This window comes from Melospiza georgiana, chromosome 5, assembly GCF_028018845.1.
Source record: "Melospiza georgiana isolate bMelGeo1 chromosome 5, bMelGeo1.pri, whole genome shotgun sequence".
Classification (NCBI taxonomy): domain Eukaryota; kingdom Metazoa; phylum Chordata; class Aves; order Passeriformes; family Passerellidae; genus Melospiza; species Melospiza georgiana.
In genome coordinates this window covers 49652984-49790672 of record NC_080434.1, presented here as the reverse complement: position 1 = coordinate 49790672, position 137689 = coordinate 49652984, and the positions used below count along the sequence as shown (strand labels likewise).

The following is a 137689-nucleotide window of genomic DNA, read 5'->3' as shown; positions in this document are numbered from 1 at the left end:
GGAGATCCCTGACGCTTTGGTCGGGTGCTCGCCAGGGCAATTGGCAGCTCCCTCCTGGCCAGTCCCTGCAGAAATCAGAGTATTCAAATGCACGGAACTCGTGCTCAGAGTCAGAAATCCTGGAGGGCACCTCTGAGAGCAGGAGGGCTGGGCAGGGTTCCCACAGCGCACAGTGCAGCCATAGCTTGAGATACCTGCTTGAGTCTTCCTTCTTCTGAACTTCTCCTCTTAGCCAAGGGCTGGATCCTGTTACACTATAAAAGCATCTATTTCATGATAAAAGGTGATGAGAAGTAAAGTCATCCCTATGGAAGTTAATTTGATATTTAGAGTACCACAGTGAGAGGGAGCAAGCTCATTACAGCACACCCTCCCACTGCAGGCAGAACCAGCAGGGAGAAGAGGCTCTGCAGAGGAGTGACTTTATGCCTCTCAATATACTGTTTTAGTGATGGTGTAGGGGTACATCTTTTAGTGTTTGAAAGAATTATATCGTATATATAAGACTGTGGTTTCCTTTACTGTTAATTAAAGCAGTTTGATGCCTCAGCGCTAGCTGGTTCCTTTCTGTTTTTAATATATAATACTGGAACTACCATAAATACAGGTACTTCAATTCATAACTTATAATCAGTAAAACTCTACTTTTAATCTTAAAAGTAGCTGTCCTTCAAGAGCTCCTAAAATAGTCATGTCATGTAGACATAATGAGAGGCATTTTAGATTATTATTTTATTTAAACATTTATTTATTCATCTGTTCATTTGCTTGAAAAACATTTACTCATTATTTTATTCTTATGATTCTTGCACCCATCATGAATAATGTAGTTACATTATAGAAAGCTGCACACATAGAAAGCTGCAGTTCAGCAAAAGTATGTCAACATTTAAGCACGTGAGTTGCCATTTTGAAGTCACGTGTATTACTGGTCGAACTACAAAGGGACTACAAGTGATCTCAGGAGAGCTTCACCAATGGTAGAGTTTGCTTGAAATGACTGGGTAGATCTTTCAGTCAGCCCTTCTGTGGCAGCACAATAAAAAGGTGACATGACATGTTTGATATATTTTCTTTGGGCAAATAATAAAAACTATTTTAAAATTAATTTTTTCTACTGTCATGAACAATCTGTTCAGAAGCTCTATGTCCTTGAAGACAAGAATCTTAAGAATTCACCATATGGCCTGAATTAGATGGATTCATGTGGAATAATTAAAACCATTTACATTACTCATCTGCTGCAGGAAAATATACACATATGTATGACAGATATATATATATATATTCTACCAGTGGAGCTGGGCATCAGGACTGACTTCTGAAGGGCATTCCAGAATTCAGGGAAGATGTTTGAGGGTGACAATCTCAAGGCTTGAATGAATGCAAGCATACAATGGTGAGTAGCCACAGCCAGCAGCAGTAATTTCTCAAGCTGAGAGAATTCAATGAGGATAGAGACAGCTGCTAATATTTTTCTATTATTATTTTTATTTATTTATTAAAAGAAAAAAAACCAACAACAACCCAAAAAAAAAAAGCAAATAAGGAAATAAGAAACTCATTATTTATAACCAAACACAGGTCTTAGTTAGTTGGGGTTAAGTTCCCAAACTAACCTAAGAGCTTTTTTGTCAATCTGGGGAAATCTAGAGTAGATTTAGAAGCAAAGTCAATGAACTTTTGAAAATGATCTTCTGTTATATATGATTTAGTACTCTGCCTCCATGTGGAAAATCAACCTAATGTTAAGTGAATTTCAGTATATCATTCCAACTTGTATGTAACCTTCTTGTCTCCATTAGAAACTTCCTGATAATGTATGCACTGACATCTGATGTCTATGAGCTGGTAGGGAGTCAATACTCCTGGTTTGCTGACCAAGAGTGAGAGGGAAGAATTCTGTTCATGCAATAGAGATTAATCTTCCACTGCAGTAAGGAATGCATCTAAATTGCACAAGATTGATCATGCATCCCAGCCTAACCCTTTTAAGAGTATGCACACAGGTGGGCAGCCCTGCCATGCAGCTGCACTGACAAAACAACACCACAAGAGATTATAAGAGTTCTACAAAGAGCAAAATGGGGGTAATGCACATGTAGACATGTAATTCTGACAAGGCTGCGTTAACAAGATAGCAACATAAGAAGTTGAAATGAGAATTATGATAACAGGAGGTGGTCACTAACTTGAAGGAATTAAGTAGAAATTACCAGTGCAAGCATCAGAAATGCTGAAGAGGTATAAAATTAGGGACTACAGGATAAAGTAAGACAAAAAGACTGTTTATTTGGGAGTGGATGAGAGTGGTAAAGGAAAAAACTGAGAAGCTGACAAGGGTGAAAAAGGGAATGTAAGGAGAAGTGTGTAATTTAACTAGCAGTTTAGCAGTATCTGTTGGGTAGTCTTCTGTTGATCCCACTAGGAGAAGGCAAATCAATCTGTTATTATTCTGATAATATGGATCTGACTTTTTCTGTGGTGAGTAGGGGTACTTGAGGAGTTTTCTCCAAAACTGGTGAAGGGATACGTGAAGGGGGTGGACCAATCCTAGTAGCTGGGATACTGAACTTTTAGCAGAATCCATATTCAGGCTTAGGCATTGAAGATCACAATAAATAGACTTACAAAGGCTAGCAAGGCAAACAATGCATTTCTAAATGCTGAGAAACACTCAGTCCCTTATGTGAAGTTAAATTCAGTATTCAGTATGTCAGCTGCCAAAACTGCTTGTCACTTACCTGGAAGTAGTGAAGGCACATATTTACTCAGTCCTGTAATGGTTATATGGGATGGTTGAGACTGAGATTCAGTTCTGTCCCTTATTTGAATTAAACTCACATCTTCCCCAGCATAGTAAGTAATTATATCACATGGATGTCTTCTGATCTCTTTTGGGATATTTTCTGCAAAAGACTTCTAAAATTACTGGATCAGACTTGATGTTTAGCAGTCTTCTATTTATGCCTAGAGGCTTAGAGAGCCTCACCAGTGTTATAAGGAAATTTTGAATTCATAATATTGGAATGTACAAGCATTGCTGTTGAACTTCAAGCACGTGTGGGTTTTTGTATGTGTTCCAGTTATAATGCTAAATACTCCAGATACCTTGTCTTGAGTACAGTTAACTTTTGGATTGGATTCATAATTTTTTTGAATCTGCAGGAATTTTGCAGTAATTTTATACTTTGCTGATTACAGCTGAATGTCTTACAATCGTTTTCAGAAACAACAGAGAATTTTCTGTACAATACAGAAGCTCAGCATATGCTGTTTACAGTTTTACATTACTTTCAGTATCATAAGTCTCCAGCGACTGATAGGTGCTTTAGAAGCACTGAGAATTTCTGCACGTTTGCGGTTTTAAGCGGTCTATGATTGTCCTGCTGTGAAATTACAGAAACGGCATACTTTGTAGCAAGTTCCATTTTAAGTTTTCCCCCTTCCAATTGTAAAAGCAACCAAATAACACTTTATTTATTTTCTACTAAACTAAACAGTTGTAGAATTACTATAATGTTCCCAGTGGCTTCCATGTTGCTGTATACAAGCTGATAAAACTGAAATCTTCTCATAATGTCCTGCTGAGACAGAGGCTTGGGTTTTGTGTTGATCTGAACATTTTCTATATAATTTCTCTCTTGCTTTTCATTCTACTAACAATGTTTTGTGCTGTTTGACCACTTCCCTTTGTAAAAGCAATCTAATTTCAAGTGTTCACTAACATGTGGTAATTCTAGACTCATTAAAATTAGACTTCTTCAGATATTTCAGTGTACTCCTTGATGTTAAACTCTTATATCTCATCTCAGATATTTACTTTACTCAAGTTATTGGCAGTTTTGCCAATAAAAAAAAAATTCACAGCAAAATGTTGAGAATTATCCTGATGTTAGAAAACAGAAGATGTATTCACAGGCCTATGGTGTATGTATCAGGAAGAGAAGTTGAGACAGCACAAAGACAAGGTTAAGGAGCAACCTAATAACAGCTTAGTGATTTCTGAAGAACAGATACAAAAATGCAGGGACAATCTCTTCTCAGCTGTGGCAAATGGCAAAAGAGGACAGGTTGAACATCAGAAGAAACTTTAGAAGGATCTTGGTGCAACACTGGAACACCCGTGGATGATGTGGACTTTCTGGGAAGTTTTCAGGATCTGACTAGACAAACCAATGGTAGAGTGCTGGGGATAGTAATGCTTTGATGGGGAGGATGCACAATGTGCCCCTCTGATGTTCCTCCCAAACAACATTTCTCCAAGGCTGTGATGTAATTCTGTCCTTCTCCCTGCTTAATTAGTGGAAGTGCATGTGGAAAAGTTTTGTTGATTTTTTTTCTAAAAATGGATGATTATGTTAATTGCTAAAATAGTTTAACAGAACTTCATTTTTTTTCTACAGAAAATAAGCACATACATGAAGAGCAATTATGCCTCATTCTACAGTAAAGCTTTAATCCATTCCTTCCTTTTTCCTGTGAAAAATATGGTGATGATGGAAAGTCAGAGACTGTAAATTACCTACATGGAACCTTAGGTTCTAAAGGGGATATGGACTGAAACTCTTAAAGTCTTGGACATTTATGAGAGATGTTTTATTCCCTGCCCAAAAACCTCTTTTGCTTCTTATCCTTCCATTATTCAAGGAGCATGACTGAATTATTAGCCAATGATTATAATTCCTTTCTTATCTAAAACTAGAATCTTTATGCCTCCTATTAAAGACTGCAGGGAGACAACACCAGTAAAGAAGCATTCAATGAAATCCTTTCATACACATTCACACCCAATACAAACTACTGCAGCAGATGGAAAACTGCCATAGGAATGTATTCTCCCTCCTTTCTTGCATCCACTTCCCTCAGCCATATAATGTAATATTTGTTTTTTGTCATGGAAGAGCTACCTGCAACAATGCAGCCAGGGGTGTCCTAGCTCTTAATGGCCAGGCTCTGAGCCCACACTGATGGGAGCAGTGTATGTTTGCTGCTGTCTTGTATTGTACAGAGAAGATGTGCATACAATGCATTATTTTTAACATTCACATGAAGAATGAAATGAAACCCGTGGGAAGAAATCAAATCTGGCATTTACCAATATAGCAAAAACTGTCAGATTAAATAATTAATTTTTCACTAGAGTGATCTATGTAGCTTGTGCATCAATCCTTGCTTGGGAAAGTGATTTTACAGCCATGATTTATGGGATCAGTAAACAGAGATTACCCATCATGCTTGTCAATCTTTGCATTGCATTGATAGTTTACAAAAATAGCTTTAAAAGTGAGTAGGGTATACTTCATGATTCCCTTAAGAATATGTATGGACTTGCTAGAGAGTAGGCATCGCCAGGAGACCTTTCAGAGCTTTAGCAAGGAAAAGCTTTTGGATCCCAGTTGAGTTCCTCAGTGTATAAGTCTGCTGTGCTAAATATGCATCTCATGGAGAGAAAGTTGGGTACTGAATAATGAATTCGGCCCAAGCCTCAAGCTTTGTTGGACTTTTCCCTATAAATTTCTGATGAATTGGTAAAGCTGCACTAAAGAAATAGATTAGAAACTGACTGATCCCCTCACAATACTGACCTCAATTTTGTAGATGCTAAGAATCACAAACTAATCAAAGTCTCCTTCTTTTCATTAGAGACAAGCATTTTATTTTATTTCTGATTCGTATTTATTTTTTCCCGAGGACCTTTTTAGATTCTATCAACAAGTAAGACCATTTTCCCTAAGGTATATTGTGATTTCCCAGCTCCTGAAGCAAAAAAAGTTACAGAGGAGGCTATGGCATAAGTTAATTTATTTACAAGTACCTGTTTCTACTGATTAATGTTTTTCTGAACCAGAAGGAATCTGATTTTGGCTTTTGTAATTTAAAATGTGAAAGCAATTTTGCTAATACAAACTCTTTTTTTCTCAGGCATGTCATAGCTATTTTACAGTCCACAGAAAGGAGCAAACTCTCTATTTTTCTGTCCTTAAACCTAACTCCTGCTGTTGACCAGAAGTATGACCAGACATTTCAGGTCTTGATATTCCTACAATCTACTCATTGATATTTGCTACTGATCTTACTCTGAGTTTATTGTAGTACAGCTCAGAGTAAAAGCCTATCTTTTTTTGTACTAGTTTGCCACTCTGGGCACTAGAATGACCTTTATTTTCACCCTTGGACTTTTAGGGATGAGTGATTCCCCTTTCTGAAAGAACTTGTGGACAAAATTGTACATTCTGCATCAGCTTGGAGGACAGCATACTCAATCAATGCTCTCCATTACTCTAAAATGTAAAAAAAAAAAGCATTTCTTTGCATTCATCAGCATCTGATGTTTTCAACTTTAGCATGCCCACCTCCCCATTATTTTACCAGAAACAATGCTGAGGTGAAGCCAAATCCAGTTTGGTGATTGTAGAAGGTCAACGTTGTGAGAAAGCTGTGAGGAAGCCTACAGCAGGGTCATAAGGAAAAGCATAGAAACTTATAAAATCCTACAGGAAACACAAGGAGTTGGAGGCCAGCAGCTGCAGACTGGGAAAGGATTCCCAGCAGAATCTCGTTGTGTGTCTCCTTACATAGCCCAGGAGCCCACTGAAGCCCTTGGAAATCTCTTACATCTGTCAGACAATGAAGGATTGCTTATAGTTTGAAACTAATACTAATGATGTATTTTGATCTCTTGTCTCTTGTCTCACAAAGAGACAGCATCTCTTTGTGCATGTCTAATTGTGCCTGAATAGTATGACAGAGTTTCAAGAGCATCCTGAACCATCACCAGGATAAAAATCCTAAGGACTTGTCCCAGCCTATCTGCCAACCAGACTGATGAGCAAGTGAGAGACAAAAAGAGAGACAGATTTCTCTTTGTTCCTTGTGCATTTTTCCAAAAGTTTTAATAATATCAGGATATGTGCTGATATCTATTTTACTCTGTTTGGTGTACAATTTATGAACAGCTGAAATGCTATCCACCCTCACTACCAGGACCTTATGCATTCTCAGTTTTCATCGAGAACTATAAAAGCTCTACCATAATGCCAGTGAATCTAGGGAAAGGGTTTCTATTGACTTGGATGGGGGATGGAGTAGTATCAAAATGAGGTAGAAAATTATTTTCTCTGTTTGTTGTTTATCAGAAATTAATCTGAAGAACAGCTGACTTTTAAAGATTAAATAGTCTAAAATAATGAAAATAGTTTATTCAGCATAATTGCTCTGATGATATAGAAATATTCCAGCCCAAAGATCTGACTAATTAGTGTGAAAAAAATATTTTGGACAGGCTGCAAATCTTCTTTTCTTTTCCTCACTATTAAATTTCAGTTCATATTCCTTAATAATGGAGTGTAACTTTAGAAAATGCCCCCTGCACAAGAAAAGGGATAAGCAAAATGATACAAATACCTCTGAGATTAAGGCATTGACCGAGTTCTCTGTGTTTGTATTCAGAAGTATAAAGAATGGTGCAATTTCCTCTTCTCCATACTTCTAATTAACACTAAGCTATGCAATGTTCTTTCAGTGATCCAAGTTAACTGAAATTTGAGACATAGCAGCTTAAGTCAGCTTTGTATTCCTAAAATTGAAAACAGCCCACCCTTGTCATTTAATTATTTCTGGACATCTTACCTACTTGTGCCTATGCCTGCACCTAATTTGCATTCCACCAGTTATTTGTTTTTAAATGTCATGCAGTTAAGCACATCCTGGACATACTAAGGTAAAACAGCAAAACAATTTCTACTTCCTCAAAAGTTTTATTGAGATATAATTCTCCCTCAAACTTCCAGGAATAAGGTTGTGTTGCTGTTCATTCAGATGGAATGGAAATTTTTATTTCTATTTTGAACAAATATGAAGACTTTAAAAAAAAAATAAGCTGTCTGGGACAAAAACTTTACAACAATCTATTAAAGAAAAAAAAGCACTTGTGCATCTATTTGCTAAAATGGAGTATGCCTTGTCAAGGACAAAGAAGTTAACATAAATAGTCAGTAATAAACAGAATATCAAGAGCATATGATGGATTGCAAAGAGTTACTGCTGGCATGCACATTGGCTTGTCACATTGGACTGCAGAACATATAGTATTTGGTGGAGTTTACTGCAAAAATATTTCTGGAATGCATTGGACTGATTACACAGTAACAGACTGACCAACAGAGTTAAAGATATTTGACTGTTTAAAACATCACAGGCTATTTATAAAATAAAGCCTTTTCCTGAGTTAGCTCACAGCTAATGAACTAATATCTTGTTGAGGTCAAAGAAGCAATTTACTGAGCTCCATCTAATGGGGAACTGTGTGTTTAATCTTGTTCTGCCAGCCAGGCTGATTCTGCATAGCTGTCACCCATTGCTTGGACAGTGATTGTGAGTTGAAAACTCAGGAAACATGCAGAACATACTGAATTTTTTACTAGAAACTAGGACCCATCAGATATTGAGGACACTGAACGTCTGGGTAAGAGTCACTCAGTAGCCCAGACTCAGAGTCTGGATTTCAGCAGTATTGATTTTTGGTAGAGTCCTTTTTCTAGCAGTTGTTGTGGGATAGAGGAGCTAAATCTTCCTGAAATTAATCCTACCTGACAGTACAGTGGCCAAGGTACACAGGTGTGAGTGCTGGGTGTAGATCTGGCTCACAGACCTCTACTGCTCTGAGCTGCCTCACACAGGATGCATCCCTCATGCCAATAAACACTGTAAATATCTCCCAGTCCTGCTGTAGTTTATGTCTCTCATATTTTAAAGGGACTCCTGAGACTCCTAAGCAAGGGATGTGAGCTGTCACATTTTTCCTACCCATCTTGGTCTTAAAACAGCTGTGTTTTCTACTCCTCTGGTTGCTCCTTGCAGGTTTTAATGAGGATCATCAAAGGAAAACACACACTCTGCCTGAGGTCTTTCTTTTGCCCTCCCCACACAAGGGAGATGTGCTCTCTGGGAGGGTGTGAGGTATTTTACAGTAACAGGGAAAAGGCAGAGGAGAATATGGCAAGCAGGAGACCATCTTGCTGGCTGGAGGCTGCCCACGTACCTCCACCAGATTTTGTCATATTCCATCTTCTGTCATTAGGGCCACCCCATCTGATACAAGCCCACTGTGTTTAAAGACCAGGAATGTGCATATCGGGGACCATGTGAATGAGTGAAAAGAAAACTTGCTGTTTTGGGAAAGGAGATTTCACCTGACTGTTTTTGTGACTAATTCACTACAGGCTCCACCATCTGAGTGACTGATTTTTGTAAGAAAATTTTTAAGAAACTAAACTCTTCTCACAGCATGTTTTTGAAATGTGAAAGTATCATTATTCTTGCTGAGAAGTCTCCAGGCCAGATGCTGAGAGATGCCTGTACCTAAAGGAAATCAGCAGGATATGTCACTAAGCACCTTTAGGATTCAAAGCCCAAATGTCTGCCAAGGATGGGAAATCTAGCAAAGTGCCCAAGTTGAACCCATGTGGACTAAGTCTCAACTCAGTGTATTAGACACAATTCCTTTTTTTTACAGGAAAAAAAATAACTTTTCCCCTTAATTCCTTGAACTGCTTGAAAAATTTTGGTAAACATATGTAAACAATTTATGTAACAACTGATGCTGCAGCTTCACATTGCCCAGTTCATTCAAATCTGAACACATGACATTGTGTACATAGGGATTTGTAGGCACAAAGGATATTATTACTGTTGCCCTGCACTGTATTTGCACTGTGATTTTCCTTAAATGTGCAGCATTGTTTTGTTAAGCAATCAGAATGCAAATACCACTGGCACAGCTAGAATGCATTCAAGTGCCCAAGTACACAAAGAATGCAAACTGTGCAGTAAAGCACACAAAGCCCAACAAGCCAATTAGTACCATACTGCAGTGATTACAGAGCAAAGTGCCTTCTGAGGTGCAGTTGTCAGGCTATACTGAGGGAAGGCTTTGCAGTGTTTTAATGCAATGATATTTTTAATGCAATTGTGTGCTGCCACAGTAGTCATATTTCACCAGCATAAGCTGCTCTGGGAAAGAGGCACTATTGTCTGCTTGTACCTTGCCTAGGTATCATTCTTGATAGCCATTAGGCACTGCATAATAGTCATGAGGATGAGGATAATTATTCTAAGGATAAGAATTATGATTGGCCAGACCAAAGCCCCATCTACCTCTGTATCCCTTTTCTGATAAAAGTCAGGAGTATATTTTTAAGCAAAAAAACATGAGAAAACAGACGTGCATAGAGTGGTATGGCTTTGAGATTCCAGCAATCTGGAACAAGGATGTGAAAACTAGAACTAGACTCTGTGGGGATCCTCTAGTGGTTTGATTTGCTTCATGGTCTCTGTTGTAACTTAATGACTCAAAACCAGATAACCACAGCTCACCTGCCTTCAACACCCCTGCCAGTATATTCACATATATGAATATATACACACACACAGAGGAAAAAACACCACACACTGTCCTGTATATGCCACCTACCACTGAAAGATGGTGCAGGTCTTCAGTATAGGTGATTTGAAAGGTCTACTGCGGGAAAGGTTAAAGTTTTAAAGGAAAGTCACCATGTGAAAGTCATGGTGTGAGAAACCATGTCAACCCTTCTTTGAGAGAGAGGATGGACTAAATGTCCTCTTGGTGCACTTTCCTGCACTGATTTTTTTTCATGAATCTATGATTATTCAGCTGCTATAACAGCTAGACAGTTCAGTTTTAATTAGTCTGAAATAGGAAAATGTCTTTTATTCTTCTTGAAAAAGGGACACACATAATGTTTCTTCTGGTGGAACCAGATGAAGACCTGTAAAAGTTGTGGTCATGTAAGGACCACTTCTTCAAGAAGCCCTAGCCATAGCCTAGGAACTGAACAACCATACATAAATCTTCTGGCCATGAGCAGCACAGAGAGAGGTGTGATTTATCTTAGCAAAAGCATGTCTACATTATTCACCAAACAAAGGTTGTGGGTCTGGTGAATATTTCTGTGGAGCTTCTTTCTGCACTTTAGGGTATTCTTAGCAACTGACCTTAGCAACTGATCTGAGCTTCCTCCTTTGCAGCAGGACCCATGCAATAAATCAGACTGGTGTGCTGGAAAGAGAGAATTTAAGTATATAGGCAGGGATGGTAGTGAAGCTAACTGCAAAGTGCTCCATTAAACATATCACCTCAGTGTCTGCCCTCAGAAATTCACGTCTCCAGGGTGATCTTCTCTTTTGAGAAGTGGTCCTTTTTATAAGGCAGGAAGCATTAGGTATGCTCATATCTCAGTCAAAGAGTTTCCTACGCAGTGCCAACAGTTATTCAGCAGTACTCATTATGCAGGTGAGCTACATCACAGCGCTGCTACTCTGCAACACTCTGCAGATCTCTATGCACCATGTGCACAATGTCTGAAATATAAGCAAATTTATGCTGCACTCATCCTTTTTGTGGTTATTAGTGTCACTTAGTATCATCTTCCTCCAGCAAATTGACTCACCAAGCAAAATGCACAAGTGCACTTTAAAGCGGATCACATTATCACGCCTACTTCTTCTGGAGAGACAAGTGTCATTACTACTTTTCACAAGGAATAACTGCCTAAACAGTTTCACATTCTGCAGTGCATCAACAGTGCTCTTCCTCCACTCAGTCTGCAGTTCAGAAGAGTGATGGAACAGTAATGCATGTCTATCTCATTGTTCTTCATGGAGAGATAAAAATCTAGTGCTCACTTTATGCCTCTTTAAAAGTTAGGGTATTTGTTTCTGGAGTCTTTTCATCAAGATATGCAGTTGTATATCACCTCTAAGCCCCTGATCATATTTCAGGTGTCTACAAGGTACTTGCATTAAACTTACTGTGTTTACTCAAAAAGCATATTAGAGGTTCCTCTCTCAACACTACTGATTAGATGACAGATCCCAACTACACAGTTAATTCCACAGTCAGGTGTAGACAATAAGGACTAACAGTGGCCATGTGCTGATAGGATTTTACTTCCAAAATATTTTCAAAGTATTCACTAGCACTCTTTTCTTTCTCTGCATGTATTTTCTAGAAAGTAGATGGAATATCAAAGAAATACAGGGGTGCAGACTGTTGAATGCTAAGACTATGACTAAAACCATGAACTTGTAACCAGAAACCAGGAAATAAAATATCAGAAAGAAGCATTTTGGCTAAGAAATGGAATGAGAAGAGGTGTTAAGGGTCAATATTGAGAACAACCAGCAATTTACTAAGCTGAAGAGCAAAGCCAGAGCCCAGTAAAACTCCATATTATAAATTTAGAGCTGAGTTGAGAAGCTGACAGTGCTTGAACTAGACAAACTATGGTCACTCAATGTCCAGAGATAAGGATTAAAAAAACTAGAAAATAACCAAAGGAATAAAGTTGTAGCCAGGGATTACGTTATGCAACCACACATTGAGAGAGCTTCTTAAGCTTGGTTGCTACAGCTGGGTCTACCCAGAATTTTATGTGGGTCACCAGCCTTCTGAGACCCTGCCTGTGGTAACCCGGTGGCTTTTTGCACCTTGCTCAGCAATGCTTGTCAAGAGCCATCAGGAAAACCATCAAAGTGGACACCTGAGCTCAGATCTCAGTGACTTTTGATGTGACTGACCAAAATGTGTGCTTTTAAAAATCCACCCCTAGTTCTCTGCAAAGTGATGGCTTCCCATATGGTCTGTTATGCTTACAACTGTGAGTGTTTGGTGATTTGTGACCTCCTCTCACTCATTATCACTCCACTTAATGCCATGGCAAAATAATTCTTTTATTTGCAATTGTAACAGAAATGCTGCCAGAGCAGAGTGTTGGCCAAGGTCTTTATTATGCAACTGTATGCAGATCACTGTGAATTGCATCGTCCATCTAGTTCAGTGATGCAGCACCAAGGTCACTGGGCAGTTTTAAGCTAATGATGCAACCATAAGTCTAATAAATGTGCTCAGTAACCACAGCAAACGTATTGTCATTGTCGCAGATGTTATTCTTTCAAAAGCACTTGGCAAACAACTAAAACACAGCCCTTGTGTTTGCTTTGACCTCCTCTAAGAATGCACCATCAGGATTACTGAGAAGATGAGATTCTTTAAGAAGACAAGTCATGGCCTACAGCTACAGTATTGGTATTGCTCATAGCACTCTTGCAGTTTGCTTAGAATAAACAGGCAAGAGGATAACTGAACATGAATCAGTGAAAATTTGACAGAGAATACACTTTGGAAAAAAAGGTATCCATGAGTGATATCAACACAGGTAGAGATCAATTTCTTATTACAATGATTTAGGCAAGTCAACTTTAATTATGCAGTTGATTTTTATAGCCATCATTATACAGTAACTCATTACATGCTGATCCAGTAGCCTTTTCTTATCTTTCAGGAAGTATACTAACCAGTAACTGCATTGTGTCACCATGAGCTTTGTTATTATATGCAGTGATTCCCCACAGGGCTTATCAAATGCTGCAATTGCTGTTTCTTTGGAAGGATATACATCATCTCACAGGCTAGGTTCAACAGATGGTTGATATTATGCCCTGAAAAGTGGCAATCTACTGTTCAGAACTTGTTGCAGCTCCAGAGTCTTGCACCCTATCATATATATGTATATCTCTATTTTTGCAAATGTCTATGGATATATATTCTTATGTACATCAGGAATTCTTATCTGACAGGCATGAAGAAGCACACAATGGTCTGACCACTAAATATGCTCTAGACAATAAGGGAGAAAAAGGAAATTTAAAAACAAGCACAATCTCTTGAATTCTTGCTTCATTTATAATAATTATTGATAGGAATAAAGATGAGTAATTCAGCCTTACTGTAAAATTCACTTAAGACCATTCAGTGAACAGAGAATGCCAATGTGTGAAGATGGCTGTTTAGCAAGGCACTGAAATAAAGTGATGGCAAGAGAGGTCTAAGTCAAGACACAGATCTGTCTTTTCTCAAATGACATAAACAACACAGTCATGAAATGAGGTCACAGTTTTATATATAAGCCGTGTGTCGCTTCCAAGCTAAAAAACCTAGAAAAATATTATCCTTTGCTAATGGAGCATTTTCACCAAGAAGCACAGCATGTGCCCAACTCAATGTGTCAGCAGCTTTCTGCCCTCAATTCAGCTTACCAACAGTTAAACCATTCAAGGTCATACTATAACCTATTAGAGATGACATGTGACAAGATGATTTTTGATAAAGAGTAGAACTTTGCTACTACAGAAGTGGCCAGGGAGAGGAGGTCTCCGTATGCAACCTCACATTTTGTCAGCAGCTGCTAGTCAGACATAAAAACACTTTATTGCCCTTGCATAGTCAGCCACATGCTATGGCTTCCTCTCACTCAGAATATGTTCACTTTCATACCCCCCTGCATTTAGCTGCAATAGAACAGCAGAATATTTACATTACAGCAGAATGCTGCATGCTTTTATCTAAGGGTGACCTTGAGTATGCCTGGCACACAACAAGTGCAGTGGAAGGCAGGCAAACACTTTTTCTCCTACACCTCTGCCACACTGTCTGTCCCCCACTTATATCACCCTTTGAATTTAAAGAAAGGACCTTCGTAAATGTCCATTTTTGTGAGTGAATGCACATTAAGAACATTTCATGTGCATGCTATGAAGAACAAGAAAACTAAGACAGATTAGAAAACTTCAGTCTCCAAAACCAAAATTATTTTTCCCTTTATGTTCTGAAGCTTATTTGTAAGTCTCATGAATTTTTTTAACTCTTTGGAGTAGGAAGCCTGAATTAAAAATCAGTATGTGACCCATTACTATTTCATAAGCCTCTCTTTTGCAAGTGGAAAGCAACAGTTTGCCAACCCTGTATTTAAACTTTCATGGAAAGATATGAGTGAGTTAAATATGAGAGCCCAAGCAAGAGAAAATACAAGAAAGCTAGATGGTGTTGGGAAAGCCTGTCCGGGGAGTCAGAACAAGAGCTTATTACCAAATATACTTGTTTTAATATATGTGTTATACTTGTTTATACTTGATCTTAGATCAAAATAACATTTATTTTTCATGAACTAACAGTTTGTGCTAGTGACCATAATATTTTTAGATTTAGGAAGTACCCACAAGAATAACATTGTCAAAAGCATCACCATGGCTATGCTGACCTTCAGAAAGGAGAGCTGGATAATAATGAGGAATCTTGTTTCAAAGAAGTAGAAGGACATGTAAGACAGTTAAACCCTCTCAGTCAGCACAGAGACTCCTGAAGGACACCAAACTGGGAGCACAGCACCAGCATGTGCCACTTACTGGAAATCCCTGGGGAAAAAGGTAAAAGGAAATTGGCACAGAAAAACAGAAAAGCATGGGAAGTTACTGGAATTAAGATCTTAGCATTCAAAATTATGAAGACTGGAATTAAGATCTTAGCATTCAAAATTATGAAGATGTGTCTCAGTGAAGAAAAGGAAGAAGTTACAAATTCTAAGAAAATAAACATAAAACTATAATTAGACTACCATTTGCTTTGTAAATGTTGTGGCAAAATTTCAAGGTGTTCATTTTCCCCATAAGTAATTTGACTTGTCTATGGCATCAAAAGACAAATTGATGGCTCATTCACTGCTTCCCCTGCCATTCATATCATGCAGATCAGTATGAGAATGAACATAAAGTGCTGCAGAATAGAGCCATTTTATACTTGTTTTAGACAGTAAGAATGATAATATGAAGTCTAGGACAAAAAGGGATCTAAATGTTTCTAAACCATCTTTTCTGAACTCTACAACTTGTGCAGCCATATGAATCTGTCCCTATTCAGATATGAAAATGCCATTAATGTGTGGTAAATCAAAGTGCTGGATTTTTATATCCATACCCTGCAGTCACTTGACACGTTTATCTGTGCCTTATTACTGTCAGATTTACTCCCTGATACAGCAGGGCCAAATTTATCATGTTTACAATTGCTGATGTTCCAAATTCACACAATTCCCACTCATATGCAACTAGATCCTGCCTAGTTATAGCCACAATTTGCTCCAGGGTCATGCCTCCAATTTGGCCTCTCTGTTCCCATTTTCATAGCTTGCAGTAAAGAAATGGATAAATGCAGCATTTTTTCCATAAATGAGTTGTGATTTTTTAAGGAATTAGATAAGTATACATTACCTTTTGTTTACTTCTCATGACCTGTAGTCTGAACGAGTTCTGCTGGAATTCAGTAAAATGAATTCTAGAATGGCTTGCATAAGAGTTCTTAAAAAAAACCAAACCCAAACACGACAGCAATGAGAAATATTTTTACCAAAGGCTCTTGCAATTCAGAAAGAGAGTCACTAGCTTGAGGACAAACTGATCATCTAATTTACCTCTGAACTGAAAAGGATTAGGAATACAATTTTGTGTATTCTTGAACATCTTTGCCATACTAAGCTTCTGCTTAAGTGCTTGCAGCATCAGGACCCTTTGTCCCAGAACCAATGGCCCGCTGTGTAGGAAGAAAATATTTTTTAAACAATTCAACAAAGAATTGAAAACAATCAATTGAGGATAATCAAGATCATAAGAACATGCATCAAGAAGAAAGGCACCATAAGACACTGAAGAAATAATCTGCTACCATTTATTTCCCTCACATTTCCATTTATTTCATCCATTTGTTTTTCCTAGCTCTTTCTACAACTATCTTCATTTTCTCTTCTACTTCATACTTAGATTTTTTTATGTTGTGATTGCACCTATCTCCAATTCCTCTTAATGGATTGATATTTCTAATACTATATTTTAAAATATCATCTTGTGCATTCTGTACTTTATTGCCATTATATAAATGTTTGGTTCCCCTAAAACTAAAAATAGCAAATAAATTTTTGAGGGGCAGATAAAATGATGGAGATTTTTATTTTGCCTGTTCAAATACAGTTCTTTCAGGAGACATTTTTAGGGCTGCCTTTACTTTGTTTGGTGCTTTCCTGCAGTTACAGCAGGCAGTGGTTTAGTGAAAATTTCAAAATAAAACATTACTGTGCATTAAAAACAGTACAATGGGGTTTTGGACACCAGCACTCTTTAAAAGAAAAAAGAAAAAACACGACAACATTCCTAGGTTCCCTCTGTTGTATCAGCCTATTCCTGGCCAATTCTTCCATGTCACAAAACCAGGTCACTCAGTCTTTTGTCACAGAAAAAACCTCAAACCCAAACATATAAATTCTGGACAATAATTAGTAATTATATAAGATGGCAAGCTGGTTTTTTAAAGCAAATAAATATGCATTTTTGCTTGATTTACTATGTCCATTAAATATTTACATAATTGCATTCTAGTTACTCTCTAGCATATGTATTATACTATAAATACTCAGAACATGATTTTTAATTTTAATTATAATTGATATATTTTTTTGCACTTTTACTACCTTCTCAATATAATTTCTTTTCTTTAAGCTGTATGACTGTCAAAACACCATTATTTTAAGACTATCTACCTGTTAGCTTGATTTTTTATTTCATTATCAGCCATTAAGAAATAAACAGTAAATCAGAGAATCTAATTTTGTTAATGAAACTTAACTCTAGGCAATCTGAAAATAAGTAAATAAACCCTTGTCCCTCCAACGACCATAAACAGCCTGTGAGAAGACTACCAGAAAATACATCTCAGAAAACTGTTAGAAGTGCAAAAAGTCCATAAAGTAAAGCACATGGGTATGCAATCAGGAGCTGCTGTCCTTCCATAGCCAATGCAGACGTAAAAATTTTGGAGGCTGACAAACTGCACCATCCAATAATAAACAGGGCTAACACAGTTCCTGGGGTCCCCCTAGGAGAAAAACAAAACAAAACAAAATAACACAAAAGAAACATGACAGAGTCCACATATTACTAAGTGTAGCATCAAATCTTACCAAACTTAAGTTTATGTCATTGATGGGTAACACCCAATGGAAGAACCAAGAACTAACTGACACAATCAAAGTCAGGCATGAGAGCAAATGAAAATTGTAACTACAAAGAGAAAAAAATGTGTTCAGCCTGGATAAAAGCTTAATCAGAAGTACTGCTAAGAACACTGCACATTTACAAATAAATCTGGGTCTCCAGCAGATGCAGCTGCTTAAGTTTAATATTAAATTTAGCCAAGTTTATAACAAAGAGAACAGATTTTAAGGGTGCCTTAGACACTCAGGAGAGGCTCTGAAAGACTCACACCAGCTGGACGGGCAGAAAGGTCTCCCAGGAAAAAGCCTGACTGGCCTTTTAAAAAAGTGAGCACACTGAGCACAAGGTAAGGAGTGGGAAAAGAACCACCAAGGAAAAACATTTTGCTTATCTTGGCATCCTTCTCTGCACATTGAAAGGACTGTAAGTTTCCACCCTACCTCTTGGTGACAGCTGAGCCCATTTGAAGTTACACTGTGCCCCTTTCCAGGAGCAGGGAGGCCTGGAGAACTGATGATTATGGGACTACAGTTAAAAGCCCACTGAAATACTCCTGCAGATTACAGAGGGCTCACTATTAAACCCTGTGGGAACAAAATCTTGCCAATAAATAATGTTCCACATATGCTTTATTTGCACTCTATTTGCAGCCTGCTTCTGTAAAATGCATGAGATCATGTGCATAATACACTGCTGAAGCACATAATGAGATAGCTACTTTGCACACTTTAGCTGTGTCAGTCTCAAGGACTTGGAGAAAGAATAAACCTCTGCCACTTCCTAAAGGCCCTCCTGGCTCCCCACTCTCCCAAATCATCAGCATAAGAGAAGCACAAGGGAAAAACTGACTGTGTATACATACTCAGGTAGGTCCTTTTATCAGAAATTATCTCCACTAATATAATTATTGCAATTAAACCATGATGAATAAAGCTGTCCTTATGTAATTGACTTAGTTTACTTAATGCATTCACATCACATAAAATAGTTGATTTCTTAGCAATCCAGTCACCAGGCCAGCTCTTGGGCCTTTGAGGCAGGAAGGAAAGAATTGATTTCATGGTGACTCAGCACCTCATTGCAACTTCAACAAGTTAAAAATAAAACATTAAAGACCATGTGATTTAATATCCTCGGTTTAAGTGTTTTTTAAACCAATATAGTGGCATTTAGGGAAATTCGACTGGGCTTTTCAAAGCAAGTTGCTGGTCTCTCCTCCAAGGAGATGCTAAGTTGCTCACCTAAACAGTGAGCCAGAAATTCAGAGCTGGCAGGGATGGCTCTTTGAGCAGGTACCCTTGCTGGCAGAGGGATGGGATGCAATAGGAACATTAAATTTTCAGCTAACATAATGACTCTTTGGGGGCTGTAACAACCTGGCACAATTTAGAGCTGTGACTGCTCCACCTTGTATTGAAATCCAATGGCCTCTCATGGTTTGCTCCAGGACTGGCAGAGAGCAGGATGGAAAGGTGGCATAAAAATCATATTGGAATCAAGAGGTACCTTTGTGCACTTACAAATTCAGTCCTCAATCTAACAATGTGATACTGCTAAAATGAATGGTTTGGCAGAGAGTTTTCTGTCTGGCATGTCCATGAGGGTCAAATCCTCTAGACGGCAGAAGGGCAAAAAGCACAGGTCATGCTTACAATGGCCAAGAGGACTGGGGCTGTACTGGTGTGAGATTGAGATGGAGGGACACATGTGAGTGGACCATTTCCACTTCTCTTTCTCTCACATCCTGCAGATGCTGTCACCAAATGGGTTCTCTGTATCAGCTGGGTGTAAGAATTGCTTTCTTCATGTTTACATTAACTTCCTTCACTGTTTAGTTAAGGAAGTAGCTTTACCACCCTGTTTGGGGATTTGATATTAAAGAATTGTTGTTGCTTTCTGCAGGAAAAAAGTCTATTGATATTTCTCCCAGAAAAACAACCTAATAAACTTGGGCTCACACATGAAAACAGTATAGATGGACACAAACAAATCTAGTTCCATGCAAATTTGAGTAAGAGAACTGGTATTCTCCTTGGTACTATTCAGTACTCCAAACATTCCATATTTTGCTTTATTTATTTACAGGGAAATAGCTAATCATGAAAATTGAAAATTATTAGATTAGTATGTATCTTTGCCATAGATGAGTGCATTATCTTATGTATACTTTTGGTGAAAAAAAATCCAGATTATTTCTTTGAACTTTGAAATAGAAGTAATGTTTTTATAAATATTTTTAAAAATCATAAATGTATTGCTCTTTCTTTTACCATTCAAAATATTTTTTAAAATTAAAAAAAATGAAATGTATGTTGGATTTTAAAGTTGCCACTTAATTTTAATAGCATGTTTGCAATAATTAACCTTGGTACTTGATATGTTCAAGCAGTTTCATATACCAAATGAGAAAGGACTGCAGAATCCTGTCAATAGGTACTTACTGTTAGCAATTAATTTCAGAAATACCAGTTCATTTTTGTCAAGGCTATCACATTTTAGTATTTATAGATTTTCAAAAGATGGGCTTTCTGTAAATTCACAGCATTTTACAAACGTGTAGTGTCTGCCTGGGGACTCCATGTACAGAAAACAGTACCCTGCACAGTTGTAACAGCTGGTTTGGAATTCACCCCATCTGTCTTATGATTATGTATCTGCACATTTTATTAGACTGGATTATTAAACAGGTTAATCAAGAAAATATGGGAAGTGTAGGAGAACAGAGAATAAACAGCTTCTTTAGTGTCATCATCCATCTTATCAAAGACAGCTCAGAAACACTGTAATACATGGGATATGGTCAGGTTAAGCCATCATAGCTTCTCAGAAACATGCAACAAGAATTTTTTCCAAAAATTCATTCCACCATATAATTTCCTTAAAAAATAAATAAATAAATATGCACATATGTAAGAAAAATGCTTTTCCAAAGAAAACAAACATGGGCATTTTCTCGTTCATCAGCTGCTAGGTTCCATATGTTACAGACTGGAGAGTTAAAAATATGAGAGAACAAAAAAGAATAAGGAGGGAAACCATCATTAATAACATGTTAACAATAGACAAAAGCACTGCTCAAGGCCTTCAGGCAAGATCTGGAACTTGCTTGTACTTTGCTGTGAGTGAACAGGGAGATAAACACTCTGTCTCAAAGGGCTTCCTGAACGAGGAGAAATGAGAGGCTTGCCAAAAAGTTTCCTATTCAGACAATATGACTGAACAACCCCCCACATGCGCATAGATACTTACATCACTACACATTTGGTTTTTCAAAATATTCTGCTTTTTTCAGGCTTGCACTTGCATGACTATACTTCAGAATATACAAGTCTGTCGCAGACATCTTTTATGAAAATCCTTTTCTTAGGATTTTTTCCTGCTGAGAAGCTGAGAGGTTTCAGCAACAAAATGTAAACAATGGTTATCTGCTGCTCTGGAATGCAACAGGTCCATCTGTGATTGGCCCATCTTGGATGTTTACAATTAATGGCCAACCACAGCCCAGTTAGCTTGGACTCTCTGTCTATGCCACCGACCTTTGTTACTCATTCCATTCTATTCTTAGCTAGCCTTCTGAGATGAACCCTTTCCTTCTATTTCTTTTTAGTATAGTTATAATGTAATATATATATATCATAAAATAATAAATCAAGCCTTCTGAACACGGAGTCAACAACTTTCGTCTCTTCCCTCATCCAAGAACCCCTGTGAACACTGTCACACAAGTCTACTTATATCTTGTCCGAATTCTCCACATCATTAAGGGTAACTTGGCTATTTCATTCTGTCCTACAGAAGTCAGTAGGAAAGTAAACATAAAGATGGGAGGCCAGATGCTATGAACAAAAAAGAGGCAAGAGAACTAGCTATATAAGCCCAAAGTTCAGAAATTGCTTTTAAAATTGATACCTCAGTTTGGCTCTGCAAAACAAAAATCACATCTGAAGCTGCTGCAAAAATCAAAAGCGCTCCCAGTCCAAATGGAATGAAGTGGAATTGAAGACTCATCTAAATTATGCATACAGCCCTCTCAAATACAGTCCAGTTTTGTCTGTTTCCACCTAAACATAAAATCAAACTGGTGTTACAGTTTTAGAAACCAAAATTTACTACACGACCACTTATAAAATGTTTTGCACAACGCCAGCCACCTGACTTACTGTCCTTCACAGGACTCCCACTGCCATAGGCTGGTACTTACTGCAGAGAGAAGAGAACTGCAGCAGAGGACAGGAGGACCATGGGCAGCAGGCAGTAGCCCAGCACACTTGCAACACAGCCGTGAGAGACTCCCGAGACGCTCATCAGGTTCAGCAGGGCATGCATGGCAAGGCACCCGATGGCACTCATCCCGTACACGTAGCCAAAATGAACTTTCCCTGCCTGGAATAAATAAGAGGAAGTATGAGCTGGCAGAAGTGGCAGTGATCACTAAGTGCTAGCAGAAGACACATTTAGGTTTATGTTTGTTATTTCTTGTTGACACTTCCTCTCTGCTTCACCTGCATCAGTTCAGTTGTGAACCACAGGTGATACTTTTGAGTGATTTTTGCATAAAAATAATTCCAAAGTGCAATTGACAAAATGTGCTGGTTGCTAACTTAAACTTACAAGGCTGATTCTCACTTACTTATGGGTCTCTGAGCACAACTGGAATTGGTTGAGAGATTTGGGAAAGTTTAACTGGCAACAAACTAAGAAGAAATTATGGAAAGCACATTTTAGTCATTAAAAATCAGTTTAGGCTCAGGAAATATCTTTTCAATAAGTGTATATGGGGCTGTGAAAAAGTGTCCTAAGTAACATGATGACCCAGGTTACCTGATGTGCTTCACATTTTATTACAAACCTTCAGCTATAAACAGGTCTGCAAAAAACTGGGAAAATTTTGCTTAAATTATGGTGGTTTTCAGGGCAAATGTGACTGGTTTTTCCCTTGACTACCATGAGAAGGATACATTTCTGTGCTTAGACCAACACAACATGTTCATTTCAACATAAAACTCAGCGGTAACTGTCAGCTTATGTTCTTTTTTTGTTCTAACAAATGAAAAAAATCCCAGATTTTTTTTCCCTTCTAGGTTTTATTCCTTTGTTTGAATTTATTGCCTATGAAAGGTACCAGCCTGGCAGCCTGGAGCTTGATGCTTTCTAATTTATACACAAAGCTAGTAAAGCAGGCAACTGTGGCCACAGCACCACCAATTCCTTCATCTCCTGCCATCATTTTGAAGGATCCCTCCAGGCATAAGGGCATTGTTCACTCCCCAAAATAAACCATCACAAAAGACTGTTAAATATGTTTTTGTCTCTCTTCAAGCTTCTAACAAATTAAATGCTGAAAGTTGGCTATGCAATACTGTCATTTTCACATCTGTACATGAGATAAACATTCATAAATCAGAAATCTATTTTTTTTCTTGGAACTTTGAATCCTAATGATAGAACGCACCTGTGAAGGAGAAAGTTCAGACCTGGAACTTAACCATTAACTCAGAGTTAACCATGAGTGAACTTCTCGAATGAAGGGCCATTATGCATCACCTTCCTGATATACAATAAGGTGTATGCAGATACATAAAACACAAGTGTGCTTGTTCACACACACACACACACACACACACACACATACACACACACACACACACACACACACTATATATATCATATCTATAGATATATTGCATATGACAAACCACAGAAGACTCAAAACTAATAGAAGGTCTCTGTTTCCTAATAATGCTGTGGCTTATGGTTGGATTCTGTTGAGATAGATTAAGTGGAAACATGCTGAAGCTTTTATCATGTTTTGTGATGCTAGTTTATCTTCCATGATGGCTAAGGAGGATTGAGAAGATCTCTGGCTTTACTTATCCCTACATTTTAATGAAATCTGGGGGAAATCAACTTTGAGGACCCTTTTCTGACCTCTCTTTCTGTATCCATGCATGTGGAAATCGATCACTGGATGCCAGCAGTATTTGAGCTGGACAGACATAAAGCAGCAGCATGGAGAAGGCCTGGTGATGACACAGCTTGGAAGTCCCGATGCTGCAGGCTGGTGGCAGCTCACCAGCTCTTGTTGGAGAGCAGTTCATGAATGTGAAATGCAACCTGAGTTAATAAGACCTGACTTTACATCAGCACCATTATCCTGTCTGCACTCTGACCTGGCTCACTGCTGAGCTCTCCTCTGCTCCCAGTCCTCAAGGTTAAGTCAGGACCAGCCAGGTTGCCAATATATCCTTCCAGCATCCTGGCCTTTTCCCCATTTCTGTCTTCCACCATAAAGACTGATCTATTCCTGAAATCACAGCAAAAGAAATCTTCCTACTTAGGTACAGACTTTTTTTTGCCGGCATTTGCATACTAGTGGTATAAAATAATCAGGGAAAATTGCTTGAACAAATAAAAGTAATGATTGCTAGAGATAGTGTGGGAGAGCAATACTAGCTCAGATAATTATCAACTAGAACTCCAGTCATTAAGGAAATACAGTAAGTTTAACACTCACAATGGTTTGGGGCAGCCTTTGCTATAAATCAAGTTCTGTCTCAAAACAGATGCATGAACTACAAGATATATTTTAGACTGTTTCAGTGTATATAACTGTTCTACACAGCACTATTTATTTATTAGCTTAGTTTAAGATTAAAAAATTCCTGAGCCAGAGATGAAGGAAGCACTAGCATCAGCACCTAGCTGAGATCTCTGGTTGGTGAAATGTTGGATTTGTGGTGCAAGGATGTGAGAGAAGTAAAAAAAAAAAAGAAAAAAAGCAGCTGAACATGTTGGTTCTGATTTTATTCTTACTTAACATATGTAAATATATTGACTCACACACATGGGAATACTCCCAGTTCACAGTGATGTAAGCAAAACCAGAATCAGGCTTGATTAGTCTGACAGGCTTTGATGAATGGAAAGAGCTAAATTTGTCCTGTGGAAGGAGCAAGGTTAGCAGAAAGTCAGACTTTGTGTTCTTGCTTGCATCTGCCTGGAGTGGGTGCTACCACCGTTGGCTGGAGAGGATGGGGAAATCTGATTTCATTCAAACAACAGTGTAAAATGCAAAGCAGCTGAGACTTGGGCTTCTGCTAAATTTGGGGCTGCCATTGTTTCTCTATCTACAATGGAGCTGCCCTGTTTTACACTAAGGTGAGGAAGAACAAGTGCTGCTGCCAGGCTAGCAGCACTTTCCTCTTTTTCTCTGAAAGGACTGCTACCCTTTGAAGAATATCTTTGCATAATTTTCCATAGTTAAAAAGCTGAAACTAAAGAAAATGTATACATTATTTTTAGAAACAAGCTCTCAACCAAATTATGTTCCTGGTGCTATCAGAAGATACTTATTTAGGTACAGAAGGATATCATAGTTTACACAGCTGAAGAGACACGTTAGTATTCAAATACATCTGAGATAAAATGGTAGCCTGAATTTCTAAGATAAACCCAAAGGCTTACTGCTGGGAAGTTATGGAACAAAAACACTGGATTGTGTCAGAGGTATTCTGCTGCCCTAAAATTGGAGCATTGAAAATACTTGGCTTTCTAATGACACCTAAAATGCATAGTATCTCAGCAAAAATATGATAATTAAAGTAATTTATTTCGATAATAATAGTTTAATATTCATTATAACTGTTGGCTATTCAGGAAGAAAAGTCAACAGGAAACATTTTTTCCGTTCTTTCTTTTAGCTTTCCTTTCATTTTCTTGATTATAATTAATTCAACTTTCTCTTTTTACTACCCTCATACATTTATTTCTCCAGGTGGAAAATAGACTGTCTTCTCTAGCTTCCCACCTTCTTTTCATTTTATTCCCTTTCCTCCTGCCCTTCCACCCTTTTAAAAGATTTTTATTTTTATGGGAACATAAATAATAATGCTACTTGCCATTTATATAGCAGTTTGCACATTCAAGGTACTGCATTGACATTACAAATTGAGTAAGAACTTTCAAGAATCTTCTGATTCAGCACTATTTATCACCGAGGAAATGGAGAATTAGAGCCCCTTTCCTCTGACCTCAGTTGCAGGGCAGTAAAGCCCTTCCCAGAAAGGTCCCGCCTTACTGCTGTCTGATGAATTGCTGTTGGCAGGCAGAGCTGTACTTCAGCAACACGGGAGAGCCCCCGTTGCCAGGGGTATATAGATGAATTTGGAGTTCTGCACAACCCTGTTAACTTTGCTCCTGTAGGAAAGCTGCATTCATACAGAAGAAGGAGGTCAAATACAGGCTACTATATTTTGTTAAGCAGAACAAAGAATATAAAATAAGAATATAAAATAGGTACTAGCAAATTTATAGGAAGGCATTGCAAATTTAAGGGGGTGGGAGGGAAAAGACTGTTTCAATTTCTTTTTTTTCTAATTATTCTAGTTGTATATTTTTTTTTTTAGTCTATCTGTCTCTGCACTCTCTAAAATAACATTGAAAGAAAGTAATTCCAAAGAAGTAGCAAGAGTGTTAGAAAAACTGGGCTGGCATGCTATTCCTTTTTATTCCCTCCTTTAAAACCTGTTCAGAGCCTTTCCAGATTATATATGGCACAGATCTGTCCTTTTGTTCATATAAAATCCCACGCTAAAATGGTGTGGTCTCCTCTTTCCACTGGAAGTAATACATCACTTTACCTATGTCACCTTTACATTACATTTAAATTTTAAGCAGGTGCTTTGAAAGTAGGAGGAATTTTTAACACATAATCCCAGAATAACTGGCAGCAAATGACTCTTTTTATGCTGGTACTACATCTTCTGCAGCTTCACACTCATTATCACCTAGGCATGAGCTTGTTAGAAAAGAAATCCCTGAAGATTTCTATGACATCCTACCATCAGCAATGTTGCTCCAAGGGCCAAACAGAAAACCATAGGTCCAGTGAGGTCTGTCTCATTCATAATGCTGCCATCTGCAGGCTTCATGGGATTTAGAACTGTTAATGTTTTCTGCCATATATGCTCAAAATTGATCCCAAGTTCTGCAACAAGAAATTTCAGGATTTCATTAATTGCTCACAAGAAAACAACACTTTTACAAAACTCCGTTAGACACCACAAAACTACAAACAAATGCTTCAGTGAAGATAATATTGTAGGATGACGTACTCTGTATTAGGAACATAATGTCCCTGCTATGTACTCAGTATATTTGAGATTCAGCTTTCATTCTAAATTGGAATATTAATGCATTAAGTCTGATTTTAGTCAGTGAAGCAAAAAATGGCCTCAGCATTTTTAATATTTGTTTTTCCTATATTTAAAACACACATATCTAATGCCTAATGCCACATATATTAACATAGATGTTGAGAAACACATTAATTAACAATGACTGCAGAATTTAAGATACTCTGCAACACTGAGGACAGAGATATATAATTTAATTCTGGAAAATGTGACAAGAAATGTGTCTTAAGCCTGAACTGCCAAAAGCACTTAAAAATGACATTTGTTCCTTCAAGGCAAGTTTATACTTCTTTATACAGTGCTTTATAGGCTTAGGCGTTTGTAATGTGGTTGTTTTTGGGGGTTTTGGGTTTTTTTGGGGGGTGGCAGATATTTGCATTTAAAAAGTAATTAGTGAGACCCCAAGAAACAGAAGAAAATTCTGTCCCATTAAAGATGATGGGAATGCTGCCATTAACTTTGCTGGGGCATATCTTTATCTTATAACTTCTGTAGAAACATTTCAGCTTGCACAAGTAATCATCTTCCCTGAGATTCTCCAGTAAGGGGAAAATTAGGTTCAGATCTGCTGCCGGAATGGCTGAGACTGACAATGAGTTAGATCTGTTAGGAAAGCCAAGTCTTTACCTGGTTCCACCTCTCCATCATCTTGAGCTCAGTCAAAACATTTTATATATAAAGGTATTCTGCATTAAAATGTGTGGTTTTGGTCAGATTTATGTGGTACACAGATAGGAATATCTCTAAAGCCTTGCAGATCACAAGCAGTTGTATTACAACATCCTTTTCCCAAGGTGAAGCACATGGGGAGTTAAATGGTTGGGGGTTTTAGGGGTAGATATCTAGCAGTTATCTATATCAAACAGAAGGATCTTGCTGGCTTTAAGGCAGTAGTAGTCCCTTTTGAGTAGTAAAAACTCCAGCTGCCTTCCAGTATGCAAACTAGCAGGCTGAAGATGCTCATTTTATATTATGCTGAAATAATTACAGACAAATTCTCCTTCTTTTTTTTTTTTTTTTTCCTAATACAGCACAAGTATTTTACTAGCGACAAAATCATCCACTAGCATTAGAATGGTCAATCATCATAAAGAACGACATTGCTCATACAGTTAAATGATCAACTAATTGGAACTGAAAGCAGCTTTCTCAATTCCTTCCCCACTGAAACAAGCGACTTAGCATCTGCAAACTCCTAAATCTATTACTAGTTACGCAAAAAAAGATGATTATCCATCTTCATTAGTTATAGATTTTCCAATATGTACAGAGGATAAACGCAAGAGTGGAAACTATTTTGGAAACGGGAATGAATGCAAAACTATTGTTCTGCTGTCATCTAGCGGTGGCACAGTATATCTGCTCTAGGCCACAAGGCTGCAGGAATCCACGGCGGATCCGAAGGGGAAAACGCAGGTTTGGCCGCCAGGAGCTTTGGCTGAAGCTCACAGAGCGAGGCTTGCCAGCTCTGCTGCAGTTTCTGTAGTGAGTTCCATCCTCTAGCTGGCAGAGAAAAGTTAGAGGCACCCCCAGGAATCCTGCATGTCGCCTGTGGGATTAGTTTTGTTATAGATACATATTATAATATTGGCTTTTCACAAATATTGAAATAGATTTTATATGTGTAATGTTAAAGTAACTTTGTTATAATGATATAATTTTATTTCTGTTGTTAATTAAGCTAAGACATAGTAGTGAAATAGCTGATATAATATACTTCTGTTAAAATACCTGCTTAGATAACATCCAATGAACATATGAAGGAAACACCTGCTACAGATATGCCAACTATCAGCACTCACTGTCTGAAGACAGTGTGAGCCAGAGCTAAAACTGAAAATAATGATAAAAAAAAGACTAAAAGCACAACCAAAGAATACACATGCTCTAAAAAGGCAAATCCGAAGAGGAGATATGCTAAACAATTCTTAGAACATGCAAACTAGTTTGAAGGAAAAGTTTACCATGCATAAGAGTCTATGAAAATGCAAGAGGCTGATGTGAGGGACAAGGTATTTAAAGGGTGTCCCCAAAGATAACAGTGTGCTCTCGGCTGAGTGCCAAGGTGCACCCAGCTCCAATAACCTTTGCTCTGTAGTCCTTGTCTCCTACTGTCCTTTATTAAACTTCTTAAATTTTCACAAGAGGGTGAATGTGTTTTTCACAGTTTTACCTTCTAGCAAAGGAGGTTCCTCGTCAAATCCGTCAACGTAACCAAGCTGGGAAGGAGCGTCGGGGCTGCAGGCTGGCTGCAGGATGCTGCCCGAGTAGCTCTGCTGCGGGCACAGCAGCATGTCTGATGGCACAAACGCCCCGCCTGCAGGCTGCTCCTCTGCCGGGCGCCTGGGACAGGGAGCAAAGCACAAACTCATAGCTGCAGTGAGAAACGCCTGTTACAGATGGATAATGAGATTGTTGGCTCTCGCAATTAAGGGATAATTATTGTGTGAATATTAAGAAAAGTTTAGTGATGTATAGTTATGTTATTGTAGTTTAGATGTCCTCTGTTCTCCTCACAGTTCCCTTTCCCCCCTGTATGGTGACCATCGGACAGCTGGGGTTGTCTATGACAGGTAAAAAGAAGGGGGGCACATGTGCCCCTTGCAGCTGGGAATGGAAAAGCTTGGTGCTGAGGGGGTGCAGCATGGCAACACCTGACCTACAATCAAGTTACAAGAAAGCAGTCTCCGCCGATAAATGGCAAAGAAGAGCTGACTGACAAACTTTGGGAGTGGCCAGGGTTAGCTGATGCAACCCCAGGGGTACAAAAGACTGAGCATCCACCTTGAAGATGAACTGGGCATGTGGTATGCATGAGGGGCAGTTCTCAGTGCTGCAGCTTTTTCCTTATGTAGTCCTTTTGTTGTATTTTTGTCAAAGTCTAATAAACCCTTTTAAATTTTCAAAGCGAGCAGTTGTTTCTTACATGTCTTAGAGCTATCCACCATGCTCCATGTACTTTTCAGCTATTTTCAGTGTGGGGAACCTGGAATTTTTCTGGGTCCAGTCCTCGCTGTGGAGAATAAGAGCTGAGCTGTTGCTCCCTGCCAGCCTGCCGGGATTCTGCAGCCCCCATAGCCACTACCACTCCCACATCCAGGCACTTGGGGCTTTTTTGCCCAGCAGCCTGGTGACACTCCTCAGATCCATCCATACTGCAAATGAAAGAGCCATACATTTAAATTTTTTCCTTGAATCTCAGAAGGATCCTAAAGAATTTCCTGCAATATGCAGCCTAAATTTCACATGAATAACATGAAGCTCAGTTACTCCTGTCAGGTAAACAAGCTGTAAGACCTCTACTAATAAAAGTAGCACAAAATCAAATCCTTTAAAAAGAAAAATTCACTAATAAACATTCTGCCTTTCTGAAAGTTTAGATAATTTCTTGAACTTCTTTCCTGCTCCTGCAAGCCCCAAAGCCGGCCCCAGAACCACCATCTGTTGGAGAGGGAAGCTGAAGCAACACCCACACTTACTTTCTGCTTTCACTGGGGTTTTTATCTGAGCCATAGCTGTTGCAACCTTCTTCCTGGTCCTCTATGGTATAATTAGACTGGTAAAAGTCGATGTGAAACTGCTCAAAACTTGACATTCTGGTTAGAAAAAATGATTGCAAATATCATAAATAGCCTTTACAACAAGCCAAAAATCTATGTTTTGAACTGCCCTAAACTTAAATTAAAATAGCAAACTGTAAAGCCCCAAACTCAAGAGAATCTTTCTGTAGAAGCTCATGATAATTTGGAAGTGACAAAAAAAAAGACCATTTAATTCCTTTAGCTGTAACAAGAGGAATTAATCTGGTTTTACTGGAAATTACAGTATATTAATTTAAAAGTGGTATATCAGACTTCCTATCTCAATATTGTTACCAAAAATAATGCAATTTTGAAGGAAGATATATATCTACAAAATATTTTTTTAAACAGTTCATTTGCCTACTTTCAATAAAAAAATTGTGACCCTATGTCAATGTTTAAAAATTAAGGTTTTAGGAAGTACTTAGGATTTCAAAAATAATGACTATTTACAATGTTTTGCAATATTATATATGACTGTAATAAAACAATAGGAAAAAATCCCAGATTTGTTTACAAAATCTGTGATTTCTCTTCAAGGACACAGCTGGCACATCTTTCCTTCCTACTGCATGTGTTTCACCACTTGGCTAGCACTTAGGTAGTTAAACCTTTAAAACCCACAGAGAAGTTACATAACCTGACTGAAAACCATAGCCATATCCAACTTACTTAGATTTTCATGTGAGATATTCATCTCTCCTAACATTTCCCTTTTTTTTCACTTTTGTCCTCATTTCCAACTTTCCAAATGCCATTGGCAATATATGCTTTGGACCTCGCAGTTATTCTTAGAGTTATCTCAATATTTATCAAGTACACTCTGCTTATGGGAAAGATCTTTGCAAATCTCTTTGTAAGATAAAAGTGATAAAGATTACTATTTCATCAGGGACCTTAAAATGCTGCATATTAGAATTTCTGATTTTTTTTCCATTATCAGTCTAATCTTTGGGGACTTATTTCCTTATTTTACCTAGAGTTCGAAGTAGAAATTGCTCTTATGTTATTTTCTTAACTCCTAATCAATTGTGAAGGTTTTCAAAATAATTTTTACATTTTAAATATGAATTAATAGAAATTACTTTACCAAGCTGTTTACTGTGGCTTTATTTGGAATTGCACACCACTTAGTCATTCTTTCAATGAAAATTTCACACAGGGCATGTTTTAAGAAACTTTAGTTGGTAGTTCTACCTCAATAGTTCAATTCCGGTAAGTATTTAATGTCCTTTGCTGTCACTATACAGAATGAAATAATTGCTTAACCACGTAGGGTTAACAGAGTTCAGAAAAGATAAATTTATTTTCCAAAAGAATTTGGAGTTAAGGTTACTTACGTTTTAAGATATTTGGTGAAAACTCCAGTCTGTTGAATTTACATGTTGAAGAAGACCTAAAATATCCTCTTGCTTCAACAGGGATGAGCTTAGTGCTATTTATAAGATTCTAAATTTGATATTTGAACAGATGCACACGAAGGAAAAAAACCTCACAACCTGTCAATATCAGGGCCAGCATTTAACAAGAGCTAACAACAATGGGCAGAGAAGGGTAGGAACCTTCGAGGAAAAATGAACAAAATGAACAAATATTGTCCCATATATTTCAACTCAATAATCTAGATTCCCTCTTAAGTAAGTATTTATGAAGACCTTGGTGGAGCCCTCATTAGCTGAGCTGTTGGACATTAAAAAGGGTAATACTACCTGTTAAAGGAGAGGGCTGAATACACTTATTTGAGGGTGTGTTTCCAGCAGCCAGAGCCCTGGAATGGCTGTGGGATGCTCCCTGGGAACACTGTGGCAGAGGGAAGGAGGGAGGGAGGCTGAGCACCCTGCTGGGCCAAGTCCCTGTGCTGGTCCAGCGCCCGAGCCCTGTTCTCCGGGCACATCCCCCTGCCCCACTGCTCCTCCACGGGCTCTCTCTGCTTGCAAAGCTGTCTCCTCAAGTGCAGTACCCACCATGCCAGGATCAGTGCAAGGAACCTCTGTTCCATAGTCCTGGCTAGTAGGAAACAGCAGCACAGGCTGGATTTTTAAATAGATTTCAAGCTTCAAAGATGACTTTTCAATTTACACCTGCTTTTGTTTGACAAACTTGACTAACCACAACAAAGGCTGCTTTTTTCACTTCTTTATTTATGGGGTAGTTTCCCCAAAAAGCACTTGGGCTGTTAAATTTAAGGAATGCAACATTAAATTATATGTATTATCAGGTAACAAATCTATGCCTCAGGTGCATATTCAATCCTGTGATGTTGAAAGCCAAATAATTCCATTTCATTAGCAGAACAAAGATGAACTGTTAGCACATGACTTACAATGTTATAGAAGAGTTATAACATAAGTGCATTTTAAAATAACTTAAAATGAAGTTTACCAAGTTTTTGCTCAGTAAGTATGTTCAAGAAAGAGTTCAGAAGTAAAGAATGGTGAAAAGAAGAAAAAATGTGACATTTGATTTTGAAGATTAAGGGTAATATAACTACAGTAGTTATCACAGCTATTGTTAAGTCTCCCTTATGTTCTTCTGTTTCTAGAGTAACAGTTTATGCTGCTACATCCACCTAGGTGAAGTTTCATATTCAACTCACAGCAAACTGCTAACCTCTATAATGTTTGATCATCTCAGTTTAGATAAAATGGCTTCATCTTGTTTATACTGAATCCATGGGGGCAATGATACAGGATTAACTTCTGTCCCTCAGGAAGGTAATTCAAAAATTTCTTTTTAGGAATAGAAAAAAATCCTGATTTGCTAGGGTTTTGCCTGTTTATTTAAACTATAAAAGTGATTTGATTACTTTTGCTACTTTCTGTTAGAAATACAAATATATATACCTCTATACAAAAGTGGGAATAATTATCAGACAAAAAACTTCCCAGGAGGATTTTAAATAGAAAAAATTACAATGAATTGCATTGAAATGTGGTCAAATAATACTTTAATAGCCATTTAATATACCACAGTTAGACAAGAAAGCCACCTGTAAATCAAAAAGAGAAAAACAAAAAAGGAACTTAAAATTGAGCCATATATATTTCTCTCCTTATATAAAATTATTATATAACTTATGATACATATTATATATAAATTATACACATATATTATATTAATAGCCCTGTGGATATGCACGTATAAATGGACACAAAATATAAAATTAGAAGATAATATTAGTTGGAAATTAGAAGTAGATGATTTAAAAAAAAGCTAAGTTTAAGTAGATGATAGGAAAGTGACTGGTTGAAATAAGGACTGCTCAAGTGCACTAAAAGCAGACAAAATTTTATTGCTACTGCCATGCTCCTAGCAGGTGTAAAAATAAAAGTATCAATAAACTAAAAGACAGATGTGTTTATTAGAAATGCTAAAAGCACCATTTTAAAATTCTGCATCTAAAAGTTTTAGAAGAAATGGTTAAAACTTTCTATGTTGTTGAGTAACAAAACAACAGGAAAGTATGGGAAGATCAAAAGTAAGTAAACATGCTATCCTGTAAAAGGCTAAATAAGATGCCTTGAGTAATTATAGGCCTGCTCCCATGAGATTGATCCTAGCAAATTACGGGCTCAAATAATATCTAACTGCATTGAAGAATCCAATCAACATGGGCTTTTAGAAATGAGCTCATTTCAAAGTAATTTATTTCCTAACAAGATTTGTACTTGGGAAAGGTAACCACCAATGACCCATATTTATACAAAGCCTTTTACTTTATTTTGGTTCAATAGATATGTAACCATCCCTGCTTAGTGTGACACCCATTATACTGATTAAATAGCTGCTATCTGATGCGTCTGAAATGTAATTGGGAAAGAGGGGAGGATTTGCATTGATGCCTTACAGGAGAGAAGCTTTCCAAAGATCACCTTGCAGACACTCAGGTGTGTCACAGGTACCTGATGTTCAGTCCATCACTGAGAGACCACACTGGACAAGGCTGTCACAGATGCATTAACGTAAAGGAAAAATAAATTATCGCACTTAAAGCCTTTAGAACAGAGTTTGAAGATATCTTTACTTTCTTTGAATGGCAGGTACAGAGGATGTTAATAATCTACGGGGAAGATAGTTTGGATGAAATCTCATCCTCAAAGATGAGAATGAGAATTTAAGCTGGGGAATACAAAAAAGATGAAGAAAATTAATGAAAAATGAGAGAATTTCTAGAAGTAATTCAAAACTTTTCTTAAAGGTGAACTCCTAGATTTTAATTTACCTACTTTTTTCCATCTTTCCTGAAAAGGAAAATAGATGCAGCAAAAAGTGAAATTTCATCCATTTTCATAAGTTTACATTTTCATTTTCAGGTTTTGTTTTTTATGAAATGGAATGATACTTCAACTTTTTTAAACTTTCAGGTGAGCATTTTTTGAAAAAAAATAATAGAATTAAATGAGATTAAATGGGAAAAGATAGAAAAGACTATAGAACTCTGGCTTTAGACTCAGCTATGTAACCATACATTTATTACTCAAAGTAAGCTGATGAGTATGGCAAATCCATTATAAAAATTAGTCAAAAATTTCATAGTTTTTACATCAAATGTAAAAATTGATCTTATTAAGGATTAATTCAGCAAGCCTTAAGTTTAATTACTTACATTTACAGGCACCATTAATAATTTTGCAAGTGGACATTATTAAAATGTTCTCCTAAAGAAGAGAGGAAAATTTAATTGCAAAGAAATATACCATTCACTATGAAATAGCATTTTTTTACCACATTAATTACTTAGATAAAGTGGCAGCTTAGTGAATTTTATGTCTCAGACATATCATTACTGCAAGAGATAAATTCTTTCCTGTAACCAGTCTTCAGAAGGTGGATAAGATGCAAATTTAAAAAAAAAAAGAAATATGAAGCTATTTGTGTTTTCTTTTTTATGCATAACAAGTGTGCTAGAGTTGAAAAAACAAGTGAGAAGTTACAGGTTCCTGCATGAGTAATTTTACCTATCAATACCCATTACAAATCAAACACACAATTCTCCTGCTAGTCATTATTAGGAAAAGACAGTAAAACAGAGGGGATCATTATTTCACTGCATGTATCTGTGATTCACTGACAAGTTGAATATTATATGCAGTTCTAGCTGTGCTCTCTCAGAAAGTATTTGGGAGGATGGTGACCTGCTGAGAGAAGAGCAGGGGAGGTGTGTGTGGAACAGGCTCCACCTAACAACAACCAGGTCAGGTCCTCGGGCTGGAGAAGCGATGATTAATTGGGGTTTATGAAACTGTGTGACAGGCACTGCTGGGCAGGGAAAAGCTGGGGCCTCTTTCTTCTGCAAGACAAACAAAATTCAAAAGGAGTTCAAAACTAGGAAAAAAAAGGTTCGTGAGTGAAGGACTGCTGGGAATCCACGTCAAAGGAAGTTATGCATGTTAAATATCTCTATGGATCTGGAAGTCCATGAGAGTTAAACCAACCAAGAATTACTGAATGCAAAGAAACAGTATGCAGCTCAAGAAGCCAATAAACAAGAATAAGTAGAAGACTAGAAAAATATTTATGGGAAGAATTCATAATCATCCTTGTGTATTCAATCATTGTCATTGTAAAACAGGGAATTCCTGTTTTGACTTATATAACCATTCAAATCCTTTATGTTTGTGAAGGAGGAAAGCAACGCATAAGATTACAGATTCAAATCTAAACAGGGAAGAAACTCACTGCATAAGACCATAACATCCTTAACTCTCCATGGGCTTAATTTGCTGACTTCCAACAATTACCAAACACTGTTTTGTATGACTTCTGTGATACCTTTCCTTCCACTCAGCTTCTACTTCTGCTTGGAGTCCTTGCTCTCCCACCTCTGTTGTGAGTTAGCTGACTTCTGGTTTTGGATTCATAATATATATATTCTCCATCCAGCCTTTTTTTCTATCAGAAGCACAAAAAACCCAAAACCAAACCAACTCAACAAACCAATGAACAAAACCACCAAAAAAAAAAAAAAAAAAAAAAAATCCCCTTCAGATGAAGCTTTTTTTGATGTATGAATCACACACAAGAGCTGATTCCTAGCTTGATTCTTTGGTGTCTAATAAGCATGAGTGATTTTTTTATGTTTTGCTTAGTGTAGGTACCAATACAATTTCTTATCTCCTAGTAGTTGCCTATTTCCATGACATTTGTAGAAACCTTATTAGCATGAAGAGCTCTCTCTCTGTGTTCAACATATTCAACATATTCAAAATTACCCAACAAATTCAAAATTGTTGTGGAGAATGCCAAAACAAGTAGATAAGGAGCATGGTGCAGCAATACTTTGTCCTTAAGAAATAAAGGCTTGTATGAATTTGAAAAGATAGCAATAAATAAATCTCACTTCATTAATTTTTCCTTTTTTATTTTCTTGTATCCTTTCTGTTGTTTCACTCTAGCACAGTTTCTTTCAAATCTTCCTTTTCTTGGGGACAATCCATATATAGAGGCATATTAATTACAATATGTATTTACCAGTACAATATGTATGTAAGAGAACTCAATTTGAAAAAAAAATTACAATTAAGGATATAGAATAGAAAACTTGTTTCTTGAGTTAACTTGTTTGAAGTTCAAGTATCTAATTATATTGGCTTGCATTAAATAAATTTTCAGGAATACTGAACCAATAGTCAATGTACAAAAAATAAAAATTTAATTTTTTTTGTTGTTGTGGTAGGACTTTTGCTCAATAGAATGTGAAGGGTCTTATTCAGGAAGGAGGTATCATCACTGGTATACTGAAAATGGAGTTTAGGCAGCCTTACTATTTATTTAAACAATCACAATAAAGATATTCAGCATTTCAGAAATGTGTTGCACATCTGCTTTTCATGGGCCTCTTGAAGTAACAAAACTGCAATACTGCATCCTGCATAGGCATGGTTATTATTCCCAAATTGAACTAGGAACAGCAGATATGGCAATATTTAAGAAAAAAAGTTTCTTCTCTGTGGAGGTCAGGAAGCTCCTAAGGGCAACTGTAATTATTTCTTTAGAATAAGCAGATACAGACTCTGTAAGCTATAAAGGTTTCAAAAGTGCAGTTACAGCACTTTGTGTCAATAATCTATGGATCACAAATTGCCTGAGGGGAATGTTAACTCCATAAAGTGAGTTTTACTTTTTTGGAAAGGCATATAAATGAATTTGGCATCCTTAAAGGGCTTCTCAGGCAAAAATTCAGCTTCTTGTCTGTGCCTGGAGTAATTATGGACATAGCAATACAGCCATGCTTGGAACCAGAGGAAGAGCAGAAAAAAGATGCTGGTGATTTGTAAAATTTGCAGTAGACCTGTCAATATATTTGCTGTTTTGTATGATTTTACATATGTAGTGGTCTCATAGGACAGAAATGTTAAACTAAGAGAAGTCCATAGACTAAAAGCCTTTGTTACTTGTTTCTATTTTGCTCTGACAGAAGGGGAGCAAAGGGAAGAGGAAATAAATCCAAATCTTGGAAATAAAACTAAATCACCAGAGAAGCATTTAATATTAATTAAACTGGGCATCCTGATGAATTTCTATTTGGCTGAATATATTTTGACCTTGCCCAGACATCAGACAGATCCCACAGGCCACTAACAGGAAGGAAGGAAGGGGCTAGAGGCACAGGGTCTATTCCCGTGAGTGGCCAAATCTGTCGTGGCAGGCAGAACCTTCCTGGGCCCAGCCCAGTTTGAACAGGAAAAAGATACACGAGCCACATTTGTTTAGAAGCAAATTCCACACACTCTTGGAATGCTCAATGCCAAAATGGATGGCAGGGATCCCTGAGCCCAGGATTCATCCCAGCCAAGGTCATCCAGGGTGCAGGCTTGTTATGACACACAGCGTACACTCAGTTGTAATCCAAGCAAGGGATTAGTGCCACAGTCCACACTGTGATTAAGGACCTTATGTAAAGACCTTGCTGCTTATAAATTTACAACGTCTTAAGTATCTGGGATGAGACTCCCCATATGTTTTATTTTCAAGGTGAACTAAATTCACTGAAAAAAAATGCTCATTGTTTTCTGAAAATCATTTTAGAAGTAACTAAAAAAATATGGCTATAAAATTAAAAGCCATATCAGGAATGAAAATGAATGAGCAGTATAATTCAAATTATATTTGTACATAGGATTTCACTCCTAATGTTTTCGGACTTCATTTCTTTAGCCTAGGTTTTATGTGTTCCTACTCTATATCACAGTAGCCATTTTAAGACCCAGATAGAGAAGAAGAAATTTACTGGCTAAAAGCCAACATCAGACACTCCACCAACAGGGAGCCAAAGTAATTGTCTTCTTCTCAACATAGAAAGATTGTCAGTGGAATAAATAAAAGAAAATAAATACTACAATTATAGTTGTAGAAACTTGAGAGTCAAAATTCAGAAAGGAAAATTGTTTTCAAAAATGCTTGTTCATTTTTTTAAAAATTGCTCTCTACTGTTATCTTTATTTTAACATGAAGATAAATAAAGAGAAAAAAATTAAAAAACAGTTCTGCTGAGATAACTAAGAAAGGAAAAAATGTAAATGCTGATAAGATTTACTAAAGTCCTTGCTGCATTTCACTTTACTCCTTTCAAAACTCCTTTCTGAAAGAAAAAGGAAAAGAAACTCCTATATTTTACTATTAAGAAACTCTTATTTATAACTCTAATTTGATACAGAATGAAGAAGTAGCCAGAAATACATAATGTAATTTTCAAATAGGGATATTAATTTATTGGGCTGGACAAGTCATAGAATATAGATACTGCTAGCTCACAGGAAACTTATATAGACCAAAAAGTTAAGTACATTATTCAGAAGGTGTGTATTCTTCTATTGTCATTGAAAATAAAAAGCAAGAACACAATTATCATTCACAAGATAGTGTGTTTTGAAAATCAAATCCTCAAAGCTGTCCCTTTGGAATACCTTTAATACATATGTCCAATATGAACAATCCCTTCTCTTCTGCTCAAAATATTTTCTTTACTTGCAACTCTTTTCAGGCAATAACCATCAAAAAGATTTTAATTGTCTCTTTTCTACAGCTGGATGGATCTAGCTTTCTAACACAGCCAACTTAATGAGAGAGGAAAGCAATTAAAATTGGGATTAATGACCTTGGCCTGATCTATGTCTGGAGGGAACTGAATCACAGCAAGGTATGTGGATTGTGTTCCTCTAGACACGGTTCACATGGCTAAATAAATTCTGTTGTCATCCTCAGGACTGTCCTGGTCATTGGGACCTCATTTTTAAACAATAAAGTGCTAAGTTATCCTTTCTGTTTCCAAAACTAAGCTCTTAAGAAGAGATGGCAAACCAATGGAATTAAAGAGGATATAACAAATGTGGAAAAAAAAAAAGATTAAAAGTATGGAGGCTGGAATTCTTCATGCTGGAAAAAAGGAAAGGAGAGACATGATTGAGAGCAAGAGGAATGCACTGGAGGTCCTGGCCAGGCCTGTGTGTTCCCAGCACCTCTTGCTTCAGCTGCTGAAGGAAAAATACTGTTCTGGGCAAAGCATTCATCTCACCCAGAAGGGCATTTCTTATGATCCTACTGATTTCAGCTATGGTTGTAAGTTATCCTAAAGTATACATTTAATCAATGGAAAGATGCAGGTGTGTCAAATCTGATGAGTTTTGTAAGGTCTTTTTCTATTATACATATGTAGAAATTAAAGCAAGGCCATTTTTTATGGGTAATGTAATTAGCCATATTAAGCTCTATATACTGTCTTTGATTTTTTTCAGCTTTAAGGAAGGCTGGTGTTCCAATCAATCTCCATCCTCCTGCTACCCCTGTACAGTGTATTGCAAAGTATGCATTGGGCTGCCAGGAGTGACCAATGCGTCCTTGAGAGAAAAACCTAGCAGCTCCCAGTCCACTAAAGTGCTGAGCAGTGTGACATGGCTGTGAGGGCAGCTGGGATGGTGGGAGGTTGATGAGGAAACCTGGCTTTTGCCCTAGGCAAGCCCATCAGATATGGATTCTGCATGGGCAACTACATTGCTAAGTGGACAGGCCATGCAGTCACAGGCTGGCTAGCTTTCCTTTTTCTAGGAAATCAGAAAATTGTAAAATTTTTTAATATGTTTTGTTCTGTTTTGTAAATGTCTTTTATCATTTTGGACAATTTATTTTCTAAATATCTTCATTTTCTCCTTCGTATACTCTGGAGTTCCTACATTTAGTCAGAAAATTCTTGAGGCTGGCTGCACCAAACCAAACACTAGTTTTAAGAAAATGTTATTTCTTTGCTAGGCTGTCATGGGGAAGTACTGAGTCCCTGAGACACACATACTAGGGAAGCAGAAGGACTGCAGTATTGTACTCCTACAAATATTCCCAGTTAATGCAATTGTTTTATAACTACTAAATGCAAAGAGAGGGTTAACCTCAGGCAGAAGATGGGCAGGAGAATGGAATGGATCCAACCATAGAAGAGAAAAGACCTGAGGGTGGGAAAAAAAGGGAGACAGAGACATACATCATGCCATAGCATGCCACACTTCATGTGGCACACAAGACATTCTGTTACAGCACAAAGTCAGGGAACTCAGAAAATGAGGACAGATAGCAGACATCTGCCTTGGAAGGAAGCCAAACAGACAAGATACTGCAGCAGACAGAGACTGACTTATTTACAGCAGCAACACAGCAAATACCTATTTCCTTGAAGAGCTTGGAAGCAGGATTTGCTCAGACTTCAAACAAATCAGGCCAAAAGGCCTAGGTCTCAAAGAAAACAAAAATATGCCAACTGCTCAACAGGCTGGAGTCGTTCAGAAACTGTCCTTTGAAGGTGGAGCTGGACCAGGGCCACTTCACAGGATTGCTGTCAATATAAACTCTAAATACACAAGTTCATGGAAACAGGGGGAGTAAGTTCCCCCTTTTTTCATTTTTTTTAAGGGACATCCAAATTAAATAGTTAGAACTAATGTTTTTCTGGCTATCAAAGTGAGTGGTTACTAGATTTTCCTCCTCTTGATGTTAGGTTTGTCCTTCTGTAAGGAGAACTGCCTGTCTTGCATGACATCTCAAGGACAAGTAATAATGCAAATGAGCTATTTTCTCCTTAGACTCACCCTCCATAACCTTATTCTTTTAGTGCCATGGGAAAGGAGCTTCAGGAATAGGTAAAATGGATTGATCAACACATCACTGAGCAGACCTCTGGCATCCTGAAAATGTGTCTCCAGGCCTTGTATATAATAGACAAGGCATACAGCATATTACAGTTTAGTAGCAATCTTTATTCTCACTGAAGCAGAGGTAATTAAAATCACCACATGTACAGAGGCACTTGCAATTTAATATCAAAGGCAAACTTGGGACACACATACCCCACACCCCTCCTCACTCCAGATTTAGTATGAAATAAGACAAAAATGTGGAAATAATTATCACTTTGATGCTGCAGGTGCTGTACTGCTCAAAACATCTATAACTGGTAGGTACTCATTTTCATGTACTGCTGGTAGCTGAAAGATATTGCTGCTTCACTGATTTACCCTCTCTGTCTGAATGAAGCTGTGTTTTTTAATAAAAGTCTTTATTTTCTTACATACAGCATTGTCTTGATTGTTTGCTTAAATAATTTTTTTGCTGATTTTTAATTATCATTGAATCACTTGATTTCAGGCATCTATTGTGATGATATAGATGTAAAATAGGTTTCGTACAGAGAACTGAATTTTTTTCAGGTTAGCTCACAGTTAAGTGACTTAAGTTTGTTGAAAATCCCCATGTGGAAGCAGAATCAGAGCCACAAATCTGGGAAAATTCAGGTCCATTGTAAGTAGCCTAGAAAAGTAATGCACTTCCTCCACCTTGGTAGATGATAAATAAAATATGTGAACTATGAAAAAGATAAAGAGCATTTTTTAATGTTTATGAGCCCCATTCTTAAAAATGTTGCTATTATTTTTTAAAAGTTTAAGCAGCATATTTATTAAATTGTTAAAAAACCACTTGTAATAGACCAAGGCACATTTTTACATTGTACAAACCAGTTATCCATGCACAGAAAATCAATCTTTTATAGTTACAAGCCAATCTTTTGCCTTTCCTATCTCTGTTTACTCATGCCTAATTACAGAAAGTCTCTTGCAGTATTCCTATTAAATATTAACACATAAATAATGGCTGTACTATAGAAATAGCACAACATTAACTGAAACAGAACATATTTAACAAAGGGAAAGAGCAGAAAAGGTTCAATACTAAATAAGCTACAAAACTTTGGCCAGTATCATATAGAAGGAAGAAAATACAAGGTAAATATAATATTCAGATAATTCTTTTGTCATTTACCTAGTCAAGACCTCCTAAAGCATAACAATCTCACAATCACTCATGCACATGCTAGGATTTTTAACTAGTTTTCTTTCACTATACCTGCAGGTTATGTAACTCATGGCCTTACAACTATTAATGGCTTTTTAAAAACAAAACAAGGTGTAGAGACAATGTTTTCATGAGGCATTTTAAGATGTTCTAGAAAAGTACTTTGCTGACCTTCATCAACTTACACTAACAGAAGACAGAACTACAAAGTTAATCAAACTATCTTCTTCACCATGAATCAATTATTAGTGGCCCACATGGCAAATCTGGGTTTATTAATTCTGTCAAAACCACTTATGTTTTAGAGGGGGAAAAAGCTTTTGGGGGAAAAAAAGAAATATTTTCATACCTTTTTGGAAAGGATTGGGAAATGAACAAATGCAGAGTCGCATTCTACAACTGGGATTCCTTGGAGAATGGCTAAGGCTTGGCTGCCTTGACATGGCAACTCCAAAACTTTGATATTTTTTGAGAGAATAAGACAACTGTTAACATTTTAAAACAAAGCAACTTGTAGGGTGCTATGACTTTAACTCCTCTTAAAAAACCAAAGGACAAAAGTATGGGCCCAGGAGACAGAGCTCCTGCTGCAGTCCAGAACAGCAGCAGTAGCAGTGCCCAAAGAGCCTCAGGGCACACAGCAAAGACAGAGGCCACACTGGTTCAACACACCATTAATCTTAGATGGGAGGAAGAGGTATAAGGAAAAAATAAACAAGAAATGAAAGAAGGTGTAAGGTGGCAATAATTACTGTAAATAAGGAAATGAGAACTACCGATTTTTGGTAAGAGTTCTTTAGAAAATTTAAAGATGATTCATTGCCAACTCTAATATTTTTAGGTAACAAAATCCATTCCTCAGGAGAAAAAACCTCCAATCATATTTATGCCTTGGGGGTGATTCACCTTTTAGAAGAAAAATAATATTTATATTATTAATAGAGAACACTTCTTTTATGTCAAAATCCTATCCAGCAACCTTTATATATGTATGTCACACAGTAGAGAGGGTTTAATTTGTTATTCTAATAGCAATACTAGAAACCACTATGTGGTTCAATTTTAAAATAGCTGTATCCAGATAATTTGCATACAAAACTTTTAATACTGCCTGACAAGCTCTGTGAACCATTAACATGGCTTTCCAGCAACTCTTGACGTGCTGTCAGTTCAAGAACAGTGACAGAGAGGAAATGTGTTTAAGTTTTTAAAGAGGGCAATTACAGACCTGTCAGCTAGATGCCAATCATATGCAAAATAAAGGAATGGATGCTACAGGACTATAATCAAGAATTAAAGAAGGATGTCATAATTAATGCCAGTCAACTTGGATTTGTGAAAAATATATGGCATCAAAATAATGTTTTTTCTTGTTTAAAGTAAGGTTACAAGTTAAGTTGACAGTGGTGGTAAATAACACTCTCAATACAAAATATGTAGGTTTCTATTTGACATGTAACTTTAATAACATGATAATTTTTATTATAAAATTGCAACAAAACTTTTAAACTGAACATCAAATGGATTGGTGTATTTGCTAGGTCTCAAAGGTTTGGTTTGAGGAAATGGTCATCATGTACTTGCGTGTCTAATGGAAGTCTAGGAGAGCTTTTCCTCGCTTATAAACACTTTAACAATTCTGTTTATTATTTCTAGGAAAGTAAATTCTAATGCAATTTAAAATAACACAAAGATTGAGGATTATTTAGATAATGAGAAGCATAAATCACTGATACAAAGCAATCTGAATTGTACTGTAGGGTGGGCATTATCAGACCTGGTATTTGTGATGGGCCCAAATGCAGTTACCCCTCTAGGTACAAACTGGTTTCTGCTTCTATGGCAGCAGCATCCGCTTCAGAAATTTTGTGTCAACACAATTACCCTTTACCACATAAATAGTTTAATAATGAGGGAGGGAAAGCTATGCTACTAGCCTTTTCTCATTAAAAAATCATTAACAGAGAACAATGCAAATGTGATAGGGAAATCGATTAACCGGGAAATAAAGGAAAATAATAAAAGAAATGTAATTCCTTCAATCAAATCCTTAGGGAACTTAGTCTGGTATACAAAGACCTTAAGGGGGGGCTACTAATCAGGTAAGAACTTATAGAAAAGAGAATCTTTCCAGATGGCCTTTTCAGTCCTGGCAACAGGACACTGAGTAATTCAGAACAGATATAATTCCACTTTTTAAAGATCTAAAACTAGGCAGCTGTTAGAGTAATCATCCAATATAAAGTGTTCTGCATCACTTACAGCCTTCTAAATCAAGACTCTAGTTTTATTAGCAATTCTATTATACTGCAAAGAAGAATTAAATCCAGAAAGTACTAGAAACTCTTATTAAGTGCATGTGGAACATGAAAGACCTTTTTTCCCTTCTGTCTAGATACATATGATGCTTTTTTGAATATTTTGAAATGCCTAGAATGAACTTTGGATGAGTTCAATTTACTTCATTAACTTTATGCTTTTTCTGTTCAGAATGCGCTAATACATTCCTTATGAAGTATCCTCTAAGATTTAGAACATTCTCAGTAAAACAAACTGGATAATAGAAGAGTGAAAATACATTTTAAAATGCTACATTTCTAAGAAAAAGCTATTTTATTAGAAATAAAGAAAACCATTTTTCTCAACATATAGTTTGTTAAAGTAATGAAATCATAGAATAGTTTGGGTTGGAAGGGACCTTTAATGGTTATCTCCTCCAAGCCTCCTACAATGAGCAGTGACATCTTCAACTAGATCTGGTTGCTCAGAGTCTTGTTGACCCTGACGTTGAATGTTTCCAAAGATGAGGCATCTAACATCTCTCTGGCTGACCTGTTCCAGTGTTTCACCACCCTCGCTGTTAAAAACTTCTCATCTGCATTAGCCCTCTTTGAATTTAACATCATTACCCTGCTAAAAAGAAGTTTGTTTCCCATCTTTCAGTCTCTGTCAGAGACTGAAATATTATAGTTTATGACCTAAACATTTTCATGAAAGACTTTTGCCCATTATAGCAGAACTGTGTTAGAAATGCTGCAGAGATGACCACCACACTCTGAATGGGGCTCTGAGAGGCCCTACACAGTTCACTAAGGATGATAAGATAAAGTGATAACTCAGGATGGGGACATTCTCAACCTAGTATCAACAGGGATGAACCTATTAAATATGTTCAAACTGCTTTGTAAACACAAATCCAGCTGATATGAATCCATCTAGTATTTATTACTAGAAAATCTTAAAATAGGCAACTTTCCATTAGACTGGTAAACACATGCAAAACTTCATATACCAAGAATATAATATAGGGGACAATAAGGGGAACAAACTTTCTTAATCACTGCTTATTAAAAATATGTTCAAATTACAAGCATAAGGAAGTTACCAGAACATAATTCTAAAATATTGTCTTTCTGGTAAATGGAATATAGAAAGTACATGTCTTAAATGAAAGAAGTTTCCAATATAAAGAAAAAGCAATTTTTCTGTTATGTATTTCACTATATGCTCCTCTTCCACTGTAGGCTATGGCCTAGAAACATGCAGTTTGTCATTATTTATAGAAACAAGGAAAAAATGCATTATTTTCTTTTTATTAGACAGACATAAATAATCTCAGACACTTTTTTTCACAGACTAAAATACTGCCATTTTCTTCAGTTTCTGCTGCGACTTCTGAAGATTGGACAGGAAGATACTAACTACTTTTTCTGCTTTATTTTAAGGCAAGAAGTATATATGTGTCTGCTACTTTTGTCAGCTTGGCTACAACAGAAATATTTGGCCATCAGCATCATGAAGTGCCAAGAAATAAAAGATTAAACTGCATTTTCAAGCATAATTGGAGATGAGCTTGATATATTGCAGCAATCTGACAAGTCAGTGTCAAGGAACAGCTCCAAAATAGAAATTTGTCCTAAGAGGCAAAATATTAACTTCAGTCACTGCTGCCCCTTAGTCCATCATTGCGTTGGCTAAGAAAAGTGTGGAGCAGATATAACAGCAAGTATGGATATTGTACAGGACAGTTTTTGATGACAAAAATAATGAAAGAAAAGAAGAAAATAAGGGAAGAAAGATAAAGGATTTGCTAGATTTTGTCCTCCCAAGAACAAAGGCCTGTCAAACTCAAATATCCTGAGGAAAACTGGGTGACTACTCCAGTTAAAAAACTGGCAGACCAGGTTAGTTAATTAAGGTGTCTGTTCAGGCACCTCACTCTGCCACAGAGACATTTATATAGAAGATCAATGTTAGTGACCTGTCCTGTAATGTGTTTAGTTTGAGACTTCAGGTTTTTTCCTAGGTAAACCTCGTCCTTTTAATTCAGGTCATTACTGTGCAATATAAAGTGTTTGAATTTGGCTTAAGAGCATGTATTTTACAGATGGTGAAATTTCCGCCAATGTTATCTTTTAGGTAGTAATTCCCTTTTAGCATCTGCTGGCAGCAGTGCTTCCAGTGACAAGAAAGGCTTTTGCCACAGCTATTGCATTTGCACAGTAAGTACTTGTGGGAAATAGAAATCTGTTCTGTTACAGTAATCCTCACCAATGAAATAAAGAAATATTCTTTTTTTTTTGTTATACTTACAGCTATTGAATGATGCTTTGTTCTTATTTCTGCATTTCCACTAGCTTGCAGTGCTTCCAAATGAGGAACACTGATGATTGAGTAGCAAGTGGTGCAGCCTCTGCTGTGTTTCACAGATACCAATGATTACAGATCTGTTTGGCCTTCTGCATGCAGACATGTCTTACACTATGAAATTCTAGTTGCATTTTATCAGCTCACACTTCACTACTAAGGAAATGCTTCTTTACCTTTTGTATTACTCATTGTGTTAGGGTGTGCTACTTCACCCTGTGTGACTGTCACAGAAGTCTAGCAGGTAACTCTCATCTCTGACTGGGAAAATGCTTAATTTTGCAATATTTTCACTTTATGGGAAAACACAATTCCTGTTAAAACTCAGGCTATGAAACTGTATCATTTAGGGAGCATATTTGTTTCTATGGAACACAACTGCCAGGAAATAATACATAACGCTAACTGGTTTGCATTTATAGCAATTACATTATATCTTCAATGGTTATTGATAGGACATTCAACATCTGCAGTCAAGTGTAGTTGAAACAAGATACTTGAGAATCAGATGTGCTTGTATTTTGTTTTCACCTTTTCAGTCAGGAATCTGTAAGCATTTGAATTTACCATTTATATGGTTGGCTCCAGTATTAGTGAAGGCAGCTAGTGACAGGTACATTTAATTTATCCTCATTACAACAAATGGCTTTTGATGTTCAGGAAATGTGTGCATCCATCCATCATATTTTGACGTGTAAATGATCACTTGAAAATTAATATTTCTTGCTTCTGGCTTGCTGTCACATAAATAGTTTAATATTTATTATTCTGATGAAGTGCACATCGTTCTATAGTATTTCCAGTGAATGTGTTCCATTGCATATAGAGCTCAAATTGATCAAAAATCTTAATATTTGATTCATATATTTATCTGAGCTGAAAAGTGAAAATAAAGACAGATGAGTGTAATTTTTCTGTGCTCTATCCTAGCTTATGATGGACCTCCAATCTGAAATTCTAGTTAATATATTTTGTTCATATGATTAGCAATCATGCTTGAAATGCAGTTCTATCCCAGTTTTTCTTCATCTATCTCAGAACTCTAAAATACCTGCAAATAGCTTTACATTAAGGGCTGCTGTCTCACAGCATGGACCAGCAGTCATTCCACAGCTGTTCACTCAATGACAACAGGACAAGTTCCAGGATGAAGATGCAGCATATGAGCTCACTGAGTTACTCCAGCACAGCTCCTTGAATCCAGCCAGCTGAGTGTGCATGTGGTGCAAACACCTTTGTTCTCCAAGGCGTAAATAGGGAGTGCAAGTGCAACCTATTTGATTTGAATTATGCTGTTTTTCAGTTATTTTTGAGACTACATGATTCTGCACGTCCCTACACACACCCTGGTAGTGTATCCCTCCATACCAGGGACTGCCCCGGCAGCGCTTCCGCCGCCTCACAGCGCGGCCGCCGCCTCACAGCGCGGCCGCCGCCTCACAGCGCGGCCGCCGCCTCACAGCGCGGCCGCCGCCTCACAGCGCGGCCGCCGCCTCCCGCCCCGCCCCGTCCCTTCCGGGCCGCTGCGCCCGCCCTGCGCGGCGCGGCCTGACGGTACCGGGCCATGGCGGGCTGCGGGGAGCTGCGCTGAGCTCGGCTGGGCAGAATTGAGCTGCTGCCAGCGCCATGGCCCTCGCCGGCAGGGCGGCGCTGCGCTGGGGGGCACGGCTGCCGAGCCCCGGCCCCGCCGCCGCCCCGCTCTGCCGTCCGGCCTGGCTGCCCGCGGCGTGCGGGCGTTCCTACAGCTCCCGCGGCAAGGTGAGTCCGCGGCAGCCCGGGCTCCTGCCCCAGGCCGGCTGCTGCCGGACCCCTGGGCTCGCCGCATTGCCAGGCGGCCCACGCTGGCGTCCAGGAATGAGACGGATGCCTTGCTGCTTGGTAGAGCTGCCTTGGTGTAGGGCTTGACATGTTTCAGTGATCTCGGTTCTAGGGACGGGTTAACAGAGTTAACAGAGAGCGATGTACTGTTAGTAATGGGCGCAAAGAAGGCAGAATTCACGGGCCAGAAGGAAAGAACTGACACAGTCAACTCAGCAAGTGCGCTGAAATCGGCTCTGGCTGGGTAAAAAGGTGCTTGTGGCAGGGGAAGATCACGACCATAGACCCGAGAAACCCACCGACTCAAGAGAAACACACCATGCTGGCTAACTAGCATAAATGAGGGAATCATTTAACCAATAGAATAAGAATTAAAAGAACTATGTAACTTTTAGGCAATCGATAATAGTGCCTTTGTTTGCTAAAATGTATAAATAGTATGAAGTTTTGATAGTTGTTTGCTGGCTTTGTGGATTTTCCACCAAGTACCTCTTTCTGCACAGAACTGTAAATAAATAAAATACTTTGACTTTTGTGTGTGGATTGGCTTCTTCCACACTGTAGCATCCTTTTTCACTATCTGTGTGCACCTTGTGATAAAGTTACTACTCGCTGAGTCTCTAGGTAATGGCTCTGTATTCCTATCATGCTTGTGAAGAATGATGTCCTTAATGGCCCCCTGAATCCAGTTTTCTTAATCCTTAAGTTCAGTAGTTTCACCAATGCGAAACTGTAAAACAAAATTTTCCAGCTCCCTATGTACATAGGAACATAGTACCTTTTACATACTTTCCAGCATAGTTCATAATTGTTTAGTGATAAAAGAATACATGTGTCTATATGACTAAAGTGAAATGCTGACATTTTAAACAATAGTAACAATTCAAGCTTTTGTATCTCTGTTCAACCTGTACTACTTCTAGAGAAAAAATATTAAAATAATTAATTTGTTTTTTTTAAAGGCCAGGTCATATGCTGTATAGAGACTGTAACCTTGATTTATGAAAAGAAATTCCTGTTTTTCAGGAAGAAATAGATATGTCAACGTATCCTGTTGAAAGCATTAGAAACTTCAGTATTATAGCTCATGTAGATCATGGCAAAAGTACACTAGCAGACAGATTGCTGGAAATTACAGGTAAGCATTCTCATTTTATGCTACCTTTTCTTGACATGGAAGGTGGCATCTTAAGTTCGTGTACCGTTGATTATACTAAAATTTCTAATATTTTTGCTCTCCTAGTGTTTCTTGGGCTTTTAAGCTCTTAATTGTGTAGTGTTACGGATATATGAACTTTATGGTTGAGATCTGCCTACCCGTAGGCATAAGGAAGTGTGTAATTCATTTAAGAAGTACATCTTTTGGAAAGAAGCTGAAAAGGAGTTTGAAGATGTTCCTTGTTTCAACATCTTCCTTGTTCAATGTGTCACTCCTGTCACTCTAACCAGTCATCCATTAGAACAGTACATGTTAAGTTTATGATGTTTTTTGCCTGTGGTTGATGTGGACAGAAGGGGTGGGACTGTCATGACCTGGGAGTTCTGGACTCTCATTTAATGGTGAATGAAACAAAACCAGGGAGAGAAACTTCTGATCAAAGTTACTTTTTATGATTACCTCCCATGTGTCATCACCATGAGCATTTTTGCCTGGTGCCTGTGATGGAATGGGATTTTGAATTCAGGTCTGTCACTCTATGCTAATGCTCATCTAGCATTTAAGATTGATTTTAGAGCTGTGGGCCACTCTTCCTCAGTGATAAGAGGGAAAGGTTCCATAAGTATCAAAAATATTTACAATTCAAGGGAATTTTTCCTTCTTCTTAATTTCTTAGGTGATGTTAGTGTTTTATGTAACTTTATTGTGTAAACTTTATTTGACAAATGACAAATAAAGAGTTGATGCACTCTTTTGTTTTGGATTGAAAATCTTTGTTTAGCTTAATTATATGGGAAAGCTTCATTTGCTCTTGGTTAACTTTTGGTTAATGGCATTTTCAAGATTTATGTCGTAAATTAGGTAATAAAACTTTTTTTTTTTTCCTTATTTTTAGGAACAATTTCTAAAACTGACCGTAATAAACAAGTGCTGGATAAACTTCAAGTGGAACGTGAAAGAGGAATTACAGTTAAAGCCCAATCTGCATCTCTCTTTTACAATCATGAAGGAATAAACTACCTCTTAAATCTTATTGACACACCAGTAAGTTAAATATAAACAGTGTTGAAATCACACAAATCTAAACGTCCTTATAGTTAAAAGTAGGAGCTTTCTGGCTTCCTGTGTTTATTCAATTCCTCTTTTATAAGAATGGTAACTTCATTATACAAATATACAAATGAAAACAATGTAGTACAGAAATCTTTGCAAAAATGCCTGAAATTGTAAACATTTGTTTTCTCCACAGGGCCACGTAGATTTCAGCTATGAAGTATCACGGTCACTATCTGCCTGTCAAGGTGTCATACTTGTAGTGGATGCAAATGAGGTGTAGTACCTAATTCTTGTTTTTTATTTAGTATTTCAGGCTTTCCTTTAGTTAGAGGGAAACTAGTTGTGGGATTTTTTTTTTGTTTTGTTTTTCTGACAGTGTTTCTGCCCCTGGGCTATCTCCATGAAAGTATTACATTGCAGAAAAATAGTAGTGGGATTTTAAAGCAGTTGCATATAATCAATCACCTTTTATTTATCCATCTCCTGAATGAAAGAGTTGATAGAATAGCAAAGTAATCTTAAATTGTATAATATGCCTAAAAATACTCCCCAAAACCACACCAAAACTGAGGTGATTTCTGTGTTGAACTTTACAATGTTATTTTCTAGGGTATTCAGGCTCAAACAGTGGCAAACTTCTATCTCGCCTTTGAAGCACAGCTTTCAATAATTCCTGTCATAAATAAGGTAATAAAGTTATTAGCATTTTCTATTGAATACTTGGGTTGTTTAAATGTGTATAGTGCTGATCAGAAATGTAACCTCAAAGAGAAGTAAAGAAAGTTATTCATTATAATATTTATAGGATTTAGATTTAACATTACTAGGAATTTTCTGTATTTGCTCTCTGTGTAAATTTTACAATGTAACTGCTGTGAAATTTTTAATTTCATTAAATACATTTAGGTATTTAAAAATGTAGCACTTAAGGACATGATTAGTAGTGGACTTTGCAGTGCTGGGGTTATGGTTGGAGTTGGTGATGTTAAAAGTTCATTAATATTGAGGAAATGACATGACTAGGAGCTCAGTATTTAAAAAGTTAAGTCTTAATTTTAAGAGAAATTCTAAGTGTTACTTTCTATACAATTTTGAGAGCTGTGCTGTTGGAATCACAAGATTAATTACTGCTCAGCTTATGTTAATTGCTTTTTGTAGGTTTATTTTGTACTTAATATGTGATCCTATAAACAGTGTAGGTAGCTCTTAATGATTTCAAATTACTTTGTAAACTAAAGATTTTTACCAACTCTTGGGCAAATGTGTTTTCCCCAATGAAACAAGCCAAAAGGAGACTGGTTATGGACAGGATCCTTCCCAAAATCAAGGAAGGAAGACTTTATAAAATGAATATTGATATTTTCCTAAAGATGGACAATGTTTACTCATAAATACATAAAGGTTCTTTGCTGTACTTTGCTGTACTTTGCTGTTCTTTTTGTACTTTCTACTGTACTTTTTGTACAGTACTGGATGATGTGGGAGATCTGGTTTCTTGTATATTTAGCAGTTTGTTGTTTACAGATTGACTTGAAAAATGCAGACCCTGAAAGAGTTGAAAAACAAATTGAGAAGCTGTTTGATATCCCTACAGATGAATGCATAAGGGTAAGATCTCTGAGTTTTATGACATGCCTGATAATATAACTTTGTAACTAACATGTCACATGTGCATGTTATAAATTAAGAGAGTGCTATCTGTCTGCCTGTTCTTGTCTGACATAAGAACTTCTTTAAATTTTGTCTCCTGTAAGAGTGGAGAAAATAACTCTCAGCTAAAAATTCTAGTATTTTTTCAGGATTAGAATCCGGGATTTTAAATTATTTCTCGCTGTCAATCCATAAATGATTTTCATTTCTATCATAGAAATAATTGCCATTCACAAAAGACAGTATTTCTTGGTAATAGCATTCTAGAGTGTCCTTTTGAGTACTTTTATGGATGCCACCCAAACTGCCTAAGTTCACATGACACTATTTATTAATAAATGTAAGATGTGTCTTATAAAGTTGTTGTTGGATTTGTTTTAGATTTCTGCTAAACAAGGAACAAATGTTGAAAAAGTTCTTCAAAAGGTCATTGAGAAGATCCCACCGTAAGTCTGTATTTAATTATGTGTCTAATTAACCTTTAAAAGTAATTAGAAAATCATGAGTTGCATTTATATGGTACTGGCAGTAGTTTTACACTTAATATGCATCTAATTAAATAAAATATTTTATAGATAGATGTAGGAGAAACAGAAGGAAAATAGTGACTTGTTCTTAAACAGGAGAGATGAATTAGTCACCAGTGAGGCTGAAAAGCAGAGGGACATTTTTTTCACCTCTGTCTTTACCAGCACCGTTGGGCTTTAGGGCTGGGGAGCAGAAATGCAGATTGATGCACAGATGCACTGTCAGCAAAGAAGGAGTTGGTATGTGAACTGTTACAGGAGCCTGACCCCTGTGCATCCATTGGCCCTGATAGTATCCACATGAGGATTGTAGGAGAGCTGGCTGTGTCTGTGCAAAGCTGCTCTTTGTAATCTTTGAGAAGTCCTGGAGATCAGGGGACATCCCAGAAGACTGGAAGAATGCTAATGTCGAATTTACTAGAAGAACTTAAAGAAGGATCCAGGAATTTGTAGGCCCATCAGTCTTACTGCAGTGCCTGGAAATGGTATGGAACAAATCCTCCTGGGAGCTGTGACAAATCAGATGAAGTGACTGGGAAAAGCGAGGAGGGGTTCACCAAGGGTGTATTGGGCTTGACAAACCTGATCACCTTCTGCAGCAGGGTAACCTGCTGTGTAGTGTGAGCAGCAGACAGTGGCTACCTGGATTTCTCTCTACCTGGATTTTGAAGGTTTTGGATAAGGTTTCTCACAGACTCCTGGAGAAACCACTGTGTTACAGTCTGGAGTGGTCTGTGTCATGGGAGCTGTCTGACAGGCTGCACCCAGAGGGTGGTGGTAAATAGCTCCTTTTCAGACTGGCCACAAGTAGGGTCTGCCAGGGTTCCTCATTGGGTTCAATGCTGTTTCTTATCATCATAAGTGATCTGGAAGTTGGGATGTGTACCCTGGTGAAGTTTGCCAGTGATACCAAACTGAGAGGGGGAAGTAGACACTTCAGAAAGGACAAACAACTTTGCAGGAAGACCTAGATAGTCTGGAAAAGTGGGCTAAAAAGAACCCTATGAAATTCAACAGAGGCAAAGGTCTTGCACCTGGGAATAAATAATTCAGGAGCATAGCACAGGCTGACATCTTACCTAGCTGGAGAGCAGCTCTGTGGAAATGGACCTGGAGGTCTTTGAGGACAATAAAGTCAATGTGAGTGAACAATGTGCTGCTGCAGCAAAGAAACACAACAGCATGCTGGGTTGCCTTGGGACATCAAGGACAGGGACATCAATAGCAGAGATGAAGAAGTCATTATCCCACTCTGTTCAGTGGTGGTTGGTCCACACCTGGAATACTGTGTTCAGTTTTGGCCCCTTCAGTGTAGAAAATGTGGACCAGCTGAAGAGGGGCCACAGAGATGATTGAAAGACTGGGCAGTCTGCCCTTTGAGGAAAGGTTGAGAAAAATGGACTTGTTCAGCCTTGAAAAAAGAAGGCTTAAGGGAGACCTTTTGCTGTATTCTGGTATTTAAACGGTAGCTACAAAGAGCGATTGGAATAATCTCTCCAGGAAAGTGGTGGATTCCACAGCATTGGACACTCTCTGTTTATTTGGGCAGGGTGCTAGGCCATCCTGTGTAAGCCTGTGTTTTTGCCAAGAAAAGTTGGATCAGGTGATACTGGAAATCCCATCCTAGTGTGATTCTTTGAAAGTGTTTGGGGTGGGCATGCTTGCTTATTCAATATTGAATAAAAACACTCTGCATAATATATTGTTCTAATTTTTTTTGGTGACAGACCCCAATGTAATACTGCTGATCCATTGAAAGCCTTAGTATTTGACTCTACCTTTGACCACTACCGAGGTGTCGTAGCTAACATTGCGCTCTTTGGTGGGGAGATTGCAAAGGGACACAAAATTGTGTCGGCACACACTAAGAAAAGATATGAAGTAAATGAAGTTGGAATTCTGACTCCAAATGAACAGCCAACACATAAGCTGTAAGTAAAAACTTCTTACAGTGGAAGAATAATATATTGGGCTAAACTACAATGTCCTGCATTTCTGTTTGATTTCTGCTTTGAGAGATAAAAACTGGGAGATGTCTAGGTTTTTGTTCTTGTTCTTTGATGGTAGTTTTTTTTACTAATTACTATTTGCAATTTAATGCTCTGTGTCATTTTTTATTTTGGGCATGCTGAAGCAGAAGGTTTTACGGAGTGCTTTTGGGGCATTACTGTGGGAGGAATCCATTATCTTCTGTAGTACATGGAACATCTGGACAGCTAGGTGTTTAAAGGCTAGTTTTCGATATTCTTATTCAGCTGTCCAATTTATTTCTAGGAACTGCCCTGTTTGAGAGTGGAAGGGAATGGGGCTTCATCTTAGTTATTGCTGCAGCATATTTTGAGGGTGGAAAACTTAAAATCCATGAATGCAACAGCTTCCAGAAACTGGCTTCTCAATGGCAGCAGTGGGAAGAAAATCAGGTACTTAGAATCAGTGGAGAAGTTTTACCAGTGTGCATCCAAATATACATAAATGACTTTACTGGGGTCATTTTCAGGTTACATTACTGTGTCTAGTGAGTTGAACCCAGCCAGCAACCCAGCCAGCCCCCTTCTCACTCCCCAACTCTAGCAGGATGAGAACTGAGGAAGTACCTGTGGACTGAGATAAAGACAGTTTAATAAATAAAGGAGGAAAAAAAAAAAAAAAAGAAATAAAAGCAAATTATGCAAAGACAGTCCATTATTCGCCACCTCCCACAAGCAGACTGATGTCCTGCTAGTCTACAAGTAAAAGCCTTGGAAAGACTACACTTCTTTTGTATTGCTAAGCTTGATGTTCTGTGGTATGAAATGCCCTTTTGGCCAGTTTGGATCTGTTGTCCTGGCTGTGTCACCTCCCAGTCTCTTGCACACCCTCAGTCTGTTTGCTTGCAGGGGCACAGCGAGAAACCCACAGGGCTTGCTCAGCAGTACCTACATTGGTATGTTATCAACACTTGTTTCAGTCACAATTCCAAAACACAGCTCCATACTAGGCTGCTTTGACGAAAGTTACTCTATCCCAGCTGAAACCAGTAACACTGTGTTTTGCTCAATATTTACCATGTATTCCCCTCCTGTTAGCATAATGTGCTGATGGAAAGTGTTTGTCTAGTTTCATCCTAGTGATATATGAAACTTGCAGTGCTGGCAGCTGGGAACTGTTCTGGTTTCTTTGTCTTAGGAGCCTCTCAAGGGTCTAGCTCCAGGTTTTAAACTGAGAGCAACACAGTATTCAAAACCAGGATCATAAATGTAGTGTTCAGCTGTGACAGAAAAAGAGCTGGTTGAGACTGTTCACATCTCAGAGGTGAAACAACTTAAATCTCACTTCTGAACTTTAGATATGGGCTTTTAATGGGGTGATTTATTTGAATTTCTGGCTGGGCTAAATTAAGTAGGAAAATAGTAGAAATACTGCTAATGCCAACAATCATGTCCATATAATAACAATTTTATTTAGCTATGCAGGACAGGTGGGGTACCTGATTGCTGGAATGAAAGAAGTAACGGAAGCCCAAATAGGAGACACACTATTTTTGTATAAACAGCCAGTGGAGCCTTTGCCTGGCTTTAAGTCAGCGAAGCCAATGGTTTTTGCAGGTGAGGAGTAAATCAATGTAAAGTGGAGTTACTTTTTTCCATTGACAAGAGCAAGAGCTGTTAGAGCTTTTAAAAGAAGACATGTATATTAAGAGTTGGGAGGATTAGAATTTTTAGCTGAGATGTGTCACTTATGTAGATTTGTATGTTTTCCATGTGTCTTAGCAGGATTAGCAATAAATGCTGACTGGTTTTCCATGAATACAACACAAATATGATTATTGTTTCTAATGGCAGTAAACTTTAATAGCTGGAAAAGAAGGATTGAAATTTAAAAAAAAAGAGAATTATTCATCTTGATAATCAGATTTCTGTAATTATTCTGTTGGTTTTTCTTCTTTTAAAATTTAGCAACTGTTTCAATTTTGTTAAACATGGTAAACTGCCAGAGCTACTATGCAGAATGATCTTGTAAAATATTTGACTTCTTGAGCTTGAATAATTCCGTTGAGCTGTTGCCACTAGCTTCAGTAACTACTACAAATGCTACAGAAGGTGACTTTAGAAAAAATTCTGTAAATAATTGTCTAGACCTGTTGTGAAGCAGTGTGTAGAACTCACTTGAACTGTCTCATGGAGACTAGGCATTTAGATGATGTTTTTGTGTTCATGTGTGTTGCATCTTCATGTAGATGACATTTTCTGAGCATACAAGGATGTGAAAAGTGATACAGTAGAATCTATTTCAGACAGTAGTTATACAAACAGCTGTTTTTATTAATTTCAAAAGAAGAGAGAAATATTTGCAGCTTTGAAATGATGCTTTTTATTTTTCACTCACTCTTAGCTTTGAGGGAACATCTCAGTGAAAGCTATACACTTACACTGCAAAACAGTGGTTATACTCAACTATGAATCTTCCATAAGTGTGAAGGATTAGATGAATACATTGATCCTACCATTATGGTTTAGATGTTAATTCAGAGGTAATCTAAAACATTTTTATGTTTTGACTAATTTTTTTTCGAGGAATAAAGAATCCTTTTGTTGTTTTTCACATTTAAAAACTGATAGAGCAGGAAGTAACTATTCTTGATTTTATTACTGTTAACTGTAAGTGGCATATTTGAAAGCCAGGTACACAGTAGCTAAAGCTCTCTGTCACATCACTTCTATTTAATATATTTTGACAGGAATGTATCCAATAGACCAAACAGAATATAATAATCTCAAAAGTGCTTTGGAAAGGCTGACATTGAATGACTCCAGTGTAACTGTTCATCGTGACAGCAGCCTTGCCTTAGGAGCTGGATGGAGGTGAGGTTTTTCTGCTGCTTTCATTTTTTAAACTGTTCATAAGAACACATGTTTAAGTCAACTGAAGGTAAAATTAAACTTAATTCAAAATTAGAAGCTGTAATTCAAATAAATGATAAAGATCATTAATTTCATTTGATTTTCTTACATTCTCTGTTTGCGCAGAAAATGAAAATTATTGTGATTGTTTTTGTTCTCCAAGATTTTTCAACTGTACGATTATTTGGTCCCTTGAAGGTTGTTTGCTCTGCCTGATACTGCCATACTAGCACCGTAAACATGCTGGAGGGTAAAAAAGATGACTGTGAAATTCCAGGGGATACACAAATACTTTTACCGACAGGGTATTTATTTTCCAGGTTGGGTTTCCTTGGTCTTCTACATATGGAAGTCTTTAATCAGCGTTTGGAGCAAGAGTATAACATGTCTGTTATTTTGACTGCACCTACAGTTCCCTATAAAGCTGTTCTTTCCTCAGCAAAGTTGATAAAGGTATGTTAAATTCATTAAAAATTACGTAAATTTAATAAACATCTAGAGTCTCTTCTTAAATGTAGGCTAGTACTGTATTTTATAGTAAGCATTAGAAACACCGGTATATTACTTAAATAATTTTTAATTTTTTAAGGATGCTAACTGCTCTTTCCCCTTTTATTTCAAGCACTCTCTTCTTAAGTCTTACACTTTTTCTTGAAAATGGGAGTACAGAACACATGCCTTGCTGTATTCTTTTAAGTGCTTACTGACTGGACTGCATTAAAAGCAGATGAAATAATCTTCCAGGCTTTATCCATCAGAAAACATGAACGTTTCTAGGAATAGCTTGTGATGATACTGTAGATTGGCAGGGGCTGGTGAAAGAAAGTGAGATTTTTTGATCACAATCAAATGGGCCTGTGCTAACTTCATTAAACTGAGTGCAAATAGAATTACTGTGTTTGAGTTCTAGAGAGAGAAAGAGGTAGACTTAGAGCACCTGCTGAGAGAGGAGGCTGCAAATTGACTGGCTGATTGTCCTGCAAATTACTAAAAACTTGTATAAGAAATGTTTCTGTACTTACAACTTGTGAGGCATAAACTTTTATCTCTCTGGTTGTTTTGGTTTCTTAGGCAGTATAGCAGCTAGGAATGAAGTAGTTGATACCTTTAGTGTGTGATTCTGGACTGCTGATGTGAGATTCTTTTCAAACAATGCTGTAAGTTGGGTCCCTGTCAGTGGACAGGGAGGAGAGGGAAGTTGCATTTTCACAATAAGCAGCATAACTTTCCTTTTACCTTGGAAGGGTAACTCCAGCCCTTACTGGGATGTTGGACTGGAAGAAGTAGGTAATGAAAGCACTCACACAGGAATTAAAAACTTCATTTTTTAAATCCACTTCAGCATGTGAGGAAGCCTGAACCCAATGTTCTACTTAAGGAAGAAAGTTTCCACCACTGAACTCTAAAATATTTAGAGCAGGTCTTCTGTTGAAGCTGTGTAATAGTAACTTAGAGGATCAGGATGAAGTAAGAAAGAAAATCCTCAATTTACAGTGAAGAGAAAGATGGATAGAAAAGTTTTTTGTATTTCTATCATTTCCCAAGTCAAAAGCTAATTTCTGCATAATGATATTTAAGGATGTGCTGATAACAGACTTCTGTATGTTTTATAAAAGTCTCTTCTAAAATCATCCTTGGTTTAAACTTGGGTTGCATAACGCACCAATGTTTTCAGACACTTGAAACATATTTTAGCATTTTTTCAATGCTATATTTGTCTCCTTTGTTCATTTTACTTACTAATAAATTACAATATCTGGTTTATTTGTTTTTAGGAGTATGGAAAAGACCAGATTACTATTATCAACCCTGCTCAGTTTCCTGATAAACTTTCAGTATCAGAATATTTGGAGCCAACTGTTCTTGGTACTATTGTAACACCTCATGAATATATTGGGAAAATAATTACCTTGTGTCAGGTTGGTGTATAATTTTAATTTTATCTTTTGCATTTTTAAGCTCTTCACCTCAAAGTGAAGACACAAGATAGTATGATAATCGATATTGCTACTTAAATAGTATCTTTGAAGTAATTATTGAATACTTTTGAAAGATAAAATAATTTTAAACATTTTATTTGTAAAATTCTGAACTACAGAATCCATCAAACTACAGAACTGAAAAGTTAATGATGAAATTCGGTGACAACAAAGTGCTTGGTCTGTACTGGACTAATTCATAGCTAGTTCTGTTCTCCTGAAACAATGGAATCTGCAGCAGGGAAATAAGATGTATTGGTTTTTTTAGAAGTATATGCATGGAAATACAACTTCTGCCAACACTTCTGACTATGTGTCCATGTACTTTTCTCAGTACTTCACTGAAAGTAAATTTAGGATAGCGATGGCCAAACTTGCCTAACTGTATTTGGAATACTTCTAATTCAAAATGCTTTAATTGCCATGCATACTGTGTTTATATTATTTCTTCACAATATTTTTCTTAGCTTCTAACATTCCAAAATGCATAATACAAAGCAGTACAGTGAAGAATAAAATCTATTGAAAAGAATTTCTAAATTAACTTTAAGAACACCTTTCTGTGAGGAAAGAAGATGAGCCTTCAAGTCCTACAGTGGCAGCAATAAGCCGAAGCTGTTAAGGATTTCAGAAATTCAGCATTTAGAGAGGAAAGGCTTGAATTGAATTTCTAGTTAAGTTATAACCACTTCATTTGTTACAATGTTGCAGTTTGTCATGTGACTTCAGCAAACTACCAATGAGAAAGTTACTTTGGGGCTTACTACAGGAATTCTCTTGTGTAGCTTGATTACTGTTCATTTTAATTTGTTTTGTATTTTTTGTAGAAATTTTCAAGGGAAACTGAAACAATTTTTATTTGTCTAGGATCGTAGGGCAGTCCAGAAAGATCTGTTGTACATTGATGAAAACAGGGTTATGCTAAAATACCTCTTTCCACTGAATGAAATTGTGGTGGATTTTTATGATGCTCTTAAGTCTCTGTCTTCTGGCTACGCAAGGTAACTACCTCTCCTGTTCCCCTTTTCTTCCTCCCACCCTGGACCCTGAAGGGGGGTGGTATGGTAAAAAAAAGGCCTGAGGAACAGCTGTGGAAGGGCAGAAGTAAAGAATATTCCTTTATGGTGCTGCTGCAAATCTAGTATCTCTTCACCTTGAATGGATTAGATTCACTGTGAAAATGGATGGAAATAAGTCTGAAAAACATGAAAAGTGTGGCACTACCTAATAATCATTGTTTTTGGCAATGAGTATATTTTTTAAGGGCACCCCCAGGTGTGGCACTGGTTCATCTATATGAGTAAGACCTAAATGGTCTGTCCTTGTCTGAAGTGACACTGTACAATTTTTTTCAATGGAATCACTGAAACTGTACTGCTTACTGTATGAACTGTCTCTTGGTGGAAAAAGGAAACTAACCACACTGATTATTTAAAGCTAGTAAAAACAATGTGGTATTTAAAACAAACAGTATTTGCTTTATATACAGGCTTTATTTTGTGAAAAAAGGAAATAATGTGTATTTTGAGAAAAAATTTTCTGTTGTGGGTGGCTGCTATGAATTCAGAGTCTAGTAGAGTGCTCAGAATGTTTGTGAAGAGCCTTTGTGAGTTTAATGAAAGTGAAAATGCTGCATGGTGATGAGCTTGTGCCCCAGGAGGCTCAATGGCTCTCACAAACCTGGTATGTTGAGATGTCATTAGTGGGATGTTAATGACACAATAGGAACTGGTATACCTAATTACATTATTTATTTTACAAACATAAAAATGAATTTTATTGAAGGGCTGAATTTGCTTTGAGTTTATGTTTAATTATGTCTTAAAAATGTAAGTAAAACATGTTCTGCCCAGGTTTACATATATATGCAGCAAAAGCATAAACAAAAGTGGAGAGGCAAGATAGAAGAAACAGAGGGATGAAATTTTGAATTTCCTCTCTGGATCTAGCTCCCCAACTACATAAAAGCTAACCTGTTTATCAAGAACCTATCTCATTAGCAGAATTATGTTGGGTTTCCTTTGATTTGGGGATGATTGCCAATGATGTTGCGTTATCTTATTTATTTATTAGTATTTATTTCCTAATTGACTCCTTAATACAGCTTGTGTATGTAGTGCTCTCGGTAATCATATTTCTGTTATATGGATCCATTCACACTTCTGTGGTTATTAAGCCAACTGAGATGGAAGTACTTTGAAATAATCTAAATCCTTTAAAAAGGATTTCCCCCCCCTTTTCTGGTATTTCAGATTTGACCACATTACATCGATATTGATGATCCTCCACAATTATACTTACACACAAGATCTGTCTGTCTGTCTGTCTATCTATCTGTCTGTCTATTGCATACACCACCTCTAAGTCTCTTCCATTTTAAGAATTTTTGCTAACTACCACACAGACAGCAAGGCCCACACCTACCAAAGAAGAAATCTGATTTGGAAACTAAATGGAAAACTTAATTGTCAGAGATGGTGATAATAAGGGGTCACATAAAAAGTTTGTCAAATGAGAGGATGGAAAGAAGACAGTCTTGGATTGGTGTTTGATTCCTGTGACATTCAGGACATGGAGTGTTCAGTAGCTGTGAGACTGCATTAAGCATGTAGATTTCTAATTGCTGATTAGATTGGAAAGACAGCCTTGAAGTCAAGATGACAACTTTCTGCATTGGAGGGGACATATCTGTGGTGCATTTCTAGTGTGAACATGTACTGAGAGACTACGAAAAACTGTACTCCCATTATATTAAAAAGTTCAAGTGTTTTATTAAGAAATATGTCTATAAAATCTATAGAACAAAGAATGCAAAATATAATTTATACAATATCATGACTAATTTTTGAACTGCTTTTATTTTTTTAGTTTTGATTATGAAGATGCAGGTTACCAATCAGCAGACCTAATCAAAATGGATATTCTTCTAAATGGAAATCCAGTTGAAGAACTGGCAACTGTCATACACAAGTAGGTTTACTGGATTACTTATTCAAAAGGAATAACAATGAAAACACTGTCTATTAATAGGACTGGATGATCTTAAGGTCTTTTCTGACCAAAATGATGACATGTTTCTAAATTACTCTAGGTATATATGTTACTCTTAATATGAAAAATGTGTTTGAAGATTTGCATTGAAGATTTTTCCATATGATCACCTTCATTACCACTGAAAAAGAGAAGCATTTTGTAGTCTGAAAATTAGAAAATAATAATAGCAATTTTTTTACTTCTCTTTCTCAGCTTAAGTACTGGATATCATATTTTTGTGGAAAATGTAGTGCAGAGAGAAAGAAATGCAAAATGCCAGTCTTCTGAAGGGCTAGAAAAAAGTGCAGACCAATCTAGGAGATGGCAGATGAATAATTTATGATGCTTAGTACTGACAAAAAATTATTTTGCTCTCCCACTAATTCCTGTTCCATAGAAGTTTATTGTTACCTTGTTTCCAGACAGAGTACCGGGAGAATGTAAATATGTACTGGATGCAGTTACCTCAGAATTTTTTTGCTAATATGATTCTAGTTCTATGGGCATTGCAGGTATTAGAGGTGAGAATAATGCTCTTCCAGCCTGTCCCCTAGCTTCTCACAAAGTTTTTACAAGGCTTCCTTCTGTAACTTCAGCATCCCTTTCCAATAATGCCTACTTTTGTGGGTTGTTTAGTTTTCCTTCTTAAAATACTTGTAGTTGCTAAATATTTGTATATTTTCATATTTTTTTACATAACTGCAATCTTGAAATCCCTAAAATTCTGTAACTCCAGAAAGCTGACATAGGAAAATAAACCCCTTGCCTTGTTCAGCATCATGGGGTTGAAGGGGAGTAACTGTCTTGGATTCAGTTGCCAGTTGTGAAATAATGCATTTCTCATAAGCATGCAGTGTTTAGCAATCTACCTGAAAAGATGCAAAATGGAGTGGGCCACCTTGCAAAAGTTAGTTATTGCTTTAACATGTATTTTTTTGATCAATTTAGCCCATACCCTGAACTGTTTTACTCACTAAAAGTAACTGGTTTTATTCACTAAAACTGTTTTACTCACTTTACTTTCTTTTGACTTTAGATTTCAGTTGTTTGTTTTTTTAAACTCATAGTTGCAGTCATTTTGCTCTTGCTGCAGGTATTCTCAGTCTTCCCACTGTAAAAACTGCATCTGTAAGAATTATGCTGAATAACATGTATAGAGAAAGCATTACAGAGATTACTGCAAGCTTGGTATTAAGATAGTCATCAATTGTTCTTACTGTAGAAGTAAATATATGTACCTCTGAAAACTGTAACGCTCAATGAACATGACTCAAGTACTTCATGTTTAAATGTTTGCTCTATACAGGTAGCAAGAGTCACATTGCCACTACCTGAAAACATGTATGTTGGTACAAAATGTCTGCTAAATATGGATTTTTTTTTTACAGATAGATCCATTTCTTTCTAACAGCTTATGAAAGTATCTGTTAGTAGATTCTTTAGACTTTTTGTTGTTTTCTCTTTCCAAAACCTGAAGCATATGCAGATGCTGAATACATTTAGATAATTTTTATTAGCAGATGACAAGAGTATGTTAATTTTTTTTTCTTGTGATATAAAACCAGACTTTGAAAGCATTCTGTAATATCTATTGGACCTATGATCAATGAAAATTCTCGTTGACCTAGTTTAAAATTTCACTTGAAGCTATGGCAGTGTTCAAAATATCTTAATTTGTGATGGATAATCAGGGTGTTTTTTATAAAAGCTTTATATGATGTTATATACTGAAGTTAATACAGTCTTATCACCTGTTAGTATGAAACAGGTGACATACAGAGACCACTTATTAGATGTAAAATTTGATCTGATCAGCTTATCTTCTGAGTTAAGAAGAGGAAAACCTCTACTAAAATCCTTAAATCAAACAGTTTGATTTATGGGTATATTTTTAGTGTTGCTGACCTTTTTTTTCAGAGATAAAGCCTATGCTGCTGGTAAACTCCTTTGTGAACGTTTAAAAGAGACTATTCCTAGACAGTTGTTTGAAATAGCCATCCAGGCTGCCATTGGCAAGAAAATCATTGCAAGAGAAACGTAAGTGAAGCCCTTCTGTTCCCCTTCTTTTTTTTCTGTCCATATTTTAAGATATGTGAAATACAGACTTGTGAAGTCTTACCTAGTTTCATACATTACAGGACTTTGATTTCACTATAAAGTTGTATTTTTCTTGATATACGCTACTTGAAGAAAAAAAAAAACACATTTGAGCAGTGACTATTGACTAAACATTTTGAATTAAATTTATACAAAGAAATTGTATTTCTATTTTAGATTGCTTGGGGTCAAAATTGCACTTAGTGGATAAAGTGTAACTTCCAACACGTGTCTGCTTCCTCTTTGGCAGTAGAAAAAGTTTCTTACTACTGAAAAAAATTAGCCAGTTGTGGAATACTTTGCTGTGAAAGTCAGCAAAAAAAGAGCTGATTTGTGCTGTTCTAAAGGAAATATGTTGCAGCTGAACACAAAAACATTTTCCTAGCACATGCTTCTTTAAAGCAAACCATTTCCTTATGTTGTGTTTCTCATCACATTTTTCTGTTGCTGTTTAAATAGGACTTAAATGGTGGTAAAATAATTAAAGGTCAGAATTCAGGCAGAGGTGCAGTAAGAATTTGTTGATACGTGTATATACACAGGGATGTAATGCTTCCTGTGAGTCGTAGCAGAAATTCCAGATAAAAAGCCAAGACTGTGATTTCTTTATGTACATATTATATGCCCTAAGTGATGTTTCTAGAATTGAAAACTGTGAATTTTATCTTCTGTTTAAAGCTTCATATTTTGCATACAAAACCTGAAAATGTTATGATTCCAAAGCATCTTACAAAACTAGGAGAAAAACAAGTAACATTTTAACAACTCAAGTACTTAGTTTCACATGCAGATGTTCTAATATGTTAAGGTGTATGTGTTATTTTATTTTGCAGGCTGAAACCTTACAGAAAAAATGTTGTGGCAAAATGTGTGGGTATTTTTTTTCTCTTTTCTTCAGTTTCTGACATTTGTAAACCTTAGAGTCCTGCTAAGGTTATATGCTCATCTCTTCCTAGAAACCCAGCAAAGACATATTCTTCTTCTGCTTGTGCCCCTAAGTGTCTGGAATTCTAACAGATACTTTTAAGCTTTTATTTTAAAATCCAACTCTTGTAACCCCTTGCTGCAGCTTGAGGAGTGGATCAGATAAAGTAATGGCATTTTCAATCACACACTTTGCGTGTGTCTGATTCATCTCCTCATAATTTTCTAATAGTTCAGGCACAGTAAATGTGTGTGTGTGTTTGTGTGTGTGTTTGTGTACACAAGCATATAGTTAACTTCATGTTTCCTAAATTTGTTCTCAGGTGATAGAAGGAAATATAAATGTGCTTCTTTTGAGACTTGATTGTGATTAAACTTCTACTTAGATTTGCAGTAATACATTGTAATAAAGCTTTAAATATGCACTAGTTGATTATGGACAAGATTCAACAAAGCTGTTGGAAAACTGTGAGGCCTCTTACTTAGCTTGGATTTAGCTCTCTGAAGTGAAGATATTGGAAAATATTAAACAAGTGTCCCTTTCTCACAACTGCAATAGAATCCTGCTAAGCCCAGCTGTGGGATGGTGACTGTTCAATACTGTACAAGGGTTTAGGTCACTTTTCTAGATGCAAGCACCTAATGCTAGTCAAGATGCCACGGTATATCTGAGCTGCTGCTATCCAAGGGGATTTGGATCTGATGTGCTGTCTAGTGTCAGCCAGGCTTACAGGAATGTATATATTTAGGTGACAGAGTTCAACACTCAGTTGTGCAAATTAAAGTGCTTATTTTCGTCCTTGTTCTTTTTAATTAGTGGCCTTTAGGCCAAACTATTTGGAGTATAAAGTAATCTTTTTGTCAAAATATAACCAGCCTTTCTGACTATTTTTAAACCCTTTGGTTTTGTGTGGCTGGAATGTACTGTAGCTGCAGTTGTAGTTTAGGCTGAGTAAATTTTATTTTTTTTTCACAGTACGGTGGCGACATTACAAGAAGAATGAAGCTTTTAAGGAGGCAAGCAGAAGGCAAGAGGTTGATGAGAAAAATTGGCAATGTTGAGGTTCCAAGAGATGCCTTTATACGTGTTCTAAAGAGAGAAACTGACAAATAGAGATCAGTGAAATCTGATCTTCCAGATCATGTCAGCTTTTTTGCAGACAGTAACAAAGTGAGCTAATACAGGATTTATCACTGTGAGATGGAACATATTTGACTTTAAATGGTATGAATTTGGTATGTGTGGGAAGATGAATTGACTTAAAAAATGTACATATATTTGTAGATTATTATGAAATTAAATTTACTTGACTGCATCTAAAAGTTCACATTATATTGTTTATTCATTTTTTTCCACTGTTTTCATACTTTTAATACTTAAAATTAACATACTTTTGGGGGTTTTTTTCATTGCAAGTCTCTATGTATAGAGAGGAACCATATGGCAGAAAGGTTATAAAAATAATTTAAAGGTATGTATAGACAAACAATGCTGTGTTGGTTTGGTTTTTTTCTTTTAAAGTTTGAACTGCTGACACAAAAGTATCAAGCTGTTTCCTGTTTCACCTTCTCTAAAGTTGCTGTTTTCAGGAAATCATGATGCTGGGAAACTACATCAGATGAAAAAATCAAAACTCTTTAAATTTACTATGCTGTTTATTTTAAACCAGCTGAAGTGTATAAATTTACCATTAGTTCAGCCTAGCTGTGCTTATCTCCAGGAAAATGGTAAGTTTTCTTATATTAAAAGACAGAATCTGTAACTATTCCACTAGTAAGACCAATTCAGGCCTTAAAAAATTATTTAACATGAAGGTTTGGTTATAGGGTATCTTGGTGTAGTTGGTGAAGTTTTATTTCTATTGTTTACATGCTAAAGTTTGTCAGTGCATCCCCAGTTAAATGCTGCAGTGTAGTGTGTGTACCATGAAGTGTTACTTTTGGAAGTGTACACAAGGCAATTATAAATAAGTTAATGACCCTACCATATACTATATTTACAACAGTTTACCCACCTCCAAAAGCTTTTAAACTGCATTCATTTTTTTGATCTTCAGGGACTAGTTTTGCTCTTCACAAATCTTAATTTCTTGTTATTAAATATTTTTTAGAGAACAAATTGCTAGTCATACCTACTGAAGTACTCAGTCACCATCAAAGTCTGCCCTTAAATTTAGGCTTGTACCTACACTTTAATTATAAAGTAGTTTTATTTCAGCCTGTGTACAAGGAGGAATTGGGAAAATCTTTGGAGGGATGGAAGGGAACAGGACTTGTTCCCTTTCAACCTGTATTAGTTTCAGGGTGTGGAAAAAGGGGAGAGGGAATTCTGATAAGTTAGTGGTTTGTTGGGGCTTTTTTCTGTTTGGTTGTAGTTGTTCAGGTTTTGTTTTTTGTTATTTTTTTTTATTTGAAGCTGTTTCAAGTGCAGTGAAAAACCAAAGATCTGGATGTGAACAAGGTGTCTGTATCTTTACTAAAGGTACCTAAACTGCTGCTACTGACCCTGAAGAAAGGAAGGATGCTGTGGATAAAAGCTCTCTAACACATTTATTATTCCTCCCCTGTGAAAGCTAGCATATAAGGAACTACAGCTGCAGGGATACATGCTAGGAGCCAAGGAGCTAAAACGAGCTCCTCTCCACTCCTTGAACCAGACCTACCAGCACTGGTTCTGTACTGAGGAATAAGGCAGAAGCTGAAGGTGAGCTAGAGATGATCCAAATAGGATATATAAATTATATCCTTGCTGAGTGACAGACACATGAAGCGTACCTTACCTAATCAAATGAGTTACACAGATGGATAGAGCTGCCTTGAGAATCGGTTTTAGCTTTACTATAGTCACCTGAGGCAGAAAAAAAATACAAATTGTAATCTTAATTCTGAGAGGACTTGTACATGTATCAGTTTTAAGAACAAGAACTTTAATTTAACTGGTTAGTACCTGTAAAGTACATGAAGTATTAGTTTTTGTCACAAATGTACCTGATTCTATCTAGTTACTTTTTTCATTTCCCTTTTCCTTTGGAAATACTTTAAAATGAGAAAAAGAATACAATGGTAACTTTGATGTGCTAGGCTAACTTAGAATTTACTTTTAAGACCTCCTGAACTTGAAAATGCTTGCTTTGCCATTACTGCAGAGTAACAGGTTAAATCTTATGCAACTTAAAGGGTTGACTTGTCCACTAAAGTAGTGGACAAGTTTGAAAGGTACTCTCTTGAAAAAATAATATTTCATAAAATGATTGGAAGTATCTTAAAGAATGGAATAATGGAAACAGTGTGATAGTACTTAAAAAATTACATAATATAGCACTCAAAATTTTTAAAAAAATAGTGTAACAAGAGAAACAAGCTGGAGAACAACCAAAACCTGTGCATTAAAAGATGTAATAGTAGTCCTAGACCCAGGGACAGACAGGTTCTGCTGTACCAGTATTTAAACTGGGCTGTGTTTTACAGAAGGTGGAATAGTTAAAAAGGGAGAAAATATATTTATTCTGTGATCTGGCACATCTTGAGGACACAGAGGGCTTTAGTGAGTAAGGGTGCCAAGCAAGGCACATGACTGAAAGGTGTGCTGGAATAAAGAACAAGAGTGTTGTTTCAATAGAATTCTCCATTTTGGCACATTAAGGATAATGATCATCAAGATGAAATCTGATTCAATTCCATTAATACTAACCTAAATTAATTACTACGTTTAATTTCATGCTTTTTAATAGAATTGTTTATAAACTTGCTTAGCTGTAAAGGCTAATGGCAAACCTAACACTGCATTTTGAGTCATATATTACCTGTAACAGCATTCTTCTGAAAGGCAGTCTTTTCAACTTTTTTCCCCACAATGTTGCATTATGCTTCAAAAATACATGTGCATAAACTGAGCCTTAAAGCTGAAAACCTGTTTTAAATATGTGGATGTTCAATGTACTGTTGAGAACTGAAACACTAGGCCTGGCTTCCTATACTGCTATAGACAGATTCTTCCGTGCTTTTGTAATTTCACAGAATCAGAGAACAGTCCAGATTTGAAAGGACCCTGTAAGACCATTTATGAGAAAGGTGAGCCTAGATGAGTTTAGAAAAGTCACCTAGATGAAAGGCAAGCCTGCCACATACCTGGGGAGATTATGTGATTTTGTAATAAAGACTACATGGCTGTCATTTGGGTGAACAGTTGAAGTTACACTTAGTTGTACTTTCTTGCAGTGAGTATTTTCAACAAGGACTTTCCCAAGAAAAGGCTTCATCAGTAAACTCTTATCCTTCTCCTTTGGTGCCTAACCACTCCCTGAAATTCTGAACTATTTACTCATTACAATTTATTTTAGAAATAAAACAATTTTGAAACTAAGAGATTTATATTTAAGTTTTACTTATATTCAAAGTAGGAAATAACATTCCTTGTAACAGCTCAATGTTTATAATGATACAATGAAAAAGTGATTAACAGTTGGCTTTAAATGATCATTTGCAGACATTATAGTCCTGTAAATTAAGCTCTTTTCAGGCATTTAATTGTAACATCCATTATATAATTGACCAGGTACCTCCAGGAAGGAACGTTGAGATTTCTTCCTTATGTATAAAGCTTGATTACCAAAAATATAAAATCCTAAAGTAATTTGAAGTACATGAGCGGAAAAAGTGCTATTGTAGAAGTTTAATATTTTTATCCATGGAGCAAGTTGTAACTTCAAAGATTTTGGTGCATTTTTAGGCACTGTTTTTGTGTCTTCATTTGCCTGAAATATACAGCAGGACTTGAGATGCCCAAAAACTGTTTAAGACAAATTTAAGGCAACCAAGTGCAAAAGCTCAGTGTACATTAGATATATGTAAACAGAACATTTCATAGTAGAAATTGTACAACTATTACAAGTCCATAGTAGTAGCAAAGGCCAAAACCATCCTGCCTAGAGACACAAATGCAAAATGTAGTTACACTAACCAAGCCAAAAATTAAGAATTCTGGGAAATGAAGTGTCATCATCTCTAACATGAGGCAGATGCAATACATTGCTGTGCTAGAGTAAGTGCTCTGCTTTTCCCCTCTCTACATAACGTGCAGTCTCTCCCAAGTTTGTTCTGTTCTGTTTACTGATGTACCAACAGCGGAGCTCCAAATGTTAAAGCAAAATGCACAACACAGCAAACAGATGGAATGTGAATGTACAGATATTGGACCTTTTTAAAAATACAGTACCTAGGATTTCCCATTTTAAACAGTTTTCAGCATATTGCATAGCAGTGAACTCATCTGCTACCTAAAACTGTTGCTGCTGACCCACATGGAGTTCCTCTTCAGTCTTCTTTCAGTTTTCTTTCATACTGTACAGTGGGTCCACAAGCTTATTGTGCACATGCATTAAACCTTGGGGGGAAAGCAACAATGCCAGCTTTACATTAGTTATACTTTGTTAACATGTTCTTCTATCCACATTTTTATTTGGAATTTGCTTCAAAGCATACATTTTAAATAATTCATTGAAGAGAACAAAAATGGCTATTTAAAGTAGTTCAGAGTCAGAGACAGCAGATATATTCCTGTATCACTTGCATACTAATGACATATTCAGTAGCAGCTGAGCAGGGTACCAGACAGTTCTCTAATACCAGACCCAAAACCCCAGATCTGGAATACTTCCAAATGAACTCAATATAACTTCCATGTATTAAAAACTGTGTAACAGCAATGTAATTCCCTCACACCACAATGTGCCATAAAAATTAGATGCACACATAGTGAGACTCTGACAGCTTGAGTTCTTTTGAAATGTTCTAGCATTGTGGTAATACTGTCTTTGTAATAATCATATACTTGTGGTCCTAGACAGGCAAAATCAAATTAAATTATCCAGACTCTTAGTGCAGACTCAATTTCAGCAGTTCAACTGTATTCTGTTGTAGCTGGGCTTTTTCTTGTCATATACAAGTCCTTCATAGCTATGATTAGGGGGTTTATTTTTTTCCTCTTCAACTACTTTATTTCTGATAAATGCTGAAGTGCAATTAATAAAAAAAGATGCTTCCTTCTTAACTTTGCTATAACTTAGTAAAAATGTTACCTACATCTAGGTATGTGTGACATTGGATCACTGGCAGGTTTTTCCACATTTCATCTTGAGTACTAATAACAGTAATGATCAGTGTTCACAATCCACAAAGTCCATTTTAGTATTGAACTAAAGACTTAACTTCTAAAATCAAAACATGCAACACTAAAAGTAATTTTCTTAAAAACCATGAAAGAAATCTCACATTACTGCATATTTATTATCTATGGTAAAGAATATTCAAATACCTTTGCTACATGATGCAGCTGGTGGCAGCCTTAGTGTCACTGCAGCAACATGAAATTTGAGTTAACTCTACAATCAAAGGTCATTACTGTAGGTGACCATAAAAAAAGGCATCTTATGCAGCATCTACTACTAATCAGTATGTGATTATTTAGTTAACTTACAGATATTAGATCAAGTGTAATATTTTTTCAGTTTAACAGTGACAAAAACTTAAGTATACATTTGACATAAGTCAAATGACATAAAAGAGTAACAGCTGCATACACAATGTAAACTAGAAACATGTTTTGAGCCTTAAAACGTTTAACTTTCTACTAATATTTTCCTCTTCTAAAAAGGGGAAATTAAATAATTACCCATTATCCTAGATGCATGAAAAATGGTTACAAAGTATAGCTTCTGTCATACTTAGTGAAGAATATTTAAATCCTGGTAGTGAAAGTGTTACAGGAAAAACAGTGAGAAACAAAAGAATTTTTTAAAGGAATGCACCAGACTTGGTAGATGCCAAAACAATTGTTTCAAAGGAAAGTCCCACTGGATATTCAGGTATGCTTTGCATAAACACATTTCTGCACACAGTTTTAAGAGGAGCATGTGTAAGTATGGTAAAAACTATCCTTACTTATCTGCAGATAAATCAGTAATTTCAAAATTCGTTTTATGTTTCATTCTTCAAGAAAGTTGCAAGTAGGACCATAAGCACACTTGATAATTTTAGCCTATTATAGGTTTGCAGAAAGTTAGAATAAATGAATAGGTTAATCTATTTACCAGCCAGTGTGGTACTTGATTATAAAACAAAACAAAAGCAGTTTCATATTTAAAGTTTTAAGTGGTGAAAAATCTCCATAAATCATTACTATAAATAGCAGTATTAAGAACTACCTAGCTTCCCTAAGAAGTCTAACCTGAAGATCAAGTTTCAGAAATAATTCCAAATTTGACCCACGCTGACTTCTCCATTTTACAAGGGGAAAAAAATCTCACTGATTTGAGAGCAGGTAAAATTAATTAAGTTTAAAGGAAACCATCTTTTTAAAAGTTCTATTGCTGTGTATTACAGGGTAATTAAATACAGTGACACAATAGCACACATTCATAAATTGTAGCCCTTGATGTTTTTTAAAGCAATGTTCAGTGTAATTTATATTTACTGATTCTACATTAGGTTTGTATTTCCCAAGCAAAGCCTCTGCTTATATAAAATACAGGATACTGTTTAAAACTTATCCAAGCAGATAGAGAAGTTTATCTTTGAAAACAACACTAAGTGCTGTTTAGCAGTGTGATACAAGAAAAGACTAACCCTCCCTCCTACCCCACAAATACATAGCAGAGAACACTATACTGAAAAATTCAAAATTAACAAGCTGGCCACAAGAGGTATCAGGATAAATATCATAGAAATATCCAAATTGCAATCCAATACATATATGAGCACTGGTAATATAATGCTCTAAAAAAGAATTTAATAAATTACAATCTCTATCTCTGATACCTTGGCTACTACAGGTACCCATGCTAGTGAGAACAACAACTGAGTCACACAACTGCATGTGCTGTGCTAGTGCAGTCAGGACAAAACTACTTTTCTCAGCTTCTACTGTCTTAGTCAAACAGAAGTCAGTCTAGGAAGTCTCAATTACTATCAAATATCCTGAGTTACTTTAAGTTTGCCCCAGTATACCTACTACAAATACAAAAACACACACAGTAAAAGGGTGCAGTGTTTCAAAGGTAGTATAGATTGTTATGCTAATTGCACATGAAAAATGTTCTCAGGTGGCTTCAAAGTCTGTATTGCAGTTTACTAGACATCACATTACAGCACGTAGCAAAAGCAGCATGGAAATGTATCAGGATTAATAAATGTGTTAAGATTTTTTTAAGCTAAACTTTCTAGTAAACTTAAGACCGGTATTCTGGAACACCAGATTACTGCTGTTTAAAGTTAAAGATTACTAAACTGTTGTTTAAACTGGAAGCAAAGGAAATACTCTTCCCAAGTATTGTCTGGAATGTAGGTAGCACAAATTATGCCTCCCGGCAAATTTCCAAACACAAGAAATAAGTTAATATTTATATTTTGACTATATAGCATTATACATTAGTGACTGCAAAGTGTTGGAAGGCTCAGATTTAAATCAGTATGATTTCAAAGCTGTCGGTTTTGCATAAACACGTGACCTCTGATTCAGTGCTCACCTTTAAAGTACTTCACAGTTTTAACTCTTAGTTCTAAAGTAGCATCTTCATCACACACAAAGATAGTGCGAGGGTGTTGCTGGAAAGCAGAAACTGTCCACATATGATTGACTCCTTCTTCAATTGCTTTGTACAATGCAAAAGCCTTGTGTGCACCTGTTATAAGAATCATCACCTGCAAAACAAAGGTCTCTTTACTTTCAATCCCAGTATCAATACCAACTAACTTGAAAACACACATGCAACTAGAACTAAATGAGTTCTTACTTCTCTAGCATCCATCACTGTACCCACACCAACTGTTAGCGCCATAGTTGGTACTTTAGATAAGTCTCCATCAAAGTATTTAGCATTTGCCAAAATGGTGTCCATTGCTAAAGTCTTTAATCTTGTTCTTGAAGACAAACTTGATCCGGGTTCATTGAATGCAATGTGGCCATCTGGACCAATGCCTTTTCAAAGTTAAAAAAAATAAATCATTCCAGACCTGAGAGTCAACACATATCCTCAAACATTGTAAATTAATAAAAAAGGGCTCATCCTTTCCTTTTGCTTCCCCATTTTCAATAAAAACTTACTTAAGTCATTAGAAACTTGGACACCAACCATTCTCTTTTGAAATTTATACTGATTCTTTGTTAGTCACAGAACTTTCTTACACAATAATTGAAAAATTTGTGTTTTAGTCAAGTTATGAAAATAGCAATTAAAGAATTGGTGTATGTGCTTGAATTGTAACTAACCATAGAGCATTTCCTCATACCTCCAACAAACAGATCAATCCCCCCTGCTTCTTCAATTTTCTTTTCAAATGCATCACATTCCGCCTGTAAGTCTGGTGCATTCCCATCAAGGATATGAGCATTATTTGGATCTATGTCAATATGCTTAAAGAAGTTATTCCACATATAGGAGTGATAGCTCTCTGGATGATTTCTGGGAAGCCCTGAAATGATTTACAGGGAGATTACCATATGACAAGATTTAACCAAACAGCTTTAATTCTAGTCTGTATCTAACAGATGTAGGGCTTGCAAAGCAAACCTGAGTCAAATAAATCTTTCAAATAAAGATTTGAAACTACATTGAGAAGAAAGGTTGGCATGTACAAGGTAACTGGTTTACAGTTTACTTTTCTCAGCTTCTACTGTCTTAGTCAAACAGAAGTCAGTCTAGGAAGTCTCAATTACTATCAAATATCCTGACTTACTTTAAGTTTGCCCCAGTATACCTACTACAAATACAAAAACACACACAGTATTGCAGTATTATTTGTATTTTTGCATTTTTGTATTATTGCATTTTTGCATTTTTGTATTATTGCATTTTTGTAGATAAAGGAACAGAAAAATGCTGGGACACCAGTCTAATATAGGAATACAAACATACTAGACTAATCTGGTACTTTGACAAAATATTTAATAGTTTTTATAAGGAAAAAAATCCCAGTACAGTATGTTCTCAAATAATAGCACATCTTACCTACATACTCATCCATGTTGAAAGTCTTAACGTATTTGAAAGAGAGATCTCCATTTTTGTGATATTCTATCAGCTTTCTGTAGCATCCCAAAGGTGTGCTTCCTGTTAAATAAAAGTTTTTCTACTGTTCTGTGTATCTGCACATTTTCAGTGTATTTAAATGTCTTCACAGTCAAATTTTGCTACAATGCTTTTCAACATACAAGCAATCTGCTGTTTCTCATTTAGTATTTATCAGTATCTCAAACTATCACAACTTTACACAGAAATCAAATTAGTAATAAAAAAAAGTTAGAATATTACCAAAAATATTCTATTACCATAGAATATTATGTTCTTTTAAATACTGATTTTATCTGCTACCAGTGATACAAACATTGTTCCAGGCGCAGTTATTTACAAAGACATTGAATAAAACTTGCCTGTTGGTAGACCAAGGGTGAAATATCTTCCTTGACTTGGCTTGAACTGGATAATACGATTGCAGATGTATTTGGCTGCCCATTCACTAGCCTGATCATAATCTTCAAGAATTACTAGCCTCATTATGGCAGTGAAGAACTTGTATGATAAAACAAACTTAAACCTGGAGAAAATGTTGAAGTTTTAAAAATAAGCACCACGTTAGTTGCAAAACTCTTAGATTACAGAGGAGATAAAAAAATCATCTTCCATACCAATGACTTGCAATAGCATACCACACTCTTGCAGACCTAGTTCAAGCTGGACAATCAAGAGAAAAGCTACAGAATCCAAATGATAGATTACAGTCAAAATATTTATTAAAATCCACAGACTAATTTAAAGCTATTAACAGGAAAAAGCTAAAACAAGATGAGAACAAGCCATTTTGAACTTCAGTATTTTTGTCACTGCCATCAGAAAAGAGGAAATACTTATATACCAAGATTAATTCCTGTTTCTTATGACCAGCGGAATGCCTACAATTTCAAAAACAAGACTCAGAGTAATCCCATGTTTCTATAATCAAAATACCTAATAGAGACTAAATTATTAAAGCTCCTTTCACTCCCATTCTAGCTCCTTAACAATGCTTCAGTAAATTTATTAATCTGCAAAAAAAAATTAAAGCATTCGAGATATTTGAAATGTTTACAATTCACAGGAAAAAATACGATACCACGTTTTTTCTTTGCCACATAAATTTAAACAAATTTAAAAGGTTTTGAGTGCAACTGTATCAACTTTTAAGATTATTATCCCGAAAACAAGTTTGGTTGCAAGAAGTATACCCGCATCTCTTGCATTTAAGTGAAACTCATTTTCCATGAATTTCTGCTTAACCGAGTCCGGTAATTACTCCAGGAAGACTGAGGCTCTTTCCCCAGTTTGGGATGCGTTACTCTTCTTTTCCCAGGTCTGGGTGGGCTCAGCATTAGCCAGAACACAACACAGTTGTCAGAAGCCCAGGGCCACCGGTATGACAGACCACACTACTTTTAGCTGACGCCAAATGAGCGGCTGATTTCAAAACAAATATGAATTAAAGTACTTAACCATGTTTGTCCCACTAATGAAGGAAGAAAGTGATGATCATCACCGTGTGCTGCCTGTGCTGCTCCATCTCCCTGGACAGCTGAGCCGTGACAAGTCAAACTCACCTTTGCCGAGGAAACGCTATTCGCACACACCCGAGAGTTAGCACACCTTCCCGAGAAGGAACAGCATGCCAAGAGGAACAGACTGCGCGGCTTTAGGCCGGTTCCATGAAATCCCAGCAGTTTTACGCTGGGAACACGGGGATGCTCTCAAGAGCAGGGACCCACGGACAGCAGCAGAGCCACAGAGAATTTTCGGCTAAGGACACTTTTTTGGTTTTGTTAGGCGATAGTGGGGAGGGAGGGGTGATAAACCGACACTGGCAGAGGAAGAGCCCTGCAGCCGGAGCGCCGCCGGCACAGCAGCCCCGGGCCCCCGCGGCCTCCCCTTCCCCGGCCGGCCACAGCGCGCCCTGCCCGGCCCCGCTCACCCGGGACAGCCCGCGGCGGCCACGAGCCACACCAGAACCAGGACGAGATGAAGAAGGGAAAGAGGAGGAGGACGAGGAGGAGGAGGAGGACGGGAACCGCCGCCCGCCCCGCAGCTCCCGCCCCGCCGCCTCCAGCGGAACCCGCCCCGCGACCCGGAAGCGGCCGGCGGGGCCGGGAAATGGGCTCCTTCCCCGGGGGCATTTCCGGGCCGCTGCGGGAGCCGGGCACGGAGCGCTCGGCCCAGCCCGGCCCAGCGGCCCGGGAGATGCCGGGGGCTCCAGCCTGGAGCATGGCTGTGCTCGAGAGCTCCTCTCGCAGCCTCTCTGCCGCGGAGCACATTGAGATCTTAATGGAAAACCTTCCCCTATAGCCTAAATGTTTGCGTAATGCAGCTGCAAAAGAAGCCGTGGGTAGTTACTGACAGAAATTAATGAGGTGAAGCATCAGTGTCTTGGTGAATCACAGCTGACCATAACCCGCGGTGCCATTGCGGGCAGGAAGGGCAGTGGTATCCTGGGGTGCATTCCTGTGTGGGTGCATTCCTGGGAGAACAGCGGTCAGCAGGCCGGGACGGTGATCCTGCCCCTCCACTCAGCCCCGGTGAGGCCGCATCTGGTGCTGTGTGCAGTGCTGGGCTCCGCAGGGCAGGAAAGGCAAGGAGCTACTGCAGAGGGCCCAGTGGAGGCCGCAAGGATGATGTCTCCTCATCTCATCTCTCGAGGAGAGACTGCAGGAGCTGGGCCTGTTCAGTCTGCAGAGGAGAAAACTGGGAGGGTTCTCATCACTGCATATAGATATCTCAAAGGCAGGTGTCAGAGGATGCTGCCAGACCCTTTTCGGCAGTGCCCAGCAATAGGACGAGGCCTAATGGGCATCAACTAAAACAAGAAGTTCCACCTTGACATGAAGAACTTCTCTACCTTGGGAGTGGCAGAGCACTGGAACAGGCTGCCCAGCGAGGTCATGGAGTTTGCTGTCTCTGGAGATGAAAAACCCACCTGGACACATTCCTGTGTCACCTGCTCCAGGTGACCCTTGCCTCAGCAGGGCAGTTGGACCAGATAATCTCCAGAGGTCCCTTTCAACCCTAACAATTCTGTGATTTGCTTTTTGCTTTAAAAGCAGTCAAGTAATTCCACAGCTTTAGCTAAGCTGTAATTAAACAGGTAATCTAACAGATAGATCTTGATATGTTGAAAGGGCTAATAGTCTGAAAGGGTGGTGCTTCAAACTGGAGTGAGGAAACTGGAGTAGGGGGGTGAGCAAGCAACATAATATATGTGTATGCACATACCTGTAGGCTTCACTGAGGCCTAACCATAATAGAAGACCAGGGTAAATCTGTTTACTGGGTAGGAGCATAACTGTCTGAGGAAAAAACATGATTGAACAGTAAAACAGCTAATAAAGGGGAGTGTGTATTTAAAAAAAAATCTGGCGTCATACATAAGTGTAATGATACATTTCTTTTGGCAAGACTTGAGTTTAGCTAAGGTTGTTAGAGCATGATGCTAATAATGCCAAGGTTTTAATGTGGGTTTGATCCCCATGTAGGTCATTAATTTAAGACCCATCTTTGCAGGTCCCTTCCAACTCAGTGTATACCTTTTGTTTCAAAACTGGCCTTTGATTTGAATTTAACTTTCTAATATAAACAGTTTTAATTCATGCATGTTCTTCTGATAAGTCTTTATCTCAGAAATTTTACCATGTCCTAAAGAATAGTGTTTTGCACCATTTCTTGAGTGATGCTCTAAGCCTCTGCTGCTCTCATAGTTTCAGAGTATACTTGCAGTGGAGGTGATTTTCAGATTCTATGTAAGAATATAAGGTTTGTCTCTAGATTTCAATTTGTTTTTTTTCCTACCTCTGTGGACGATATGTAACACCTCAGAGGTAAACTACTTCTGCATACAGCGGACTAGTTAACACATTTATTTGGTATTACTGCACACCTAGTTACCTACAAGGCTGAAATCTCACCCCTCCCCCAAAAGCTCTGTTGGTTTCCACAACTTGAAAATTCTCTTTTTTTTTTCATCACTGCAGAAGAACTCTTAAAATTCAGATAATAGTCTCCCCCTTGTTGCATGTTCTCCAGGAGGTCTGAGAATATATGATGTACTGTTCCACACTCAGTGGAAGTTGTCCTTTTTCCCACTGCCCCTAAATTTGGAACAGCAGCTTGTCTGTTGCCTTTTAGCAAACTTCACAATGCTATCAACTGCTTCTATGAGACAGACAAAATTCCCTGTCTTTTGTAAACATATTCAATTCCTACTCTTACTGTTTGTATGCTAATACCTGGGGGATAATTTTCCAAGTAATTCTTCAGAATTTCCTGTCTAATTAGTAGCAGATGAAAAATGCTCTATATGCAGTGAATATAGATTACTAAATAAGATGTTGCTAAAAAAAATCTTAGTTCCTTATTATGTTTCACTGAGTAGCAAAACTAGAGATTTCAAAGTCTCACATTTTTTATAAATATCTTTTGGTTTTGCAAACAGTCTTTCTGTGATTTTTAAAATTTTATTTTCTAAATGGCCCCTTCTTTTAAGAATTAATTAATTTACTCTACTCCTGGTGATCTGATTTGTACCCATCTGCTATGATCAGATTTCTTTTTTAAAACCTGTGTTGAAGTAACTATGAATTTAAGCTGGATGTACTTCAGTAGTACCCAAACTACACTGAGTTTTACCTGAGGAGGACCTGCTCAATTTCAGGTGAACCCAGACTTTTAACAAGATAGCTCTGTTCCTTCAGATTCCTTCTGGTTTAGTTGAAGAACAAAGGATCCTGCACAAAGCTGGGATCTGTGAAGGAATATTACACATATGGATCTTGACATGTAGGAAGGACTCTGAGAACAAAACAAAAAGGTTGCAATGAAAATACTTGCCAAGGCATTAAATATAGAGATTGAGAAACTTGTAATTGCTGAAAACACTTTAAAAAAAAAAGACTTACTCTGAATGAAACACTTCTATTGAGTCTGGCTGAGGTGGGATAATTTTCCCTATCATTTCTCACAGTGCTGTGCTTTGTATTAGTAGCTAGAAGGCTGTCAGTGACACCCCAGTGTTTTGGCTGCTGCTGAGTCGCCCTCCACAGCATCAAGGCTGTCTCTCCAGCGTTCCCCCTGGCCAGGAGGCTGAGGTGGGCAAGATCTTGGGAGGGGACACAGCCAGGACAGTTCACCCCCTGACCACAGGATAGTCCGTAACATAAGATATCTGCTCAGATACAATATTTAAGAGAAGGCTGGAGAAGGAAGGGTGTGGGGAGGAGAGAGCCAGGTGTTTTTTCATTAACAAATGTGTTATTTGTCCGTCTTCTAAAGCAACTGGTACACACACTGAAGCCCTGCTTCCTGGGAAATAGCTGACATCACCTACTAATGGGAAGTAGAGAATAAATCTTGTGTTTTCATTTGCTTCCATGCACGGCCTTTTTTTTATCAAACTGCCTTTATCTTGATCCATGAGGATTTTGTCCATCTTATTTTCTCCCACTGTCTCCTGCTTAGAAGGGGAGTGATAGGGTGGCTTGGTCAGCACCTGGTGTCCAGCCAGGGTCAACCCACCAAAATTCTGCTGTGTAATGCCTGTGCCATCAAGCATAAGGATACAGAATAACAGCAGCTGAGACCTTTTAGGGGGTGGTAACTGTGTGGGGAGAAGGGGAAAAACTGCAGTGAAGATTTTTTTTTCCCTCATTTTCAGAACTATGAAAGAATGTAAAGATGTTGGTTGTTACCCCTGGTGCTTCATTTAGTGCCACAGGGTCAATAGTCTGCTGTTTTCCTGCCATTAAAGCAGACTGAATTTCTGCTGACTTCATTTCTCTTATGGACATAAACCTGAGGGGACCAAATCCACTTGGCAGCTTTGCTTAGTTCTCACAAAGCCTGAAGATAGTTTCACACGTGCATTACATCCCTGTACTTGTCACAGCTTTCTTCAAAACTTCACTGGTTAGATCTCACCACATTTCTGTCATCTAAGGCATACATGGCATGTGATGTCTTTTGGGTCATGCTATATGCAACCAGCCCAGGGAAACAATTTTCCAGTGAAATAAGAAACATGAGATTCTGTGATGCTAGGACTGTGCCAGTAGACTCACAAATGAAGCACCTAGCTAATACTTAGCACCATCTCAATTTTCATAGGCGAGGCTTTGAGTCAGTATGTGAAGCTCTGTGCAGTAGCAGATCTGTACTCTATGCTTTTGTTGTCTGGTTTTGTTCTTGCAATGTGTTGGTGCTTCCTACATGGATTCTGGTGGAGTCTGTACCAAAACAGTCAGTCAGTACCAGCTGGTTCTGAATGTAGGAGTTGGTTACTACAGAGTAAACAGTAGAGGTGATGAGAGGAGTATTTGTTGTACGATCGCCCTGGTACCTTTTTGCTGGTGGATTCTTCAGTTCTGAGGGTAGGGGTTTAGTGTGGGAGTTTGCTACTTGGTGCTGCTTCATTGTGCCATGTAGAGAGATCTGATGCTGATTGTTTTCCTGTGTGCTGAAGTACCAGGCTATTTCTCCACAAGTCTCTCTGCGAGAACAAGCAGGCAGAGGTGCCTGCTGCATTCCCTCCAGATCCGATCTTTCCCTTTTGCTGATGTGCCAGCTGTGTCACAAGTATGGGTGCACTGATTGATGGTTGGCTGTGCCCCTGAAGTGTGGAGCATTCTTGATGTATGCAGGGGTGGTGAGAGAAATTTCTGATAGTGCTCTCAGCTGCTGTAAAAGCCTGTTCCTTTCAGAGTTCACGGTTTAGGCTGGGCACAGAAATACACAGGATGTGTTTAATGCTCCATGCTACTCCAGACATGCAGATGGGAAATAGGTTCCCTGATTTGCAGCCAGGCCATTCTATGCCAATCACCTGAGTGCTTAGGCATGTTTCTGGATATATGTTATTTGTAAATATCAAAAAACTTTGTGAGTCCTTGGTGGTCGTGTAAATAATTCTCATTTGACTGTGTTTGTGCAAAACTAAACCAGGATTTAAGGTTTCATGCTAGGTATTCACAGATGCTGGAATTTAGCCAGAATAGTTAGTAAGTGTCAGTAAGTGTTTTTTTAGTACTTGAAAAGAATGTTGCACCCCATTTAAGATTGTTGCATTTTTGTGCAATGGACTTTGTCTTTTGCATCTTTTTTAAAATAAAAGCTTGGAGAGATCAGTTATAAAGTGTAGTGGTCCCAGTTATGGGTTTCTCTGGGTCTGGATTGAAGACACTTGAGACAGTAGTTCATGTTCGGACTCAAGTGTTTATTATTTCTTATCAGTAAAACAGTCTCACTGCTGTGAGTTCGGCAGCTTTTCATTAGAAGGCACAAAATGGCTAACAATCTCTTGTTACAAGGTCTTTTAAGACTAAACTATCCAATTAAGAAAGAACACCTAGATTATATTCCCTTTTTAACCCAATAAATTATCCCAAAGAGCCTGCAATGTGGACTTTTCTGCCCAATTACAAAATGCCACCCAAACCCATGAGGAAGAAGTAAGAAAAAGCGTGAAGAAGAAACCCAGGATGACACCCCGTGCCCTTCATCTTGCTTCCATCCACAACATACTAAAAATCCCAAAACTTAAATTTCTCACCAAGTCATACACCTACGCTACTCTCTATAATCTATTTCACACTTTTGTGGATTCTAGTCTATCTTGAAGTCTAGGAAACTTTCTCCATGAATGAGGGTCAAAGTCAGTGCTCCCCTGGGGGTCAGGGCACCCCAGAGCAGACAGAGAAATATTCCTGGTGGCTGAGTTTCCACAGTAAAGCATATTCAAAAATTTTAATTTGGACCTATTATCAGTATTGAGTAAACGTTTCATATATCAGAGGGTTTTTTTTAGCTTTTTTTACTCCCCAGGTGCCGCTGTTCGGGCAGGGTGCCGGCCGGGGCTGCCGGGCGCGGGGCGATGGCGCGGTGCGGCCGCCAGGTGGCAGCAGCGGCCCGCGCCCGGAGATCCCTGGAATTCCCGGGGCTGCTCGCTCTGGCCGCGGCCTGCCTGCATTCCGACAGCTGCCCTCAAACGCGCAGAAACACCTTCGACTCCTTGAAAACATAAATAAACTTGTATCTATATCTATGTGAAAGACTCCAGTAAAGTGGGATTCATACATTGTTTCTTTACAGCTGATTTCTTTCACACCCATGGAAATTTATTTTGGGGAACTCGGTGCCCTCTGCCGTGGGGGCCATGCTCTCTATCTAGGCTGAGGCATGGCTCGGGCAGATCAGAAATATATTTACACCTAGCTTGGAGAATGTACAGCGAACAGTTGCTGGGTGTTTATCTGGACTCACTTGGTGTTTTCTGTGCTACCATTTTAACTAGACACTTTTTCAATCTACAAACACTTGTCTGCAGCAGCCCACTATCAAGCAGAGTTCAGAAAATGGTTATCACACTGTGCAGCTGCTGAAGTGTGGCTCCTGCCTGGGTCACTTTCCCCAAAGGGAAGATAATGCTTCTTGCCCAACCTGGGGATGTTACAAAAGAACTGAGAAAACAGAGGAGGTTTAAACATTCCTCTCCCAGGAGAATTCATTTTTTTTTTTTTGTAATCCCGAAGAAGAGCAGCTGCCTGTCACTAGAGAGTGGGCTGATCTCTGCTGACTGCACCGTTTGAGGCTGTGTATGTACCTGTTTCAGGGACAAAACAGCTGATCTCCAGGTGACTCCCATTACAAACCCTTTTTCTCTTTTAGTGCATATCTGACTGCTCTTTTGGTGTGATTTTTGTTCTTATATGAGTAGTTAAAGATCTCCTATACCAATGCAGGTGTGTTGCTGTTCCCACCATTCTACCCCTATCCTGGAACCAGTCAAAATTTCCCTCAAACTTTGGCACTGGAAAGCACTCATTATTCTCATCAAATTTTTAGTATAATTTTAAACTTTGAGAGAGATAAATTGTCACAAAGTTAAATAATCCTTTTAGAAATGTATTTATATGTCTTAAAACTACCTTAGCTTCATCAGTTATATGATAAAACGTGGGATGAAAGACAATTTGGACATGACAAAGCCTCCAGAAAGTATATTTTATTGTACCAAACTAATGGTTTGGCATATATATACATACATATATGTGTGGATATATATATATCTGTGTGTGTGAGTGTAAAGCAGTTTTTTATGTTATTTGACTTGTCAGATATCTGTGGCCACCTCTCAAGCCAAGAGGATGGTGATCAGCAGCAGAGGAGGTGTAAGACCTGAGGCCAGATTTGTCTCTGGCTCTCTAACATTGTATGCTGTATTTCTTTAACAAGGTCTGTGTAGAGTCAGGCTTTCCAAGTACATATTCCTTTTTTAAGACCTAAAAATATACAAAATGCAACCCATTTACTTCAAAACCTATAAAATCTATTCATACTCTACAGGTGGATAATACTGGCACAGAATTTATAATTCACCTCAAAGTTAGTGCCGTTTGTGAAAGGAAATACATTTTTGCTTGGCATTATCTTTGGTTTTAACTGTTGTTTATAGAAGATACTCAGGCAAGCTTGAAACTGTGCCAGTATCTGACTTAGGCAGGCAGAGCAGGCGGAAAGTATCCATCACTCCAGCATCTCCTGCACCTTCCAGGGGCACAGGGGGACAAATGAAATAGCCACAAGGTAGAAAAAGTTGGAAAACACAGGAAAATATTTAGGATGTCTACTGTTTGCTGAGCTTTCCTGGCACTTCGAGTTGCACCTGCAGACAATTTGTCAAAAGGAGTAACCTCTCTCCCTGTGGGCCGGGATCTAAGGGTGGCACAGGTGATCCAACTCACCTGAGCAGGGACTTAGAGTGTCACTGCTCTTTGGTTAAGGGTTTGCACACAAGGCTTTATGAATTTGCCTCGCCATGTTCAGTGTGCCATCCTTAAACATCACACTCTTTCCACCTTCCTCTCACGGTCTTTCCCTGCTGAGGCTTTGCAGTGCTTGATGTCCTTCTCTGGCAGGAAGGATGGGGCCTCTCCTAGTCTTGGTTTGAATGATGTAGACAGAAGATAAAGACACTTTTCAGTGAGTAATTGCCTAGCTACATATAAAACTAGTCTTTTTAATAGGCAATGTTTATGACAATGGCCCATTTCAGTTAATTTGTGTGTTATCAGTGATACGAATGTTTTATCTGTTAGTGGAAAACAGCACTTTGTGCTGAGCTCCTTTCAGAAGCTTCACATTGGTGGCTGCCTGTGTGCAGTGGGACAGCAGCCAGTACTGGGGAGCTGTTTCCTTCAGGCTGCCCTAGCACTCCCCCAGGATGTGTAGATAATGCAGAAAACAGGCTGCATATTTCCTGCTGTGGCTTTGGCTTTCCCTAGGGGAGAAGGAGTACTCAGAGAGAGTACAGCGTATACTCTGGGAGCTGGGATGACCAGTGGGTTTGTGAAATGTTTGAAGAATTTGTAGACCCAGGCCTGACTTGTGATGCAATTTAAGGTTGTGGTAAAACTCACTGCTGTGTTGATCTCACCTTAGGGGTTTTTACCTTGGAAGGACAGGGGGCTCTGCTTGTGGCCATAAGGCTGAATAGAAAATAAGGTGGGGCAGGCTCAAGACAGGAGACAGGTCTTAACATGTGGCAGACAGGCCTGTATTGATTATTTGCATAAGCATATTTGTCATTTTCAATATATTTTCCTCTTTTCACCTAAGCAGAGCCGAGATGTGAATTATAAAGGGTGCACATTTGTCAGTGGTAGTAGCAAAAACTTTCAGAAACACTTCTTGGCTTCATTTGCTTTAAAATTCAATAAATTAAAAAGAAGTCTTCCAGTACAAATAATCTCTAAATGTTATTAGCCTTATTCCTAGAACGACTGTTCTCCTGCAATAGCAATAAGATTTTGTTTCTAATTGCTTGTTATAACATCTCCATCTCTCTACTTTTCATACCTCTGGTAAGGTTAAAAAGCCTTAGCAGGAAATAAAAAAAACATTTTAATGCTGCAATATGTTTGTGGCTCCATGAGGCAGAGCAAAGCAGGGCTTGCTCTGAATATGAATGATGGTTGCAAATTGTGATTTTTAGGTGGTGGTCTGATTTGTGGCTGGACCTGTTGGAACTTGCACACGGCACCTTGGGCTGCTTGCACTCTGAAATTCAGTCTCATGCCTGTGTTGTTACAACTGACATCTGTTTCAGTAACCTGCAGCCAATGTTCCCCATGAGTTCCTGTAATTGCTGCTGGCAACTGACACAGCCAGATTATGTCTAGGAGTAGGTGCTCCTGCTGATTTCAATTTAGGCAAGGCATGAATCCACAAACAAGAAGCCACAAACGGATGGAAGGAGTCAGCTCATAACTGATTCACTGATGTGTGGTGGGGGTGTACTGAGAAAAAATCACAGAGATGTTTTTTTGCATACAGATGGCCTCTTGCCTAAAGAACACCTTCTTTGTTAATTCTGGAGATATTTCAAATGCTCTTTGACTAAGGGACAGTTGCCTCCATCCTTTTAGCTACTTCTAATTAAAAAACTAGTAGCACCCACTATGCTAAATTTCTCTTCTCATGGTAGAAACTACTGGGCTAGATGGATCTTTGCTTGATGCATTCCAGCTCTTCTTGTATTCTTATAAAACACTCAACTATAAAATTAAAATCGAATTATAAATATTATTATAGAAATAAATATTGTATTTTATGACATAGCATTTCTATGATTCTATAAAGTTAAAATTTAATTAGGAAAATAAAATTTAGTTGTCTTAGAGTTTATCAGCAGATGAGGAACATTCCTGACACAGGAGAAACCAGCTGAGAAGAACATACTGTTGGTTAGTGCCGTGGAAAAGCAGTGAAAGCTGGAAATACAAAGAAAATCTGAGAGAACCTAAGAGAAAAGTGAAGATGGGCTTGTGGGAGAGAACCACTAGAGAGATACAGAGAAGGTGATACAGAGGAAAAGTGTGGTTTTACTGCCTCCAAAACACAGAACCCATTCTGCATGAGTTGGGTTTTATTTTTGTGCACAGTGGTACAATACAATTTTGTGTCAGTGTTTAAGTTACTCTTAGCAGGTTTTCAGATGTGCACATGCATTTAATTTGCAAACTCTTTTACCTGTACAAGTTGAACTGTGCTTCTTGAACTAGCCCATCTCATTTAAATGAATTTTCCCAAAATAACCCTCCTTTTTTTTCCAGTTCACCTTTCTGTTTCCCCATCAAAGCCCAAAATGCAGTGATTTCCTTCCCTTCCCCAATTTCCAGCTTAAATGCCTCGTACCTCCACCTCTCTCCAATTCATAGGGCAGCTGGTCTGCATGGTTTTTAGGGCAGTGGGTGTATACTTCAGCGAGAGGCAATGGGTTGGACAAGAGACACTCCAAATCTGAAACTCCTCACTTGAGTGAGTCCCAACTGCTGACATACCTATCCTAGTAAAGCAATGCATTTAGGGCAAACAACACCTAAGGAGTTATTTCACTGCATAGTTCTGAGGTTGTTCTGAAAGGCATTCCCTTGCCTGCATATCTCCGAGGTTGGGAGACAATAAACTTTTGTCTTGGAAATTCCTCTGATGATCCTCCAGTGCACAGGATCACAAAGATATGTTATGCTGTGCTATTTAAGCATGTAGGTTTATTTGGACAGTAATTGTAAAGTAAAATTCTGATTCAGAGGAAGGATTGTCAAATAATTTGTAATTTATATTGCCTACCCAACATTTTGAGTTTATGTACATTGTTTATATGGAAATAAACAGAAAAAAAAATCCAAACAAGGAAATGTTGCTGGTTTTTACCTTTTTTTTTTTTTTTTCTTTCTTTCAGCCTAATATTGTTATTTGGGAAAAGTTTGCTTTTTTTTTTTTTTTTTTTTGTAATGAAAAAAAATTGCTTTTGCATCATATTTTTCTGATTTCTTAATTCTGGCACTTGATGACCTGAAATATGTTCCATGAAACACCATTTTACTCACAGAATCATAGGATCATTAAGGTTAGAAAAGACCTCTAAGATCATCAAGTCCAACTATTAACTCGACACTGTCAAGTCCACCACAAACCATGCCTCTAAGCACCACATCTGTGTGTTTTTTGAGTAATTGTAGAGGTGGTGATTTCACTACTTTCCTGGGAAGCCTGTTTCAATGCTTGGAAACCTTTTCAACGAAAAAAGCTTTCCTGATATCTAATCTGAACTTGCCCTGGCAAAACTTGAGCCTGGATTCTCATCTTATCACTTTTTACCTTGGAGTAACCTCCCTTTAGGTAGTTGTAGAACATGATAAGGTCCCCTCTGAGCCTCCTTTTCTCCAGGCTCAACAACCCCTGCTCCCTCAGCAACTCCTTGTATGACTTATGTTCCAGGATGTTCACCAGCTCCACTCCCTTCTTGGCCATGCTTCAGCACCTCAATGTCCTTCTCACAGAGAGGGGCCCAGAGCTGAACACAGGCTTTGAGATGTGACCCCACCAGTGTCAGGGGGCCACCACTGCCCTCATCCTTCTGGCCACACTATTTCTGATACAGGCCAGGTGCCATTGCCCTTCTTGGCCACTTGAGCACAGCAAACTCACATTAAGCCAGCTGTTGACCAGCATGTCCAGGTCCTTTTCTGCTGAGCAGCTTTACAGTCACTCTTCCCCAAGTCAGTAGTGCTGCAGGGGGTTGTGGCTGAAATGCAGGGCCTGGCACTTCACCTTGTTGAGCCTCTTACAATTGGCTTCAGCCCATCAGTCCAGCCTGTCCAGATCCCTCTGCAGACCCTCCCTACCTTCCAGAAGATCAACACTCCCACCCAGTTTGGTGTCATCTGAAAACCGACTGAGGATGCCCTTGAGACCCTTATCCAGATCATCAGTAAAGATATTGATTGGGACTGGCTCCCAGCACTGAGCCTTGAGGGACATCTCTCATGATTAGCTGGATGTAACTCCATCCACCACCAGCTCTGGCCCAGCCGTCTAGACAGTTTTTACCCAGTGAACAGTGCACCCATCGAAGCCACCAGCAGTTTCTCCAGGAGAATGCCGTGGGAAATGGTGTCAGAGGGTTTACTAAAGTGCCGGTAGACAGCATCTACAGCCTTGCTTACCCAGCATGTCACTTTGTCATAGCAGGAGATCGGGTCGGTCAAGCAGGACCTGCCTTTTACAAACTCATGCTGGCTGGGCCTGCTGCCCTGGTTGTTGTCCTGTATGTGCCCTGTGATCTCCTGTAGCCTCTTCCAGCAGTCAGCTGCTGTGTCCTGACACTTGCACAGAAGGAACTTTTTGAAAACGTCTCTTCAAAATCTGTCTTTCTTTCCCTCTTCTTATCTGTCTAACTCTTCAGCTAGTAAGGTGCCATACCTATCAAACCAAAGGCATTTGAGTGACCATCTGAGGGTGCATGGTGTTTTATGCTGAACTGAAACACCTCCGTCATTTCTTCAGGAGTTTAAAGGCTTCAGGGAGCACATGTATTTACATACAGGAGGAAAACATTCTTAGGCATCAGATGTACAATGTACTATGTTATGAACAAAAACTCGGTTAATATTTTTTTATGAGAAAAAGTTTCAAAAAGGCAGCCAGACCACTGGCTCTGCCCAAGTTCTGTGTGTTTTGTTATTGTAATCACGGGTCGTTGTCGTTAATGGTTGTTTTTGTATTAGTAAAAGCCCTGGCCGGGGCGAGGTAATGGCCCTTCTCCTGGGTGGGGACCTTGCCCGAGGCTAAGTTGTACCTTTCCCAGAATAGTGAAGACACCTGAGAAGGTGGGGGGGGTTATGCAAAGTGACTCGCAAGACCAGAATGCTTTGTGAGACCCCCATCTCCAAACTCATGGAGAAACCCCAAAAACAACGAGCCACCTAAGAGTTGAGAGACTAGAGTGATGTCTGGACGTGAGGAACCGAGTGCTGAGCCTGCAGAGACGCGGAACACCTTCGGACCCTCTCGCCCTGACCATGGGAGTTGACCCCGGAGCTGAGACCAGGCCGACTGAGTGGGAGAAACTAACATCTGACACCATCTTATGGGATCAGGAGACCCAAAAAGGCTCCCAAGAGGATCTGATCCCCAGCTCTGCCCCTGGTGGACAGAGCTGCGCATATCCTCCTCCTCTGAGTCGCCCTGGGAGACGACGGACGCTGCAGACCCGTCGAGCCGCCCGATCCTGAGCTGATCACTTTTTAATAAAGGCATTACACAGGAGAAGAAGTCTCCTGGCCCTGTTTATTTCAGCTGGGGGCTCGTCCGGGATAGCCACGCCGCAAGAGGACTCAGGACTGGCCATCTTGGATCTTCAGAGGACAGCTGGCTACCAGGACCAGAGGGACCGGCTCAGGACAGCGACGCAGAGGAGCACCGGAGCACCGGACTGGTGAGAAACTCGGTGGCGGGAGCGGGAGACGTGCGCTTGTGTGTGTGAGTGAGACGAGGGCCGGCAGCCGGACCTTCGAAGCGAGAGTGGACCCCTTAGTACTGCGGTTCCGTCTTTTTCGCGAGAAAAGCGGCCAGGAACAGGGGGACGCGAGTGGAATTAGTGTGAGTGAGTCGTCTCCCAAGGGGGAATAAAGGGCCCCCCCACTCCGGGCGTGCGGAGTGAATTACTGTGTATGAGTGGCACGCACCCCAAAGTCCTGACAAAGCGAGGTCAGGCACTTTTGTAAAGTCTCGAGAAGGATTCGAGTAAGATTTGTCAGTCCCGAGAAGGATTCGGGTGGTTCACAAGCCCTGCAGGCAAAGTAAGTCCTGACGAAGGGAGGTCAGGCACTTTTGTAAGTCTCGAGAAGGATTCGAGTAAGATTTGTCAGTCCCGAGAAGGATTCGGGTGGTTCACAAGCCCTGCAGGCAAAGTAAGTCCTGACAAAGGAGTCAGGCACAAACCCCAGCGAAGGAGGCTGCGGTTTGCTTTTAAGTCCTGATACGGTGAAGCCTAAAAATTGGCGGGTTAGGCAAACTAAAAATCAGGCAGTTGTTTCTCCTGACTGAGGGTGTCAGGCACGACCCGGATTCTTGGCCGTGGCTTCGTGTGTTTAAGTCCCGATAGATGTAAGACCTGACGCTGGGAAGTTGGGCAATCAAGAGATTGGGCAGTTGTTTCAGTATAAAGTCCTGAGCATCAGGCAGTAAATTTGAAGTTCAGTGGAGGAGGCTGGAGCTCCTCAAGGAAGGTTTTTTTTGAAATTCCCGGTCAGTAGAGGCACCTTCGGGATATTTTTTATTGAGACTTGAAAAATGGGATGTTGTAGTAGTAAAAAGACCGGCAAGAGACTGAGGTATATACATCCCAATAGTCCCTTAGGAGAACTGTTAGTAAAATGGGATTCTATAGAGGCCACGGAGGGATTAGATAAAGTGAAAATGATCCATTATTGTATGGAAGTCTGGCCAGAATTAGAGGTGCAAGGAGGATGGCCTTGGTGTGGGACAAAGGATAAGTGGATGTGCCAACAATTAAATAATTATCTGACAGCTCGAGGGGATACTGATCCTGAGCAATTATTGTATGTAGCTTGCTGGTTAAAGAGTGCTGTTGGGGATGAAGGAGTGCGAATTTGTAAGGTACAGAGGAAGAAAGAGGGGAATGAAGGAGGGGATGATAGGACTAGTAAAAGATGGGACCCCCTGGATTATTTGCCTCCTTCTGCCCCTCCACCTTATAATCCTCTTCTTCAAGCACCTCAAATGGCAGGTCCGGTTCCTCCCCCGGCTGCCATCTCATTACCACCTGCTCAAATTCCTCCTTCTACCTCTTCAGCTTCTGCTATGATGAACCCAGTATCTCCTCCAGTTCCTTCTGCACCACCACAAGTGCCTACTCCACCTGCTGCATTCTACACCCCTTCTCCAGCTCCGCTTAATATCTACTCAGGCTCTTCTCCCCCTCCTATTGCTGTCCCTTTACCTCCTTCGACCTGGGACACAAATGCCTCCTCGCCCGATAGACAGCTATCAGCAAATACACCTGCTGATGGGCAGAACATTCAGGGTAACCCAGAGAACCCTCAAAGTAGTTTGGCATCTGAAGATGGGCCATACTGTAGCACCAGATCCAAGACCTCCAAGGCAGAGAGACTCTTTCCCCTCAGAGAGGTTCCTATGGGAGGAGTAGCGGGAGGTGTTGGCTTTGTGAATGCTCCCCTAACTGCTTCTGAGGTGAGGGGATTCAAGAAAGAGTTGGGGCATTTAGTTGAGGACCCAGTGGGCATAGCCAAACAAGTGGATCAATTTCTAGGTCCAAATATCTACACTTGGGGGGAAATGAATTCCATCCTGAGTATATTATTTTCCCCAGAAGAGGTCCAGATGATAAGGGCGGCTGGCATAAAAATTTGGGAGAAAGATAACAGTCCAGGACCCCAGGTGCCATCAGGTGAACAGAAATTGCCACTAACGGAGCCCAACTGGAACCCTAATCAGGAGGAGGGTAGGAAGGCCATGAGGGAATATAGGTCTTTGATAATACGGGGGATCAAAGAGTCAGTTCCCAAAGGAACTAATACCCAATTGGCATTTGAGGGTGCACAGGAGAAAGATGAAGCTCCTGCTGCCTGGCTTAATCGCCTAAGGCGGAATTTCCAGTTGTACTCTAGAATAGACCCAGACACCCCGGAAGGTCAAATGCTACTAAAAGTCCAATTTGTTACCAAATCTTGGCCTGATATACGGAGAAAATTGGAAAAGATGGAAGATTGGCAAGAGAAGGACATTAATGAGTTATTAAAAGAGGCACTGAAGGTGTATTTAAGGAGGGAGGAAGATAAAGCAAAGGCCAAGGCTAAGATCATGGTTGCTGTAGCTAGAGAAAGTGCAGGGTGGGCGGGTCCACCACCAGGAGGAGGCAAGGATAGGTCAGTACTGTCAGGTGCAAGAGGGATGGAGACACCTCAAAGCCCTTTGAGAGAGCGACATTGCTCTTACTGTGGAAAGGCAGGACACGTGAGGAAGTTTTGTAGAAAACTCAGTCTTGATGAGGCAATAGCCAGGGAACAAGATAATTTAGGGAAGATCCTTAAAGGAGACGATTAGAGGGTCAGGGGCTTTACACTATAGGGGACCCGATGTAACATCTAGAAGAGCCCTTGGTAAACTTTGAAGTGAGACCCTTAAATGAAGAATTAGAATTTTTGAGTAGATACAGGAGCAGATAAGTCCTGTCTCAACAAAGTACTAAGAAGTATAGTATAGTATAGTATGGTATAGTATGGTATGGTATGGTATGGTATAGTATAGTGAAAAACATCTGAAGTTAGAAAAAAACAGCTAAGTAGAAAGGATATCCAATAGCACCAAAACTGGCCAGTAATACTTAACTTGTAATAAGTGATGTGAAAGTAAAACGTACCTTATTGTTATCTTGTTGTGTGCGTGAGAGTGAGTCACAAAGTCAGCCTCAACTCCCCGGGCACGTGGGAAGGGGGCAGTGAAAGTGTGTGTATGTGTGACCTGCAAACCAGGCTTGTGTCCCCCAGGCGGGTGGGGGCTGTGGCCAAAGAGTGTGTGTGACCTGCAAACCAGACTAGTGCTCCCCAGATGTGTGAGGGAGCCATAGCTGTAAGAGCGTGAGTGACACGCAGACAGCCTCACAGGTGAATGTGCACGAGAGGCAACCAGAGCCAGGGCCCTTCCAGGAGGCCCAGAGATGCTGAGACCTGTGGGCCAACCCCAAGGTGAGGGGAGCCACAGTGATTTTCTAGCAATAATGATCCAGTTTGTGTCTTGAGGGTGTGAAAGAATGTGTGAGAATGAATATAGACAAATTAGAATAGAGGTAATGTAGATTGTGCATTATAAGTTTTACCACATCTCCTTAGAGGGAAGTGTATTGTGTAGAAGAATGGCGTAAGAAAAAAAAAGAGAAAAAAAATTCAAGTGTAAGGGGTTGAAAGTGTAAGTGAAAGTGAGAAACAGAAGCAAGATCTTGAAAAATAGAACAGAAAAACTAGTGAATTAAATACACAGAAAAATAGGGGAATAAAAATACTTTGGGAGTTAAGTTAGCTGAGAAATACAACTCCTTGCAAAATACAGAGTATGTAGAAGTTGATGAGAGAAACATGCAAGCTATGGAAAATGAGAAATTAACCAATAACATTAAACAGAGAAACTGAGTTTTGATAAAATCATTAAATTGCAGACCATTAATGCCTGTGTTTGAAAGCCCGTTTCAGGTACTCTTCATTACTAATTCGACTGTGCAGACCAAAAGAAAAAGGTTGGACTCACATCACTCTCACCTCCTGGCATTGGACCAGGATTCAACACCAGTTTTTTTTCCCTCTGGCATTCTAGCATTGGATCGGACTCCACCCCTTTGTCCTTCTGGCATTGGGCCAGAGTCCCAGTTTTTCCCTCTGGCATTGGACCAGAGTCCACATCACTCTCACCCCCCGGCGCTGGACAAGATTCATCTGCTTCACAAGTTAATTCACCTGAGTATACTGTGATTTAAAGATGACTCTCAGAAGGAAGAGTCAAAAAGACTGAACTGTGTGGAAAAAAAAAATGGTATCAGAGTTCTAATATTGCTTAAAATGTTTTAAGACTGTTCTGTGTAAATTATGTTGGTAAAAAGTTTAGGACTGTAAATAAGTAATTCTGGTTAAGTTCCCCAATTTATTTCTAAAGACTCCAGGTTAATCCTCTACAGAACACTCCCCTGGGAGGGGAAACCAAAATTGGTAGGGAACAGACCAAGAGAGGTTTAACCACAGAAATGGGTAGAAGGGACTCTAAAGAGCTTGGAAGCTTGTCCTCAGTAAAGTTCCCCAAGAGGCAAGGCCGGGTGGGCAGGCTGTGTGAGATGACCCATACCGGACTCTTGGGAAGGGTAGTGCTGATGGCTCTGATTGCTGGTGGTGCTCAGGGGAGCCCAGCTGAGCCGTGCAATGAATGCTACCAACCCCTCTGTGAGGAGGAAGTGAGCTCCTTGTCGAGAGTCCACATAAGTTCTAACCCTGATTGTGTTAACCTCTCCCAATTGGTCTTTTATCAAAAAAGAATAAGAGAGTGTATTGGATAATATACAATACTGCCACTTTTAGGCAGCCACTCCTAGGAGAGTGCCCTATAGGGGAAGCCTGGTTGTGCTTTGAATGGGATGCTGCTGAAACAAGCTCAGCAGATCTAGTAAAAAGCAAAGAAATGGTGAAAATAGTAAGAAAAATTGTTTGTTACAAGTATTTATATGGGTATACTGGAAAAGAGATAAACTCCTTTAGGAACACATTTCAGGGGAGCCTTAAACCCCTAGATTTGATCTTGTCTGGCAGCTGCACCGCTAGAGTGATAAAACCAATTTTCTTGTTGCCCAAAGAAACTGGATCAAGTTTGGGAGTTCCTATATATAATGATTTGAGAGAAATTAAACAGAACAGGCACAGTGAAATAGAAATTAAGAAAATCCAAAATTGTAAAAGCCAAATTCGGATCCCAATATCTATGTTAAACAAAATTATTCGGCTCCAGGCAGTATTAAAAATAAAGAATTCAATTATTAGGAACATTTCAAATGAAATAAAAAAGTTAGCATGTGTAAATAATGAAGATCAGACTCCTACACTTGATCCCAGTGGGTGGGAGAACCTGGAGATTTTCAAAAAGGATGTGTGGGAAAAGGTAGTTTTTCTCGCTGTGTGTGCACTTGGAGGATTGCTATTTTTACTATGCTTATTTATCTGTTTCAGTAAAATAGTGTTTGCCGTGAAGACAAACCTGAAGAAACCAAAGAAAGTAACAAGGTTAAGTAACCGTGATTACCAAAGTGCACAAGAGATTTATAGTAGATTCAAAACAAAAATTAAGAGTTGATGCGAGCTTAGAGTTTAAGCTCGATCAAAGAAAAAGAGGGGGGACTGTTATGAACAAAAACTCGGTTAATATTTTTTTATGAGAAAAAGTTTCAAAAAGGCAGCCAGACCACTGGCTCTGCCCAAGTTCTGTGTGTTTTGTTATTGTAATCACGGGTCGTTGTCGTTAATGGTTGTTTTTGTATTAGTAAAAGCCCTGGCCGGGGCGAGGTAATGGCCCTTCTCCTGGGTGGGGACCTTGCCCGAGGCTAAGTTGTACCTTTCCCAGAATAGTGAAGACACCTGAGAAGGTGGGGGGGGTTATGCAAAGTGACTCGCAAGACCAGAATGCTTTGTGAGACCCCCATCTCCAAACTCATGGAGAAACCCCAAAAACAACGAGCCACCTAAGAGTTGAGAGACTAGAGTGATGTCTGGACGTGAGGAACCGAGTGCTGAGCCTGCAGAGACGCGGAACACCTTCGGACCCTCTCGCCCTGACCATGGGAGTTGACCCCGGAGCTGAGACCAGGCCGACTGAGTGGGAGAAACTAACATCTGACACCATCTTATGGGATCAGGAGACCCAAAAAGGCTCCCAAGAGGATCTGATCCCCAGCTCTGCCCCTGGTGGACAGAGCTGTGCATTTCCTCCTCCTCTGAGTCGCCCTGGGAGACGACGGACGCTGCAGACCCGTCGAGCCGCCCGATCCTGAGCTGATCACTTTTTAATAAAGGCATTACACAGGAGAAGAAGTCTCCTGGCCCTGTTTATTTCATACTACACTGTCAAGAACTAGGATTAAAGGGTTTGCCCTACCATCTGTCAGACTGTCATTTTCAATAAATGCTGTGTCACTGTGATATTACTATGGCAGTGTCTCTGTATCCATGTACCATCACAGTAAAAGTACATTTGTACACATCATCCTAGGAGGATATTTCTGAAATAAAAAGATAAGGTGTGGCAATAAAAAAAGAGTGAGGTTTTTTTCTTTGTTTGTTTTTATTTTTTCACATCTGTTGGAGAGAAAAACAGCCAGAACTTCAGAATTTCTGTGGAAGCCAAATACTGGACAATGAGGAAAAAAACTTTCTTCTTGGCCCAGTTACATATCATACACAATATGTCACAGTCATTTGAGACCATCACGTGTAATATAATTGATCCAAGCCTTGGCCAATTTTTTGTGTTTACCTGTGCTCCTAGCTGGGAAGGTCACAGGCCAGTGAAAAGAGTCACGTAATTACACACAACTGCTCCTGCTGCTTTGCAGGTAGGAAGGCAAAAGCATTCCAGACACTAGACACTCTCTTGCTGGAGGGTTATTTCTCATGGGAACTTACTCAGACTCCTTGAAGATATGGGAAAGTTCATGTTGTTGTTTTTGGCTGTTGGAGATGCAGCAGAAATGCTAAGATATTTAATTGATAAAGTAGCTTTTTTTTTTTTTTTTTTTTTCACTGGAAAATGTCAAGAAGAAAATTACAGAGGCTGCTGTGAGTAGTTCTTCTCAAACTGTCCAGTGATCTGTGCAAGGCAGTTCAGGATTTTCACCGAGACTTGACCTGATGTGCCCACATCTCTGTCTCCCAGTAACACACATGGTCTGGGATAATCTCTTAAAAATATCCTATGCTCCTTTCTACAGCTGGGTAAAACTAAAGCACCTTTATTAGAGATAATCCCTTTGTTGTTGGTCTCAAAAGTAGCCAGGTGGGCTTTACTGTGTGTTAATGCTGGTCAGGAGTCCTTCAGCAATGCAAAATGCAGACAGTTGTGTGCACAGCAAACTGTACACTTAGGAGATGTGCCTTGTGAATGCTGACATTCTGGTTCGAGCCTGAAAATGCACACCAAAACATTTGAAACATCTCTGTGCCTGAGAACCAAGGCAAGAATTCCAGAGATTTGCATGTTGTTCTTGTGAATATAGGGGCTTTGGTTCTCCTAAAATGCTTTTTCTATCTACAAATTTCTGTGCAATCTCAGTGCATGAAAGCTACATGTTTCTCTTTCTGAGATTTTTTTTTTAGTCCACTGTTTTCTTCTGCCAGTGCTAGCTTACATAACTTGCAGCACGATAAGGATCCCTTCACAGACAACAGCAACCCAAGCATGAAATCAAGATCTTTTGATCATGTTTAAAGGAAGAACTCGGTTTTCTTCTTTTGTGATTGTATTGAGCTGTCCTTTCTCTTCTGGTGTCATTGAAGTTAGGCAGTTCATAAGTACAGTTGCATAATACATGAGATGAAACACTTGTATAGTCATTAATAAAATGACTAAATTGTTGACAGTTCTGCTACTGTCCCTTCCAATTACCTCATTTCCATTCTAGGAACAAATTTGGATCACTTTGGGCTAAATGAGACATTCTGGAAAACACGGTGGTAGGTCTTTGTGCCAGAAGAGCCCGGCAGTCTGTAAAACACTGCAGGTGCTACAGGTGAGCAGCAAGAGGAAAAGTGCTTGCTGGTACTTCCAGAAGCAAAACATGGATCAAGGTTTCCCACATTTTGAATCAGGAGGAAAAATTCCAATATCTGTTATTTTATTATAAAATACAGACAAATCAATTCTTTGTGTTTAGTTTTATTTCCGGGGAATAGTTTGGGGCATGAATAGGCCATAAGTTCATAGGGAATCAGCAAGTCATTAAAAAACACTGGTCTTTACGAGAGCATTTAGTCCATTACTCAGCTTCAATTGCAGCCATATCTTTCCAGGCTGTTTTTTGTCTAAACTGTTTTTTAAAGCATTCTCTGGTGGTTATTTCATAGTCTCCTCCAGTGCTCAATTATCCTTGCTATTGTAATGTCTGTTCTGATGTCTAACCTAAATTTCCAGCTTGTGTAATTTGATACAATTACATTTGCTTCTTACACAGAGGTCATGGCATCAAGGATTCCTTTTGTCATTGCAGACACCTTTCTTCTTTTTTGAAGACCACTCTGATGTTTCCTCTCTGTTTCCCCTTCCCTAGACAAAACAGCCCACAGTCTTTCAGTCTTGATAGATCTTTTTTCTCCTTGCTTCTGTGTAAGACAAGAAAACAGCTTGCTTTTCCCATTTTTCTGGCAAACTGCATGTTCAGAATATTAATCACGTTTCACCTTTTCTGTTCAGTAATCATTTTATGTGATTTTCTGAGTGGGTCTGAAACCCATCTAACAAAGACAGGATAGAGGCAGAAACTGCTCAAAAGTCATAGTAAAAGAAAGTGGAACATACAAGCTTTGGATGTGGAGTTTAGTTTAACATCTAAGAAGGAGTTGTGTGTGAAATGAAAAGTGCATGGGATATCTCAGAGGGAGGTAACTACAGCCTCAGCACTCAAGTCCTCTTCCTCAGCTCTCTCCTGTCTTCTGTGAGAGCCGTTCTGGTTCTTGCACCATTTCTGCAAGAGAGTTATGATTTAACTACAGAAAGTTACAGTCACAAAATTACTTGCAAATCTCTTATAAAGAATAGGAGAAATGTAGGGATTTTTGACCTTGTGATAAAAACCACAATGTTTTTTCTTCCTCTCCATCTGTTGAAGAGTTAATAAGTGTACGTCAGAAAGACAAAAAAGCCAGAGGGGGGAAGGAAGGGAAAGAAGATTTAGTGCAACTTCCTGACACAAAGACTTTTTTGTGAGTGCCAAATAGATAGGAAAGTTGTTTTTCCAATCTTTGTAACAGCAAGTGTCAGTGCAAATGTGTTTAAGTTGGATCCTTCAAAGTATTTGATTTCTCTAATTTTGGTGAAAGCACAGAATAGAAGGAAATAATTCAGGATAGCTACAAAGCTACGGAAAGTAATGGGTGAAACTCAGATAAGATGAAATCACTCGTTCGCACCATCAAAAAAGGAAGCAGAACCCATTTCCAGGTCTTTCCACTTCACTAGCAGTGAAGATGAAGATGATCATGATTGAGTGCTGAGAAGATGGAACATGTTTTATTTCTACAGAGATATAGCAAAGAGTGCCTTTGCATCAACTGTGTTGTTCTGTAGGGCAGAGAGCTGAGGTTTCTGATGGAAGTCTTTGCTATTTAGTTAAGCCCTTTGCTGACAAAACTGCATTGAACTGATTTTAAGATCATCTAGAAATAAGCAAATGATAGTATTTCTATTCTATAGATAGAAATGAATCTGTGGGATCTCAGCACCTCAGGACTGATGTGCAGAGTGACCGAGACCACCCTTGTGGGGCTCGGGAGTCCTGGAATGTTGCCAGAAGTGTCTGGTGGCTGGACTTTGATCCTACACGGGAGACAACACCTGTATGAGGATGGGAGGATTTCACTGGGGTGAATGGTGAAGGGATAAGTTAGTTAGAGTGTGAGACACAGGGTTTAGGATTTCTGTACAGGGGGGTCTAAAGAAGTAAGATGGAGGAATTGGGGCGTGTCCTGTTCTTCTTCTTCTTGGCCTCCATCTTCTGTGGTGATGTTGGCACTTTGGGATTGGTTATTACTAAAAGTGCACTGGTTAATAAGGGTAAAAGGTATTGGGGAAAAATGATAAATATTGTATATGTAATTTCGAGTATAAAGATAGGTGACCGCCCCGGGGGCTCTCAGTGTGCTCATGGCTGGCTTGCTGTGCAGACCTCTGTCGGGCCAAGAGAAAATCTTTTAGATAAACAACGAATGAACACCGAGACCGAGAAAAGATCTGAAGCCTCTTCTCGTCCTTTGAAGCGCGGGCTGTCCAAGGCCACCCCGGGCCTTTCCAGGTCACCTAAACAGCCGAGAAACCAACATGAATCGTACTTGAAAACTTAAAATATGAATTGCCTGTACATATTGGAGAACTGGTCAGGGATTTGTTCTGAAATACAAAATTAGTAGACCACTGACTACTGCAAAAAAAAAAAAAAGAAAAAAGCAAGCAAGCAATATGTGCCAGTTTTTCCTACAAATCTACCAATCCCTTTCTTTCAGCTTTCATAACTAAATAAACAAGTTGAAGAATTAACTCTTCTGAGCCCTAGAAATTATGAATGCAAGCTGCACTGGATGAAACTTCTGTTCCTTCTGATATACATACTTCAACTTTTAGTGGAGTCCTTTCTGTTTAAAAGCAATCCAAAAATCCAATATTTAAAGTAAGAGTAGTGTACTAAACTGTTGGCAGCGTGTCACAGAGGGTGCATTAGACAGAGGAACGACTTGTGTTCAGTTATGTGAAAATTGTTTTGATCTGGGGACTTTATGTTTTCCTTACACATTTTTCAGCAATGCAGTGTGTGCCAGCAGCTGCCCTGGGTGCAGACCATGTGTTTGCATGTTACAAGCAATGCAGAGCAGTCATCTGTGTGCCTTGCTCAGAGGCAGGCAGCCTCTGACTCATGCCTCTCCAGCCAGAGCTTGTTTTCCTTTCTGGTGTGTTCTGCAGTCTGTTCCGTCTCTTGAGCATCAGGAAAACTCACCTTTGGTGTCTTCCTCACTTTGATCTTACTGAGTAGATATTTAATTGCTCCCATGTGCTCAGGACAGTGCTGTGATTAGAGAGTAATCCTCAAAACTCTGTTTTAGGAACACTGGCAAGAGTTTTTAATCAAGTGTCATGAATAATATTATGGCTTTATGCATTCTTATGTCTTGGAGTGAGGACTCCATATGGTTTGAATATATGGTCATACAGCTTGATTAATCTCATGTGAACAGAAAAATCTGGGCCAGAACTTCCAGTCTGTGCAATGCTTAGGGCAGGAGGTGGGGAGCACCAGCTCCAGAATTCAGGATGAGGGGGCAGTGCAAGCTGTCATGAGGACAGTCTGCTTCATGGCAGCACCTGCATATCCACTCCCATGCAGGATGGTGAGGCTCTATTTGGCCAGTGGCAGACTGTTTGCAGAAGTTTGGCAGTGTCTCTCCATCATGATGCTGCAAGGTGCAGCATAGGCTTCTCAGCTATCAGAGGCAGACCTGATGATCATTGAGGTGCCAATGGACTGGGACTTTTGACAAGGGTGTGCAGTGATACAACAAGGGGTAGTGGCTTTAAAATGAAAGAGACTAGGTTTAGGTTAGGTATTAGGAAGAAAATCTTTACTGTGAGGTTGCTGAGACACTGGAACAGGTTTCAGATGTCTGGGAGATGTCATTCTGCTACAAGAATATGTATATTTAAATCTCAAAATAGAAATTGCTCAATTTGCTCATTTTCATTTTTTTTTCAGCTCTCAGCCACAGCAATCTAGCACATCCTTGCATGTAGAGGTGGACAATATTACAGTTTAAAAGTAGTGATTTCTTTAGTAATACCTTCCTTACTTGCTTCACTTAATGCCATCTGTAAGCTGTGCCACTAATTCCCCTTGGAGACCCTATTTGCATGGCCTACTGCTTTTTGAAATGTAACTTATAGGGATCAGTGAGTGGCTGACACACATATACAAAGATAATAAAACCCTGTGAATATAAATTACTGGTTTATCCATTATTTTTTTCTGAGGCACCGTTTCATTCTGTCTTGCAGAAGCATTATAGAAATTGCACATCCATGTTACAAACCTTTTGGTGACCAGCCTAGTTTAAGAAGTTCTAAAGCCTTTTTCATCATCACTTCTGAGAGGGTATCATCTCCCTCAATCAGCCTGATTCGACTCTTTTATTGTATCCAGACTGTTAAATGATCAATTTAGCAAAGTAAAAAATCATTACTCATTCCTGGCTCACCCAACCTGTATTATTTTGCTCTTTCAACAAAGTTTCTTTAACAGTACTGCCAGAGAATCATTCCCATAAAAGTGATAAATCTTCTGTGTAAGTCAGGAATGAATGATGGGGATGAAAGATCTTACCCTGCGTCTAGTGCTAAGAAAATAATAAAATGTAGCTTGAGTTTCTGTGTGGAAGTCATCCTCCTTAAAAGGACAATTTCCACACTGTTTTCTGAAGCAGCCCTTATAAACACATTCTTTAGGTATATGTTTATTAGATCTGCTTCAGAAAACAGCCCTAGTACTCTGCATATTTACATTACATCGGTAAAAACAAGAGACCTTGAATACTTGAAAGAAATAATCCCAAGATATGGGGGCACAGACATGATTCCAGGCCTGGCTGGGTGCTCAGAGCAGCGGCAGCAGTGTCATCTCAGTGCTGTCTTCCCCTCTCTACTGAGAAAAGCACTGAGAAAAAAAAGCAGGGCGGCCATGGAGCCTCCCTGCCTGCTCTCACAGGGTCAGTTTGGACAGCATCTGCTGGGCCATCTCCCACCCTCCTGCCTGCCATGGGGAGCACAGGGAGCTGGGCAGTGGCTGCAATGGGGGGCAGCAGCTGCTTGCAGGGAGGGTGGGTACACAATGCAGAAAGTTATTTAGTGCCCAGGTCCAGTCTCCTCAGCTGCCAGGCTCAGATAATCTTAAAGTCCTTCTTCAAGTTGGACTTCTAAAGCAGTAGAGTCATAAATGACAGAGAAAAATGGAGAACTATAAATGTATGGAGTAACAGAGTATTCACAAATTCAGAGCTGAGAAATCAGGTTGGTTGTTTTCAGAATTTCTGCCTAAAAGGTCACATATCAGAATATAATGACTATGTAACATGGAGAGGCAAACCCATTTAATTTGAAGCACTTGTATTTGAACTGGGAGTTGTACAAGGAGGAAGGTGTGGCACACAGTGCAAGAAATGTGCCAAGAAAAATTTCTGCCTTATTATAAGACCAGCAAAATTATTATTGCCTGGTACTTTACCCAATGATGCAACCTTATTTTAGAAACTGAAAGTGCAAAAGTGCTTTGGCATCTAGAAGAGATTTTTTTGCCTTATTTTCTATCAATTAAATGATCCACAGGAACTGTATAATCCTAAATTTGTTGGTCCTCTTCATTTTAGGCCTAAAATTGCATTAAGCTGTTGCTGTCTTGAGTAGCCAAGCTCCCAGGTCCTGATTAAATTCTTATGGAATTTGCATGTGGGGTTATGTAGTATAAATGCCTACAAACATCTTATTAGGGATTATCATCAGAAAATTACTCATCAAATTGATACACGCTTCTATAGTTTTAACAGCAGCCAGACTAACAGTGATTGTAGAGATCCATTTTTCCTGCCTACCACAGTAGCTTCTGTTGCCATCTTATTGCAAAGCTCCCATACCTTCTTGGTGATTTCTCATGGACATCTCCTCACAGCACTAACTCCTTCTTCTTCTTCACAGTACAGCCAACAAACAGCAGCTCCTCTCACAGCACAACCACCAAACCAGCTACCCTACTCTTTTGTAGCACTTGTCTCCGTGTTAGACACAGCTGTGGCCTGTTAAGGGCAGGCCTGTTCCTAATCTTTGGTGATTGGTACAGCTGCAGCTCCTCAGGTGTGAGACTGCCTTCTGCACTATCTGTATTTTCTTACATTCTATCCCTCCACAGCTTCTTCAGTACCCACTCAGTCTTTCTGGAGGCAGAAAACCTCAATTCACCAGGTCTGTAATAAATGGGGCCCAAATTATACTCCCAAGGTTACTTCTCTGGGTTTCTCTCCCTGGCTATGTTGGCTGAATACATTCAATATAAATAGCAATTTAAAGTCTCCCATATGCCACTTGAGTGAAATCCTAAAAATGGTACTGTCCCACTAGTATTTTGAGTATCACACATGTATGGCCCTGCTTCCTCTGTCGCAAGTATTATGTGACACCTGAGGCTTTTCTTATTCACAGTATTGCAGGCTAGCATTTTTTTTTTTTAGTTCTCTAGACTTCTAGAAAAACTGTCACTACTCAAGAATTCCTTTACCAGATGAAGTGAGAAGGGGATGACTTCTTTTTTTCCCCTGCAATCTTAAATTTATTTACATAGTTTTATTCTGATAGCATCAGCATTAAAAATTGAGGTATGGCAACAAAAATCTATGTTTTTTTTTTTTGTAATGGTTTGTTAGAAAACAGTAAGCTGCTGAATTCTGACCAAAGCACAGCTGGGGAACATGTACTTTTTTATGTGAGCAGAATGAGAGATTCCAATTTGTGCTGTCCCCATTCCAGGCTTGTGTGAATCTTGTAACAGCACTCAGCTCTTGCAGAGTCACAGAATGGGTCAGGCTGGGAGGGACCACAGCGGTCATCAGGTCCAAGCCCCTGCTCAGGCCGGGTCATCCCAGAGCACAGGGCACAGGATTGTGTCCAGATGGTTCTTCAATATCTCCAGTGAGGGAGACCCCACCGCCTCTCTGGGCAGCCCATTCTGGTGCTCAGTCACCTGCATAGTAAAGAAGCTCTTCCTTGTGCTCAGGTGGAACTTCCAGTGCATCAGTTTCTGTCCATTGCCTCTTTCCTATTGCTCGGCAACACTGAGAAGAGCCTGTACCCATCCTCTGACATCTTCTTTTCAGATACTTGTGCATATTGACGAGGTCCTCTCTGTCTTTTCCAGACTGCAGGCCCAGTTCCCTCAACCTTTCCTTGCAAAAGATGCTGGAGCTACAGAAGACACCTTCAAAACAGAGACACACTTGTATCTGAACTTCAGTTTGGAAAATGAGATAGTTCACATCCCTCTAGTTCTTTGCAATTCAAGATTGAAAAAATGTGACATACAAAGGGAGAGTGGAACATCTAATTTATTAAGCAATGTAATCCTAAGTATTGAGATATTACCAAAGTAAAATTTCAAGGCTTGGTAATGTATGTATTGATAAAATTAGGATGGAATTGTTCTAGATTTTTATAGATGCATATGTGTTCAAAACAATGGCTTATTTCTAATGTTATCAACCTTTATATTTTGATACAAGTACTGATTTTCTGGATGGCTTTAATCCTGGTTTTAGTTCTTTTTTTTTAATCAATATAATGTATCTTTTAAAACTGAGCAGGCATGTTGTTGTGCTGTTTGGCAGGGAAAGAAATCAGATCACTTAAAAAATCATGCCAAATCTGTGAGGGAAGGGTCGTCTAAGAAGTCATAAAACATAGATTAATCCCCTCATGACTGAGCATGAAGAAGCACTTTTGAGAACCTGAAAGTGATTTGAACAACGGAAATTCATCCTGTACCACCAAGACAACAAAGTTCCTGGATGGAAAGGATCCCTGCTGACATGCATTGTGTCACTTTCAAAATTTCTGGGAGTCAAGCATTGATTTATGCTGTTGATTTTGAGCGTAGGGTAATGCTCTTTCATCTTAGTTTTGTTTGGAATGAACTTGCCTAAGTAATCTGTAGGTGTATCTGTAGGAAGCCCTGGACATCTGGTAAGCGCTTGCTCTAAGGACTGCATGGGCTTTCTCTAGCACTGATAAGCATGTGAATGTTTAGCTTATTATTGATCACCACAGAGAAATGGTTTAGAAATTGATATCCTTTAACAATGTATTTTTTTAAAAGGAAAACTGGTTTCTTTTTTTAAATTCATACAAGAGCTATACTCCTATATAGATTGGTTGTATATGAACAATCCAGAATATCAACTCAGTTGTTTCGAGCAAGAGTTCAGATGGTGTTTAGAAGAAGACAATATGTCTTTCCTTAGTCTTTCAGTGCCAATATTTTTATTGTCATTCATAGTCCAGTAATGCGTGTTTTTAATTTAGCTGGTGTGTCTACTACAGCCTGTGAAATGAGAAATCTCTATGCCCATTAGAGGCTATAAAAAATGAAGCATTTAATTTGGGAATCATAAAGTTTCAATGCCACTGATTTGCTTCCTGGATTTTCAACTCAACAGATTTGATTTATCAAGACAGAACTATGGTTTTTTTTTTTTTTTTTTTAATGTGATGGCTTGAATAAATGATGTGACATGACATGGTTCACGTCCCAATGGCAACAGTTATGCAAAGCTGATGCTGTCTCATATGCAGTACTTGGAACAGATGCACATGGTGTCTGTTCCTGACTGATGGCTACACACTATGAGGCAGTTGCTTGGCAGCACTTAGAAATTGCTTGACAGATAATGGATTGTAAGAACTTGGTCTCTGTAGAGCAAGAGGGCTTGGAGGTTATTCCTACTGTCAAATTACTGCTGGTTTAAAAAAAGCCTGCTACAGCAAGTCATTTAGCCTTTCCACACCACAAAAAAAGAGATGGTTGAAGAAGTGGAAGGAGACTTACTTGCACTAAATCTGATCCTATTAAGATCTGTTGAGATTGCTAAATTCTCAAGATTTTTGTAAAGGACAAACCACGCCAAAAGAAATCACACTCTCCCTGTGTTCAGAAGCATTACATTTTAAATTATGTAGGTTCTACCACTTTTTCCTAAATCACAGATAAAAATAATGGACAGCTTGGTGCCCAGCATTCTTTGCTCTGTTCTATTGGAGCACATAAATTGAGAATTGCTTGAGTGACCATGTTAACTTTTAAAAAACAAACAAATAAACAAAAGACCCACACTCTGAAGTTCCTGTTTTTACGTGAATAATTACATTATTTGGGTTAAATTACATTGTTTGGGTTAAATTAAATTAAATTTTGGGATTCTAAAGGGGCAGTTTGCTCCACATCATTAGTGTTAGAAGACCCATATAGAAATTGCCATGGGATCACATATGGATGTGATGTACAGATGTACTTATCTGTCTTTATTTCACCTGTTGCTGGGCTTACGTGTGTGCCTGGCAATCCTGGGCTTTTTATCTCATCTGCCAGCATAGGAGAGCCAACAATCAGGAAAAGTGGGGGATGAGCAGGGTGTGCCCCTGGGAAGTTAGTAAGGCAGACTGTGACCCCTGCTGGGATTCCAGTCCTGACCAGCACTCTCAAGGTCGGGAGGGAAAATTGCCCTTTCCAGTCTTATTAGAATATCTTGTATACTGAAAAACCAACAGAAAACAGAAATCCTTTGTCATTAAGTTTGGTTTTGTGCTGCACAAGTATTTTTCAACTAGCATTGCAGCTGAGCTGGTGAGTCTAAATGCCTCAGCCTTGAAGGATGACTGCTGGAGAACTGAAAATGTGTGAGCTCAGGGTCATCCTAAGCTGATTTCACTGCACGTGGGTGTGCCCTTTATTGTGCTGTCAAGGGCAGAGCATTCACAAGTCTCTCTCACAGCCACATCCAACAGGGAAACTTATCTCTCCTGAGTATTTGACTGAATGGGGGTAATGTGGGTAATGTAGCTCTGCCCTTGAAAAACCAGCCTGCAGCCTGCTGCCCAAGGGTGATTTGGACTTTCAGAACCCTGCTACTGACTAGTTAGTATTAGCTTTCTGCATCATAATTGTCTTCTTGCAAACAGGTTAAACACCCCCCCCAAAAAAACCTGCATACAGTGATGACACTGCTAATTCATTTCTACAGAAAAGGTTAGAGAAAAACTGAGCAATCATGGCTTAACCACCTCAGCACATAAAGCTGTACACAAAGGCATAGTTCAGACTATGACAGAGACAGGTCGGTGTCTGGAAGAGAGAATGACCTTGCTTGTTTAAGAATTTATAACATACCTCAATTCCTTGAGACCTTTTCTGCAACCAAGGACAGCTCACAGTGCTGACACATTTCTTTTAGTACTAGAGAATTAACTGCACAATCATACTTGTTCTGAGAAACGGAAAATGCGGAGGAACCGAATGGGCACTTGAAAAAATGTGAATTTTTTTTGGGAAGGAATGTCATCATCATTCTGTGGAGCACCTTTCATCTTAGTGTTGCCAGCAATAAACAGAAGAAACAAATCTTCTGAAAATGCTCATCTGAAAATGCTGATGCTTCTGAGAAGATCATCTAGACAGACATTTTCTTCCTCACTGTATGGCAAGAGATTGCAGCATATGGAAATGTATCATCAGACAATTACCTCAAATGCCAACCTCCTTTCCTCCTTCATAAGGCATCAGTTCCAAATAACTAACAGAATTGTCCTGGAAACTGTGAAGTGTGAAACCACCTGGATGAACCCCCTTATTGATCTCTGACACATGATCAGTCTTCTTACAATGAGGACAAAAGGATTTATGCCATTTCTGCAAAACCTGGATGATGCATGGAGCTCTTTGCTAGACTGATCGCTGCCTTTTGGGATACAGGCTATCCATCATGTGCCCAGACAGCCATCTGTCAGCGAGGCTGATGTCAGCAAATTCAAAAAGGGGCTGGTATGTAGCATAGCTTCGAGACTGGCATTAGTGAGAAACTGGGCAAAAGATTTTGGTCTGTCTGATTCTGTAGTTGTGCCCTAAACACTCATATTGATTCATGACCAGTAAAGAAGAGGTCAAGTATATCCTTTACACACTTGCTTTAATATTGTAGCCACTGTATTTTTCACTGCTCCATTAAAAACCCATGAAGAGAAATTTTACAAGACCTCCTATACTGTGATTTCATAAGGCTTCAAAAGAATGATTTGACTAAAGAGAGTAAAATACATCTAAGATAAAATCCATATTTTATTTTATTTCTAACTTCATGGCATTATAAATAAATCCCTTTGCTGCACTTGAAGTGACACTTATGTTTTACTGTCCTCAGTGCAGAGCTACCCAGGCATTCCTCATGCACCCAGAAGATGTTACTGCTAATGCAACTGAGCAGAACCCCTTCTCAGCCACAGTGTTGCTTGTGCAGCTACGAAAGTTGCAAAAGAATATCTAGCTGTAAAGAAAAAAGTGATGTTTCCACAGATTTTATTTTCTTTTATTGTTTACCCAATTTTTCAGTAAATTACAATGCTCTCCAGGTTTGGATGTTTCTATTGCACCCATATAAAAGTCATAAGGTAAAAGTCATATTTCACAAGACAACTATTATAACATCTTGTTTATCTGCACTTAGAAACTGGAAGGCTCAGATCAGCCTGTTATGCTGTTCAAACATTTATTTTGCAGACATAGCTATTAGAACTCCCTGACCTCCTCCTAAAATATACCAACCCCCTCTCATTGCTTGGAAGGCGACTTTAGATACAGATATTAGCAGGGGAATTCATTGGAGAGCACTACATTTAAGCAAACAGCAAGAGAAGGTACCTCAGGAAAAGCTCAGTAAACCTTGTGTAATGATTAGAAATTTTTGTCCTCAGTCAGACAAGAGGCAGGCCTAACACAGAACTCACTCTCAAACAGTGTGTCATCTTCTCCACAGCTGTGCCTGCACACAATAAATTTTTCCTCGTTTTGGGACCGGGGAAAAGCCCTGACCTCAGACCCGGGCAGGAGCAGGGCTTGGCAAAGTTGGGAATCTGTGAAACACCCACCTGTCCTGGGCACTGCTGCAGCTGGTCAAGCGCCAAAGCCATGGCAGGGATTGCTCCATTCACAGCTTCCCAACTCTGCCTCTGTCCTTGCTGAGAGGTACCACCTGTGCCAGCTCTGGAGTGGACAGTTAATGCTGGGAAAGGGGAGAGGGAATGGATGGGAGGGTGGTCTTGCTGATCTGTTGCCTGAAGCAGCTGCCCACTTACCAGAAGCAAGTCTTGCTCATTTTTTGAGGCCAATCTGTGCTCAGGTAACAGAGTGGACAGCCAGCAGAAGTCATTATTGATAGTACTCTGAAGAAATGACTTTTCAATGGGGTGACAATGAGGTGATTGTTATTTAAATAGAGAGTATCTGGATTATTTCCTCCAAGCTCTCTCAGAATGAGAGAGAAATTATCAACAAGGCAGGTGTGGAAGTCAAATATGTTACAGTTAGTTGATGTCTGTTTTGACAGGATCATATTCTAAAGCTCTTCTAATAAACTTTGAAATGTCAGAAAAAGTTAGGGAATAATTACAATTTTAAGCAGAAAATACCATTTCCTATGCTAGAGGCAATTGAGTTAAAGTAAAATTTAATTAGGGGCACGTGAGTAAGAAGATAATAGAATGATGAAACACCCAGGTTAGAAGAAGCCTCAAAAAATCATCCATTCTAACTTCTGTGGGCAAGAGAATCTAGATTATTACCTAGCACCCAGTCCAGTTGAAAATCTCTGTTGATGGAGACTCTGCCATGTCCCTGGGGAAGTTGTTCTAGTGAATAGTTGTTCTAACTGTGAAAATCTCTTTGTTATATCAAAATGAAACTTCTCCTGAGGTTGAGTGTAGATATATGAACAATAAGAAGAAAGGTTGAATATAGCTGTTGTGCATAGCAGCAGAATACGTTCAATAATCCTTAGTTTGGGGAGTGGATTTTTTTTTAAGTTAACTTAGGGTCTATTGAGTTCTTCACAGTGACACAACAAGGTATTTGTACCTCCAAAGCCATTTGTGCATTTCTTCACACACCTCCATGAACTTTTACATATTGCTGGTAATATGCTGGTAGATTATCTAATTGTTGTCTTTGGGTCTCTCTGAAGTTTACTCCGTATCTCTGCTGACTGGTTTGTATCACCTCTCTGCTTGGTCCCACTTCCCAGGATGTGAATAAAAAGTCATTCAGGCTTATGAATAAAAATAAAGGCTCATGGCCTGCTCTTTACAGGCTCATGTTGTTGCTGTTTATTTAGCACTTGTCTGTCTTGTGTTTTGAGATTAATTCCCTTATCACTGGTTCTTTTCCTTTTGCCAGTACTGATGTCAAATGAAGTGATAATGTTCTAGACTTTGCCCCTCGTTATTACAGAGTGATACCATATTTGCCCTCTCCGTTGTTTTGTTTCTAATTAATTTTAGACAAGTATGTGCTAAACGTACCTTTGCTTGTCTGATGGTTGTAAAAAGCCTGGCAGAGGTGTGACCTTGCTGCCTTGTGATGCATCATCTTGAGCAGAGGAAAGGTACACAGGTCTGAGGGGTAAGAATTCCCTTTTAGGGGATGCTGGCCCCCCAGCAGGTCAGCGAGCATCCTTGGATACAATCCTTGCTCCATTTATTTTAGAAGCATAGATATAAAATCCTTTCACCTTAGAACATAGTAGCCATACTGAAATCTGGATGCTGGCAAGGCACCCAAGACCTTTGCCATATGCCATGCTCCTGAAAGGCACATTTTCTATATTTTATTTTGCTTAAAACAATGTCCCAAATAGGCCCCAGAGGGCACCTTGGGGTTCAGTCTGAATTTTGTGTTGTATGTGCTCCAGCCCGCAGTTGTATATTGCCAGCAGTCAGTTACTTGTATTCATATTGGGAAAGATGTGGAAGAAACTAGCAAGCACTTTAGAGTAATCAAATTCACCACCACCTGGCAAAATGATGGAAGGAAAATCCATCTTAAAATTTAGCCTCTTATATTTACTTCTGTGTATTAGCAATCTTCTGAAAGTATATCCTCAAAAACATCAAACTCAACACAAGATGAAAATCACAGTTACCATTAGCAACAAATAAAACAGATGACATATCTTGAAAACTTCAAGCTTGTTATAAAGAATCCTCCGAAGCTTACTAGCATCTGTATTTCACTCCTTAACAATTTGTACATTGAACAAATATTGTGCTTTACAGTGGTGGTTGTATTTTATCTGAGAATTGAGCTGTCAGATTAAATTTCCTCTTAATTCTAAACTGACAGACAGCATTTTCCTTCTTTCTAATTGCCACCATGAAAAATTAACTCTTTTCTTTTTCTCACCTTTGTTTTATATTTATAGCTTCATCACCCTCCTCCCCTGCAATTTTCTTTCTCATTCATTTACTCCATTTATTTATGTCTCAGCATTATTTATCTTCTGTGTCAAATTGCTTCTTCATTCCAGGTGCTTTTTGTCAAAACGTAATGATGTCTCCCAGTAGAAAACTGCATTAAGCTGAAGAGTTTGTGCTGCTTTATGATAACTCAGATAAATATCTGAAAGAATTAATAATTGTATCCAACCCAGAGTACTGTTTATCTGTCTTCCTCAGGCACAGTTAAACTGTGTCTGGGATAAAGATATTGCTCATAGATTAGAATTAGGGATGTGTTTTGTAAGTCTTCATTGAACTTCATCTTTTGATACCTGGAAAAAAAAAATCAGTCAGTTGCATTTTGTTTTATGGGGCATTCACATATTTGTGAAATAAATTTATTTCCTCACAGATGTGACTGATGATAACAGCAAGAACCAAGTTTACTGGATTTGAGTCTTTGCCACCTCTGGAGTAAATGCAGGATTACTGCTCACTCTAGAGACTTTCTGGTCTAGAGAAAGAAGACAAGTGGGCATTTAAACAAATACTGTTCTTTGAGAGCCAGAAAATATTATTTAGAGAAGAACCACAGATTGACTAATAGAAAAGAAGAAATAACCCTCTTATTTTATAAGTAGTACTGGATTTAACATTGCAGAGGGATATTAATAAAGTATTGAAAAACATGCTGTATAAATCCTCATAATTTTTTGATCAGAGCTTACTGATTTTTTTTATAGCCTATATAAGTCATAAAGTACTAGTGACAGATTGGCACCACCTGTGCACATATACCTGCAGACCTTTTTATCCAATCAACAGAAGAGCTACAGAGAACCTGAGCACTACCAAGAGAGATGGTTGCCTTCACAGAAGACATAGAGGGAACTGGCCATCTTTGAAAGAGGTACCTATTAGATAAGGGTATTTTGTTTGGAATGCATGTCTTTTAAACTAATTAGACTTTAAAATAGAATATGAAAAGCAAAAGAAACAAAAATGAGCCACAGTGAGCTGGGCTGCTGAAACATCTTATTGGTTGCTTTAGACTGTAAATACCTCAGATGATTATCCATTGTTACTTTTCCGAAGACCATCTGTACAACACTACTACCAACATTTAACATCTTCACAAGAATACTCTATTTCAGAAGTTGTGTCTTCTGCACTAAGATGTTTCACCTTGGTGTGAAAGTCAGTGGGTTGGATTCTGAGGTCAAGAAGCAAATGTCACCTGAAAAGTGCACGTCCACTGTTCCTATCAAAAGAATGTACCTGGTTTGATCTATTGCTTACAATCCTCCAGGTTTGAAATTAAGGCTAAGGCAGGCCATCAGCTAGATGATTGCTATATGCACTGCATTTCAACTCCATGGTATCAAAATTACAATTTTTATTTTGGCTTTTCTCCAAGCCTTTCCAATATGCCTTTCATTTCTTTTGCCTCCTACCAGTTACATAGGCCATCTGTTTTCCCAGTGAAAGTTGAAGAGCCAATATATGAAAAGCACAAGCTCCTTTTAAAATAACTTTCCCACTGTTTTGTAGTCATGTAATTTCATAGTGATCAGACTCTGTTTCTCGTTGCTCTTCCTTAGTGCAGGCGAGATTTGTTAGCTATCGAGGGTGTTGTTGTTAAGTAAATGTTGTTTGAGGTTTTCCCTTCAAGTGCAGCTCTCTAAGAAGACATCAGTTGGAACAATCTGGCATTCTTTCATGAAGGTTTTCTCTCTGGTTTGAAAGTGACATATGTGTAGGATGAAAATTACATATTTCTTCAAGGGTAGATGCTATTTTTGGCTATTGTGATCTGTACATTCTGTTCATGTTCCATAAAAGATGAATGTAAAAGGCTTTTCTTTCTATTTTTGAAGTTCTTGGAGGTCTGCACTATTCACTCTGATATTGCAGAAAGAAATTCTGTCCCAAAAATGTATTAAAAAGTATATGGAGCAGATTCTGTTGTGCAAGAGAAATAATAGCTATATCCCAGCTGGGTCCTCATACTCTCTTAATTTTCATTTACTTTCATCCGATCAATTCCTTGCAGCTCTGTCTGGTAGCTGATACAGTGCATCAGGGAAATTACCGCTGATTTCTAAAACCTATTTCACGGAAAGCATTGAATGAAACTAAAGACTCAGCACAGAAGTGACAGAAAGAGATAGCTTTCCTGCTCCCTCGTCTATAATAGCTGTACTGCAAATCACTATAAATGCTTCCTTCCTTAATTACTGAAATGTTAGGGATATTGCCTAAATAATCACATTGAAAGCAGGGGATTAGGAAAGAATTTTTTCTCAAGTTTTTGATATAACCAGCAAAACCTTAAAACTTCCCAAACTCATAAAAAATATAGATTAAATACTTTCTAAGGCTCTTGTATCAGATCTTGTGCCCAGAGGTACAATTACTCTTATAAAGATGTTGATGGTAATTTCACTTTCATATACATATAGAAAGGTACATTATAAGGGGTTAGCTAATCTATAGAAAGATGTGTGGTGATAATCTCTATGCCAGCTGTGAGAAATTAAAGGAAATTAATCTGAAAAATGCGTTCTCATTCTCTCTGACTTCTGAAGTGTAAGTTAACCACAGACCTAGGTTTCATATTTTTTAAAGATGAAAATAAGAACCTCATTTCAGTAAAATAGATGACACTACTTATGAAGGAGATGTAAAATTCAGATAATCAGAGTAAAAGATTCCTCTTCTCAGTTTTTCTTATATTTCACACTTACCCCAGTAAAGCAAAGCAAGAATTTGGAATAAGGTTTCTTCAGTGCTAGTTAATCAGTTTCAAAATGGTAGTCATACTGAATTTTTTATTGTTGCTATACATTGTAGCAGTAGGTATCCTAAAGAACATGATTTTACTTATTATAGGATCCAGACAACATGTGAATAATTAACCTTTAATGCCAGAAAAAATGTTAATAATACCATCCATTACGTAAGAGATTTTTGCCTCTGGTTTCCAGCTTAGACCAGTATTCAAGCAACAGGGAAAAAATATTCAGGATTGAATGAAATTAACCAAACTCATGGGCAGGTTTTTTAAAATATAGAATTATAGGCCTAATGGATAAAGTGAACAAAAAAAAATTGCTTTTCATGGAGAGCTACAGGACCTTCATCAAACCTCAGGGAACAGCAGGCTGTGATACTGCTTCTCAATACCATCTGTTCTTTGGGTTTGAAATGGTTTATGGGATTTGTTCATGTTTTCCTGTTGACAACTTCAGCAGTGTGTGCTCAGGAAACAAAAGAAAGTCTAAGCAAATACACAGTACCACTAAAATTTACTCTCCTGAGAAAATTGTAAAATAAGTTGAATTTAGAAGCCTATATCAATAAAATGTTATTCCCTTCAGTGTATAAACACATTGAAAATAAGATACTAGTCATCCTTGCTTCCATCTCACCGGGGACTTTGGGTAGATATTCAAAGTATTCACTTAAATTGTTTTAATATTACTGAAAAAATTACACCAATCTTCATGGGAATAAGATTGAGCCTACACTGAGTACTTCTTAATATCTCTGCTCCTTCTCATATTTCTTGAAATTCTTCTGTAAAAAATGTATTGTCCCACATCATCCACTTACATGATACTGAGCTCTGCAGTACTGTTTAAACAAGTTTTTTTTGCTGTTTGAGGATGGTTTTGCATTCAGAACTACTGTTTTCAGTCTTGGATGCTATTTTCTTGGCTCAGGTTTGGAACATGCCATTTCATTTTCATGTATTCCATGCCACTGGTTTATAGGCAGGTTTCTCATGAGATGTTAGGTAGCAATGGGGCTTTATAGGAGAGTGATTTTGTTGGGGATTATAGTATTCAATTTCCCATCCTCAATCTCTGCCCACCAGGGAAGAATTGCTGAGCAGTTGGATCTGGCCAGATGATGGCAATTCCAGTTAGGATCCACTTATGAAGTTTCAGAATTCACACTTGTTTTCTGACAGATCAAAAGGCTTACAATAACTATCACCAAGCTCAACACACCTGTGCTTTGGAAATAAAACTGCAGCTTCTTGGGTCCTGAGCCTCAAATCAACTTCCAGAAACATTTGCTCCATCTTGAGCCTGGTGACCAAAGCATTGAAACACCTGCCTTTGATTCCTTGCAGTAATGCATTCATAATGCATTCCAACCTCTGTTTCTTTTCAACTGAGGCAGCAAACAAATCTCAGCATGAGCTTCCCATACTGTCAGCAGATTGTCAGTCACTTGGCTAAGTTGGTAGGTTGGTGTTCTGCTGAACCTTGTGTTTATGATGATTTTTGGTGAAACTCCTACATCTACTTTGAAATTACAACAATTGCAGTTGAATTTGGTTAACAAAACACATTAATAAAACCTTGGTTTTGTACTAACTCAAGGCAAATCTTACCCAAATCAGTAAATGCTTTCTTTATGAAAGTAAAGACCATAGTAAAAAAACCAGTGACTTGTTGTCCCATGGAAACTGTAGAAGACAGTTTCTCAGTGAACTGGGAGATGAAGAGGCTGCATTTATCTTTCAGGCTCCTCAGAGAGCCAGGAGGATGCAGCTAATGGCATAGTGACAGCACGCTGCAGTCCTTATGAAGAGGTTGATCATTATCCACCATTTAATTTTACATCCAAACTTGCCAAGATCTATTTACAATTAAGATCTTATTTTTCTAGCAAATCCAACATGTGATCTGTGTACATTTCTCTCCTAAGTCAATAACTTAATGAAAAGGACTATGATCCACTTAAAATTTTATTATTTTTCCCGAGTTTTGTTGCTTTTCCCATTGTTTCCATAGGCTGGATCAATGCCAGTCTCGCCCACCTCCTTTACAAAGATTTAAATTCTGCTTTAGTCCGTCAGTTCCATCACGCACTTCATTGTTTCTTCATTTCTGCATCTCTCTCATAATGTCTTTTCTTCTTGCATCCATTTCAGTTTTTACTCAGCTATTGTGAAAAGAATACCCAAGGGGTAATAAAAGAAAGCACTGAGGAAATTGAACAAAATAAATAATATAGCAATTACCAATGGATGTTCTAATATGTATATAACCATTATTATATAATCTAAATATGATCAAAATAACTACCTAAATCATGTAGCCATTTAAGAGAGAAACAACATGATTAATAGGAAACTACCAGTTTCCATCAATATTCTAAGTATGTCCAATTCTATAAAACATTAATTTAAAAAACTGTCTGTATGGAGTCAGAACTTGGTACATAAAAAGACTGTAGCATCATACCTGGGTAAAATACAATTGCAAAGTGCTTAGAAAATATGAAGTACTTTTGTAAGCATAACTATTTTTCAAGAAGTAGTAATCTCCTGGAATAGATTGATGGAATTTCATTGTATTGATCCTGCTTGACTTCAGTGGTAGAGATTATTTAATGCATTCCTACTTTACTTCAGTATGAACTTCCTACCAATAACAGATAATTTTTAATCATGCTAGGTATTTTTTCTTAAACTTCAAATTCTTTGTGTTTATTCAGAGCGTAAAGTCTGAGGGGAGCACATATTTTCATAACAGTTTTTTTATACTGTGGCAGATGATATTCATATTTCCAGAGCATCAAATGTAACAGCTTGGTTCTATTTAATCATCTGGCTTTTTTTGTTTCATTTCACATTGAGTTGTAATTGCACATTAGGAAAAAATTTTTAAAATCTGACCTCATTTCTCAGTAAAAACAAATTATATACAGAAGAAACACTAAACTTAATATTTGACAGGTACAAAAATGCATTAATTGTATGAAACACCATTTTTGCTGTTCAGCAACTGTCCCAGTCCATATCATCAGTTCACAAGGATCTGGGTTAGCAGCTTAGAAGCTGAGCAGCAGTATGGCTTTTTGCCTTCCCCAGTACTTGGAAAAATTTTTCCATTAGTATCTGCTACTCTTTTCTGGATGCCTGCGTTAATCGTATTTCTTATTTCCTTGTTACAATAGCAAGAACTTCTGTAAGGTGGGATAAAATAAATAGGAAAATATGAAACACGTTTCTCAATGTGAGAAGATTCTAGTGTAAGTAGTTACTGAAATATAATCTGAAACATCTTCAAATGCCTGATACCAACCTAATGCAATTGAAGAATGCAGAAAGAAATGTGTTCAAGTAACCATCCAACATCCAGTAAAGCTTTAAAAATTGAAAAAGGCATTCAGTCTAATTCTGATTTCAGTCTGAATTTAGCATGGCTTGATTCCTTAAATTTCTCAGCATACTTCAATTTAACAGGAAACACCTGTAGCAAGGCTCTTCACCATGTTGCAGTCTAATTCAAATAGAAATCATATAATAAGTTTAGTACTCAGAACACCTGCTACTTTATAACATATTCCTTTGAGACACTTTTACACTAAGCTTTCCTACATCTTCAAAAGACTGTGAATAAAGCCATGGCTTTTTCAAGAGCTTTACCATTCCCCAAGATAAAAGTGGAAAATGCATAAATTGTTCTTTGTGAAAACAGGATGACAAATTTCACAACTTTCCACCTAAATCAGCTCTGTTTGGATGTGGAACTCAGTTGTACATCCTGCACAAAGAACACATACATTTTTCACAGATTTTGTTGGGTGATGTTGGACAAAGCCAGAGTGGTCTTAAAAATAATGAATCCTAATTTTTCTGCCATTCTTTTAAGAGTTCTGATGTTCAAAACTGTCCCAAATTCAGCAAAGTATTTGCATTCCTAAGTCCTGCCCTGTGGACAATGACCTAGTGGTGGATATTTCAGTGGTGTCTTTCCATGCTTTTTTCTTCTCTCAGTGATAATGGGATAACTTTGTGTAGGAGGTCCAGCAGGGCAGCTGTCTCATTAGTTTTCCATTTTTCTGGACTGAACTGACTAGGAAATAATTTTGCAAATGAATTGCACCTCTTAGCATCCTTAAGATTTTTGACAGAACAAGACATCAATGGCCCCCTTCAGCAATTCAGAAAATGTTTAACTGGAGAAAAATGCTAGAAGAGACCACCCCTAGAATCAAGAAATATTATGGAGCCGGGCAAAAGGTGGAAGAATTAGGATCTAATGCCAGTAATTGTAATAAATCCAAGTTTAGAGGTAGACTTTCAAGCTTTCTCTCTGGAGGACATGGCTGGAACATCAGTTCCTGGGTGTGAACCGCCTAGGTAGGAACAAGTTCTGTGCTCAATCACCCATAGGCATTCCAGCACATCCCAGGGGACAGTTGTGCAGTCAGCAACCCTTGCACCTGGTCTGCAATTCAGCCTTCATATAAACAAATGTTGCTTCACAATCCTGCCTTTTAAAAGCAAAAACTAAAGTATTCCATTTATCATTTTTAAAAACAGCAATAAATGCAGAGCATTGCTGCTTTTCTTTTGGGGGAAAAAACCTCAACCACCCAAGCACAAAATATCCCACACAAACATAATATTTCATATTATTGGCTAGCATACTAAATACACAAGAGTAAAATGCAGTCCACAAGATGACAGAGATAAAGGGTAGAACTCATTTTGCATCCTACCCTTTTTGTGCGAGGAATCAGACTGCAGTATGCACAAAACTTCTTGGTTAGGTGCAAGTATTGAAATCAAATAACAATCAGAGAATGTGTATAAACAGTTAAGACTTTTAATTAATGAAAATAAAGTTTGGGAACTGGAGAAGAATTCATTTCTCAGGTGGCTTAGCATCTATTTTTTATATTCTCTAATTAAATTTTTAGAGTATATCCAATGCTTCTTGCTTATTTGGTTTTTATTTTGCCATTAATAAATAATTTAAGCATGGTACAATATGTCAGCTTTACTGATCCTTTCAGATGTTCCGTACATCTGAAAATACTTGGGTTTGTATTGGAACCGTATCCCAGGAACAAAAGCCCATGATTTATCTCTGTGTAGTTGCATATATTCCATGCTGCACTAATTACAGAGCATTATTATTTAATTGATAGCCATATATCTTCATTCTCCCACCATGGACTAGTCATTTGAAAGCTATCACTGCAGTTTGATGTGATTCTGCCTAGCAAGGAAGGGCTTTTGTCTCTTCTGGCTCTTTGCTTGCCCATTGGGGCTCCCACTCCAGCTGCCAGAATCCCCACTCTTCCAGCAGTTGCTCATTTCAGCTGCTCACTGCCTTCTGTCTTCTCTCATCCTTTCCAAAGTATGGCACTTGTTTTCTGAACATCATTGGTTTTTGGAAATTTTTAATTAATTTCCATAGCTCATATATGTTTTTCATAGTGTCTGTTCTTTATGCTTTTCCTCAGAAGATAAAGACTGCACTTTAAAGTTGTGTAAGCTCTGTTTCAGGCTGTTTGCTGCAGACAGTGACTGAGAGCCCAAGAACTGGACAGAAGACAGAGATACAGATATATGTTCCACATGAGATGTGTCTGTCCAGACCCTGTACATGCTGTCCAAGTCAAAAGGACCAGCTTAGAGTTACAATAATTTCTAGAAAAAAATAATTTTAGGCCCTGGCATAAAATAATGCACTTAAAAAAAACCCCCAAAATATTTTTAATATTTTTGGCGTGGAAATATTGAAATCAGATAACCAAATTTGCCATCAAGATTGTTTGTAAATGTTAGAAAGTAATCCATGACTAATTCTTTCTAAGTGTTTCTGGAGGTTTTTATTTCTTTTTTAGTCATGTTTATGTATCTATTAGGGACCCAACTGTTAAACTGTTTCAGCAGTGTTTACCTTGGCAAAGTGACAGTGGCTATGATAGATGCGAAGAAGAAAAATAATGCTCTATTAATTAACAGAAGAAAGGAAAAGAAAAGGTTAAGCATAACCACTGTATTCTGTTAAGAGAAAATCATGCTGTGTGATACAGCACAGCTTTGAAGCACTGAACCAAGTCAATCAATATCTTCATTAGGAAGAACAAGTAAGCCAGTAAAAATCAGTATTTCACCATCTTCCTTGTCTTCCTCTGCTCCTCAAAGCCCTGTAAGACAAACCTGCTTGCCTGGAGTTGTAGCAGAGGTAGATAGGAGCACTGAGATTTCTAATCTGCTTCTAGAATACATTTATTTGTTTCTAGAACATATTTATTTGTTTTCTTAGTATTTTGTGGAAATTTATTTTCCTCTGTTCACCAGACCTGAGGATCTGAGGAACTAGTAAATTCAGAAACAAGGTGTGAGAGTAGGGCTTCAAAGTGGTGTGAATTATGTTGCTTTCTCACTGCTTTAGCTATTTCAATTTTCAGCAAAGTGCCATCTGTTACTTGAAATCATATGGAGCCTACTACAAGGGAAAATTCAGAGGCTTTCCATCCACTATGTCAGAGTAGCTGCCTTTGGAACCTTAAAAACTGCAACAATTGAAGTTTGAGTTTTAATATTGTTCCTTCTAGGATTGCACCTTTTTTAAATGTGAGGTGATTTCAGATTTCCTGGCTTTTGTTTGAAAATACTTTAATTTACCCCACTCATTCTGCCTCTAACACCTACTAATCTATGTAGAACTGTTAAAAGAAGTATATTTCCTTTGTTAAAGAAGCACATGGAAGTCTAAAGTTATTCCTTAAATTTTTTTTACTGTACTAAATAAAATAGAATAATGAGAGGCAATAGTACATGACATTTGCCACTACTCCCAAAGATACTGAATAGAAGTGAAAAATTTCACGTTATCATGATTAATTTATATAATAACAGAAATGTTGTTGGAATATTATTGCATTAACTCCAATAATGCCATAGATTCACTATTGCTTATATAATATACTTGGATTCAGAAATCTGATAGTATTTATTATTTATTTGGTCGCAGTCTGGTCATGGTTGTGGTTTGGTGAATGCTGCCTCACTAGTTTGCAAGTCTAAATGCTGTCATAAATCACTGCTATTAGTTTTTATTTCACATAGCCAAATGGATTTTGCTATCCTCCTGCCAATAGTGTTATTCCTATAGAAAATTATTTATGGCTTTAGAATAACAAAAATTTTAGTGCTTTTAATGCACTCTTCACAATCTGATGTTCCTGGTAATTTAAATATTAAAAACATTATTTATAAAGCAGATCTATGCTATTCTTATCCACAGGGAGAACATGGTATAATTCATTACTATTCTTTTTTTGCCTTGACAACCTAAACTTGATTGCTTAGTATCAATTCTAATTACTGGAGAAAGATGACAGATTCAGGATGGAGAAGAGAAGGAAGAAGCCAAAAGCAAAAGGCTATTCCCAGGATAAAGAAGCCATCAAAATGCTAATAAGCTCTGTTACAAAAGGATATTATTGTTTTCTTTTTTGGCTTTATTTATGAACACAAACATCTGAAGCAATGGTCCATCTGCACAGACTAAAAGCTCTGTGTCCAAATTGTGCATTGCTTCAGAACCAACAGAGAATAAAAAGCCCTGCTCAGTTACTCAACTTTCAGAAAATAACACTGGACTGAAAATTAAAGTCTCTAGAAATCTAAATTTTTGGTAGAAAACCTGCTTTGTATGTTCTGATCCAACTAGAAAGGAAAGAGCTAGTTCTCTTTATGATCTCAGTCTTGTGGATGTTCCAATGTGGGTAATTAGTAACCTAAAGTGAGCTTCTAGGAGTTCTCAGAAGTTAAGAGAATTGTGTGATTTACCTGATCATTTGACCGAGAGGTTGGGCTGTATTTTGAAAGAAGAGAAAGGAATCTCTGCAAATTCTTGATGTATCACCACAGCACTTCTTTAAAATTGTAAGGGAAACAGGAAAAAGGAATGGATAAGGCAAAAAAGAAAAACAAAACCATAAATAACCCAAACTCAAGGAAGATCAGGAAAGGATAACTCTCAAGTGAATACAGGACTGAGTTGAAAGAGCAGTTCTAACTCTTGCCTCAAGGAACGTTCCTTTAACTTTGGTTGCAGAGCTAAAAAGGCAGCAAGGTAGTCTCACTGTTTGTCACAGTGGCAAACTCACAGCAGAAGCAGAACCAACAGTCTGAGTCTTATTTGTTCATTATACAGGTCCATATAACATGTATTTATCAACAAAATAAGGGGAAAATAACTCACTGTACAAATGAATATTTTGAGACATGGTTTAATGAAAAATAGTTTTCCACATCTGTGTAGGAAAACAGAGCAAATTCAAAACCGTCTCTGAAGACATATTTTCCTTAAAGTACCAGTTGAGGGGGTTTAATTGTTTTGGGTTTTTTTTTAACATTTAACAGAATAAATAAAACTGACACATGAGAATAGGGAGATGTGAGCAGGTGTACATGTTTATTACTTTGTTTGTAGGTAAGTCACTTAGGCAGACTTTGTGTATTCTTGGAAAGGGACAGAGATATTTAGCTGAAATGAACCAAGCATGCACCATGCATCATATAGACATGATATACCTCAAAGAATAATTAGCATGGGTATATGTATGGATAGATTATAGATAACCTGTTTATAAGCAGTCCTGTCTTGTGTTTGTGGTGGGCAGGCATGACAGATTTCACTATTCAAAGCAGCAGTATGGAAATGTTTCAACAACTTGATCTTAGTCTAAGGCAAAAAACATGATTACAGAATTTTTTAAAATAGTAAGCCTATTATAATGAAAAACAATTTCTACAATGCAATTGATCTGCAATGTATTTGTTACATTGAGGAAAAGCAAATTTCCTTTCAAGTTGTTAACATCTGTAGAATTGATGAAAATAAATTCAGTCTTGATGTTTTAGGGCATAATTCCTTCTCAAAAAAACCCCAAATGAAGCAACTAGCTACCATACCATAATGAATACTTCCAAAAATTAAATTTCCTCTTTGATTAAGTTTGGCATATCTCTTTTAAAGAAAGTATTTATTTTTATTTCTTGCTATCTTCTTACAACTCCATATTTTGTGCTACATGTATGCATAGATATGTATGATATTTATTCTGCTATTTATGTTCCCACAACCTCCACCATTGCTGTTACTGTCTGGTAACAGCGTGTCATTTGAAACTGGGCAAGACATTGAAGCAGAAGGGCTTTGACGACATTTTTTTTTTTTTTTTTGCATGTGTCTCTTTCTTTTTACTTTCAAAATATCAGCCAGTGACATTTTTCAATTGTTGATTTAAAGGTTGAGTTGTCAGAGTAGGAAAAAATATATGGAGCTTACAGTTGGCAATGGCACAGTTTAGAGCCTCTGGGTAAGAATCAAGAGACAAACAGATAATGTGGATGTCATTGTGGGAGTCTTCTGTAGACCTCCTAGCCAGGATGATGACACCGAGGAATTATTCTTTGAGGAACTAAGGGAGGCTTCCAAGTCACCTGTCCTTGTCTCATGGGGGACCTCAGCTTGCCAGAAATTACCTGGGACCATTACACTGCTGGTAGAGCCCAGGCCAGAAGATTCTTAAAAACCTTGGATGAGAACTTCACGTCAAGGGAGATGATTCGGAAAGATGCCCTCCTTGATCTGCTGCTTGTCAAGAGAGGATGTTGTGAGCCAAGTAACGACTGGCGGCCATCCAGGGCACAGTGATCATGAAGTGATTCAGTTTAAATCTCTGTTGACAGGAGGAGAAGGAAAATCTCAACTCTGGAAATAAGGAGAGCAGACTTCAGGGTGCTCAGACAATTAAGGAGTAAGGTCCCTGTGGAAAGAATTTTTGCAGGTACTGGGGTCCATTAATGCTGGTCTCTTTATAAACATCTCCTCCTAAAGGCACAGGAACAGCCAGTTCCTAAATGTTGGAAGTCAAGTAGACAAGGCAGAATGCTGGCTTGGAGGAACAGGGATCTTCTCTTAAAAATAATGCTAAAGAGGGAGGTCTATGCCCAGTGGAAGCAAGGACAGGTAACGTAGGAAGAATACAGAGAATCTGCTGGCCACTGTAGGGAGAAAATTTGTTTGGCCAAAGCTCAGCTGGAGTTGAAGCTTATCAGAAATATGTAGGACCATAGAAAGATTGTTTTGAAATCTATTAATGGCAAAAGGCAGTGTAAAAATAACATGGGCACGTTAAAGGATGAGGATGGTCACCTCACAAACAGGGACAAGGCAGAGGTCTTTAACACATTCTTTGCCTGTCTTCAACACAGATGACAGACCAAGGGGGTCTCAGTGCCCTGAGCTGGAGCACCAACTCTGAAATTGTGTGGGATCTGCTACCCAACTGGATCCCTACCAATCTATGAGGCCTGATGGGATCACAAAACCTCTTTTGGTAAGTTTTGAGTGATTTTGGGAATCCAGAGAGGTCCCAGCTGAATGGAAGCTGATGATCATTGTCCCAATTCCAAAGGAGGGTGAGAAGCAGGACACTGAAAGCACAAGAAAGGGGCAGGGCAAACGTCCTGATCAACAGAACATTTAGCTCTCTAGTCTAGTCTTCTGCTTACCTCTGACACAGGAAAAATATCATAGAGGAAGAGCAAAAGTGAGAGGAAGTGACAATCCTCTTTTGTTAAAGAAAATAGCACTGTGAGGTGAGGCATAAGTGACTATTTAGCATATTGACTACAAGGAAACAAAGACATACAAGAGTACTCCAGCAATTCTCCCTGACCAATGATGAAACTGCATGCAAAATACTGTTTCTGCAGCTTTTCAATTTCTTCTTGTTTGCCTGCTAGGACAGCATTTTGTGTATTTCTCCCTTCAGGTTGTTCTGTGCAGACCCTGAATTTCTTGTGTTTACTGCCACATCATCCCCGAGCTATAGAAATTAATATGAAGTGCTCAGAAAGGTAGATTCTCAGAACAGCTTGGGATTACCAGTACCAGCTGAGCCACAGGACTGGGCTGTGAAAAGAGGCTGTGTATGTTGCAGGGGAGAATGTATTAACAGGCCAAAACTGACAACACTGCTTGCATGGTCCCAGAGCCATCAGGTTTGGAAGCACATAAGGCCTATAATTTGTATTTAACATAGCTAATTGACTGTCCTTGCATGGACCTCTGCACCTTAACACCTTCATTTAAATAAACTGAACTATAAAGTATATATTATCCAGTTAAAAGAAAACCCAGCAAAACAGCGTGGGGACTCACATCCCTCTACAGATGTTTGCCTCTCTGGAGAGCTGTCAACCTTACTTCTGAAGGAATTTCTAAACATGATGAATTCTGGATGAATTCTTTTCAGATAAAAACACCTGGTCTCTGTTCACTTTAGAAACTCCCAAGGCAAAGTATGTTCCAGCCAGTCCATCCAATGGAACTTGGCATTGTGTCACATCACATTCTGATAAAGTATATATCCTTTGAAATGAAGTGGTTGTTTTCTGCTTTTTTTTTACCCATTCCTGTTTAACCAAGAATTATTGGGAGAGCTAACAAACAGTGGAAAAACTTAAAAACCTTATTTTAAAGCCAAACTGTTGTATGCAGCCTACTTAGATTTTATATAGGGATTTTGAAAGCAGAAGAATTGGAGTTTTACTGCAGGAAAAAGTGTCTATCCTATTTAGACTGCAGACCTGTAGTGGAGCTATCACAGTGCTTTGAGAGTTCCTTATTCTCACAGCATTTTTTGCAGCGCATGTCTTCAATTTTGTCATGCATCTACATATTCAGGTCCTGTTTATCCCATTCTGATCCTATTTTGGAGGATGAAGTGTCCTCTGTATCACCCTATCTGTCCTGTGACTGAATGTAATGCAGTTAGAGCAAAATTATCTTCAGATACCTCATTTCCATTTACTAAACACATCTTACAAGGGAGACCACAAACCTCTCTGGGTTTCCTGTCTTCCAGCTGAATGCATCTTTGTCACTAAGTATGTTTAAGTAGTGGTTTTACTACAATAGCCCCAAAGTACAAGGAATAAAAAATAGCACTGTGAGGTGCTTAGTTAGCTATTGAGACAATGGAGATCAATACGAGACAGCTGCCTGCTGCACTTATTCCAGCTGAGCAGACCCTTTTTGTGTGAGGTTCCAGAGAAATTGCAGATTGCTCAGCCAGTGACTGATGTTCCTGAAGAAGTGAATTATTTGCTAGTGAATATATGACACTTTTAGTCTCTTGCTATTAAGAGATATAAATATATGATATTTTTAGTCTCTTGCTATTAATTATGGAGAGAAGAGTGCATCTCCTTCCTTAAAATAAAGTAAAAAAAAAGGACTTCTCTTCCACAGCAGCTGACTAACAACAAAGATTATATTTCATGCCCAATAAGAAATATAGGAGCAGACATATCTGTCAGGCCTGTTTCTTCCTTCCCAGTAAGGGTGCTAATAGGGAGTCTTTTTTGCAAGTGCTCCTATAGCCTTTGTAAAATGTATTGTGGGAGAGAACATTTTCAAGGCTTATCCTGCTTGAAAGTGCTTTCCAACGTCTGTATTAAGAGTAACTTTGAATTATTTGATGAAGCAGTATTTGAGATCTAGTCTTCAAGTGCAGACTTATCCCCAGCAGAGCTGAGGATTGTTGTAGACCATTGTGCCTTAAAGTGGAATTTCAAATTGTCACATGGCTATTCACAAAGCTGCCTTTCTGTTGCTGCTTCCAGGTGATGGAGAGAATTTTTTCTGATGTCATACTCTAAAGAACTGAGGTGTACAGTTCTCAATTCTCTCCACAATTAAGAAGATTATAGAATTATATAATGGTGAGGGTTGGCAGGGACCTTAAAGATCACCTTGTTCTGACCCCACCCTGCCATGGGCAGGGACCAGATTGCTCAGAGCTCCATCCAGCCTGGTTTTGGATGATTCTGGGACTGGGTATCCAACACTTTTTCAGGCGGCCTGTTCCAGTGCCTCACAATGAAAAAGCTGCCAGCCCTCCTGGCTGCTGTCCTTCATGAAGACATTTGTAAGGGTGAGGTTTTGCTCAGATGGCCAGTCAGAGGAAGTCCTTCTGCTGATAAAAGGAAGAGGAACAGCTTGTCTCAGTACAGGCATAAGGCAATCATGAAACTGCTCAGCATTATGAAGACTGAAGTGCAACTGGAAGAATTCTGAAGAACTAGAAGATAAATGGACTGAAATGCTCAGAGAAGAAAAAGTCCCTTAGGGCCAGACAGCAGCTGAGTGTGGAAGGTTGCAAAGTCCATGCAAGACTAATTTTAAATTCCCAGCTGTAGTTCCATTTTGTGTCTGGTCCTTAGAGTCTCATTTTTTCTTGCCTTTAAAAGGATGTAGATCAAATCAGTAGAAGTTAAAAAAGCTGGATTTCACTCTAGGCTATAACCTTTTATGGTTTTCAGAATTATTTGGACTTTTTAACAATATTTTTGTAAAGTGTTAACATCAGTGACATCTGTACTGAGATAGATCCCTGTGCTTTTATTCTAGATTTGTATTAAAACTTTTATGTATTAGCTCAAAAATATTTATGAATTCTCCTTTGGCCTACTTAGTCTCTTTTTACTAACTGTACAGTGCCCTGCAGCTTTAATAATATACTTTCACCTAAACTGAATACATATGAGCAAAAAATTATATTAGTATGTAAATGCATCAGTAATTTGAATCTTAACTCCATCTCTCTGTCTCTCTTCACTGTCTAATGGGAATGATTTTTTTGTATGTGTATATTTGAATGACTTCTTTGTTACTTAAGTTGTATTTTTCATTCCAAGTAGGGTTTCTGATTATTATACCTTTTGGAATATATTTTAGCAGGAAAATGAGCACATTCAACAGGATGAGTAGTGACAGAAAAAAGAAAGACTGATAACAGGGTAACTTTGCTTCTGTCATCATCTACAAAACCTGAAAAACAGTATTTCCCTACTTTTCAGTTGTGCATCCAAACAATGTAAGGATTAGCACATGCTCAGATGTTATGGTGATTATCAGTAAAGAAAACTGTCCAAACAAAATGCGAGATGTCAAAAAACCAAATAACTTATTGCAGAAAATTATTGCATACATTGATTACCTGCATGTTAAACAATACATTTGTAATGCAGACAATTTTTGAAGGCAAAAATGCAAATTAAAACCAAATCAATGGGGAGAGGTTGAGCCAAGTTTACAGGAAGTTTTTTCTTTAATTTTTTTCACACTGCTGATTGCTTTTGATATATATGTATATATATATATACTATCTATGTATGTATATATGCATATGCATTTTAATGAACAATTATATTACTTTAAGAAAATTCTTCACATATTCATTTTTTTTCTTAAGAGTGCTTACTTTGTGTAAAAGTGACAAGCTCCTAGGAAGAAATTTTCTATGGCACTGTTATATAAATTCAGCTAACCTGCTGAGACATTTTATTCTCATAAGACACCAGAAAACTCCACTTTAGCTATTACCTTTGACAATGATTCTTTGAGCAATCTAAATCACTCATTTGTGACAATTGGCATAGCCAGCAGGATCCTAAATCAGGATTCACAACATTGTATGGTAAATTATTATGTAATTTAAGAGTGTTAAAAATAGAATCAAATTCTAGTAACTGAAATGTTTAAAATAACAAATAACTTGCCAGAAGAAGAAAACATATTCCTTCTAGATTTAAAATTTGTGTTTCTGAATCTAATAAGATTACAAAAGTATTTTTTATCCTGTGTGATCTATAAGAACTGTCATATTTTTATATGTTGCAGAAATTCACCTTACCTAATGGTGTGCAAAAAAAAAAAAAGTTTTTTACTGCTTAGTCTGACAATTTTTTTCCACATCAGCCTTCACAGCTGCTCCAAGTACTTCAGTTTTTCAGATGATGTGTCTGATCATGGCAATTCAGCCTAATCCAAATATGTATCAGTCATGCAAGCAGATTGTTCTTTATTAAGGTTCACTTGAAGAGCTGTGACTAGGAGTAGCATGATGAACAGGAGGTCATCAAGACTGAATGTTATTTTTCTCAGACCTTTACTGAGAAAACTCGGGAGGAACTTCAAGGTAAATCTTTGTTTCCCTAAATGATTTTATGATAGTTGCTCTTACACACTACGAGAGGGGAAGTTCCTTGATAGACAAATGGTGCCTCAGCAAACTGAACATGAAAAATAACTGGCAAGGAAGGAATTGGCAAAAGTAGAAAGAAGAGAGCAGATTAGCACTTAGCACAGGGAAGAAGAAAAGGGAGGACCTATATACATCTAGCAGCAAAATTACAAGGTAAAGAAAATAACCCAAATTTCTACCCAAGACTGTGTGGGCATGTTTCCTATTTCCTACCAGAGCAGGATTCTGTTAAAATGCTAGGAAATCATGAAAGCAATTTTCCTGCTGTGTTCTATTAGTAATCTGAATTCAGATTAGTCACGCTCAGCTAGGAGATCATCTCCTATCAACCTTTGCATCTCATCCAAGCTCGTAGTGACTTGTGTCTTTTGCAGTGCTCCAGACCAGCTTTGTTTTCTGTCACTCATGGACTGTCTTCTCATCAGTGAATCACAATGAAACCTACTCAGATCTATTTAAGGCATGGTTGGAGATGGGAATAGTGCAAAACTGCATACACTCAGTACGGTGTAGGTTGTGTTTTTCATCCTCTGCTGCCACCACAATAAATGGTGGATAATGGTGTGATTAAGCCACTTGGGCTTTGGCCCAGTTTCCCAACTCAAAGGTGTCACAGGTCTCTATGCTTCTGTCTTTAGCTATGCAGGAATCATCCATTTTGCTCCTTCTCTTATAGCTATAAAATACTTACCTGCTTCTCTACCACTTTCTCTCCTTTTTCTCTTTTTTTGCTTAATTTTTTCATGCTGGAAGATAGAAGCTGCCCTTGAATGAACTTTCAACTCATTATTTACAGGAGCACCAGCTGCTTTTCTCTATCAGAATAATTTTGTTCTAACTAAGGCTCTTCAATCCGTGTGTGGAAGTATTTTTCTGTCCTTCAGGAAGAATTTTACCTGTTTCTCTGTTGAGCATGTGTCTTTGAAACATATATTTACACACATATGCAAAGAAAGCAAGCAATCTTTACTTACAAAAACTGCAGAGTGTTAACTTATTTTCAGTATCACTGGCCTGAAAACATGCTGCTTCACCCAGAGATTGGCTGTTTTGTCAACTTTTTCCTAAGGGTCCCGACTTTTCCATTTCTGTGTAGATGAATCATTTAAAGATGTTCATTATGAGACTTTTGAATCAAAAGGCCACGAGATGGCGGCAGAGGATAAATAGTAGAAATAGTCCAGTCCATTTTGCGAGTGATGGTCTTTGAGTACTATTCTGGTATTAAAGAGTTAGCTCCATTTTCTGTTTTTTTCATAATAGTCTTGTGTTCTTGATTTATGATTACAAGTTATTGCAAACTTATTCTAACAATTTTTTTTCTAATAGGGGTAAAAATAATTTTTCCCTGCTATCTATCTTGAAACATCAATGTAGATTTATGTCCTTATTTTAATCACCTTATGCCATTTTGTTTTGGTTTGGTGTTTTTTTCTCCCCCACTGTGGTTGCTACTGCCAGGGAGAGACACAAAACACAGACCCGAAGATATGCCAGTGGACACCAGGAATGAGACAAAGTTTTCATGGTTTCACTGAAGTTTTTAAATCTTCTGATTCTTAAATTATAGAAGGTTGTGTTTATCTCATCTCTTCCCTTCACTTCCCCCCCCCCCCCCCCACTCAAGTTTTCAATGTAAGATATGCATTTGGTGTGCCCTTTATTTAAGGACTGGTGCTTCAAACTCATTTTGTGTGAAGTGGCTTCCTTGGAGAGCAGCAGAGACAGGAGGCTTCCAGGCAGGGGAGAATTTCTGTGTGTGGAGCCCTCTCCTGTGAGCTGCTCTCTGCACACTCTCAGGCAGCAGCGCTCCCTGGCCAAAACTCGTGTGAATACCAACACCAAGCTTGTAATTATCCTCAAGTCCTTCTTTCTAGGAACCATCTGCCAGTGGCATTTTACAAAGCTTTGCTGCCCAGATACTTGGAAAAACAGCTTGTGTGTTTGGAGACTTTGAGGAGGCACAAGGTGCTTCTGTCTGCTCCCTCCAGGCAGACTCTGCTATGTTCTGTGACTCCTCACTGCCAGCTCCAGCTGCTTTGTCTGCATTTCGCCCCCAAAAGGGATGATGTGCTTACTGCTAAGTTAAAATGCATTAAATATGCCACTAGTATTTTTCCATGTTGGCAGTTACAGTAGTTGCCATGGGAATGGCAAATCATGTAAATGGGTGAAGAGGCAGCTCACAAAACAGTAAAGATTAGAGACGCGGCCCACAGCATTAAAAACATGTACAAACTGTCTTCTGTACGTAACCACACCATCTTCTGTCACTAAGAGGCTTCAGGAAAATAAATTTATACTTCTCTAGACCTGTTTTATAAATGAGCATCTTAAATAAATAAAGCATTTAACTGTGATGAGTAATCTCAGTTCTTTAATAAAGGATGGAGTTATGCTAATTGAACAGCAAAGTTGTTTGTCAGCGCTGACAGATATCTGCATACTTCATTTATTCCATTAATTCATTTTCTGCAGCATATAATTACAATCCTTTGCACAAGTGACAGAATCACAGATAGCATTTCAGCGCTGAGCTATATATCTTATTTTGTTATGATCAGTGAAGTATAGCAGTTATATCATTTTTATCAGGAGCATGCTGAGAATAACCAAAGGAGAATTCTAATGATTATGGACTTGTAAATCTTCAATTATTCATAAAGCAGCTCATGGACAGACATGAATTTATTTTAAATTAATATGTTTTTTTCCTTTTATTAGTTCTCAGGAATTAAAATTCAGAGAAAGACTGGCAATAGGAAGCATTAGAGGCATTAAACTCAGTAATTCTTTAGCAGTAAGGGAGATAGAACATCTTTGTAAAGAATGTAATTATGGATAAGGTATAACTGGTATTTTTTCTTATACCATGGAAAAAAATTAAGCTAAATTCCACCCATATTCACTTTTAGTTTCAGTTTGGTTTTTCTCATCTCTAAAATGTTGTTTATTTCATATTGAAATTGTTCTCTTACATATGAATAATCTAAATTAGAGCAGCTGAGTAGATGTCCCCCTCACCCTAATCACAGAATGTTCTTTCTCACATTCTGTAAACAAGCTCTGTTTTACAATATTCTGCAAAAGTTACTGTAGAATAGGACTTTGTTTCAGATAGGATGGGATTCATTCCTTAACATAGAAACTGAACATCATCTGTAGGTATCTTTCAATTCATTCTGTGTGCAAATCCACCAGAGGAAGGAATTAAACAGTGGGTGAACTTGGTAAGAGGGGCATAGCATGTCCTTTGCCTGTACATTTTGATTTCAGTAAAAGATTACATGAGTTTGGCTTGAATTTTTGTGGTGTAGGTATGATCAGATTCATATAGGTAAATTAAATGTAAAATTCATCAGCCTCAGGCATCAGATCTTCTAATAATAAGAATCGGGTATTTTGTCCTGGAGAATACAAAAGGCTTATATTTGCCAGATGATAAGTATTTTCTAGAATTGTTCAACAGAACAACTCATTTCAGACAAAAAAGGAGTTCGTTGTTACTAATTTTTATTAATGTCTAAAAGTTTGTAGTCAAATTGAACTGATACCTTCAGGTTAAAATATACTTTTAAATAAAGAAAATTTATGATAAAAATCATACACTATGTCATAACTCCCCAACCATTTTCTGGATATGAATCACTTATAAATTTCAGAGAAAAAAATGTACCATATTTTCTATGCATCTAATATTATAATAACGGACTTAATTGGTATTTGGACAAGAATGCTGTGTCTAGTGCAGCCAGGTGAGTGTCTTCAGCATGCATAGAAAACACTCTCTGTGTCAAGATTTGGAATAATTTTATTTCAGAATCAGTGCTGGAATTTCCAATCTTTTATATTTTTGGCAGCCTCTCATGAAGAATTTCAAATGTCTTCTGAACTCATATACAACATGAGCTGGCCTCTTCTTTGTCAGACTGTAAGACAGGAAAAATGTTTCTTGCTATTTGTTCTCCTCAGAGTATCAGTAAAATGACTTTCAGATTCTGCATTTGAAGGTAAAAGACTGAACTAGGGGTGTTTTTAATACAAATTGGCCAAACGCACAGCACTGCTGAAACAATTATACTCCATTTCATGTTTTGGAGATATTTTTGTACCAAATTTAAATCTGTGAGCAACTTTTAAACATGAACTGAAAACAGAAAATTGGAAGTTATGATCACTGCCTCTGACTAGTTTTTGACCATGGAGTGAATTAGTTTCTTTGTGGTTTTTTTTTAAATTGAACTATATAACGAATAAATAATACTAACAGTACATTTTCATAATAAGTTATGAGCTGTAACCTATTAAGAAATTACATAGAATGTTATGAATTATTTTGAAGATATACAATGATTTCAGAACTTTTATGCGCTTAATTATCCTTAGCAAATATATTGAGATGGCATACATATTTTCTCATTTTGTAATGAAGTAAATAAAGAAATCTCAGTGTTTATCAAGAAACACTCAATTATTAATCATTAGGAAATGAAGACTTGTATAATCTTAAAACTTGTGCTATTAGCCTTCTATAAGGACATTTTACTCTTTTAATCTGAATGACTTACAAGAGGCTGTGTTGGGTATTCTTCAGCAGAAATCATCTAATGTTTTGCTGCTCTGCATGGTAAACAGATGCAAAATAAGTTCTCAGCCATGTCTTTCTTCTGCCTTAACATGGCAAAGAGTAACTTTTGAGGAAACCTCAAACAGATGAAAAAAACTCATCAAAACTTCCTACTTAATTTTAAAAAATACAATTAAAATTAGAAAATCCTCCTTGCTAAATAATCAAATAAAAAAATAGAATACTTGGAGGTGCACTTGCAAACATAATTTTGTGTATTTCCTGTGTATTGTAATTAGCGTTGATTGGATAGAACAATGAAATATCTTGAGTTTACATAATTTCAAATGCTAAAAATAGAACATGGAAAAACCTTCCTAAGTTCTTTATCTTCAGTTATGTATATATTACATAGAAATGCGCAATAAATGCCATCAATAGACATTTTGCACTATGCACAGATGTTCTTGCAGTTTTAATAGTTTTGTTACTAATTACATTACACTTGGGTACCAATTCAGTGAAATTTGTTTTAGAATAAGAGTTCTCAATTACACAGGCAAAATAACATTCATGCTTCACTGGAACTGAAAGGCTAGGGAAAATATAAAATGTTCACAGGATCAACGGCAAAATTTATTTTACACAGTTAATTTAAATTGATTTTACTGCAGTATGTTAGACTATTTTCTGGTGGCTAATATGAAAAGGAATAGATAACCATATGACAAGATATGGACTACAGTCACTGCTTTTTTTCCTGCTAGCAAGTGGCACAGATGTCTTGAGGAGCACCAGTTGTTAATAAACACTGCAATTTTATTTTTGTTTTAATTACTCAAGAAATAAGAAGCTTCTGAAATTTGCAGATAATGAACAAGCTACATTCATTTTAGTGATCCTCTCTGGATACATTTTGGGTCAGACTAAAAAGCAAAGTGCTTTTGAAATCTTAAGCATGTGTGCAGCTTCCTCTGTTGTGATATGATAATTCATAAAATTAGACATGTTCTTAAATTCTCTAGTGACTTGGGCCTGCATGTTACGATCTCCTCTGGTGAACAGCTTAAGGCTACAGAAAATCATCAAAGAAATTACAAAATGAGCAGAATTTCTATTACTTTGATCAGGGAATAATAGGGGAAACCAGAATGAGAGCTGTAACATTTATTTGAAGTAGTGGGAGGACAACTGTAGATTATGTGTAT

At 38.2% G+C, this 137689-nt stretch overlaps 3 protein-coding genes across 5 annotated transcripts; 1 reads left to right on the top strand and 2 right to left on the bottom strand.

The window, feature by feature from the left end:
• Window positions 1-16631: 16631 nt before the first annotated feature.
• On the bottom strand, window positions 16632-32044 carry YIPF7 (Yip1 domain family member 7). Its single transcript, XM_058024738.1, has 6 exons — window positions 32017-32044; window positions 30575-30691; window positions 29269-29438; window positions 26742-26887; window positions 22103-22284; window positions 16632-17782 (listed from the first exon to the last, which is right to left on the bottom strand). The coding sequence occupies exons 2-6, from the start codon at window positions 30688-30690 to the stop codon at window positions 17620-17622; spliced, it is 777 nt and encodes a 258-aa protein (XP_057880721.1). The 5' UTR covers window position 30691; window positions 32017-32044; the 3' UTR covers window positions 16632-17619.
• A 17238-nt stretch (window positions 32045-49282) lies between these two features.
• Window positions 49283-68266, top strand: GUF1 (GTP binding elongation factor GUF1). Of its 3 annotated transcripts, none has more exons than XM_058023902.1 (17): window positions 49283-49414; window positions 50501-50612; window positions 51529-51677; window positions 51883-51963; window positions 52299-52376; window positions 53214-53297; window positions 53721-53785; window positions 55594-55797; window positions 57311-57450; window positions 58584-58707; window positions 59067-59199; window positions 60522-60665; window positions 61593-61726; window positions 63594-63695; window positions 65676-65795; window positions 66689-66725; window positions 67756-68266. In XM_058023902.1, the coding sequence occupies exons 1-17, from the start codon at window positions 49283-49285 to the stop codon at window positions 67891-67893; spliced, it is 1977 nt and encodes a 658-aa protein (XP_057879885.1). In that variant the 3' UTR covers window positions 67894-68266. The 3 variants fall into 3 exon arrangements, with proteins under 3 accessions (XP_057879885.1, XP_057879886.1, XP_057879887.1); XM_058023903.1 differs by having other exon boundaries at window positions 49389-49414; window positions 50505-50612; XM_058023904.1 differs by lacking the exons at window positions 49283-49414; window positions 50501-50612; window positions 51529-51677; ... (3 more) ...; window positions 53721-53785; window positions 55594-55797 and adding an exon at window positions 56154-56286.
• Window positions 68267-71146: 2880 nt separating this feature from the next.
• GNPDA2 (glucosamine-6-phosphate deaminase 2) lies at window positions 71147-78728 on the bottom strand. The gene is made up of 6 exons (XM_058023906.1): window positions 77202-78728; window positions 76784-76881; window positions 76065-76247; window positions 75569-75753; window positions 75302-75476; window positions 71147-72162 (listed from the first exon to the last, which is right to left on the bottom strand). The coding sequence occupies exons 1-6, from the start codon at window positions 77327-77329 to the stop codon at window positions 72104-72106; spliced, it is 828 nt and encodes a 275-aa protein (XP_057879889.1). The 5' UTR covers window positions 77330-78728; the 3' UTR covers window positions 71147-72103.
• Window positions 78729-137689: the final 58961 nt, after the last annotated feature.

Bases quoted from the DNA above. Each gene is read 5' to 3' on its own strand.
- YIPF7 (XM_058024738.1), bottom strand. From the start codon at position 30,690: ATGTCAAGTTTTGAGCAGTTTCACATCGACTTTTACCAGTCTAATTAT. The intron at 26,888-29,268 runs GTAAAACTGTGA...TTCTTGTTGCAG, and splicing joins GGAACCTCCTTTGCTAGAAG to AACTTGGGATCAATTTTGAG. The intron at 22,285-26,741 runs GTAGGATGTCAT...TATTTATTCCAG, and splicing joins TTGGAGCAACATTGCTGATG to GCAGGGAAAGTTCATTTTGG.
- GUF1 (XM_058023902.1), top strand. From the start codon at position 49,283: ATGGCCCTCGCCGGCAGGGCGGCGCTGCGCTGGGGGGCACGGCTGCCG. The intron at 55,798-57,310 runs GTAAGTAAAAAC...AATTTTATTTAG, and splicing joins GAACAGCCAACACATAAGCT to CTATGCAGGACAGGTGGGGT. The intron at 59,200-60,521 runs GTATGTTAAATT...ATTTGTTTTTAG, and splicing joins CCTCAGCAAAGTTGATAAAG to GAGTATGGAAAAGACCAGAT.
- GNPDA2 (XM_058023906.1), bottom strand. From the start codon at position 77,329: ATGAGGCTAGTAATTCTTGAAGATTATGATCAGGCTAGTGAATGGGCA. The intron at 76,248-76,783 runs GTAAGATGTGCT...AAATCATTTCAG, and splicing joins CAACATGGATGAGTATGTAG to GGCTTCCCAGAAATCATCCA. The intron at 75,477-75,568 runs GTAAGAACTCAT...TTTGTTTTGCAG, and splicing joins CAGTGATGGATGCTAGAGAA to GTGATGATTCTTATAACAGG.